This window comes from Quercus lobata, chromosome 5, assembly GCF_001633185.2.
Source record: "Quercus lobata isolate SW786 chromosome 5, ValleyOak3.0 Primary Assembly, whole genome shotgun sequence".
Lineage (NCBI taxonomy): Eukaryota > Viridiplantae > Streptophyta > Magnoliopsida > Fagales > Fagaceae > Quercus > Quercus lobata.
In genome coordinates, this window is record NC_044908.1 from 69,162,650 (window position 1) to 69,286,746 (window position 124,097).

The 124,097-nt window shown below is 34.4% G+C and overlaps 7 protein-coding genes across 7 annotated transcripts; 1 reads left to right on the top strand and 6 right to left on the bottom strand.

The window, feature by feature from the left end:
- The first annotated feature begins 2,638 nt into the window (after nucleotides 1–2,638).
- On the top strand, nucleotides 2,639–3,625 carry LOC115992589 (cytochrome b561 and DOMON domain-containing protein At5g47530-like). Its single transcript, XM_031116816.1, has one exon. It carries the CDS (start codon nucleotides 2,745–2,747, stop codon nucleotides 3,456–3,458), a length of 714 nt encoding a protein of 237 aa, XP_030972676.1. The 5' UTR covers nucleotides 2,639–2,744; the 3' UTR covers nucleotides 3,459–3,625.
- A 1,504-nt stretch (nucleotides 3,626–5,129) lies between these two features.
- Nucleotides 5,130–11,742, bottom strand: LOC115992494 (inositol-phosphate phosphatase). Its single transcript, XM_031116697.1, has 12 exons — nucleotides 11,458–11,742; nucleotides 11,271–11,326; nucleotides 11,132–11,182; nucleotides 10,170–10,250; nucleotides 9,927–10,030; nucleotides 9,754–9,838; nucleotides 9,126–9,180; nucleotides 8,986–9,029; nucleotides 6,160–6,228; nucleotides 5,974–6,074; nucleotides 5,783–5,839; nucleotides 5,130–5,507 (listed from the first exon to the last, which is right to left on the bottom strand). The coding sequence occupies exons 1-12, from the start codon at nucleotides 11,468–11,470 to the stop codon at nucleotides 5,411–5,413; spliced, it is 813 nt and encodes a 270-aa protein (XP_030972557.1). The 5' UTR covers nucleotides 11,471–11,742; the 3' UTR covers nucleotides 5,130–5,410.
- A 16,207-nt stretch (nucleotides 11,743–27,949) lies between these two features.
- Nucleotides 27,950–36,108, bottom strand: LOC115991546 (putative MO25-like protein At5g47540). Its single transcript, XM_031115321.1, has 11 exons — nucleotides 35,720–36,108; nucleotides 34,252–34,413; nucleotides 33,448–33,566; nucleotides 31,564–31,638; nucleotides 31,174–31,267; nucleotides 30,678–30,737; nucleotides 29,461–29,529; nucleotides 29,108–29,206; nucleotides 28,670–28,714; nucleotides 28,443–28,545; nucleotides 27,950–28,357 (listed from the first exon to the last, which is right to left on the bottom strand). The coding sequence occupies exons 1-11, from the start codon at nucleotides 35,840–35,842 to the stop codon at nucleotides 28,281–28,283; spliced, it is 1,026 nt and encodes a 341-aa protein (XP_030971181.1). The 5' UTR covers nucleotides 35,843–36,108; the 3' UTR covers nucleotides 27,950–28,280.
- A 7,832-nt stretch (nucleotides 36,109–43,940) lies between these two features.
- Nucleotides 43,941–45,122, bottom strand: LOC115992674 (polyadenylate-binding protein RBP47C-like). Its single transcript, XM_031116901.1, has 2 exons — nucleotides 44,768–45,122; nucleotides 43,941–44,295 (listed from the first exon to the last, which is right to left on the bottom strand). The coding sequence occupies exons 1-2, from the start codon at nucleotides 44,951–44,953 to the stop codon at nucleotides 44,128–44,130; spliced, it is 354 nt and encodes a 117-aa protein (XP_030972761.1). The 5' UTR covers nucleotides 44,954–45,122; the 3' UTR covers nucleotides 43,941–44,127.
- A 1,624-nt stretch (nucleotides 45,123–46,746) lies between these two features.
- On the bottom strand, nucleotides 46,747–50,419 carry LOC115991021 (cysteine proteinase inhibitor 5-like). Its single transcript, XM_031114777.1, has 2 exons — nucleotides 50,090–50,419; nucleotides 46,747–47,022 (listed from the first exon to the last, which is right to left on the bottom strand). Exons 1-2 carry the CDS (start codon nucleotides 50,417–50,419, stop codon nucleotides 46,747–46,749), a joined length of 606 nt encoding a protein of 201 aa, XP_030970637.1.
- A 13,672-nt stretch (nucleotides 50,420–64,091) lies between these two features.
- Nucleotides 64,092–64,469, bottom strand: LOC115991022 (cysteine proteinase inhibitor 1-like). The gene has a single exon (XM_031114778.1). It carries the CDS (start codon nucleotides 64,467–64,469, stop codon nucleotides 64,092–64,094), a length of 378 nt encoding a protein of 125 aa, XP_030970638.1.
- Nucleotides 64,470–96,379: 31,910 nt separating this feature from the next.
- LOC115989355 (DNA-directed RNA polymerase IV subunit 1-like) lies at nucleotides 96,380–116,052 on the bottom strand. Its single transcript, XM_031113027.1, has 19 exons — nucleotides 115,988–116,052; nucleotides 113,609–113,734; nucleotides 113,109–113,229; nucleotides 112,879–113,003; nucleotides 112,024–112,080; nucleotides 111,692–111,916; nucleotides 111,248–111,397; nucleotides 111,038–111,133; nucleotides 109,006–110,943; nucleotides 107,093–107,262; nucleotides 106,932–106,998; nucleotides 106,734–106,852; nucleotides 103,730–103,875; nucleotides 103,313–103,572; nucleotides 103,013–103,186; nucleotides 102,770–102,907; nucleotides 101,489–101,751; nucleotides 99,084–99,204; nucleotides 96,380–96,962 (listed from the first exon to the last, which is right to left on the bottom strand). Exons 2-19 carry the CDS (start codon nucleotides 113,720–113,722, stop codon nucleotides 96,792–96,794), a joined length of 4,455 nt encoding a protein of 1,484 aa, XP_030968887.1. The 5' UTR covers nucleotides 113,723–113,734; nucleotides 115,988–116,052; the 3' UTR covers nucleotides 96,380–96,791.
- Between the last annotated feature and the right edge of the window lie 8,045 nt (nucleotides 116,053–124,097).

A 124,097-nucleotide genomic window follows, 5' to 3' on the forward strand; every position in this document is an offset into this window, starting at 1 on the left:
TCAAATTATAATAAATACAAATTATTAATCTTTACCCAAAAAATAGAAAAGCCTTTGAGCACGTGCTCAGAGGCTAGTCGATTTTATGATTTTATCATAGTTTGGTGCATCCTCATGTACTTAATTCTACTCTTGAAAGGATGGTTTGTTTCATGGTATGGTTATGTTGTTTGGTGATGGATTATGACTCTTGAGGGAGACACAACTTTTCCTAAGGAAGTGATTCTACGTGATATTAATTATTCATGCTCATCTAAACTAGCTACAGATAAACGTGGGATCATTCGGACTATCTTAATCTTGTTTTGAATTTTAAGTCGATTAAAAAAAGAGTCTTGTTTTGAACAAATTATTTGTATGTGATCACACCCTCAAAAAATTATCTTATGAGACAATCTTAGAAGAGAAAATCTCTATGTGATCACACCTGTACAAAAAATTATTATATGAGACAGTCTCATAAAATCTCTTTCTCACAACATATATATGTCCCACATGCTATGAAAGGGTGGTCTTATAAGATGGTTTTGTGAGATACTCTCTCCTCACCGCTTTCACAACCCTCCTCCAAGACCAACAAACATAACCCATACAAAGAGAATGTGACATGATATTGCCGGCAATATGTACATCGATGAATTACATCTTGAAACACTTTAAAATGGCATCAAAACCTTTTCCAACACTTGATATTTTAATATCAAATCCAACAACATGTCCACACGGATACGATCTTAATAAGTGAAGAATTTTTTTTTTTTTTTGGGTGAAAATAATAAGTGAAGAATTGTGATTAATAAAATATTCCGTATATATAGTTTTAAATTTTAACTGGTTTTAGTTAATAACTATTTTTTCTACAATTTCTTAATTCTTTCTCTACCTTCCCAACGGTAACATCAAAGTTCAGAAGCTTGAAGAAAGAAGAAGCCGTGGTGCGCCAAATGTAATTAAGAATTGAATAAAATTGTTGGATTTGGAACTTTGTGTTTATCATCCTACAAACATTTGAATGGTATTGCCGTAAACGTACAGGCAATGTGAGTAACTATATTTTAAAATTTCTCTACAATTTTGTTTGTGACACTCATTGACTCATTAAGCAACAAAAAACAAACACAATGGGTTCGTCAATTCGGCACATTTCCTTCACTCAAGGCTTTGTATTTGGTGGAGGATATGGATATCCCACCATGTCTCATGAGTATATATACTTATGATTTTCAAACACAGGCCGTTCAAAAAACCGAAAAAAAGAAAGATTCAAGGTTTTTAAGGTCGGACCGAAGTTTAACCGAGGTTGAACTATGATGACGTCAAAATTGATTTAATATTAGTTAAAATACAAATAAATGTATTAAATGTATAAAAATATAGAAATTTACCCTTAAAAAAATATAAAGCAATTAAAACAACTTTCAAAATAATTTTTGTTATTTTTATAAAGTAAGTAGAAAATAATAAATATAAACAAGCTTTAAAAAATTGTGTTTATTAATCTTTCAAATAAAAAGCATTTTAATTTAAAATAAAATCGTTCTTAACATAAATTTACAAATTTCATATTCATGTTTATTGATGTAAAAGCATAATTCTAGAACAAAAATAAATTTAGAAAATACTATTAAGTAAATAGTGATAAAATTAAATGCATAACTATTAACCTTTCAAAATTAAAATAAATATAATATAAATTTCAAGTTTGATGAATGCATTTTTCCCTATTTATTTCAGGACCCATTTTCAATTGCTAAAGAATTGGATTGGGGCACGGGTCACGGATAACTGAGTCAGACTATCTGGTCCAGTTCGATTCGGATTTGATAACCTTGTATATACTTATAACTTATCTTTTTCAAACTAATGCTAGGAACACGATTTGCAAAAGTTATGCTCTTAATATTTTTTTCTCTCTTAATTTTAGCCTGACCCACACGCTTTGCATTAAATTAAAAAGCTAACTCGTGTGGCTTGAGAAAGCAAGCTCATAATTGAGCTTTGACAAAAGTGGGCCGGACCAAACGTGGTGCAACGCACCCAACAAATACATTGACTAATTAAGACCAAGAGTTTATGCAAATAATACCCCCTGAAAGTAATAATAATTGTCCCTTACAACATACTCGGCCAAAGATGCTGTAATTTTGTCGTTGTTGAGTCAATTACACTCCTATATTATAAAGGAGTTTTTGTTTTGGCATTAATCCAATAAAAATCATATCATAATCAAACTTTAACGTACGATGTTTCCTTTGTTGAGCTAGTGTTAAAAAACTCAAACAGAGAGAGAGAGAGAGAGAGATGACAAGCTATAGCGGCTGCACATGACAACAAATTAATGGTGGTGGACTGGGTATATTGTAGAATTGACAAGTTAATCTGGGTTGGTTTTTTTTTACTCATGGAAAGACGAGTTAATCTGTATCTGACCAGCTGAAACAGTTGGGTTGGTTAACACGTATTGAAGGGACTCTCCTGTATTTGTTTCAGCCTTTTATCTCACATAGACATACTCTTCTTAATCATTCTCTTTCAATAAGCTCTTCTCAAACCGATCGAATCTTGGATCGTAAAATTAAAGATTATATATATATATATATATATTTTTTTTTTTTTCATTCTCTTGTTGGCAAAAAGAATATGCTCGACAAAGTAAGATTTGGGTCCAACACTTCCCCTTCTTAATCCTCTAGCTCTTCTTGGTTCTTGGCACCCAAAAAATACATCGCCCATCTTTGTCAAACATGTTGAGGTTTGTGCTAGTTTTCTCTCTTCTTTTCACTCTCTGCCTTTCATCCTCTGCTCAAACATGTTCCAAATTCACATCTTTTTCTAATAACTTAGCCTACAGCTCCTGCAAGGACCTTCCTTATTTGAACTCTTTCATATATTGGAACTACAAATCATCGTCTGGAAGCCTCCAAATCGCCTATAGACACGCCAGGATCACGGCCTCTAATTGGCTTGCATGGGCCATTAACCCCGTTGGTCTACAATCAGCCATGATTGGAGCACAATCACTTGTAGCTTTTCAACTATCTAATGGTTCCATGAGAGTGTACACGTCCCAGATCACCAGCTACACTACCACCATGCCGGAGGACAAGCTAAAATATGATGTCTCGGAATTGAAAGCAACTTATGCAAATGCTGAGATTATAATCTATGCTACTTTGACACTTCCAAGCAATACAACCACTATCAACCAAGTTTGGCAAGATGGTCCGGTTTCAAATGACAATCCAGAAGCACATTCTTTGGCTACTGCTAATACTAATTCCAAGGGTACCCTGGATCTTACTTCGAGTCCGGACCCTTCGAGGCAGCCTGGAACAAATTCTGTAACTCCAAATGTGAGCGCATCAAGAAGTAGTGGAAGGATGCTTACATGGGTGTTATTGAGGTTTTGGCTAACAATGTTGTGTGGTTGGAAGCTTATACATGTTATGTTGTTCTGAAGAGGAGAAAATCAAGAACTGAGAGAGTGCTTCTGGGCTTTAATTGGAGCAAATGGAGATAATAATTTGCCAAATTAAATTTGGTGATAGGTCAACATGTGGTTATTATTTATTGGGTTGTCATTTTTATTCATTTCCTTTCTACTATTTATTATCATAATTGTCAAAACATGAATTGAGTAATGAATCAAAATTTCATTTTGTTCTATCAAGCATCATTATCATATTGCGAGTGGTAAGATACACAAGCAATTTATAGAATATTAGAATTTATAAAAATTTTAAAAAAAATCATATATATGTATATATAATATTTATTATAAACTTGAATTTATTTAATTAATAACTAATTTAATCAACACTTATGTACATACTAAACTCACTATACGTACAAAATAATAAAAATATTAGGCATGAGATAATATATTCATTATATATACACATTTAGTTATGTTCAACTAGGTTTTTTTATTTATTTATTTATTTTTTTTGTAAGTCATTTAGTTATATTAAACTAATAAATAACCAGAAAAATTTATTAGTACAGAGTAGACTGTACAGTCATTTGGTCTTGATTTACTCTCTTATAATAGATATTGACCATCCATAATCTATAAAAACAAAAATAATCCAACATGTAGTTTCTACATTTACAAATACAGTACATAAAATATGGAAAAAGTTTTGTAATTTTTAAATGTTTATATTCAGAAGTTAATAACAGTGAAGTAGAGAAATTTAAAATCTAGACATCTTTATTGGAAATATCAAGAAATACTAATTGAAATACAAACCTCTTGACATTATGGACAAAATTAAAAAATTACCTTTAATCTAAATTGGATGTTAAAGATAACCCACACCTAGGATAAATGGGCCTCATGTGCCATGTTAAAAGGTTAAAAATAAAAAATAAATAAAGCTGTGAATAGCATACCATATCAACCAATATGACTAATATTTATCGTATCAATTACTTTTGTAAATATAAAATTGTTTCGATTTATCCCCCATATTCCAACTATTTCAAAACATAAGTTTATTTTGGACCAATTCAAAAACATCCAAGTTTTTCAAAACTTGCAGATGTCGACAATGTCGCCATCAAAATTTAAATTCTTGTCGTTGGTATTGCACTCTCGACCAAACATATTATTGGCTTTTTCCTTCTTCCACATTGTTCCTCTCACCTAGAAAGAGTCCAATGATAGTTTTGAATGATAGTTTTGAGTTGTGAAAGATAAAAATAGAATAAGCTGTAATACATATGAAAGTGATTATTTTTCACTTTAAAAAGAGAAATACTTATGTGCATAGCAAAGTTACCCCTCACCAACCTCTCCCTTCTAGGTTAGTCCGCTAGGCACTTGCATTTCTTGTTTTATCCTCGTGCTAATTTCTTGCTTTACCAGCCACTTTCTTGGTTTCTCTCCAAATGACTTTTAAGCTTTTTTTTTTTTTTTTTTAAATACAAACTTTCCGCATATATAAATTTCAGTTAGCTTATAGTTGAATAAGAGATTTAGAGATCTATAATTTGAAACTATTTATTTATTAAAAAAAAACATAAAAATAATGCAATTTTTTATTTTTGTATTTAAAAGTTGGCATTTTAGTAATTTACTTTACATAGATTGTATGTATTAAAATTTGTAAAAATTACAACATCGCTCACATGAAAACTAAAATTTGAACTAAACACTGAGTAAAGCAAATTTATATAAGCAACGATGTTTATTTGTCATCTCCTCTGAATCTACAAATAATTTGGCACTGACAAAGGCCACAACACAATTTGTAGTATCCTCGAAATTATAAATACTCTCAGCAAATGGAGCCTGATAAAATAGTAACTAGTAAGACAACTACTAATGCTTTTCAGAACATGGGAATGGACTCAAAATATATTGAATAAAGAGTTGTCTCGATTCATTTATCAAACAGGTGTTTTCTCATTCTGGTTGCTGCAAAGCCTCAACAAATGCATCCTTGAGAAGAGGGTTTGAAGCTGCTACCCGCTGTGCGGTAATGTCAAAATCTTTACCGGATCTGATACATAACAACAACCATCAATGTTGATATATAGGTTTAGTTTTTTGACAATATCTATGGATGTAAAATGTTTTCAAAAGTTAACTAGCAAACATGTATTGGCCTGTCAGTTGTGCGGTATGCAAAACCAACCCATTGCATGTCAAACTCAAGCATCAATTTGTGAAGACAGATCAATAGAGTTTACTATTTAATTGCCGTTTTAAGATGCTTCCTTTCCAGAACCCCTATTTCCTATGTCAAACGAAAAAAAAAAAAAGCATAGTACTTACGGGTCATACACAAGTCCTCCAGCTTCTGTTACAATTACTGCACCACCTGCCACATCCCTAAGTAGATGACCAGACTATGTCAATCACATATCAAACCAACCTCACTGAGAAATAACAATACCATTCCGAGAGGCAGGCTATTTAAATCACAACTCACAACAAGAACATCAGTGAAAACTATGATATCATACCATGGACCCCCAAAGCCAAGCTCATAAAATAGATCAAGCCTTCCACATGCAATTCCACAGAGATTTAATGCACAAGAGCCAGTCATTCGAAGGGATCTCACCTGATCAAAAGAGAAACTAACATTCACAACAGAAACCAATGCATGCTATAAGCTCAATAACTTCTGTGGCTAGTTTATTTTTTACCTTGGCAAGTAAGATATTAATTCTGTTCATATAGGAATCCAATGTTGGCTTATCACGTTTAGTTCCAGCCTGCTCTTTCAGAAGGACAAAATTTGAGAATATATTAAATGTCCTCTTGATTGTCAAGAGTGGGCTATTTACAAAGATATTGCAATGCAGTGAAATTTGAAATACATTCTGAATGCACTCTGTGTGTTTATGAGATGCTTTTCTTGGTAAGAGGTTTCTGAGATGCATGAGGCCGATTTCATCTGTTTACATAAACTAATACAAAGGAAAGAAATTAAGAAGTATGTTTTTACATTCAGGTGCTATTATGCATCAGCATATGCATGCTCACCGGAATTCTTCAAAAATAACTAAACAAATAAAGTATCAAGTTAGGTTGTACCACAAAAGTTCAATCTCCCACATAAGCAGTCCTCAAGTCCAGACCGCTACCTATTACAAACATCATGTATGGGCCCAAATTATGTATTTCAGGTGATACTCCTTGGCACTACATATAATTAAATAGGTATTTTCCTTTTCAGGTTTCCTTGCCTTGTAAATTCTCTTCCATAGCTTGTTCCAAGTGTCCATTTGGGATGGCTTAAATTTATTGGCTTATTTGGCTTGAAAAATAAGTAGACTAAAAGAAGTAGGTTTGATAAATCTATGTATAAGTTGGCTTATTTAATAAGCCAACTTATAAGCATAAGCAAACAGACCCAAGGTAGAACTTTTGCTTAGTCTTTTACATTTCTATCCCATGCCCACCCCCCCCACTTTCTTTTCTTTCTGGTGCCATTCTTTTGGGGGTTGGGGAAAAGGGGGCTTTAGCTTTATTTATGCATTTCAGCTCATACAACTAAAGTTTGATTACCAAATCAAAGTTATTGGCCAAATAAAGAACAGTAGCTTCCATTACTGTCAAAGTTGTACTTGAAATTACCTTTTATAAACCCATCCCCCTGGGCACCAAATTAACAAATACACTTGAGCCATCCTATTCTGAAATAGTCTTCACAAGTAGTAGCTTATATCTATTTTATCATTCCTTTTCTCATTTCTCTTCTTTTTTCAACATTTTATGTTTATAGAGAAAGATTGGGTGGACAAGTAGCAAGATCCAAGTAAGGAACCACGATAAGCCGGTTGGGTCTGCAGATTTTTCCAATTCCCTATCGTTGACAACTAACTCTACACTCACTCACTCTCTCTCCAGATTCCCATCAACCATAGTGAATCACCACCCCCCCCCCCCAACCCCCCACCCCACCCCACAAAAACCTTTCATGCTAGCTTCAGACTCCCCCACTAATCCCTTCTTGATAATCAATGACACTTACAAAATTGACTACTCTCTCTCAGTCTCTCCTCTCATTTTCTTCTCTGTCTTCTCATGATGGGTGGTTTCTCCATTCATTTTGATTGGTGGTTGGGGTGTGGTGAATGTGTGGTTTGCAGGCCACGTAGCTTCTCTTTGTTTGAGTGGTATGGCCAATAATCTGGTGGATGTAGACTCGAACCTAACCACCCCACTTTTGGAGATGACGGAGACTTTACTTAGCGTCTTGACCCACTCATAGTCTGTTAATCTAATCCTAATATCCTGTCTGCCAATCCAAAAAATGGTGGTCAGTTAGAAACCTAAGGGTATCAGTCAAAAGTGTGTTTTGTTGTCACAATCACACCTGATAGGATCAGGTTGGGTGACAGGAGTACCTCAGACCCACTCTGTTCCAAAATGTGAGCTTCCCTATTTAAATGTTTATTTTTAATACTTTGAACACAGGCTTATTGAAAAAACTCAAATAGGTGAGAAAATAATTAGACCAAGTGGAACTTGATCTTGACGTGTTTGTGTGTGTATTTTGCTTGAAGGAAATATTTTCTTTAAGAAAGGACTACTACAGATACACCAGAACAGAAACAGAAACCAACCCAGATCGCTATATATATGAAAAAATCCCATACCTTCTACCAATGACTCCATAAATGTGACTATACAGACAAGTTCTATTATAAACAATATTTTTCTCTTTTTTCAACGTGTCTCACAGCATCTATCAAGATTTCTGCTAAGTTTGCTATGAGATGAAGGGATTTAAACCATAAAATTAAGTTTGCTATGGTTGTAGTTGTACACTGTTTAATTACATTAGTTTAGCCACAGTTGTTGGGTTAATTATGACACTGAGATTTCTGGCAACAGGAGCTTTACAGAAATGATGACATGATGACAGAGATGGTGGCTTCTTTAAAATTTCATTTGAAAGAATTCATGATATAAGGAAATTTACTTTGAATAACATGAATTGTGGTCCAAAAGGTGGCAAGGAAAAGCAAGAACAATAAGATTGTTAGCTCACATCCAGGGAAAAGCAATGACAAAGATGGGAATTAGTACAACTTGATGGATTATTAGGTGGGGACAGCATAGGAGAATATGCAAACAATCAACATAAGAAAGACATGGTTTTAGGTGCAACCTCCAAAAGTCTGAAATACTCGTAACTAAGGTCACAGATAAAGTCACTGTTTGATATAGTTCAACAAGACAATAAAGTTAGTAGAACATACAAATCCAGTTAGAGTAACCACAAATAGAGTTGGACTTGCTCTACAGCCAATTGATTCTTTATCTAATTTTTGCTTGTTTTTATACTATTCCCTATTTACTCAGTCCTAAAAACCCACAATTAACATTCAACATCATAACAACCAGATAAAGATGACGCTGAGACTAAAAGGGATGTCATATTGAATAAATTGTGAATAAAGGTTTCAACTTTCATCAAATAGTTTCCATCAAAGAATTAGTTCTAATATATACCCACATACCTCAGTTGCAAGGAGAGACTTCACCAGCTCAGTTTGAGATGAAACTGCAACATTAAAAAATATAAGCATATAGCTGTTAGAGGTTCAGAAGTTAGTAAAAGAGAAACATGAAACTGAAAGATTAAGATTAGAAAACTCACCTTTTATAGGGTTTCCATTCAAAAAAGCACCTTTTCCACGGATTCCAGTAAAAAGCTACAAAACCGAAAACCGAAATTTACACATAGCTCAGCCAGAAGTACTTATTAAAACATATTTTTAGACTTTCAAATTCAATAATGCATAGGACAGGAGAAATGCATAAGCCCTAGGAGCTGAGTGCTGAAAGAGGCCTGGAAATCTCTTCAGCTAAAACAGAATGATGATCGTATCAAAGAAAAATCAAAACAGCAATCGTATAGAATCTCAGACCTCCAATGGGTGAAATTGATCATATCAGAGTCGTGGGTAACAAGTATGAAGAAAAAAAAAAAACAACTTGAGTGCTTACAAATAGTTATGTTAAGTGCATCCCCATGCATTCATATAACAGTCCGTACAGCATAAAGTAGACAGAAATGCGGTGAATATTGTTCATGTGAGAGAAAGCAGGAATAACAGTCACCACAAGATAACTTAAATACCTAGGCCACTACAAGACTCCATCTATATAATATTTGGAAGATCATGCATATTATCTATATATTTCTGGCTATGTAGACCTCATATAGAATTTTTGTTATGTTTGACCACTTGTGTTAAGCAAACATGAAGCATTAGAATTCTCACCTCATTCATTATTGGATTGTAAACAACACCAACTGTAGGAACCTTTCCAATTGTAAGACCGATTGAAACACATACAAAGGGAAACCTACAAATAAGTACATTGTGAAGAAATGAACTTGACTGAATATATGAACTAGAAAGGATCAACTACAACAGGAGATAATGATATGTACCCATGGACGAAGTTAGTGGTTCCATCAAGAGGATCAACTATCCACGTGGGTTCATCGGTCAATTCCACAACACCAAAAGCAGCAGTAGTTTCTTCACCAATGAACTAAGAACACCAGTTGGAACAAGTTTAGAAATTATTTTTAAAGAAAAGGCCATTTTGAGGAGATAAAAGATTCCATTAGAGCACTAATTTTAACTTTCTTGATGTGTAAAAGGAAACAAAATAAGAAATAAGCATTAACCTTATGCGTGGGATAAAGCTGCTTGAGATGATTAAAAATGAGATCTTCACATGCCTTATCAGTTTCTGTTACCAAATCCACCTGTGTTCCACCACAAGCACTATAAAATTATAATCTGCTACTTCTTTTCCACACTTGACTTCCCAAATCAATTTTGTTTCCTAAAGAATACTGCTCACTCGCAATGCACCATCAGATTGCAAAAGAAAATAGAAGGATAAAATAAACAAACAAATATAGGACTCTCAGATGTTTCACTGTCAACAAGATACAAAAAAAAAACAAAAAAAAAAAAATTCGCTCTTTTCGACAAGTCAAAATACAAAACCCATATTAATTTTAACCCAATATTCTGTTTCTGATCAAAACTTTTCATGTTGAATTGTAGTAAACTCTCACGCATGGTGATAAAAAATTTTCAAATTGTGTGTTTGGGACTAGATTATACGTTAGATTTTGCTTTTAGCTTTTATGTTCAGTTTTTTAAAATTTCATTTTTTCTTACTTTTTCAAAGTGCAAGTATACTTTAACACATTTTCAACAAAAAGTTAAATAAGATGTTTCCATACAGACAAAATTATTTCCCATCACTTTTTAGCTATCAGGTAGAAGAGATAATGCTAACATCACAATGCAGATTGGGTAAGAGCATATCCAATAATGGAACGGGGTACAGTACATATAACCAGGCACCCTCTTTGCCAAATCTAAGAAAATTTAATGTTTTAACACAGAAATTGTCTACACATAATTCTTCACCTTAAGATTATTCACAATTTTCTACCTTCTAATCTCGACAATCCCATCAACATTTGTAATTTAAACAATTCATTGCCATTCTGAATGACATAAATGACCCATAACTTGTAATGATCAGATAAATAAAACCCATAAAAAAATTGAAAAAAGGCATGAGATATGACAAACCCAGTTCAAAAAAATTGAAAATGAAAAATCATACCGTGCCTTTATGCTCCACATGTTTGGTTTCATAGAATCCTTTACGAATTATCTGCAAAATTAAACATTTATGAGTCTGGATAGAACAAATAGTGAGGAAAGTTAATTAAAAAAAAAAAAAGAACTTTGAATTAACAAACCTCGCCAGCTCTCTTCGCTGCATCCACAGCAGAGGCAAGGAAGTCTGACAGCGAATCTAAAATCCAAATAATTTGCAAAAACAAAACAAAATTTGAGAACTTAAACAAGAAAATTGCATATAGAGTTTGGGCAATAAAAGAGATATTAAAAAGTGTAAAAGAGAAAAAGAGAGCGATGGGGTCCTACCATTTTCGGCCATTCTTAAAGGAGACAGAAATTAGTTGAAACTTGAAAAGTAGATGATGATATGAAACGCTGTGCTTTGTCTCTGAGCTTTTCACGTAGTACACTGTCTCAAGTAGTGAGGACTCGAAGTCCCATGTGTATTTATATATATATAGTCATAAAGAGTTCTATATATGTGTTTACACTCGTACGAGTCTCAAGCAATGTTTCGGGTAACTCCCAAGAAGAATCTACAAGAATCTCTCAATATATTCTCTCCTATGGCCTATCATATGAACAGTGGTACTCGTTTGTGCAAGTTAGTATGAAGCACTTGTGATTTATCACATTTACAAATTTAAAGAGTCATGGATTTAAACGGTGACAAATCCCACTATTGCCTGAATGTGGTTCTACATCATGTATGACAAAATTTAAGTAGATCGGGGCATGACAAAGGAGGTCCATGGTGTGATTTGGTGTGATTTTGTGCCATATGATTTTCCCAAAACCCTTATTGCACTGTATTTTAATAGATCAGTTACCATGTGGTGCAGCTTGGTCGGGCTTCATATATACTAAATATATGCAATATATATTAAATACATATTAAATACTATAGTTAATATATTTAATATAGGTTAAACATTTATAAAATCTATATTAAATATAAAATAAAACTTATATATTAATAGGCGGGGTGCGGGGTAGTTTTTTGTGATTTTCTAAAAACCTTAAAATGGTGTGGTGCAGTGCAATTTTAATTTACAATATAATATATACTTAATATAAAATAAGACACTCACACACACATACACACACATATATATATGGTTTTCTTAACATTAAACTGCACCGTACTGCACGGTGTTGTGCATTTTTTTCACCTCCACTTGTTGTGCGGTGTGGTTACTTTATTTTACTGGCAATTTTGGTTGGAATAGGTTCATTCATGCAATTTGAGCGGTTTCTTAAATACCCTTATGCATGACCATATCAAAGACCAAAAAAGAAAAAGAAAAATTAGTGGTCTTTTCATAAATTTAATTAATGAAATATGTTATTGTGTGTGTGTGTGTGTGTGTTGGGGGAGGGGGGGGGGGGGGTGGAATTGCTCCTGAAATGTAGTAGAAAATTACTCCTCATATAAGCCAATGAGAGATGATGTCTCCAAAAAAAAAAGACTTTGATGTTTGTTCTCCTTTTCTTTATTTCACTTACCATTAATTGTTATTATGGGTTAGGTTTAAGTTATATCTGGTGTAACTTTAAGCAATATTACACCACTCAATATTTTTTAATTAGATGCAAATTTTGGCAAATTTACCATTAGATTACATTATTTTTATATATTCTTCATGCTTGCAAAATTTTAAGGTGATAAAAAATTATTAGTCATGTCATCAATCAATTGTTTAAATTCAAATTTTTGTGATTTAAAATAATGCATAAAAGTTAAATTTATAAATCGAATGATAAATAACATCTAATTGACATTATAATTGGCGTGAGTGTTAAGAATATATAGGACATGTAATTCAACGGTGGGATTTTCAAAATATGAATTTTATAACAAATTATTAGATAGTGTAATTTTGCTTAGAGGCACATGATATAATTTGCACCCAACTATATATATATATATATATAAATGAAGTGGCATATTTGTTTCATATCAGCAAGATTTATGAATATGCTTTTTTGCCCAACTGAAAGGTATGTCAGTTGATGGAAAGTGGTTTAAAGCTAGTGGTGGACCTGGTGGTTGCCTTGTGTGGTTCCACCATAAAAGGTAGGAAACATTATTTATCCTTTTTTGAAAATCACCGTAAAAGGTAAACTTATTAGATATGCTCTTATGATCAAATTAATATGTAATTTTTTATTATTATAGAATTTTAACTTATAGCGTCCGTTTCTGTGATTTTTATTCTTTATTATCAAATTAAAATATTAATCAATTTTTGGTGTAGACGGGATTGAACTTTAAATTTCTTACTTATTCAATTATCAGAGACTTTACCAATAAAGTTAACTAAAACCTACAAATCATACATAATTAAATTAAGAGTTTTGTAATTCAACTAATTGACATTTTCTAATATTTTTTTAAAAATATTTAAAATTCAAATCTCCAATCTCCTAATTATTGAATTTAAAAAATTAAAAAAAAAAAAGAAAAAAAAAAACAAAACGTAGTTGGTGATTAATTCACAACCTTGCCCGTTTGGTAGAGAAGTTTGAGTAATGTTGTTTGAGTGTTTTTTATATACATATGGGTAAAAAAGTGTGTTAAAATATATGTGTAAGGTTATTTAAAATGTGAAAATGTGAATTTGAACTTGCATACCAAACATGCCCTAATCACCTTAATAATAAGATACTCTTCTATTGGAACTTGCTATTTTGGTTGCCAGGTATTCTCTTGTATGGCATCCAGTGAATTTGGAATAACGTAGGAAACTTCGGGTTAGGTCAGTTTTATGGAATAAAGAAAAAGAGAACAAAGAGATATATGAACATTACATTTCGAATCAATGATATAAATGATTGCCATTTTGTCATGCATGGAAAAGATATGCATAGAATATGCGAATATGCTGTCTGTTACTCTGTTTACTCGTGACTTGCACTCCCAGTGACTGAGAAATGGAACTTGGAAACCACATGTAATGTCGTACTAAGGCTGCATTCGGCTCTATGTAAATTCATTTTCAAGTGTAAAATAAATTCAGGGGAAAATATTTTACGGAAAAGGAAAACATGTTCTATTATTTGACTGTGTTGTGAAAATTATGCTGGAAAATTATTCTTTGTGTTTGGTCTTACATGTAAAAAACCTATTTTCAAAAAAGGAAAACACAAGTCAGCTCCCAGCCACCACTTGGTCCAGCCACCGCCACCACCAAGGAAAAGCACAACCCACCACCAACCACCCAAAATACAGATCGAGAAGAGGAAAAAACCCGCCCCCATTGCTCCGTTACCACCAAAACACCACCACTCACACCACCACAATGTTAATAACAACAAATCTGAAATCAAAGAAAAAGAATATCAAACACAGAAATATGTGGGGGGTTTGGTTTGAATTAGAGAGAAAAAGTGAGATGAGAAGATGAAGACCACCATGGAGAAGAGAGAGAGGGTGAGACCGATTGAAGAGAGGGATGGTGAGACCGTTCCAGATCGAGCTATGGCGGTGGTGGATCGGGTTCATGCAGAGGTGGAGGAGGTGTTTGACTGGTCGGCGGTGAGGTGGAGTGAGAAGATGAGGGAGAAACTCACCGTGGGTTTGGAGGAAAACGGGGGAGAGGTGCATTGGAGAGCCTGGTGGAGCACGGCCTGTGGTCGGTTGTCAAGATCGGAGCTCAACCTATACTCGTCGGTGCATGGCTGGCGATCGGAGAGGGAGAAGAAGAGTTGAGGAAGTAGAGGGAAGAAAAAAAAAAAAAAAAAGCTTGGCCGACGCGTGATCTCGACAGTGGGGGTGGCATCATCTGGGCTGGCCGGAGCTTGGCTGGGTGGCCACCTGTGCTCTCTCTTCTCTCTTATTGCTCTTTCTCTCTCTCTTTGGGTGTCTCTGGAGTCTGGAAATCATTTGAAGGTAAAACACAAGTGTAAATGATTTTCCGGGTCAAAGGGCTTATTTTACAATCAAAGTTTAAGATTTTCTGGAAAACTTTATTTTACATGTGCACCCAAACATGCTACTAGGTGTAAAATATTTTCCGGAAATCATTTACACCCAAAACAAACACAGCCTAAATTGCAGAGTGGCGGCTCTATGTGCAAGCAGGTAGTCACAGCTACCAGTCCAATATATATATATATATATATATATATATATATATATTAATTATATGTTAAATTAACTTATTGTAACCAGCTTAATAAAAATGTTAAACACCCAACTTGAGAATTATAAAAACTTGGGTTCAACAAAAATAAGAGCAATGCTATTATATTCACTACATTTTCACAATAAGTTGACAACAAATCCAATATGTACTAATTCTAATTTGGAACCAATATTGATATTATTTTTTTACCTACCAATAACAGTTTTTTGCATAAGATTTATCGTAAAAATGTTGTGGACATAACATTACTCCAAAATTAATTATACCCCAAACATAATCCTTAATCTTAAAAAAAAAAAAAAAAAAAAAAAAAAAAAAAACAACAACAACAACCTTAAATAACAACAATCAGAAACAAAACAATACCAAACAACAACAAGTGAACAAATTATTTAACAAAAAACCTATTATAAAACAAAAAGATAAAATTTGTTGCTCGTCTAACCTATTCAATAAAAATAATCTTTAATTTCATTTTTCCTCAAAAAATGGTACAAAGAAAAATATTGTAGTTGCGAATTCTCCTTAATGGTGATGACAATTATACCCTTTTTGGCTTTACAGTTGCAACAATTTTTCTCTCCTTAGCAACTCGGCCCGTAATTATAGCAAATATTTAAGTTATCACTTTATTAAATTTTGTATAGTTTAAATTTCTTAATAACCACCCTAAAAAAAAATTCTAGAGCCACCACTACTCAATTGTCATATGATTGAGATAAATGTGATCAACCAGTTAATGGAGTTACCCTTTAGGTTGTTTTGAAGGTCAAGTAAGGTTTTCTTCCTCTTCATTGGGTTTCAAGTTTCAACTCAATACTTCAAAGATTGAAAGGCTGTTTGTAGTGTTGCTTGATGATGATAGTAGTTGACCCAGTTTGTTTGTTTTTCTATGTTAGAGCCTTTTATCCTCCAACCCAAAAAACAAAAGCTAGTGTTGAGATTTGCCAAGACCACTTTTACCCCCAATGGCAGAACTAGGAATTTTGAGTTGGAGGGCCAAACTATTGTGTCAAGATAAACTCAAATCACAAATAAACACCACCCTAAAAAAATCCACATAATATATGTATGTGTATGAAAATATAAATTTTAATTTTTTTATTCTAAAGTAAGTTATATACATATACACAAAATCATCAACTTTAATATGTATATATACACACCTAGACATAAAATCTTCTTTATAAGAGAAACTTATAATCTTCTTGAACTCTAATAAGTTTACAAGCATTGTATAATTGGGTATACACCATACAAATGTATAGAACCAATATATATATATATATATATATATATATATATAGTATCTTCAATTAAAGTCATGCTTAACTATAATATTTCACGTAATAAACTTCATCAATTATTATTTTTATAGCAAAATTATTCATAATTTCCTTTTTAATATATAAATTGTTTGTGTAGGGATGTTGGGCTCAGGAGTTCATTGTCTGTTTATATGTTGAGCCCGTGGCCCAAGCCAAGGATGAGAGGGTGTCTAAGGAGGATAAATTTTTGTTAGAAGAGACTGTGTTAGTAGATAAAGAAGTTAGTTTTGGTCATAATGGTTTAAGAGGGTGGGCTAAGGATGAATGCATCCTCGGCTAGCCAAAGCCGAGGTCCGAATAGGTGGGTTGCCGTCCAAGGGGATATTCCAGGAAGTTTTGTTGGCACGAATAAACATTGCAAAAACAAAGTACAGAGGGGAGTCCTAAAATATCTAAGGAGAAAGCTGTTGCCACCGCATTAATTGCTCTGCAACTAACTCTCTAACTGCATTAATGTAGAAGTGATACCTGAACAGTAGATACTAGCCTTACAGCTACTACAGAAGACTTATGGAAGGTGCTGATGGGATAGGTATCAACACCAGCCACCTGGCATGCACGTGGAGGACGAAGATGAAAGGAGAAAAGAGTATAAAAGAAAGAGGAGGCAATGGGAGAAGGGGACCAACAAATCTAGTAAGAAACACTGTAGCAACCGAGAACTAAACTTATAATCAAACTTAAGAATAATATATAAAAACGGATATCCTCGGACTTTGCCAAGAACGATTATCTTCATCATAAACCTGTCTATTTTCATTCCCTTGTCATTTGAATCTGCTTTGATGTTGGTCTGATTCTTTAAAGCCCAGTTTTCCAACCCACTCTCTATAAATTCATTATTCTGGGCTTTTTGGGACTAAGTCCATCCACCTCGTTGGGCTAGGAACTCAAATCCGGTCCTTACAATTTGCAAAACTTCACCCATGTTTGACAAATCAAAATCAAAATATCATAATTGAAGTCTCATATGAGCTTTTTTTTCTTCTTAATAAAATCTTGAGAATAGAAAATTTCAACCAAATTGCATATATTATCAATGTTGAATGATTTGAACGCATTAATAGGATTTGAAATTGAGCTAAAAATTAGGGGTTCCACTATCTACTCACAAAACTTACTACCTAATTATTTCATTCTATTGCAATTGTATATAAACTCAAAACTCTCTTTTTTTGGGAAGGATTACTAGATTAGTTTATCAATGCTTTCTTTTGGGAGGGGGGGGGGGGGACTCCTTTTTTTTTCATCTAACCTTTAAATACTTATAAAATATACCTATATTTGTAAAAAAAATAAATAAATAAATTAAATATTTTGGAGGGGCCAAGGCCCCCCCAAGCATTCATGTGCCTCCGCCATTGTCTACCCCTCTAATCATGCATGTGTGGATGGATCGTCAGAAACCTAAAATGGAACCTCATAAGTCATAAGTGATAAACCCTCGAAATGCTTGTGAGAGCAAGGCATTTTGTTGTGCAAACTTTTTTACTCCTTAATTAGTATTTACCAATGTTACAAATATCATAATGACAATGCATTGTCTCTCGCTCGCTCCACCTCGAGGTTCTTAAGAGGGATGGGGCAAAAGACAATGAAAAATTATACGATCTTTATGGTGGACCATGTCGCTTTTGCCTAGTGGTTCACCATTCCATTAAAAGAATGCCACATGTTTTATTTGACTTAGTTAGATCATTAAAAAATACTGAGAGATTGTCTTCCTCCTAAAGTTGTTTAAACAAAAATAAGAGAGCAATTGAAATCTCTTTTCTCTCTTGACATCATCAATTCGGTGACATCATCTTCACCCTTAATTGGAAATGTCACAGTTTTCCTATTTAATTATTTGGCTTTTTCAGCATTTTTCATTTGAAAATTTTTGAATAATTTTTTGGTTTTGATTTCGGGGAGATAAGAAATTCCAAGAATACATAGGATAACCACCATAAAAGTCAAATGAATACATGACAAATTATAATTGGTGGAATATAAAGTAGAACAATTAAAGTGGGATAGAGAATTTTATTCTCAACAAAACACATAAAAAAAGGTAAGTAAAAAAACAAGAACATGCAATCCAATGATAAAACTATGAAAATACTAATCTAATAAGAAGTTTTTTTTTTTTTTTTTTAATGATTTTTGTAAGAAAATTTAAACCTAAACGTCTTTAGTATATATCTAATGTGTCAGTTGAGCTATAAGACTTTTAGCCAAAGAAAGTAATTAAGGAATATTAACAAAGAGTTATACTATATATTTAACTAATTTTGTCCATATTTTGTCTATAGTGTGTATTTTCATGAATGCTTACAAGCAAGTCCAAAAAATATTATTGGGCAAGCCCATAAGTAACATTCACATTGGATAAGTCTTTAAGTGTACTATTATATTGAAATTTGAAAACAGAAGATGCAAGTGAAAAAGGCCGATCTGCCCATCCCACCATCATTAATACAAAGTTCTGTGCTATATGCACCAATTGTTTCACACCTTATCATAAGAATTCACTTTACCAAGACCACACTATAATACAAAAGCAATGGGTATGAAAAATTTCTTTTTTTTTTGGTTAAGAGGTATGAAAAATTTTGATGCATATTTTCGGTGCCTCTAGGAATTTCCTAATAAAAAATAACCCATCCACGTGACCAACATCTGACTTTATTTAAAAAATAAATAAAAACACTAAACTAGGAGACGCAACTCTTTTGAACAACCCCTAGTGGGAAAGCCATTATATTGAATAATAATAATATTTTGCCATTATATTCACCTCCGGTGCACAAACCTTCCATTTTTTTTACGAGCTTTCAAAAGAATTGTGTTAGCCAGCCTTACCCAAATATCATGCCATTGCATTGAACAAAAATATAATTTCAAATATAAAACCTATTTATACCACAACGCCAATATGTAAATCATTTTAGATGTGAAACACCAAAATTTTTTACCATCAATATTTTTAAAATGTGAGGCATGAAATATAAAGTTTTATTTTCTATTAATTAGCAAATACATAACACAACGGGGATATTCACTTAAAAAAAGATAATTTCACATTTAAAAACTCAATTACAAGTACAAAAAGCATGTTGCTCTTAGGAATACATAGTCCATACTACAACCCACCCTCAACATTACCTTCACACACAGCTTTCTCCATATATACTTGTCAAAATCTAACTCTCCAAACAAGGCAGAGACGCTACAAGAAATTTTTTAAGAACTGGTCATCAATGGCAAACAGCTTTTAAACAAATTATATTCATAATGATGGGAGAACAAAGACTTAGATGTTTTATTGGTAGACATTCCAACTGTTGATCTTGGTTTACTCACTTCCTTGTCAACCAACAAAGAAGAGCTGGAGAAACTTCAATCAGCTATAATGCGCCCATTGTTTTTGCAAATAGCAACCACTGTTATCAATTTGAGAAGCAAGCAACAGAGGATGGGGACGAGAAACAGAAGTGAGAAAACATAACCAAAAAAGAATATTGGAAATAATGCGGGTATAGAACTAAATTGCAGGTGAATGGTTTATCAAAGAATCACCTGTCAAGACCTGTGTTAAAATGTATAGTATGCATTACTCACTGAAAAATAAGTGAAGAACTTAAATGGGAAATAGAGCAATAGGAATCTCATTTCAATTGTATTCCAGAAATATAACCCGTCACAAAGCATGACATGTTTCTAGCATGTTCAATTACAAACATGCAAATCCAAATAAACCTTTTCTTTTCGGAACATCAAGAGAAGCAGACCATGCATTTATGAAACTGCTTGTAAACAAGGTTCATTTACATATTATCTTTTTTTTTTTTTTTTTTGAGAAACATTTACATATTATCTAAGCCATCGTGTTAGTCAACCACGGCTAAATGGATACAAAGATCAAAGAAATATGACGATGATGATGATGAAAAATGTTAACCAATGCCTTAGGAACTATTTTTGGAAATATTTTACTTGAAGAATAATTTGGAAATATTTTATTTGAAGAATAATAAAAAAATAAATATTGTTGATAGTTTTTTATATTTTTCATTGAAAGTGATATTAAAACTTTCCAATTATGGTTTATTAATAATTGTCCTAAAAGCATCCGTTAACATGACCATTTTTTCTATTTATTTGTTGTGGGGCCCAATAATTTATGGGTCAGGCCCATTTACCTACGGGGAGCCCGAAAGCCCAAGCCGAGGAGGGTTACGGCCCAAGCCCGGTAATATAAAGCGCAAAATAGCCTTGGGATACAACCGAGGACAGCTCAGTCCTCGGCAGAACCCAAAGTCCCATCAGACAGAGGGACAAAAACGGTATAGGACTAATCTTGAAAGGAAATCCAAAATATCAAGGGAAAGCTGCCCTTACTGCCATTCAATACTCTGCACCTGACAGAGCCGCATTCTTTGGCTTTTACAACCACCCCCAACGACTTTGGGTATAGGCTGATGGGACAAGTATCAGTCCTGGGAAAGTTGACCCTACACGTGGATGAAGGACAATGAACGAAGGCTAGTATAAAAGAAAAAGTAAGTAATCTAGAGGCGGGGGGGGAGGGGGGAAATGGCCAAAAACCAGAGCCTCCCAGCCCACCTCCAGGAACAAGATTCCAGGGGTGAAGAAAACTTAACCATGTATGAACACCACGGAAAACCCGCCGCCTGGTGACCAAGGCCTAGCCTTTCAAACCCACGCTCTACAAATGATATTGTATGGGCCTCTTTACGTACGAGCCCAACACCGATACAGTTCGTCACGAATCGAGTCCTTACAATTGGCACCGTCTGTGGGAAAGGCTTGTGTGTTGGTATAGACGGTAGGTTGAGAGAGTTCCTTTGCCGTTTTTAACAACGGTTATAGAGTTTTAGTGTAAAGCTCCGCTAAGGTCTATGATTCTTGACTAGGGGCTACGTTTATTAGCGTCAATCGCTTAGATAACTCTAGGGGCTTGGCTGAGGAGCTACCTCCCCTAAAGCCAGGGTCCCACGCAAAGAGAAAACTAGGTTTTGGACAGAATCAAGGCATTGCATGGTCCTCGGACTCAAGCCTATGGGGAAACTAACTACTTGGATGAGGAAAACTAGGTTTTGGATAGAACCAAGGCATTGCATGGTCCTCGGACTCAAGCCTATGGGGAAACCAACTACTTAGATAAGAAAAAGATTGAGTTTTGTAAGGTTGGCTACCTAATAACAATTCTACGATATTCAATCCTCGGCTCAAATACTGTAAAAGATCAGTGTCGATAGGAGTGTTAAGAAGATGGTGAAACGCCCCATTATTCAGTAGCCTAGGGGGGCTGTCCATTCTACGGATGATACGTCCTTAGATGGTTACTTCCTACAACGCATCGAGCATTGAGCTGTCATCTCGGCTAGGTTTGCGGTAAGTATCGTTTTTCACATGTCGGCATTGTGATGCCAAGCAACTCTATTAAAGTTATGGTGATATCTGTTTTCTTGGTAACGCATTCTTGCCCTAAGTGTCATTGATTCAAATGCTATATTATTGTGCCGAACAGCACTTGCAAATTCACAATAGTGCCTTTCTTTTTGATAAAGGATTAGGGTCCCAAGTATCATACTCTAAGGTCGGCGATATTGTGCTAGGCCGACTTAGTAAGTTTATCATAATGCCTTTGCTTTTCCTGCCTCATGGGAGTTTCAGCCCTAAATATCATTTGTTTGATTCAGTATTATTAAGCTGGATAATTTTTATAAATACGGAGCCGGATATTATTTAAACTGGATTGTGTGCCTATGTATTGCGTTATCATTTCGGAAATAAAGAAATAGAACATATGAAGTCAAATAATAACTATTCTTATTAATATAAAAATGTATTACAATGTACAAAGAGGGGCTTAAACAAACCTATACAAAAGGTAAACTGTCGAAATAATAATAATAATAAATAAAAAAAAACCTCACAATACAGATAAGTAAACAACCAGCTGTCTTGATTAAATTCGTCTCCGAAGTCCTTCCAAACTTTGCCTCAGTATCGCCCATATTGAGAGAGGGACCCTCTTCAGAAGAAGATGGAGGAGATGAATGAAGAAGATGGAGGACATGAGTAAGGAAGGAGGAGAAGAAGAGAGAAGAGATGAAAGGGAAGAAAGAGAGGCAGAAGGGACACCAGTGAACAAAGAGAGGAAGAAGCAGGGGCACTTAGTCCCTGTCTCATTCTTGGCTCCTAACACACTGGTGCCATGTTAGATATGCTTGTGAGAAGCCGGTTGGTACTGATAATGGGTGTCCTCGGCTCAATCACGCTGAAAGGTTGACGTGACGAGCCTCTGCTTTGGATTTTGGCTGAAAGGAAAGTGAGACAAATCTTGAGTCTCCACCATCCTTGCCCTGACCGAGCCATTTTGAGTTTTATTAGAACGTGGTGCTTTTGGGAGGGATATGGTTCTTTCATTGCTTATTACAATGGTAAACGTATCACAACTTAAGGTATGACCAAAGGGTAGAAGTAAACTCTGCGAGGAGTTTAAGGGTTTCAGATTTTGGGGGATTAAAGGGGTATATGTATGGAAAAAAAATCACTCTCGCCTTTTCTTTTTATATGAGGGGCGAAGCAGGAGTAATTTAATGTGTTCAGATCTCCAAGGAAATCGGCAAACAAAAATGTGCCTGTTTTGCTTCCCCATCTCATCAGTAACTGTTAGATTTGAAAGGTCTCATAAAGGGACGCTATTAAAGACACGCTTTGGACATCCAAACGGTAGGAGCGTGTCGTGAGTAAATTAAGGGGAACACCTTGTAAACCGATATATTTTTTGGGCAAGGGGAAAACCGCCAGAATCAATGAAAGGCCAAATTAAATGAACCATAAAAACGGCTCGGAATTACCAAAACCCACCTTTCCAATTCAAAGGTCGGATAACAGGGTTTTGAGGGGCTATTGTGGGGCCCAATAATTTATGGGTCAGGCCCATTTACCTACGGGGAGCCCGAAAGCCCAAGCCGAGGAGGGTTACGGCCCAAGCCCGGTAATATAAAGCGCAAAATAGCCTTGGGATACAACCGAGGACAGCTCAGTCCTCGGCAGAACCCAAAGTCCCATTAGACAGAGGGACAAAAACGGTATAGGACTAATCTTGAAAGGAAATCCAAAATATCAAGGGAAGGCTGCTCTTACTGCCATTCAATACTCTGCACCTGACCCGCATTCTTTGGCTTTTACAACCACCCCCAACGACTTTGGGTATAAGCTGATGGGACAAGTATCAGTCCTGGGAAAGTTGACCCTACACGTGGACGAAGGACAGTGAACGAAGGCTAGTATAAAAGGAAAAGTAAGTAATCTAGAGGCGGGGGGGGGGGGGGAAATGGCCAAAAACCAGAGGGTTACGGCCCAAGCCCGGTAATATAAAGCGCAAAATAGCCTTGGGATACAACCGAGGACAGCTCAGTCCTCGGCAGAATCCAAAGTCCCATCAGACAGAGGGACAAAAACGGTATAGGACTAATCTTGAAAGGAAATCCAAAATATCAAGGGAAAGCTGCCCTTACTGCCATTCAATACTCTGCACCTGACAGAGCCGCATTCTTTGGCTTTTACAACCACCCCCAACGACTTTGGGTATAAGCCGATGGGACAAGTATCAGTCCTGGGAAAGTTGACCCTACACGTGGACGAAAGACAGTGAACGAAGGCTAGTATAAAAGGAAAAGTAAGTAATCTAGAGGCGGGGGGGGGGGGGAATGGCCAAAAACCAGAGCCTCCCAGCCCACCTCTAGGAACAAGATTCCAGGGGTGAAGAAAACTTAACCATGTATGAACATCACAGAAAACCAGCCGCCTGGTGACCAAGGCCTAACCTTTCAAACCCACGCTCTACAAATGATATTGTATGGGCCTCTTTACGTACGAGCCCAATACCGATACGGTTTGTCACGAATCGAGTCCTTACATTTGTTTTTTTGGATTAATGTTATAATATTACAAAGTGAGATAGATATAGTGTCCTAAATTTCAGATTGAATTGAGAAGATAAAGGAAAAAAGCTAAAATTTAGGAATAGTAAATTATTCATTTTAAGCAGTTTGTGTTTATTAATTTAAAATTATTTAGATAAAAGACAGGGGTATTTTAGAGAGTTTAAGAATTTGTGTGAGAATATTTTAGTACGTAAAATGTTAAAACTCAAACTAATAATCCTATTATTAATAGTATAGATAAAGTGATAATTCCAAATTTAATTCAATCTCCAAAATCTTTAAAAATTTTAGAACTAATTTATCTAATAAGTAATAAGTTCATGTTTAAGAATAAGCCGTGCAGGAGGAGAAATTATAAGGTTCTCCTAGTAGATAAGTGATGTGGTCTACCATTCCACTAAAAAACTCTTACCTATTTAAAATTGCTGAGTTAGAAAAATTTTTAAAACATAAACTAATTATTGACTCAGCAATTTTAAATAAATGAGAGTCTTTTAGTAGAATGGTAGACAAGTGACGTGGTTCTCTAGAGGACTGTATAATTTTTTTTTTTTTGGTTAAAGAGGACTGTATAATTTCTTGTGTAGTGGAATGGTCAAACTTCAACATAACTAATAATTAAGATTTTATGCTTAAAAAAAAAAAAAAAAAAAAAAAAAAAAAAAAAAAAAACGTTTTTTATGCATACCCAAGAAGCCGTAAGTATAAGAACTAAGTGTCTAACTTCAACGTGCATTAATTGTCTAACTAACAATTAAGGTTTTATAACTTTATGCTTAAAAAAAAAAAAAAAAAAAACGTTTTTATGTATACCCAAGAAGCCGTACGTATCATGAAAATAAAGTGTCTAACTTTGACGTGAATTAATTGTATAACCAACGGTTATAAAAATAAATAAATAAATAAATAGAAATTGTATAACTAACAATATCAATTAAGAAAAAATTAATAACATTTAAAAAAAAAATTAATAACAGACTCTCAAAAAAAAAAAAAATTAATAACAAATTAACAACAAGTAATCTTTTTTGTGTTTATCCCTTTTTTTTTTTTTTTTAGAATGAGTTTATCCCTAAAATTGATAAAGCAATAGAAGAATAGTTGATAAATGATAATTATAAGAGCAAGTATAAAGTGAATAATGTTGTGTTCCAAACCAATTTACGTGCGGCCGTTGCTTTCATTTCATTTATATAGACTTCCGTAGAATTTCCTATAAAAATTTAAAAAAAAAAAAGAAAAAAAAGAAAAAAAAAAGCTTACTGAGAATTTGAATGAAAAAAAAAAAAAAATCAGTTTTATCTTGTCTAACGTCTAATTGTCTTTCTCTTTCAAAATCCAGTTGATAAACAATTGAAAGTCTTTTTTTCCCATCGAAACTCTCTCTCCTTATCCCTATATATATATATAAAGTACAACTCTACCTTTATTTGATATTTCTGGTGATAAGGTACGTGCCACAATGCAGGGTTTAGAAGAGATATAAAGACTCAGTTTAGAAGATATGAAAAGACTTGATGAGCAGCTTGAGAGGGAGTTTCATCGTATGGAAAGAAAGATACATGAATTGGAAAACAAGTTACGGTTGGTAGAGAAACATAATATATTCCAATTTGATTGGGAGCGAGAGAGGTGGATGAGGATGAGAGCGAGGCTTCCATCTGAAAGAAGATGTGGGATTAAAATAAGCCCTAACCTGGATTAATGTGAACTGATCTGAATTTGATTGGGATGTGAAAGAAAGCTGCAACAAGTAATTAAGAAATTAAAATCTTTACCTGACCAAGCCCTTCGGACTATGTGAGTTTGCCTTTTCCTTAGCAACAGAGCTTTGTAGGTGAGGAATTAATTGTGAGAAAGGGATTAATGTAATTGATAGGGGTTATTGGTGATGCGGTGTGTGTAGAAGACGCGTTTATGATGGGTCAGTTAGGATTAATGGCGTTGGGTCGGTGAGGGGTGAGGTGGAATGGCGCTGGGTGAGGGGAGTTATGGAGGTGGGTGAGAGTTCCGGGTTGCTCACTGTTATGTGATCTTTGTAATAGGTAAAGAGGATTCGGGGCGTAAAGAGAGGAGACAAACATTCAAAAAAGCTGACTAAGTGAGCCCCATAAGAGTGTTCAATTTTATTACCGAAATGCCATTGGAAACTACTATTTGTTGTTTAAAATCAGCTCCGAGGTGATTTCAAAAAACGCTGTTCAAACATGGGTTTTGGAACAATAATTTTCAAACAACCCTAAACAGAAAACGGTGACCAAACACGTTTTTTTAAATTTTGGACACTAGTGTTCAGTGTTTAAACACTGAGCACTATGTTTTGAAAAGGGTGACCAAACGGCCCCAATGTATTCTTTATTTTTAGCATTTTTTTTTCTAAAATATAATTCAATTATTTAATTTAATTAGTTTATTTCCGTTTTATTGGCAATGGCAGAGAGAATTGGAAGAATTTCATAATAGGATCCTTAACCTCTAAAAGGACATTGATGCCGGATGTGCAATTGAGTTGGAGATGGTGAGCATTCATGCCAGACATGCAATTGAGTATGAGTTCTACTCGTACTCCAGAGCTGAACTGAAATGTCTATTATTTTATTATAAATTAATAATAATAGTGGACAAGTTAGTTCCTAAAAAAAAAAAAAAAAAAAAAAAAAAAGGCTATCTAGCCAATTCGTTTCATTTGACAAAGAGATAAAAAGTAATAGATACGATTAGTATCCAAGTCTACTGATTCTCAAAAGAAAAAAAAAAAAGAAGGAAATTCAGATCTACCAGGACCACTTCTACTCTTAATCATGTACAGCGTGGATCAACACACTACTCTAAAGCATTAAGCTTAGATTTTTTTTTTTTTTTTTTTAATAATTTTAAATATCCATAACTTTTTGCAGATCTATTAACTTTGATGTTGCAGATTGGTGCATAATGAAAGTGGTGTCAATCAATGATCTCTTATTCATTCACAATTTGCCAACGTAGCAAACTGCGAAGCTGAGTTGTGAAAAGAGACTGAAAAATTGTCCCCAACATAGCTCCGTTCCAAAAGCATCATAACCACTGATATGCAACCCGAACATAACGATTGCACATGCAAATGTGTGTGCCTCCGCTTCGATGATTACAAGACTGGACAGGAAACAAGTTGAATCCAATTTTGGCATATACCTGCCTCCATTAGGGAGCATAAATCGGTTCTAGTTACATAATTCACCCTCTCACATAATGAGTCTTGCACATATCCTTGTGTGAGGAGGCGGCAGCATAATAAATTGGGTGTGCAATAATTTCACCTACAAAACCTTGGCAGTTCCAACAACTTGTGCAGAGCAACAATTGTTTTCTGAGGCCAATATACAGAAAAAAGGTGTCTGTATAATTAAACAAGATGAATTCAAATACCCTTGCATGAACCCTATATATTGGTTAAACCATGCAAACATCCTCAGCTAAGTTCTGCAGTAAAGCAATTTCATCAATTTATTTATGTACTTCATAGAAAAAGTATATTTAAATTACAAAACAGAATCTTTAGAAACTAATGGATATGCAATCAAACACTAGAAAATAAAGCCTTGGAAGATATTAATAACTTGTCATGCTGAGGGCTATGAGACTATAAAATTCATAATTGAATTGATTTAAAAAACCCCAGCAACTTCACATACAACAAAGCTCACTCATGGTCATGAGCGGTCCCTAGGTTCCAGGGCAGCAATTTCTCTCACGACTTGAGCCTTGTCAGCCTCAAACTGTTGATCATCTGCAATAGCAAACTATTATGGTAAACATGGTGCCAACTAACAATCCAACTTTCAAATTATCGTTGATAATAAAATGACTTTTACCCTTATCAGTTTTGAAATCAGCAAATAGCCTTAGAAGCTTGCTTCTATTAGCAACAAGTATGCTGATGATGTCGGGAGGTTTATTTTGATTAGCAGCAAATAGCTGTAGCAATGCAAAGATGTGAACATAAATTTTTTTTGATAGTGTAAAGATGTGAACATAAATAACAGAAGGAACACTTAAAAGATCATTAGTTTAAAATGCAGCCTAATCCAATATATATTACCTTAAACACATGAAATGCTTCTATCTGGATGGTCTTGCTTGACTCCTGCAAACGAGGAAATCCACAATTTTACAATGTAAGTTTTGGTTAAACAAAGATTAGATATTCGAACTTCTATTTTGGGTGATAAATTAGAATAAGATGAATATTCTAACTTTTAATCTCAGTGGTTTGAAACTTGACACTACGTTAGAAGTGGAGATGGTACATCTAGGTCAGATGTCTGGGGAGAGTGAAAATGTTGGCATATTGGCAAGAGCCATAAAAGATGAAAACATTATCATCTCAACAAGAGGCCCATCATATATTTAGAGGGCCATTGTCATTTACTAACATAAAGACAAAAAAAGAATACGAAATGAATCATAAACTGCCGTAAAATAATTGTGATTTTAAAGAAAATATGGTTTTACTAAGCAATCAGATAGATTATCATACTCTAAGAAGATTCATAAGAATCCTCAAGTTGTCCCTTGAGCTAACATATCGAGTCATTATGACCGAATTCGAACGATCTAGTAGCATATCTCCCAACAGCTGTAACAAATAAAAAGGCCTTATTAGCATATTATATAATGTCAGAATTACTAGCAACAATTCCACAAAGACCAATGAGAAAAGAAAAATTCTCTGGAACGCTACAAACGGAAAAAAGGAAAGAAAATCTTTAAAAGGATTATATTTTCAACGAGGAGAGAACATTCCTAGCTCTGAAATCTATTTTTTTTCTTCATTTGATGCATATATTTTCCTTTTAAATAGTTGGGTCAAATGTCAAGTAGTGATCATACCTTGACAGCTTGTCGCCTGGTGATGTAATTAGAAGATTCTAGGAGCTTTGAGTTGTACTCTGCAAAAAACTGGAAAAAAAAAAGGGAGATATATCAAGTTGTGATCAATCAAAAACCCTAGGTCCCTGGCCTGGAGGGTAACAAACTTAGCTCCCATTAGACTACTTGGTTGAACGATTAAATTCACTCTTTCCCAATAACTTAGGCATCTAGAATAAGTCATCATTTATTAAGTATCAAAGGAGGTGATTCTGAGTTCAAATCCTATCTCTACTTAATACCCATTTAAAGTTAAAATTCCACATGCGGGACTTCATTAAAGAAGAGTCTAGGCCCAAACATGACAGAAGCGTTAGAATATTGATTAAATGATAATACAAACCCATTTCTATCAACTTAGGCTTTTGGGGTCAGTAGTAAATTATCGACGCCTCATTGGTAGGAGTTTCCAAACTTGGCACTTAACATAAGCAACAAAAATAGCATGAAGTTTGGAAACAAAAAGTTGACATGCAAATAATGAGTTTTTATGATAGCCATACCCAAATGCTAAAGCCCTTTGAAAGAGGATTTTATCGAAGATGAGATCTTACAAAAATGAAATTGTGGTGTGATGGCAAGTGCCTTCCACCAAAAGCTATAGGTCGGGGTTCAAGTCCAAGAATTAGCCTCTCCAATAAATTGGGGGTGAGGTTGTCTACCATGAATTCTCCCAAACCTCGCAGAAGTGGGAGTTTTGTACACAAGGTACAACCTTTTATAAGATCTTACGAGACAAATGAGCAACAAAATAAGAGCCAAAAGTAAATAACCAAGTGGATGAACTAAGTTGTAGGTCTTATTGTTATTTTTTTCACCTCCAAGATATGATTTGTTTTTAATAAATCAATAATTGGGATTGGAGGGATTTAAACCTTTGATGTCCCTGTTAAAAAAACACCAAAAGGTGCTAGTTGAGCTACAAGGCTCTTGGCATGATATACCATGTATTTTAAGAGCGACAAATGAAGGCAACAATAAGTTATAATATCACAGAATCATTGCCTGAATGGTATTACAGAAGTTCTAACCTATTACAGAATCATTGCCTTAATGGATTTTTTCAGTTGATCATGCATCATATAGCTTCTTCTCATGTTAGTGTGTGCATTAGTAAAAACATGCAACCAAAGGAAAAAATGTTTACCCAGTTAGTTACCCAAAAAAAAAATGTTTACCCAATCATAATTCTTAGAAAGAAACTCAGCAACAGTTGATTTATGCCTAGTCAAGAGCTCCTGCAACAAAATGTTACAATAGCGTCAGAATGAACCCTTAGTGCAATAGTGAAAGAACTATGATACCAAATAGGAAATTAGATCAAGCATTAAATATGTTCAACATTAATAGAAGTAGTGAAAAAGAACATGTCAATTATGGAAGTAACAAGAAATATGAATTCAGACAGAGTAGAATAGCATATAAGAGAACATGCGTTTGACCTTGACTAGTTTGTTGAGGTTACATAGCCAACCCCAAAATTTTGGGACTAAGGCTTAATTGTTATTGTTGTTTTCAATATGTTCAAAACTTTGTCCAAATGGAGTGCAGCAAGTGGAAGTCTAGTTAAAGAAAGGGCTAAAATATCATGCAGTCCTAACTTCAGAAATTGGATCATAGTGATTAAGGCACAAAATTTATGATTCATGACTAGCTCTGTCAGTTGAACTTAACCTTAAAAGTTGTAGCAGCATCTGCAGCAATGTCGAAATGTGGGAGTTGTATATAATCAAAAAACTTCTTCATGTGCTGAGATTCCAAAACATATCTACAATTAAATCGGAAAAATCCAATAAGTTATAGAGTTTATTATAGACAAACACCATAAAAATTAGGCTCAAAATAATTTGAAATTTGCCCAAAATTGCAACATAATATATAGATCTAATTTTGTTAAATCGCATATTGAATGATAGCATGATATCCACACCAATTTGGTAGACATGCCTAAGAACTTTATCCAAGAAGGATATCTACAGAACAAAACTTGTAAAAACTTAATTGCTCAAGAATTTAGTGATGTAATGGCTTAGAAAGGCAATCAGCCAATTTCTTTTTACTCACCTTGCAACAGTTTGGTGACGTATGCACTCCCTCAACATTGCACTATAGTGTAAAGCCATGTCTGTATTTTCATAACTATAGGAAACAACATTCTACCATTAGAACATGAAAATTTATATGGGAAAATAAGAAAACAGCAGTTTGAAAACCCTAAACAGTCTAAACAACAGATTCTAGCAACCCAAAGTGAATATATTTTTCTTTTCTTCTTTTTTTCCGCTAAATATTCAAAATGATTATCTAATAAGCCCAAAGCCTTAACAAAAAATTTCTCACTTTCATGCCCTGTTTCCAGGGAACTCCCTTTCCCCCAACCCTCCACAAGGAAAGTAAAGAAGGAAGGTATAACAATAGTGTAAATAGCAGATAATTAAAGAGTAATTAATAAGCCCAAAGCCTTAACAAAATTTTTCTCACTTTCATTCTCTATTTCCAGGGAACTCCCTTTCCCCCAACCCTCCACAAGGAAAGTAAAGAAGGAAATAAAAGGATGAACCATCTCACTGCATGTTTAGAGTATCTAGTCTAGACCAACTGCTTAATGCTTAGAGCATTAGTTTTTTTTTTTTTGATAAGTAACGAAAATTTTATTAAAAATCTAAAAACAGCCAACCCGAGTACATTGGGAATGTACTATGGGGGCATAAATCAAAAACCAAGATTACAACGATCAAGTAAAACAGGAAGGGAAGAATAAGAAAAATGACAAAAGACCACACTCCAATCAAGGAAAGTGTGTAGAAAAAAAGACTTAATCTCTAACATAGAGCGTTCACATCCCTCAAAGCTTCTGGCATTCCTTTCGCGCCAAATACACCATAACAAGCAATCAGGCACAATTCTCCACAACTCTATATTTCTATGTCGTCCAAACTAACCCTACCAAGATTCAAACAACCCAATAACCTTCTAAGGCATAACCCAATGAATTCCAAACAAACAAAACACCAACGACCACAACTCACAAGCAATGGGGCAATGAAGCATTAGTATCAGTTTACCTAAAATTTTCCCCCTATTTTAGGATAAGAATCTACTTTTCCTATTTTAGCTAATCACTTTTCCTTTTCACCCACATCAAATTCCCTATTTTAAACCCTATTTTGTTTAAATATTACTTCTTCATTCAGTTTTTATTATTTCTCTCACCCTAAAATAGGGCACAGGCAGGGAGGCTAATGAGGATTGTTTTTTGGATGATTTTTGGTTTTGCTTACCTCTATTGACCCCTTACCCTAAAATAGGGAAGTTGCTACCAATGCTCTTATAAACCCAAAGGTCCCAAACCACTTCAAACTTCAGTTTATTTGTTTATTTTTTTCCGTCCATAACCAAAGTGAACCAAATCCTTGGTTTGCCAAAAATAGAAACTTGCAAATTAACTTGGTGGATGAAAATGATATAATTAGTTTTGACCAAGGAGTACCCCAGAGCAATGATGTGACTATCCAGTTTAAGAAAAAAGCTAATATGGGTCAAATGAGAGAGAGAGAGAGTTCTAAAACTCTAAACAGCAGACCCCTAAAGAACAGATTATAACAAATCAAAATGATTGTCCAACAAAATACGTATGAAAAGATGTTATTATGAATGCTAAAAGCATCCAACAACAGTGTAAATGGCTGACAATTAAAGAGATCAATAAATTGATAAGCACAAAGCCTTGACACAAATTTTCTAAATTTTTAATCTCTATTTCCAGGGAACTCCCACCTTCCCACTCCCATAATATAAAATTAAGGAAAGAAAGGGCTGAAAACCTCTCACTGCATGTTTGATTATCGGTGTGAGCTCTAGCAATTAATCACCCATATTTTAACCCATAAGAACGCTTGGCAAACGGTAACCCTACCATCTACACAGACTCTTCCGATAGTGGCTTACCCGGCTATCAAAATATCCATTAGGTCTAAGTTTGCTTCCAAGTAATCAGATGCAATTAATCTTGAATTAACTTGCTGCCTTTGCAAATTTGCAACAACTTGGGTGGCGTCTTTTCGAGCCTGCAAAAGATTATTGTTGTCAAAATTTATGCCAAGCTATGATATGTAGACAAAAACATGGTGTCAGGTGGTAGTTTTTGGTCCGCTGTTGGATGCTCCGCTTTATTTTCCTGTTAATGCCATACCAATAACTTAAAAAAATTTCTCAATATTGTAAGTGGATCAGTACAGAACTTCCAAAAATCTAGACAAGAGGAAGCCTATATCATATGTGTGTCTGTGTGAATTCATAATATCAAACATATACATTTCGCTTTGTTTATTCAAGCAAGTAGAAGATGTGTTTAGAAAAAATCATGAAAATAACAACTATGTATAAATTTCTCAAATACATGTGTAAAATATATTCATCATTCTAAACATTTTTAAGGTAGAGGTAGACGTATTCTTTCATAGGTGTCCAAATGAGTTTTGATAGAGGTGGAGATGCAGATCATGTGCTCCAAAGTCAAACTGATCAATTACTTAAAGTAGGCGCATGCTATAAATCATAGGTAATAAGAGAACAGTTGTAATAGAATATTCGCCTTAACTCAATACATTCAAAGGTTCATTTCTAAAATCCATACAGTTCAATGTTGGAAATTCAAGGCAAGTATACAAACTGGTAATCAAGTGCTCAAACAGGAGCCCATTAAACAGAATTAAAACTCACAAACTAATCCTAAAAAGGCAGCATGCTTACCTCCAAGGTCAGTTTCGGTAGACATAAAATCAGAAGCCGCAGTGTGTCCTCTCTGAAAAACTCTTGAGTCAATTGTGCACAAGCTTCTGAGACTGGCTCGGACTCGCTATTTCCATAAAGAATTGATTTGATCTCCCTGATATTTTTACATAACTCTGACATCTGATGAGAAATGCAATGTTGAAAAGCAAAGTAAATTATAAACACTAGCCAAAACAGAGTGCATTTTTTTTTTTTTTTTGATAAGTAAGAAAGATGTATATTAAAAAAACTACCTCATGTGAAAAAAACATAAGGCATAACAAAGAGGACAAGATTGATTATCAAACTCTTGTTAAGTAAACAGAGTGCATTAAATAGGACAAGATTCCAAAACTCTTGTTATCATATGTATTTATCTTCAAGCACATTGATCGCCATACTAACATTAATATAATTTAAGGTCTAGCACGCATCAATCCCTATTTTGATTATCAAACTTAATTTAAATGATGGTTTATGAAAAGTTTTCTTATATACTACATCTACAAACCATGCATTAATGCGTCCATAATCACCAATATGAATCAATTGAAACCATGGCTGACATATACAACATTTAAGCTTAGATTCAAACAAGAATCTAAAAAAAAAAAAAGCTTAGATTCAAACAATAATGAGAAATTCGAATTCATGTTAATTTGAATTTCTCATTAGAGATTCATTTCCATGATTTTTGCAAAAAAATTAAACACCAAAAAAAAAAAAAAAAACCAAATCATCTAATGCATCAATATGTATTAATAATGTCAATAATATCTCAAAAAGGCTTTCGATTCTTTTAGTAAGCTAAAATTCTCTCAGTTTCACAAGTGTAGAATGAAATTCCGCTCATCAGCTACAATCAGAAGCCCAATCACTGAGCCAGATTTTCACTATTTAGCTTAATTTCAGCAAAAGAAATCAATTGAAACCATGGGTAACATATACAACATTTAAGCTTAGATTCAAACAAGAATCTAAAAAAAAAAAAAACTTAGATTCAAACAATAATGAGAAATTCGAATTCATGTTAATTTGAATTTCTCATTAGAGATTCATTTCCATGATTTTTGCAAAAAAATTAAAACACAAAAAAAAAAAAAAAAATTACCAAATCATCTGATGCATCAATATGTATTAATAATATCTCAGAAAGACTTTCGATTCTTTTAGTAAGCTAAAATTCGCTCAATTTCACAAGCGTGGAATGAAATTCCGCTCATCAGCTACAATCAGAAGCCCAATCACTGAGCCAGATTTTCACTATTTAGCTTAATTTCAGCAAAAGAAATCACATAGCAACAAAAATTGAACAAAGATTTTCAATTTCCATTTCTACAATTCTCTCGGCCGCATAAAGTAGAGAGCTGGTCGAAACAAAAAATGAAAAAAGAGAACATACTCGGATCCGAGTTAGGGAAAAAAAACAAGGTAAAGACGGGTTAACCTTCTCTTCGCGCTTGCTTTCGCGAAGATCAGAGGAGGCGCGGTTGGTGTAGAGGAGGAGATCGCGAGTTTGGCGAACGATTTCGGGCGGAGTTCGAGGCTTGGACTTGAAGAGGCCTTTCATCTTCTTGTTGGAGAGCTCCGACGGAGCCACCGACTTATTCTTCAGGAGCTGCGGCGTCTGCAGCGTTGTTTGAGAGACTGAGAGCGCCTTAGCCACCCTCCGTGCACTCACCGGATTTGACACGCAATTTCCTATCGTGTCTCACTCTTTCACTCACTCTCTTCTTTTTTATTTCTGTTTTTTATTTTAGGGTTTACTTTAAGACTTGTCCTTTCTATCTACTTGTCTCTCTCTCTTTGGCGTCAAAGACGAAGATGATCACAGAGAGATAATACATTATTGACAAAAAAAAAAAAAAATTGATTATCTGTTGCGTTTTACTAAATACTGTCTCGGATGGGGGGAAGTTGGGAGGACTTCGTGAGATCCAACGGTTGTCAGCTTTGGGCTTTGGCTCTTTACACTAACGGAAGGTCGTTGTTCTGTTTCTTACTTGGACTCACTTGAATATTTTATTTTGAGTAATCCTAAAGTGGTAAATTACTTGAGAAATGAAATCTTCACAATATTTTCACAACAAATTTTAAGTGATAGGTTGTTATTAATTGTTATTATTGGGGCAAAAAAGTAATTTTAGGTTATGTTTGTCATGGCTTAAAAAGCCAACTTATTTTACTATTTAGTTTATTTTTGCTATTATTCATGGGTCCTACTACACTTTGGGTATTATTCATGGGTCCCACTGTACTATTTCAATTAACTTTTATTTTTATCTATAATACTTTCTGGAAAAAATTTTCAGTTTCAGATAAATAAGCTGTTCCCAAACGGAAACTAAGTGTTAGGTTCAAATTTGAATTAATAACAACTGATCACCTATAATTTGTTATCGACGTAGCACCTCTCAAATTAATTTATAACCTTTTTACAAATTATTGATGTGAAATTTTTTTTTATTAGTTCTAAGTTCTACCTGGGACTCATTGTTAACATCACATTTTTACTTACCAATAATTGTTTAAAAAATGCTAAAGTCACATTAATAGTTTATAAAAATATTGTAAAATAATTTGTGTTTATAGTATTATTCTTTTATTTTATTTTTTTTTCATAAAAAAGATACTATTAGAGCATTTGGATAACATTTTTGTAGAAGAATAAAAAATGAAAAAAAAAAATTTCTTTGAGAGGATGTAGATTTTGGATTTTTTTTTTAATATTTTAAATCATTTTTCTTCATTTATTCAAGTGAAATCTAAAAAAATTGTCTATCATAATTAGTATTATACTTCTGTGATGCACGACTTAATTAAAAAATATATGCAAATAAATTTAAACTATATTAATAACTTTTGAATTGCTTGAAATGTCAATAAAGTTTTATTTAGAGTAAAATAATGATTTTAATAAGTCACTTGTCACAAGTATGGTGTGTAGTGTGTAAATTTTTATTATATATTAAAAATAAATATTATAATATGTGATCAAAATAATTAGAATAAATATACATATAAAATATTATCTTAAATTATTTGAGACTTTTCATAGTAGATTTTTTTTTTCTTTTAACCTAATAGAATTTAGTTGATGTAGGATTTTAAATTTCTTGAAACTTTGATAAGAGTTTTGTGTAAAGTTACATAAAGAAGTGTAAGGGCTGCAAAAAGAAAGGCCAAAACCCACTAAGAATAGTGGTGTCTTGTCCAAATCTTGCCCCAAACAATAAATTTTTAAGAGAGTGGGTTTTAAACTCAAGTGCGGTATAAATATTAGTCCAAGTCTAAGACTATTGAATCCAGAATAACAGATAAACGAATGCATGACAATAGTTGAGGATAATACCCTTCTCGGGCGAGTCCCAGGGTAAATCTTTTATTAATAACTCAAGCTCAAGTTCCCTTACAAGGTTCCCCTTAGTTCTTTCCCTAGTTTTCTCTTTCTTGGAAAATATCCATCCCCTTTTTCTAGGAGGTTCCCTTTCTTTTATAATTCCTTCCCTGGCATCTCAGTCCTCCACTTGTACGTTTCAGGTGATCCTTCAGGATACTTGTCCCATTAGGACCCTTCTGGAGGTAGTAGAGATAGTTGCTAGTTGTGATGTTGCTGTTCAGGAGTTATTTCCTTATTAATGCGGCTGGTTAGGTTGGTGCAGAGTATTGAATGTGGAGGTGGGAGGTATCTTCTTCAGAAAACTTCCTCCCACCATCCTTGTAGGTCTCATCCTCTCTTGTTGATGTCCTTTCCCTTATCCTTGGGCTTCAATAAGGTGTCAGTCATCCCTTTGCTCTCTTGCTCTCCTTAGGTGGGTGGAGTCCCTTTTGCCTATTTTTCTTTATTTAGATTGAATGCCTTCACCCTCGGATTAGGCTCCTCAGTCCTCGGCTCCCTCATAAGAAGATAGTCACTTGATTCAATAATAACTTGTAGAATCCAACTTTGATTATATAATATGGGGTAAATTCTAGTTAACTATCTTGAGGTTTGGACTAATGTCAAACATACAATTGAAAAATAACCAAATTGGTCCTTAAACACAAATAGCGTGTAATGCCATTTGCGCACTCTACCTAAAACAAATTGATAATGTAGTTTTTCATTTCCAAGACTACAACTTTACATCATTTCTTGCTTTTCCCAATGCCAATAAGTGCTCTGTAAACCAAAAGAAATGTTAACCCAATTTGAGTATGAGCAAAGAGGTGCAACATTCACTCATAAAATATTTTCGAATTCAATAAAGAGAAAGAGGGCTTCTGTGAAAGTTTTGAAGGAGAGGAACAAATTAGTTTTTTTTTTTTTTAGTTACAAATTAGTTCTTGATATTACAATATAGCTAAAATTTATAGTGACTGAAGCAGTATTAATTACTTGAAAAGAGCTGATTTAGTTTTTGTTGGTAACTCTAATTTGTTCTAGTTTCTAATGGTTGACCAAATATTGGCTGCTTTAGAGCACTGACCAAATATGCTTTCTTATGAGAGGTAATACAACTCTCTTCACAGAAAGTGGGCAGTTATGTGATAGAAAATTGTTTTAGGCAGAAGGCAAAATTTATATTGTAGACTTTAGGGTTGTAAATAAGCCAAGCTTTATCGAGTAGTGTGTGTTTGAGCTTGGCTCGTCAATAAAAATCAAATGTTCAAGCTTGGCTTGAACTTGAGACAAGCCTAAAAACAATGTTTGAACTTGAGCACGTGAGAGTGCCAAAAAGCTTGAGCTCTGCTTGGCTTGGCTTGATTAATTAGTCAAACCAAACTCGAGCTTAATAGCAAGCTCAAACTCGAGCTCAAGTCAAGCTTTTTAGCTTGAGATCCAAAAAAATTGCATCATCAAATGCTTATATCACCAAAAATCAAGTAAACAAATATATATATAATATACTCATTTTATCATGCTTCTAACACTCGTGATTAGAAATTGTTTAAATTATAACTTTACATAATTAAATCCATCCATCATCATTCATTGTCTATAGCTTGAGTACTTGTTCAAAATACAATTTTTATATCCGCATTTGTCATTCATGCAACTATAATCTTCATAAATCTAAATAAATTAACATTCCAAAACATATATGAATAAACAAGCTATAAATTAATATTTCAAAGCATATGTGTAATGTCATAATAATGAGATTATTTAGTAAACATATATCAAGCTATAAACAAGCCTAAGCTCGACATGTTTTATATCGAACCTTATTGTTCATGAGCTTGGTCATGAACAATTTTTTTTGCTTGAACTCGGCTTGTTTATCAAACAAGTCTAAAACTAAGGCTTAAGCTTGAATTATTTGTAAACAAACGAACATGAACGAGCTTTTTATTGAGCTAAGCTTGAGTTGTTCATGAACGGCTTGATTTGTTTACAGCCCTAATTGTAGTTTCTTTTGGCCAATTTAGAGCACTTATTGGCATTGGAAAAAACAAATACTGTAAAGATGCAGTCTTGGAAATGAAAAACTAAGTATAAATTTATTTTAGGTAGAGGGCACAAATAGCATTACATGCCCTTTATGTTTAAGGGCCAATTTAGTTAATTTTTTAGTTATCTTGGATGTGTTTGGCATTAGCCCAAACTTCAAGGAAGTTGACTAGAATTTAATCTATAATATATATATATATATATTTTTGTCTAAATACTAGATTTGATCATTATTGTAATTATTAAGGGACATTTAATACAACTGTCTTAATATATAGACTTATCTATTCTAACATTTAAGGAAAATAATATGACAAGATTCTAATGGAAGATTTAAATATAAAATAAAATTTAAAATCAATTGAAAAGAATATGTTATTAATAATTAAGTGTAAATTACAAACAATAAAGCTAGAGACACAATAATAGTTCACAATAATTTCACAAAATTCTTAAAATAGCCTACCACCTCACACATGGATCTATCACAATGTAAAATTAAAAAAAAAAAAAAAAAAACTTGAAAATGTCATGAAATTATTGTGAACTTTTGTTATATCTCTAACATTACTCAATTACAAACTCTCAAAAACTTTTGTGACAAAATTGTAAGAGATCAAACAAAACTCAAACCTCTTCAATTTATATAGAATTATAGATTATAGATGATATGATATATGTTTCATAATTTTTTTTTTTGGTAATTTTATTTGAGCATTTGGATTTATAAATATTATTACCAAAAAAAAAAAAAAACGATTTTTTATCAATTATCATATAATGATCATTTCTTTCTTCTTCTCTTTTTTTGCTGAATTAATGATAATTTCTTTTTGAAACCATAATGCTACCCTTTTTTATATGTATGTCATGCCACTTTTATTTATTTATTTATTTATTTATTATTATTTTTTTTACAGAAGGGATCAAGTCGATCCAATCAAATGATATGAGTCTGCATAGTTTTGTTACTATTGGAATCAGCTTCATGTAATATAATCTCTCAAAAAAAGAAAAAAGCTTCATATAAATGATTATTGGTCTGTTTTGCCCAGTAGCTAGGCTGTATTTTAAAACTTTTGATGATTAAGCAGGCACTGAGATAAAAAGCTAAATTCTATATAATAATCCTATCAAAAAAAAAAAAAAATTCTATATAATAATAAAAATAAAATAAAATAAAAACACGATAAGTACAAGCTTTTGTTTTTTTTAATGAATAAGTACAAGCTTTAGACCTGCTTCGTGGTGGCCTAACTAAAAGTTGAGGTCCCTGCGTCTTTTATACATTTTAAAGCATAACGCTTGATCTATCTTGATAATAAATAATAATTTTTTTTTTGAAACTTGATAATAAATAATAATAATTTTGCTTGTTCTGACGTATGTGATCAATTATTCCCTTGTAAATGATTTTATGATGATACTTCTATGACTTTTTGGGCATATTTTTCAATGATCTAATTTTAACCATTATTAAGAATATGATCATAAAGTTTGAAATAGATGGTTGGTGACGTTCAAAATTAAGAAAACACTAATTAATATCTTATTTTAGGGATTCTATCAAGATTTGTCTTACACAACAATTTCTTATTTTAGAGATACCAAATATTTGAATCTATAGTTGTCTGTTTTATAATGATTGATTCTAATCATCAAGTTAAGACTTAAGACGTTAATTAATTTTTGGTATAGGTTTGTATTTAGCCATATCATTTTTTTTAGAGAGAGTTTCAATTTATGAGCATTAATTAATTTTTTTGATATAAGTTGTATTCTAAGTCATATCTTTTTCTTGAGAGATGATTTTAATTTATGGTATTTTCTCTTGATTATTGCTCTTAGGCACTTGATACCTCCCGATGTACAAAATGCTTGAGGGTCTAAGAGGGAAAGAGTTTGAGGCTTTGAGCAGCAGAATTAGCAGTTAAACTAATTACAACAAGCAACTATATTTTTTGAACACCAAGAATATCTGATATTTAAAATTGTGCATCCTTATTTTTTCCGGCTAAGTTGAGGAGATTGAGTATTGACCCATAGTCCATAGATAGTCCAAAATGGGAGAAGGTATTTGATATCAAATGATACCATGTCAGCGGTATCAAAATCCAATAAGTATGAGACATGTCAGCAAAAAATAACTAATCTACTAACAATTGAAAGATATGTATTAGTGGGTAATTATTTTTGCACATATATCTCTCATTTATTAGATTTTGATACATATAGCGTTATATCATTTGATACAAAATACTTTTTCATAAAATATACGCCCTTAGTCCTATCATCCTACAGGATTGTGCAATTTTTCTTCCATGTATAAAAAAAAAAAAAAATCAACCTTCTACTTTTGATCGGTAAAACACAACAAAAACAACTACAACAAAAATTAAAAGAGAGGCTTGATCAGTGATTTGGTTTTAAATTCTAATTAAGATTTCCATCACAGAACAGATGCCCCTTCTGTTCTGTGGATAAAAAAAATAGAAACACACTTTATAAATTGGAAGAACTAATGGCAGTGAACCTGGTTGAGTACCTTCTTCTGAAATTAAGAAGTTCAAGAACTCTGATTCAATCTTTGAAACAGCTAAAATGTCACCCATTACTGCTCAGCCTTAAGAACCTTGTATAATAAACAGGAGTTCTGAGGTTCTATCTACTGATCATATTTACCATTCACAGAACTTGTACAAAGATGACAAGACTAACCATATCTTAACCATCTTAGAAACTCATAAATTCAGAAATCGATCAATTGGATACAATAAAATAAAATTTAAGTTTACAACTAGCAGCATCATATACAACTTATATTAAGAGCAGCAATTTTTTTTTTTTTTTTGGATAAGCAGCAGCAAATGATTTGAAGTCACCAGATTTGTGCAATCGTTTTCATGAAATTGCTTAAGAACCAGAACTTTTGACCAAAACTGACTTCTTTGGCTGGTAGATTATCTTATCAAACATATTTATGAGCTTCTCATTGCCATTCCATCTCGTCCTATATATTAGCTTCTGAAACTACAGTCGAACTCTTTCGCTTGTCATTTTCCTTGTTTGTTGAAGAAAATACCAACTCGGATAGAGGATCCTTCTCTACCTGTTTACAATATGTGATGAGATGGTAAGTGTCTACAACTCTCTATTGACCCATTCTATAAGCCCGGCTTATTGCTTGCCTCTCTAAAGTGTTGGCTGAAAAAACAAAAAAAGACGCTATTCAGACTTTTTAATTAGTATCATTCAAGATTATCCTTTTTTTTTTTTTTTGGATAAAAAAATAAGGGTAGAAGGGGGTGACTAACGTAACTTTTCTAATTGAGCGTGACTATAGTAGCACCCTACCCGCTTCTGGGCAAGACTTCATAGTCTTGGTTTGTGAGAAACTTACTTATTATTGTTTGAACCGTTTGGATTAAAGATGGAATATAAGAAACACCAATGCATAGCTATTTGTTGAGACTCGAACCCAAGTCCTGAGACCCGTTATTCAAGATTATCATTACCATATTAGGAAGCACTTGAATATATTTGGTCACATTACATTTCCCCTATTTCCTTAGTATAGGCACATGCCAATGACCCCAATTCCCTCTTAAGCCTTAATAGGCTTAAGGGTGAGTTTGGTTCAGCTTTTTGAAAAAGTGTATAATGAAAAAGTGGAGTTTTGTAAAAGTGCATAATGAAAAAGTGGAGTTTCAAAAAGCTGAGTGTTTGGTAAAATCTGTTAAAAAGTGCATAATGAAAAAACTGAGTGTTTGGTAAAAACTGTTAAAAGTAGCTTTTTGAGGGGTAAATGACCAAAAAGGACAATGTATATATAAGGGAATTTATTTCAAACTTTTTTTTTTTTCTTTTCTGGATGTGAGTTTATTTCATACTTATTAAATCATCTATTTCATATACTTACTAAACAATAATAATAATAATATTAATTAAATCTAAATAATTTCCATCAACATGAAGCACAAAATAAAAATGTAAAAAGATGATAAAATATACACCAACAATCTAAGTTTAAATTGTACTACATAAAAATGTAAAAACATATAAAATACATTTCAATAATCTAAGTTTAAATTGTACAACACAAAAATGTAAAAAAGATGATAAAATACATACCAATAACCCAAGTTTAAATTGTACTATAGGATATTATATATATTAAAAAAAAAAAAGACAACTACTAATTATTATCCCCCCAAATGGAATTTCAGTCCAGTGATTTGTAAATAAATCATTAGTCAAATCCCTACAAAATTAGTTCAGTCTGTCAAAATTCAGTTCCACTCCACATTTGGAGGGATTTTCTTAAGAATTCTACAGAACCACTCAACTTATAGAGAAATGAAGAAATTTCGCCCAGTTAAGCGTGATATTGTCTAATTTCTAGAACTACTCGTGCAGTTCCTTCAGCTCACTTGTTGTTGGTTTCCATAAATGGGGTAAGCTCCATATGCAGCAAATGGTGTAGCATACATGCTTGGGTCATGAGGTGGTGGCAAAGCATATCCATAACCATCATAAAGCTGCCCTCCATAGTATGCCCCACTCCATTGGTTGCCATAATCTGCTCTAAACTGCCAAACCCCAAAAAGAACCAATTAAGAAAAACAAGCTCACAACAAATCATAATTTATAGGCAGATAAAATTAAAAAGATCAATTGTTCTAGCAGGTCATTGGAGATAAGTTTTAAAGCTGCTGTAAGCATTTCCAGTTCTGAATTGGAATCTATGGATCCACCATTAAAGATTATCATTATATACTTCCTGAGAAAGCAGGTAGCAATGGATGTGTTCAGAATTTAAATGAACAATCATTCATGCAAAACTGATCAATGACCCTTCCAAGTTTCCAACAGCTAGGGATGACTTCAAACAGCTCTGTCAAAGCTAAGTGCATAGTGAAATCTGAATTGTCCATTAGATCCTCGAAAAAGCTCTTTTCCAAACCCAAAAGTAGATGCAGTGAAAATGGAGTGATGGTGTCATTTTTTTTTTCCTTTGGGGGGAAAGGGAGAGGGAGTGGGGGGTGAGATTCTGCCGAGTACCTGTTTATTTGCTGGATTGCGACCCCAAGAAAGACGCACAGTTTGTTTGCCAATTACTGTGCCATTCAATTTCTGTAATGCCTCCTCTGCATTATTTCTGTAAAGAGAGATTAAGAGGATCATGGAGTAAAAGGCAAGCCATAATTTTAATGAAACATGTTTTTTCTCTATTAGTAAGTCACACATGCAAGAGGGTTTTGAATCCACAATCACACCATGTACTTCTGAGGGAGAAGGTGCCAATTGATAAAAAGTTCACCGGCATAATTGTAATGTACCAACACTTTTCTTTCTTTTTGTTTGGATACGTGCCAAAACTTGACATAGTTATGGTAAAAAAACTCAAAACATCCACTTTGATCAGTAAAACTCAGAAATGCAGATAGTTACAGTTGGTCCATGGGACAATCATCACATTAGGTTTTGGGCTTAATCAATTCTAAATACCAAGACCTAGACAAGATTCATCTGTTTCAATCAATTTTATATATCCATCTGTTTCAATTAGCGGAATAAAACTGTGAATGCAAAGAAAGAGTTATCAAAGATACAAGATAAACTAAAAGTTGTGTAAGCAAAAATAGGCAAAAGCAGAAATACAGAAGACGATGTCCATTTTTGTAGTTTGATGGCTTGTCCACATGTTCCATAAGACAAGGTAATTGTTCAATTCTAGGAAGACAATGTCGCCATCATTTAGGTGGAAATCTAGAAAAGACAAGTCTATAAAGGTCTCTCTTTCATTATCCTAACAAGCCTAGAATGTTCTGAAAACCATGTCCATAACCATAAAGTAAACGTTGTGTTTCATGCACCATGTACCTGTATTGTAGTATGCAAGCCTAACAGACATACCTGTATTGTAGTATGCAAGCCTAACAGACATACACTGAAGATTGAAGATGGTACTTATTAAGCTCATTAGTGTATAACAAGATGTCAAATTACACATGCTAGAAGCTAGCTAAGATTAATCTCGACTATTTCAGATTAACAAACTATACTCATTAAACACTTCATTATATATTAAAATAGCACACTTGGTAAAAAAAAAAATTCAGATCAGTGTTAAACACTTCATTATATATTTTTACTAACTAAACACTTCATTATATATTCCAATCAGCAAAAACAAATAACAAAACAAGTAAAGGAACAATACCCATTCATAGCAAGATCCGAAATTTTTTTTCCCACACTCAGTAAAAAAAAAAATTTCAGATCAGTGTTGGTACATGGTTTTTGGTAGCAGATCAGTGTTTTTGGTAACTGAGAAATCAAAACCCACACACCAAAAGTGAGAAATCAACCAAAGAACAGAGAAATCAAACCCAGATCCATGAGAAATCAACCAAAGAACAGAGAAATCAAACCCAGATCCATGAGAAATCAACCAAAGAACAGAGAAATCAAAACCAAAACAACCCAAATCAGACCCATGAGAATCAACCCAGGTTCGGTCCAAATCAAAACAACCCATACCCATGAGAAATCAACCCAAAGAACACACAGAAAAATCATTACCCATAAAAAAAACCACAATCCAAAACTACAAAAAGACTTACGAAGAGGAAGAACCAGAAAGAAAGAAAGAAAGAAAGAAAAAGAAGAGGAAGATGAAGCGGAAGAAGAAGAGGAAGACAAAGAAAAAAGACAGAGAGTAGAGAGACTTACGGAGAGGGCAGAGCACGCCGAGAGAAGAGATGGAGGCGTCAAATGCGAAGGGAGAGCAGAGATGAGAGATGAGGGACGTGAGAGAAATAGCTGGGTATTTCGGTCTTTTTGGTTATTGCAACAGTAATATTGTAAACGCGCATAGCACGTTTTGATTTATGGACCCCTGAGGGTCCATAAATCTTCCGCGTTTTGCCCTCAGTAAATTATAAAAGTTCAAAACGCAATTTTTATAAAACAGCTGCGTTTTGAGCTTACCAAATGCGCAAGTTGGTGTGGCTTTTTTGAAAACGCCCTTTTTGGGCTCAAAAAGTGGAACCAAACGGGCTCTTAAGTGAGAAAAGTTTCCTGAAATCCAACCAAAGCTTCTCCCACACAACAGCTTCATAGTTCTTGGAGATGGCCCTGCTGTCAGTCGCCACAACCTGGCGCTCACACTGGACTACCCTCTCAAACTTCAAGTCAGCAAGGGCCACCTTCTTGTGCTCAGCCACCCCAAATTTCCAATCTCCTTCACATTCGGAGCATTGATGCCCTCTACTGGATGCCACCCGCGGCTTTCGCCTGTAATACTGATTTATCTATTTAAAAGAACAAACCAATGGAAAAAGTTCTTAAACAATTTAGAACCATGTCCCCATACATTTTGGTTATCAATAGTTACTTACACTCCATTAAGCAAAGCTGAACACATGCGAAAGTTTTAGGATTAATAGGTTGAAGATGATAAAGTAACAAGGAAAAAAAAATGGTAATACAGAGTCAATTTTATAGATAAATATTTTTTTCCTAATTTTATAGATAAATTATTTTTTTCTTTTATTTATTTTAACAAAAAAGATTTATTGAATTTTCTCACCCTAAATTCTTGGATCATTTATAATGTTTACTGATTTCCTTTTGCTGTGTTTGGATCAGAGGATTGAAATTTAAGGTATTTGAAAAACAATTATATACTAATGTAAACTGCTTAATATAAATTCAACAACACATGATTATTTGAATTATATGGATAGAGGATGTTTTTTGGATAGAGGATTCTCCTCCCCCTGTTTTGGAAGCTTTGTCTTTTGATTTTGCTCATATTCATTAATGAAATTTTGATTTCCTTTTCAAAAAAAAAGAAAAAAAAAAAGAATTATATGGAGATTTTTCTCAAACAAAAACACTTACGATAGGATGGATTTAAAATAAAATTTTGCAGGTAGTTATTTCAAATCCAAATATTAATAAAACTTAAATCCCTCCATAAATTTCATTAATTGCAAAAAAAATTGATATTTCATATTTTATTGAAGTCATTTAAACAATTCCCTCAAAAAAAAAAAAGTAATTTAAACAAATATTTGAAATCCAAATTCTTCTAGTTAAGAACCTCCATACAAACAGACCATAATATGATTTTAATAGTTATTTCACATTCAACAATTTTCACCTTTTTTTTAATACAAAAATTAGAAACTTACAATTCTTGATTCTATTCTATAATTCAATCCACAAAGCCTTGCCATTGATTCTATGCAAAATCCCATGTTGATAAAAGCATCAAGCGCACACTTAAGTGCTAAAAGCCTCTTAAAACCTAAGTGCAAAGATCCTATGCGAGCCTGATTGAACTAAATAATACCTAATAGAAAGATTTATAACATATAATAAAAAAAAGAAAGAGATAAACTTCAATAATAATAATAATAGATTTTACCTGTCAAATTAAATGGATAGTGCAATTGCACAAAGTTTGTAAAAAAAAAAACTTTGCATAAGTTATTTCAATTTTTTAGAATTTTACCATGCTTTGTGCTTTTTCAAAGTACCAGAAATATGTGCTTGAAGCATACTTCATTAAATGAGTTGTTTAGACCTTGGGGCTTTAGGTGTGCTTTTAACAATACTGGTAGGATCTTGATTTTAACCATGATACAAACAGTAGTGTTAATTTACCATATTAATATGTCATTATATCCTTTTTATTGGTAAATTACACAAGACTATGAGTTTTGAACCTATACCTCATCTCCCTCCCTTTCTTATAGAAGGAGAAATTGCCACAATCTGTTGTTATATTTTTATCTAATGATGATTTACAAGAAAAAAGTAATTGGATTGAACAGGCTAATAGTCGTAATTTCAACAAAGCATTACATAAACAAGCAAAAAGACAACTAAAATTCTAATGATGAGTTGATCTATCAAAAGAACTAAAATTCTTTTTCCTTTTTAGTAGAGTGAGAGCTTTAAATATCAACAAAGCGTTACATAAACAAGCAACAAGACAACTACAACAAACCAAAACACCTAACCTAAATGCAGAACACACACTCTCCCCTACTAACTAAAAACAGCATATCAGAGATACAACCAAAAGCAAAAAAATGCAAAAAACAGACACAAACTACAAATTCATCAACAGAATAGAAAACAATATGAAACAAACACCAAACACATCACCCTAACACATCAAACACAGAACTAGGAATCTTCCACAAACAACGAAGGTATCTGTTCACATGGAATTCTTGATTCCTTTCAGCCAAAACACTGCATCAAATGTTACAAACAACAGCCCTAACCAGATCAAATTTAGACTAAACAAATCAAATTCAGATCTGATTTTACCATTATAATCATGGACATTTAATACCCTGTTTGATATGAAATGCCCAATATCTGCTTCCCCACCCCCCCCCCCCCCCTTTTTTCATGGGTTAGTGCTCTGTTTCAAAATTTTGACATATTGCATTATCAATTCCATTAGGAATAGTTAAAACTTAAAACTCCATACTTAAGTAGTATTCATGAATCTAATTTAATTTCTTCATCCAATATTTTGATTTATCTGGTTATGGGTGGTTGTGTTTTATATCATATCAACTACTTGTCCTTAATAATTTGACTTGTTATCACTTTCATTTGGATGTGACTTCTTTCCCCAGTAGAATGATTTTGTCAATGTCTTTTGGGTGTTCTATTGTTTATTTTGTTTGTTTAATTTTTTTGTGATGATTGACGGCTTGATTATAAATACTAATTTGTATGTATTTAACATTGTCGTATGAATCTGATTTACTGATTTACATCCCATTGTTGAAGCTATCAATTAGAATTGATTTCGTGCAATGAACTGTTATTGATGATATAATCATATAACATAAAATTTCTTATGAAAAAACAGCATAATAATGGATGAAATCTCTTAATAGATAGGCTGATTGATACCTTACCACTTTTCTATAATTCTATTAGACATCTACCATCAGACCAAAAATTCAATTAAATATCAATTTTTCCATGAAGCCTCAAATTTTATTCGATTTAAAATTCATGTCTTTTTTCATCTTTTCTCATCATTTCCCAAGCAAATGTAAGAATTTAATCCTCCACACAAACACACTGACAAATATATATATATATATATATATATAACACAAATATTTTTTGTTTGTTGAGAAATGAAATTAGCAAACAAATATGAAAAGGTAGGAAATTAAAACTTATAAAGATACCTCCGGCTTTATTAAATTTATTCTCTAAACCAACCGAAGAAATTTGTTACATCAATTCACTTACATTACAAAAAAAAACCACTTAAGAATAGTTTTAAGCCTTAACCGGAGTAAACGAGGTAAGGTTCCTAAAATGTTCCCAAACCTTTTCCCACACAACAGCTTGGTAGTTTTTGGCTAGGGCCCCGTTCTTAGTGGCCAAGATAAGGCGGTAATTAGTTCCGGCCACCACCTGGGTCTCGCCCTTCTCGACGCTCACGAATTTCAACTGAGACTTAGACTCCTTGTTGTACTCCTCCACCGCGTACTCTCCGATCTCCTTCACGTGCGGCTCTGTTATGTTCTTTATCGGCTGCCACCCACCCACAAGAACACCACCACCACCGCGTTTGCCTCCCAGGGCTGTCGATGCGTAAATTGGAAGGATCGTAAGTGTAAGAAGAAAGTAAAAGCAGTGCTTCTTTTGTGGCTCCATTGTAAAGTTACAGATAGTTAAAAACTTATTACCAGAGGAAATGGGAGAGAATGGCTTGATTGGTTGGTAATTTGGTATTTATAATTATAGGGGACAGCGGCTACTCGTGACTTTTGTCATGATTCATAAGTCATGATGAGGAGATAAAATTGTCCTTGTACCCGACATCGACATGGCACATGCGTTACGTGAAAAAAGAGTGGAGACTTTTTTTTTGGCCGACAAGAAATTTTTCAATTAGTTGAATTAATTGGAACTAACTAGTGTTGGGGGTCCTGGTCTTAGTGACTATACAATTGGCCACTCATAATTTAAAATTAATTTAAAATAAAAAAAAAAGGACAAAATTTGATTACAAACTTATAGCTACAACTTGCACTCAAAATATTAATATAATTACATATTTTCAAAATCTAATGATTAGATTGCGTGTTCTTTATATTCTTAACAAACATGTAACGTGCCGATAAAGAGAAGGAAGCGACAAAATCAAGCACAATCATAGGAGTGATCTTTATTGGATTGCCAAAGACAAAAAAGGCTTTGCTAATTGGTATGGCCTAAGAGTCACTCACAAGCACATTTTGATTGGGAAATGGTAGCGACTTTTGATTAATTACTTATCCTAAATTGATTTCATTGTAGGTTCTAGTTAGCTCAACTGAATAAGAGATTTAAGATTCAATCCTTGCTTACACTAAAAACCGGTTGGTGTCTTGGTTGATAATAAAGAGCTATCATTAGAAGCAGACACCATATGTTGAAAAAAAAAATTGACTTCATTCATGCGTGAGTTAAACTTTTATGCAGTTATATATATATATATATATAGTTAAATCATCATAATTTAATGTAGAGAAATGTTTTGCTATATACTAATAAGCAACAATTATTGCATAATGAGTTATGTGGCAGCGAAAAGAAAAAAGCATGTGTCTAAGGGTTCAGTAGACCCTTGTGCACATGTTTCTTTCTTTTGTTTGGTTGGGAGATAGAAAAGCAGGAGGATAAAACCTCATTTTTCCCTCAACGTTAGACAAAAATAAGAGGGGATAATAATTTTCTGTCAAGCACTCTTTTCCCCTCACATTTTCTCCCCAAGACTCGGGAGTAAGGGCTTAGTATTGATAAGAGTTTGGGCCTAATGGCAGCTCCACGTTGAAGGCAGGATGGTCACAAGACCACCCTAACCTAGAAAATAAATAAAAAAATAAAAATTATATATAAAGTTTAAAAAATTTATGATTTGTCCACCCTTAAAAAAATGGTGACCACCCTAAATTTTTTTAGGCCCAATATTAAAAATAATATGAACCAAACTAACTATTACCAAAATGTAGGGACCACAATGGTATTTTGGCCTTTTTTTTTTCTTAGCCTGTGAGAAAACCAATCGGCTTTAGATTTGACTTCTCACACACAATCTCCTGGTTCTAACAAGAGAGAATGATGAAGCCAAGGAGATTATAGAGGTGGTTTGGGTGGAACTATAGCAGTAGGTTGTGCTGGCGGTGGATTTGATGGGGAAGATAGTTTTTTCCTTTTTAATTTTAATTTTTTTTTTTTACAAAGTCATGTTAACAAATACCTTTAGAATAATTGATAATAAACAATTTTAGGAAAGTTTTAATATTACTTTTTATGGAAAATATAAAAAGCCTTAAAGAAATTAATTGTTTTTTTCTTTTCACATAAAAAGTTTCTAAAAATATATATATATATATATATATATATATCATTTTTTTTATAGTAAAAGTATATCCTAAACCAATGCCTTTAAAGCATTTGCTAATATTTTCATATATTTTTTTGTAATATGTGTTATTTGGGAATGAGTATGTTGAACTACTGTTATTATTCAAATGGCTATTTGTTCCAAACTTAAGAGAATTGGATCTGTCGAAGCAGTCGTTACAATGACAATCTCTTTGAAAAAGAAAAAGAAAAGAAAAAGAATAATTTGTGTAGCCTACAGACAGACCAATCTTCTAATGAAAAAAGTGGGATTAATGGAGAAGATCGATCATTCCTGGCTTCCACTATGATTTCCAGCTCCTCTGTCCTTCTAAAGCCATATTTTATCTTTTGATATTGTGTGAGAGAAGTCTAAGAGATCTACAATTAATGGGTTTTCTGGTAGGTAGAAGGCAAAAAAAGAAAAAGAAAAAAGGAGAATGGTGTTTTATCACGGTTTGTTCAGCTATTTAAATAGACAAATGACAGAAAATTAAGAGGAAAACTAAAGGAACAATTCCTAATTTTAAGACTACCTTATTGCCATGGTATCATGATGTAATTGTGGACCATAAGTGCTTGAAATTCAAACATGCCCTCCATTAAAAAAAAAAAAAAATCAAAATTCAAAAAAGGCAAGAGTAGATTACTCCAGGTCCAAAACTTTTCAAAATTAACCAATTTAATCCCTAAAGCCAACATAGTCCCTAAAATAGTTGAAAAAAAAAACTAACTAACCTAACAGTATTTAGGGACTAATTTGGTTTAAGAGACCAAATTGGTCAGTTTTGAAAAGTTTTGAACCTAGTTGGCATTAGCCTAAACCTCAAGATATGTTAGTGGAATTTACACTTAACTTTAATTTAAAAAAATTAATGCTAATTGGACATCTATTTTTAATCAAAAAAAGATTGGTAGATAGTTGGGAAGGTTAATGTGAAATTCAAACCATAGACATAAGATACAAGAAAGGATGCCACTACCATTGGATTATCACTTAAACCCCCAACATTTGTATTTTCTCTATGATATACTTGCATATTTTATTCTCATTTTATGAAAAAGCTTTTATTTTTAAGAAACTTTTAACCCCATGATTATTTTTTCTTTTGTTTAATATACATTTACCATTTCAGTCAAAAAAAAAAAAAAAAAAAAAAACCCCATGATTATTGGAATTTACAATAAATTATAATTACCGCTTATGGTTTGACCCATTACAATTTAGTTTACAAATTTTCAATTGTTACATTTGACCTTTTAATCTTTGGAATAAAATAAAATCATTAGGATTCTATCCAAAATAACGTTTAGGATTCATTTTTGTGCAAACCTTAGAGGCTTAGAGGTGAAAAAGTAGGGAATTGAAAAGTTCATGAAACTAAGCTGTGACAAGAGAAAATAACTTATACACTAAATGCTAAATCTATTAATTTGGATGAAACCCTAACCATTTTATTTTATTAAAAAGGAGCCAAAACTCAAATGTAGCAATTAATTGAAAGTTGTAGATTAAATCATGATCCAACCAAACAACATCAGGAAAATTATATGTTTTCATCAAATTCAAAGTAGAAAAAACTTGGTTCTAATTTTTATTTATTTATAAAGTCTAATTTTTTTTAATAACTAGAATTCCAGTATCTCTAGACATCTCCTTGTGTAGGTGTATTTGATCCAAAGCTAAACTTGATAAAGCTGTACAGTAATTTTTATACTGACAAACAGGGAAAAATGGATCCTGATAATAAATATATATAAGCTGCAATGATTAGTAACAGATCTTGTAGTTGGTGTTGAAGCTAAGAAGAGCATAGCTTGAGTATTGTTGTTATCCTTGGCAGTGGTGTTAAGGCTTAGAAGTGATTGCTTGAGTGTTGTCATTGACATTGTTATCATTGGGTATCTTGTGTACGCATGACATTGACTGAATGGAGCTTATAGTTATGCAAAAGATTTCATGAATTTACAATAAATGGAAGCCATATTCTTATATAATTTTGGAATTTTTTTGTGAGTAACACAACAATATATGTGAGCTACAATCAAACAAAACTACAAAGATTACGTCCTTTTGTAGTTGCACTCTAATTATATAATGTATTATAAACCCCGTTTAAAACATTAATCTTACTATTTTTGTGTGTGTTTTAATAAGTATTACTGTTTACTAAAAAAAAAAAAATAGGAATGTTTATCCCACATTAGTTGTGTATGTTCAGTGTTCGCTGTTTAAAACCCCAGTTTACAACTACAAAGGTTAGACCCTTTTGTAGTTGTACTCTGATTATATAATGTATTATAAACCCGGTTTAAAATATTAATAATATTATTTTCGTGTGGGTTCTAATAAGTATTACTATTTACTCAAAAAAAAGTTACCATTTCCTAATATATACTAAACTTTGTTTGAAAGAAGTTTTTATGGCACCATTAAATTTGTCCATAGGGAGAAATTTGTACTTAGTGCAATGTATCCAATAAATTCACCTAACATAATGCATTAGAGTTTTAAAATCAAGTAGATTGTGCACCTTTATAATCTGTTTCAAATTCTTGTTACAATTTACCAATCCTCTTATTAAAACTTGTAAATCTTTATTCAAACTCTGTTGAATATCCAGATTGCAAGAATAATATCTTGAATGTTATGGATATACAATGTGAAAGAACTCTATCAGAAACATATGTAGCTACCCCTCCCATTTAGTCTATTCTTATCAAATTCTCTTGTGGCCTCTAAAATTTATATATATGTAACAACACAATGAGTAACAATTACCAATTTTGGTTTTAATGGAATTAGGGAAAAAATCTCTATCATATCTTATAACTACAATCATGTATTTTATGTCCATCCAATTTCATTATTGATGCATTTTGCTAGATATGTTTATGTTACATTGAATCTTCATAATACCATTTCGATTGAGGCATATGGGTATTGCTTAAAAAAAAAAAAAAAATCACAACCACGAAGTATCATTATCATCATTAGTTTTATTCTATCTTCTTCTTCTTTTTTAAACTCAAAATAACATTTCTATTGAACAATCAAAGATATGTTATCCAACAACTGGAAATTTAGGGTGATCTTTAGTTTTTAACTTATGTTGATTTTTATTTTTGTTTTGTTTATATTTATGTGTATTGTGCTATATGTTCCTTTAGTGGCAGTTTTAGAGTTTTTAGTGGCAATTTTGATGCGCCGCAATAGACTGTATTTTTTGTAGTTTATGCTCCCTAAAAAGCACTTATTAGTGATATATATCATTAAAAAAACATACCTAACCATAAGAGAAAATTCTCATCTTAACAAAAAATATTTTTCTAGTTGACTAGACGTGTGTAAGTAGAAGAAAAGTGTTCAATTTAATTCCTAGAATGGTAAAGAAAAAATATAAAAATGCAAGGGTTGGTGTTTATGAAAGGGTGGCCATCTATGCAGATGCATCAGTCTCGTTAATATCAAAGAAGCCGCAAAAGGTGAGCAAACATATGCAAAGGTGTTTCACCATTTCCTTAAAAATCATTATGTTCTCCAATAGCCATCAAATTCAAAAATTTCTCTTAGACATCAATGCTTTGAAACCTCTTATTTATTTATTATTTAATTCTACTTGTTTCTTATTTCTCAAATACAAATGCAACCAAAATTGATATCAACCGCTCCATTCAATTTGTCATTGCCAAGCACATTGGTTAGGTTTGCCATTTCAATCCCAAATTATTTAAGCCGATAATGCATGATGAAAGAATAATTAATTATCCATTTTCTGATGCACTCCTGCCAACCTATAATTATTTGTAAAAAAAATATAAATAATGAAGGCTTAAGGTTAAGGGTATTGCGTGAAAACCAAAATCACAATCAAGAAGTATCATCATCGTGATTACCATCATTATTTGTATTAATATTTATGTTCATGTTTATTGCTATTTTATTTATGTTTATGTGTATTGTTATTAATAATAATTAGTTGCTAACATGCGCAATGTGCACAAAAGTTTGTATATATATATATATATAACAAATCAAATCCTTGTCGTACCAAAATTAAAACCAAAAATACAATCTTTCTCAAGAATGCAAAAAGTAAGTTAGGGAAAATATGTATTTCTTTATAACAATTATTTATAACATTTTGTGCATCATTAAAAGGTATGTTAGAAATTGGAAATTATTCTTTTAGTTTTTACTAACTTTCTCAAACCCTTTTGTTATTCTTTCTACAATTCAAGACACCTTTAATGTATCTAAAATATATATATATATATATATATATATATATAAACTCAACAAAAACAACGGCTTAAAACCAAAGTGGAAAAAGATTTACTTCAACACCTCTTATGTGACATTAAGACCAAAGATGGAATAAGAGATGAGAAGAAAGAACTGGAGGGAAATACTTTAATATATTTCAAGATCCTTCTTATTTTTCTCACTAAGAATATATCACTATAAACAACAGATAAAACAAAATTAGAAAATAAAATTTATGTTGCATGCAAAACTTGCAAGAATGCATAATTAGATTCAAAATTTTTAATAAGACTTTGAACCATGCAAGATGGCTAATACCAAGCAGAAGTGTTGGTAATAGCCTTATACATGATAATTGTCACTTTTTTCCCTTTAAGTAAAAATAAAAACAAAAGATCTACAGTACAAGTAGAAAGGGAAAAAAAAAGGTAGAGGAAAATTTTTGAAAAACAAATTTGCATAAATGCTGTATTTCTACATCAAAGATTATGCGAGATTTGTGAATAACATTTTATAGAAATTATTTTCATTGATTTCATTGTTTAGTAATAAAAATATAAATCAAAGTAGATGAATATATAAAGACAAAGTTTTTAATTTTTTTTTTATTCTTCATTGGTTTCAGTGTGTAGTTAATTATAAACATTTAGATTAAAGTACATATATATGTAAAGGAAAAGTTATATGTATAGTTAAAATCGTACCCAAGATGAATGGGTAAATTCAATCTATTCATATTTTTAATATATAAATAATAAATGAGAGAAAAAAATGATGATGTAACAGACGAGGTGCCACAATTAGAGCATCACAATATTGAATACTACGCTTCCGTTTTTATATAGTATAAAAATATAGATTTTGGGGTAGTGCATTTGAGTGTCTTGGTTCTATAGATCATGACTTACCTTGGGATGACCATGCAAATATCTTCAAAGGATTAAATGTTGGTGCAAACACAATAATAATGGAACCAACACAAAAAGAAGTTGAATAATATTTTTGAATATTACTAATTTAAAGATAAGAAATACACAACACTTTTTGAACTGAGGTGCGGTACTCGATCTCTTTAAGAAGATTCAAGCCCTTGGTTGGCTAAACTTTGTAACTGGTGCAGACCTTCTCTAACTTGTTTCCCCTAGAATACAATAGTCCATCAAATGTCGTTTGACTAGAACAGCCTTTGCACAAAGTGTTCAAACCCAAAACTCCACCAGAAAGATCACCTTTCTTTACAAAGAACCTCTCTGTTTTTTTAGTGTATTAGAATGCTTGCAATTGCTGGATTTTTTGGTGTCTTAATGTTGTTATATTGCAGTTACTTGGATTAGGTTTGAATGAGTATATTTATAGGCTCAATGGGCCTCACGAAATTATTACCAAAATTAATATGATTAATTAGGTCCATAAATCTGATGTAGTGAGTATTACATGATTAATTGCTAGACATAAATTTGATGGGCTGGAGTTACACAATAAATGGATTGTAAGGTTGAATTTAATCAACCATCTTGTTGGCTTTATTCCGTGCCAATTTGCTTGTAATTCAGCACTTAGAAACCTTGTATTTAGGTGGGAATCATGTAAGGGTAGTGTGTGAGAGAGTGTGAAAAAATGCTCAAGACTGTGCACTAAAGCAGGGATTTGCAATAGGATCTCTCGGGTGGCTCGCAAATGGCAAGCCACCAGAGGATGTACATGAGTGAAGCATGTAGAGAAGCTGAATCGTCATGCCAGCTATAGCACTATAAGACAAAAAGTCCAGACTGGCCATTCAGTTAACTCGCGGCTTGGACTTGCGACTCAGTCAAGTCGCGAGGCCAAGTCGTCAGTCCACTCTATTTTGAAAAACTGACTCTTCGCATTTCAGAGAGAATTTTAAGAGAGAAACCCTAGAGAAAAACAAGATTGACTCATCCATGATCTTTACATAGTGACTCTTCAAATTCCTCAACTCTTACCCTCTCCATTGTTACATCCTTGAGAGGTTCATTAGCCAAATCCTTTTCTCACCATACCCATATTTGTGTGAAGGCTTTTTGGTGCTTGGGAAGTAGTTAGGAAGGGACCAATTGATATTGGTTGATGCTATGGGCTATAGCGGAATCCGGTAAGTTAGAGAAGACAAAGGTTTGGCGTAACCTCATTGGAGTAGGAGCTTGGAGGGCTTAGGTACACTGAGTAAATTAGGCTTGGAGAGTCTTCTGCTGTTCATGTATCCCAATTTGATTCTCTAGTGGATTATTTATCGCTTGGAGGACGGCGGAGAGGTTTTACGCCGAGGACTTCGGTTTCCTCTTCGATAACACATTGCTGTGTTGTCCTTGTGTTTGCATCTCTCTTCCCTTAATCTTTGCTATTTAATTTTTGCTGTGGATGTGATTTTATTTGGTTTAGATTATGTTATCAATTCTGTGTTTAGCTTATGTTCATTTTTCGCACGTACATTGTTTGTTGATAAGCTTGAATTGATAATTTGTAATTTGGGGGTCTAAACGTTCAAGGGTGTTTTACACACATTTTGAACATTCAGATGAGATAAGGGGTTTCTAAAGGAATAAATAAGTCCAACAAATGATCTATTAAGTGGGTGAATGATTTTTCATTTTCCATATTAAAAAGGTCATTTACTTACCAATGAATATGAAAAATATTCTTAATGTATCTAGTTCAATATTTGCTTAATACATATCAGCCCATTAATCACTACAATTAAAAAGAATAAAATAGTCTTTCTCCTTTTTAATGTGGAATTACACGTTTTCACTAACTCCTTATCTTCCATATTAACTCCCACATCTTTATATTTCTATTGTCATATAAATCCATTTTAATTAATTAATATTAAAATGCTCCAACATTAATCTAGTAGTTTTTAAGGTTCATGAGATGCAGAATTCGAAATCTCTAACTAGTTCTTTAGGATAACCCCTAATACAATTTCTCCCAATAGTAATACACTAAAAAAAAAAGGTTCAAACTGTTTTAAGGGGTTAGGGAGACCTTACCCAGAAATAAATAAATAATAAATGACTTTCGCTTGACTATAATAAATGATAGAGCCCCTTAGAGCACTAGCATTAGAAGGGGGGGGGGGGGTTTAAAAACCCCCCAGTTGCTATTTTAGCCACCAAACACATAAAAACATGCTCCAACCCGTTATGAGAATGGAAAAGATCTTAACATCCCTGAATAGTGAGGTTGTGTATATACAACCTCACTATTCATCAGTTGTAAAAAAGTATAATATATTTTTTTCTAACTAAAAGCTCAAATAGTGTAAAACACTATAGCTTGTTTAGAACCCTAATTTTAAAAACACGGCTTAATTGCTTTTACTCTAACTTATCTAAGTACGGAACAAGAGTAAATGATACGTAATAATCGAAACAACTCTCTAAGTCATAACCACAAGCAAACAACAATAAATATAAAGTTTTAAAGAGTAAGGGAAGAGAGATGCAAACATAAGATAACACCGAGATATGTTATCGAAGAGTAAACCGAAGTACTCAGCAAAAAACCTCTCCATGGCCCTATAGACACAACGGGAAGTCACCATTAGTTTTTGCAATGACCTAGGAATCATATATATAGCGTCCTTTCGAGAAAGGAACTTTTTTATCTTACTACCTGAGATATGGGTTCGAAATTTAGGTACGGTTTTGACAAGGTGTTAGGCACCCAAAACCACCCAGCCCTAAGGTTGACTTCCTCTCATTGTGTTTTATGTCTTAATCCTATTAAAGACATATTCAATATTGTATTTATACTCATACACACACTAGCATACAACATGGCATCAATCATCCTAAAAATATGATCATTCATCTATCATGGCATAGCACAACCCAAGCCTAACATACATCTATCATGGCATCTTATCATATCATATCTAAGGCAGAAGCATGTAAACATTTAATCAAGGCAAGAACCTAAGCATAAGTAAACATATGATTGCATCTATAGATTAAGAAAAACTCATCCAAACAAATATGTTCATCTATATTATTAAACATACATCGTGCGTGTTCATGTGAATGCATGACTTATCTCATTGCATTTCAGCACCAATGGTATTAATGCATGAACATGTGAATATGTGTTCATGGCATCAAAACAAAGAAACAAAAGACAAACCTTAATTTAAACATATGAAAGACAAACAAACAACAAACATATAGCAGAGACTTATATCTATAAAAAATAATAAAAAAAGGAATCAAGATAGAGGTATAACATGCGAAAAAGCAACAAAAAAAAGAAAAGAAAAAAAAAAAGCAAAGTCTAAAATAGGGTTTCTGGGCAACGGTATGCATGTGCATGCAAAGGCTTGCGTGCACAGGCCAGTTACATGCGTGCACATACTTTGACCTGTGCGCACATGTAGGATGGATTTGTGTGCAGGCTTGCTTAATAACCTTAGCCCTGTGCAGCAAGCATAAAAATAGAGAAATACTTAAAACAATAAATCTAACATTCCTAACATGCTTGGAAATACAAAGGCTTCCAAAAACTAAGCTATACAAACATTTAAAACATATAGAAACAAGAAAAGAAACAAGATTAACAACAAAATTAAATAAAAAGAGAGAGAAAAAAAATTTAGAACTCAATACCTCAAAACAAAAGCTCTTCAAGCTTGATTTTTGACCGTTCTCCTTAGTCAAATCTATTCACAATCAATAAAAAAGTAATTTGTAATCTTAAACTTAAAGATCAAGGCCAAAAAGACCTTAGTCAAAAGAAAATTGACTAAATGATGTTTTGTGAAAAACTCCCTCTTTGATTCACTATTTCTAGTGAATCTTAATTCATTCTAAACCTTAGTCTTTAATGCAAAAAACTTGCCCTTTATAGTTTCTAGAACCCTACATGTGCACTTAGGCTCGGGCTTGCATGCATATGCATCATGGCTCTGCATGCAGGATGATTCCTGCACGCACAAGCCAAGGGCTTAATTGGCCTTACTTTCCTAAAAATAGATTTATTTACTCATTAAAAGTTATATTTTTCATTTTAACATTTCTCAAGTCAATTTAACATCTAATTTGGCCCTAAACCAACCTTGGGTCATGAAACATGGTGCACCGAGCATTCCTTGTTTTCTGAACAAGATTTAAGGTTAGGATTGAGAAGTTGTACAACATGTCTTTGAATAGTACATGGAGATTTCAATTCATGGGCAACATTTTTTGAGCAGTAGTACAATAATGTCTTTGACTAGTGCATTGTGTTTTGGACTTTTAGTTAATGTCCAACATTTTAAGTAAATTATTTATTTATTTATTTTGCTTCTCTTCTTTCATGGTTGAATGGAAATTATGGGAAAGGAAGGAAAAAGAAAGAGGAAAATATATGGGTGTTGGGGACGTTTTTGCAAGAAGGGTTGAAAATGCGAAAACGACCCAAATCTCCCCTTGGGTTCTTTAAAAGCGTTTATTGATAGAGAATCAAGCCCAAAATTCACAATGTATAGAAAACAAAGGCTAATGGTGCCTTGACAAGAGAGAATCAAAATGCTAATAATGAAAGTGCAGAAAAAGTATAAAAACATAACAAGTCTGAAACTTCGATTCACAGTCACACAGAAGAGGAAATTGAGGGAGGTTGTGAGGAAGTGAAGGAAGATTCCCCTGTACCCATATTTCCACCCCTAAGGTTCAGAATTGTGAAAATGTTTCTTGGCTTCGTGGGTTTTTTCTCTCAAGTTTCAGCTCTATGGGGAAAACGTGGTTCAACAGGTTTGAAACTTCGACCCACAGTCACCTATAAAAGGAAATTAAGGGAGGTAGTGAGGAAGAGAGGAAAGGTTCCCCTGTACCTATATTTCCACCACCAAGCTCTGGAATTATGAGATTGTTGACTGGATGAATGGAGTTTTGCTCTAAAGTTTCAAGTTTGTGGGTAAAACGTGGCTGCCTCTCTTTTTGAGCTGAAGAGAGAGTTTTATATAGAGTTTGGGGTGTTGCTAATGACTGGTTTTTGAGTAGTGAAAGAGGCTTTTGTCCCCCATGATACTAATTTGGTGTTTTGGCTTAGGTTGCTTTTGTTTAGGGAAGAGTTTGGTATGCTTTTGGCATGATTTTGGAAATAAAGTGGGTTTGCTCTTAATTGGTTGCCTTTGGTCAGAAATTTCAGACCATTGGGAGGCTCACCTAAGTGAGGGCTAGCAAATGGAGTTAGCCAATGGGAGCCAACTATGTTTAAAGGAAAAAAAAGGGTTCAGGCAGAAACTTTGGGCCATAGTCACACAGTGCATAAAAGCTGTTTTGGGTGGAAATTTTGGATACAAGATCTCCTCCATGAGCTTAAGGTACTACCAGTGTTCCTTGCCCACTTGGTAGCACACATGGGCTAGGCTAATGTAAAAGGTCCGAAAGGAACTGACCCGTACCCTCCAAACCACACTTCCTCAATTTCCCCATAAGTTGCATGGGCTTGGGCCATGCTTAAAAGAATAAAATATAATATAATACATGAATTGAGCTCACAAGAAAGTCGGGCTTGTTTGAATCGGGCTTGTATGAAATGTGTTGCGAAAATGAGTATCAACAATGAGAAAAGAAAGAAAATATGTGTTTGGATGTGAAGGAGAAGAGAAGGGAAAGTGAAAAATGTATTTTACACTTTTATCTTCTTAAATTATAAAATAATAGGGTTATAAAAGTAATTTTACAAAAAAAACTTTTAAAGGGTATTAAAGTAATTTTATAATTGAAAAAATGGACTCAAAAAATCCTTTTACATTCCTCTCCTTTCGTTCCTCATTTTCATTTTAACCAAACAAAAGAAATCTCTTCCTTCAATGCAACATCAAACATAATGTTAATATAAAACTCCATACTTTTTTCACTAACAGGTCGTTAAAACTCCATACCTGAGTAGTATTCATGAATCTAATTTAATTTCTTCATCCAATATTTTGATTTATCTGGTTATGGGTGGTTGTGTTTTATATCATATCAACTACTTGTCCTCAATAATTTTACTTGTTACCTCTCATTCAGATGTGACTTCTTTTGCCATTGGAATGATTTTGTCAATTTCTTTTGGGTGTACTATTGTTTATTTTGTTTGTAACTTTTCGTTTGATTGTTGGCTTTATTATAAATACTAGTTTGTATGTATTTATCATTGTTGTCTGAATCTGATTTATTGATTTACATTCCATTGTTGAAGCTTTCAATTAGAATTGATTGTGTGCAATGAACTGCTACTTGATGATAACATAAAATTTCTTATGAAAAAACATCATGATGATGGATGAAATCTCTTAATAGATAGGCTTATTGATACCTTACCAATCAAATATCAATTTTTCCATGAAGCCTCAAATTTTATTCGAACTAATTAAATTCATGTCTTTTTTCATCTTTTCTCATCCCCTAGTAAATGAAGAATTTAATCCTCCACACAAACACACAGGCACACACAAATATATTTCTCAAAATATATATATATATATATATTAATTAGAAAAACACACATAAAATAGTTTATAATAAAACAAAAACAAAAATGAAATAAGCAAACAAATATGTAAAGGAAGGAAATGACAACTTATAAAGATACCTCCGGGTTTCATAAATTTATTCTCTAAATCCAACCGAAGAAGTTTGGTACATCAACTCACTTACGTTACAAATTAAACTCCTTAAGAATAATTTAAGCCTTAAGCCGAGTAAACGAGGTAAGGTTCCTAAAATGTTCCCAAACCTTTTCCCACACAACAGCTTGGTAGTTTTTGGCTAGGGCACCATCCTTAGTGGCCAACATAAGGCGGTAATTAGTTCCGGCCATCACCTGAGTCTCGCCCTTCACAACGCTCACGAATTTCAACTGAGACTTAGACTCCTTGTTGTACTCCTCCACCGCATACTGTCCGATCTCCTTCACGTGCGGCTCTGTTATGTTCTTTATCGGCTGCCACCCACCTGCAAGAACACCACCACCACGTTTGCCTCCCAGGGCTGTCGATGCGTAAATTGGAAGGATCGTAAGTGTAAGAAGAAAGTAAAAGCAGTGCTTCTTTTGGGGCTCCATTGTAAGTTACAGATAGTTAAAAACTTAAATCAGAGGAAGTTGGAGAGAATGGTTTGATTGGTGGTTGGTAATTTGGTATTTATAGGGGATAACGGCTACTTGTGACTTGTCATGATGAGGAGATAAAATTGTCCTTGTAACCGACATGGCACATGCGATTACGTGGGGAAAGGTTGGAGGCTTTTTTTTTTTTCTTTCGCCACAAGAAATTTTTCTATTAGTTGAACTAATTGAAACTGACTAGTGTTGGGGGTTCTGGTCTTAGTGGCTATACAATTGATCACTCATAATTTAAAATAAAAAAGAAAAAAAGAAAAAATTTGATTACAAACTTGGTTGTAGCGTAGCTACAAGTTACACTCAAAATATTAACATGATTACATATTTTTAAAATCTAATGATTAGATTGTGTATTCTTTATATTCTTAACAAACATGTCAAATCTCATCTTCAATTAGATGTTATTTTACTCTTTGATCCATAAATTTATTTTTGTAATAATTTTAGATTACAAAAACTTGATGATGTTGCACGAAATCAATAGATTGAATGTTTCGGGCTTCAATGAAACAATGATTCGCTTGGAAGACCTGAAAGGAAGAACATGATCAAAAGGCGACCGGGGTGGACCAGTCAAGTACCCTCTGATGACTAAGTTAGTTTTTCTTTGAAAAATAGAGTTCCAACTTTAGAGGAGTAAATGTCAGAAAAAGAACTTACCTTGATTCGATGTAGGCGAGCCCTTATATAGAGAGCCTTGGAATGGTTATTTGCTTAGTAACTTCCCCAAAATTTGTGGGAATTAGTAAGTTCGGGCATAACCTCCACAATGGTTATTGGAAGTTATAACTTCCAATCTTATCCGTTACAACTGTTGCTAGAAGTTAAGCATTTGTGAGGAAGTTATGGCGATAAATAAGGGTTTTGTTCTCATTTCAAAGTTCCAGGTGGTCTAAATCTTCAATACTAGTGAATAAATCTATTATTGAGAATTTCCCAAGTGGCATGAGATCATCCAGGCGTTTTCCCTATGGACGATCTTTTCGCCCATAGACGACCTCTTTAAATATCTGGCCCTTGGCTCCTGGACAACCCCTATGGACACGCTAGAGATGTAATTATTTTGCTATCCCATCAGTTGTCCCCTTGTCCAAGGGTCGTCCAAAGTGCTGTTGAAATTTAATGCGTGCCTTTATGTTTTTTTTTTATTAAACTTCAATTGTTTTAAATTGTGCCACGTGTCGCGATCTCGTTGGTTGACCCGCTACATTGATTCCATTTTTCAAAGAAACTGCCACGTGTCACTTCTTGGATGGTTCACGTCACTTCGCTGACCCTATCTCTGGGCCTTATAAATAGGTACATATTCTCTCTAACCCTTCACCTTTCTCATAATTTCTCTTCTGCCATCTCGTCCAAGAGCCTCATCTAGCTCCTCCTAGTTTTTTCAAGTATTTCTTCTTCACCCTTAGGCTTTCGTCTTAATCTTTCATCCAATTAGTTATGTCTTTGTCTAGCAGTAGCCTAGAGAGAGCGATAGACGAGTACCAGAATGTCTCTTCTGGTAGTGGAGGTAGTTATGAGAGTGGGGAGGGTAGCACAAGCAGTAGTGGTAGATCCTCAGACAAGCATTATTTGTTTGGGGTTCTTGGTATTCCTTTGGAGGAATTCCAGGAAATGCAACGTAGGATGGCCTCTGGAGCAAGGACTAGCTCGTCTAGAGAGTCACCTAGCCCTTCTCAAGACGAGGAGGAGGAAGAGGAGAACGTGATTTATAGTTGTGCTTCTGAAGTAGCGTCCACTTTAGACGCCCTTAAGTTAAAAACCCTTGTAGATAGATACCAGATCCCTAGGGAGTTTAAACCTCGTCTACCCAAGGAAGGAGAATGGTGTTGTTCTCCTTTAGTATATACTTCTTATCTTTAGCTTGCCTTAGGTTTCTCCTAAATTCTTTTTGTAGAGGTCTTCTCCATAGGTTGGGTATTGGACCTAACCAGCTTAACCCCAATGGTTGGAGGACAATAGTTGCCATGCAAGTGCTATGGCGTGAGGCGTTGGAAGGAGACTGTCCTATCACAGTGGATGAGTTCCTCTACTATTATAAGCCCTTAGAGATTAAAAAAAAAAAAAAAAAGTTTGCTGGTTTTTACTAGTTCTAATCTAGGGGCTCTCACTTTAGTTTAATAAAGGGTCGTAGCTCGTTTGACAAGCTCTGGAAAACTGAATTTTTTATTATTTCTAGAAATTGGGCTAGGGACCCAGTTGATGTGAGTAATGCCCCTTTCCCTCCTTTTACCAGCCCTCTAGGTCGCCTTCGTCTTGAGGGTATGTCTTATTTCCATTTCATTTCATCCTTTTTTTTTTTTTTTTTTTTTTTTTTTTTTTTTTTCGTCTAACCTCTTTTCTTTACTGATGCAGCTGTTGCTCGTCCATGTTTAGACAAGTTTTACTTGGATCGCATTGACCAAGTTCGTGCCTTCCCTGGGAGATCCTTCCACAGTCTAGTGACTTTAATTCGTCTAGCTACTTGGGGACTTGGCCCAGTACCTACTGCTGAAAACCTTGGTCACGAAGAAACTACTCGTCAAAGTAAATATCATCTATTCTTCTCTTTCTTACTTTTCCTTTTTTTTTTTTTTAACCTTGTTTTCCTTGTCGCAGGATTGGCTACCACGAAAGAGAATAGGGAAAAGACTATCACAAGTGGTGATGAAGACACTACCATACCCTCAGTCGTCCAGAATCCTACCGTCCAAACAGGGAAGAGAATGTCCAAGTCAATATCTAGCTCAGTGAACCTTGATGACCTTCCAAGTCGTCAAGGTCCTAAGAAACAAAAATCTAGCAAGACTTCTCTTCCTAAGGTTCCAAAATTTACTTCGACGGTAGATTTGGATGACCCTGTGGTTAATGTGGTGCCCGTCCAAATAGCCCCTCTCGTCCAGACTGATCCTCCTCCCCCTCCAACCAAAACTCCTCGCAAGCCTCATCCTTCAGAGCCGTCTGCATGTCCTCCCAACCTAGTGCTGGATGAGAGTTATGCATGGAGGACGTTCAAGGGAATAATCACTGACAATGAAGTAAATTCATGTTATAATATGCCAGTGAAAGACTTTGAATGTTCTGCCATCCATGACCTTTTTAAGGTATACAAATTTCATCTTTGTTTTATTTTCTTCAAGTTCTAGATAAAATTTCTAACTTTCCTTCATCCATTCATAGGCTATGTCAAAGTTCTACACAACATCCTGCTAGGCCAAGGAGCTTTGTGAGGAAGCCAAGACGGCTAAGGAGAAGGCCCAAGAGCTAAACAATGAAGTTCTTTTGAAAAAGGGGGAGGTGATTAGATTGATTGAAGATCTCAATCTTTTGTAAGGAATAGAGACGAAGCTGAAAAACAAGGTTGAGGAACTTAAAGCAGATGCTACTGAGAAAGAAACACATATTGCACATGTGGAGGGAAAAGTCTCAGAGTTCACCTCGTCCTTGGAGAAGGCCCGTGAAGAAGCCGTTGCATCTTTTAAGAAGTCTGAAGAGTACAAGAATCGTCTAGACAGTCATTATGCAGTTGGCTATGAGGACTTCCATGCTGACGCCAAGGAGGCTTTCCCTGATCTGGACTTTGATTTCTTCAAGATCCTCTCACCATAGAGAGTTCCTTGCTTCCGATGAGTTCTGAGGATGTCAATGTGGTGGATGATGTCAATAATGAAGTAACCCAGGACGATTCTAAGTCTGGGGGCAATGCCCCTAGTGGTTTATCCAAATGAATTTATCTTTTTCCTTGGAAAATTTATTATTTTATCTTGTTGGAAATGCCTATTGTTTTGGGCTTTGCTTTTTTCATTTTGAATTTATCCAAGTACAATTCTCTCGTCCAAGTTTTTGGACAAGCTTTATATACAATCACTTTTATTGGCTTTACAAACTTTAAGGGTTTTTGGACAGTGGTTGTCTACCCTTCTTTGAATTTTATGAATGAATGAATGTTTTTCATTTTCATCTTTCATTGTGTTTGAACATGTTATAGGCTTTATGAAGGAATTTTATTTATATTGTCCATGCTATTTCTGTGGTTGTGTGGTTCGTCCACTTATGAAGACATTTTACCTCGTCTTAAGTATATGGACGAATTTTTACTAACATCGTCCAAAATAAAATAAAATAAAACCTTCATGTTTAGCCTCTGCCATTTATAAGTACAGCTTGTCCATGAATGACATTTCTTTTTGCCAACTTTATTCGTTCATATGTTTGACAGCCAACATTATTCCTTATTTAAGCTTAGGACGATCATTTGTTCGTCCTTAGCAAAAGATGTTCCCAGCAAGTGCTCGTCCGTGAACCAGATTGTTTGGCTAGTTAGAATGGGCTTGAGATATTTTTGCATGCACATTTTTCCTCGCCCATTGGTTAGATGAATATACCTTGGGTTGTACCTTGTCTTGTACTTAGATAGATATACCTTAGTGATGGTTTTTAGACCCCTTAAAACAATTGATTTAACCTAGGTAATTAGCCAAAAATATACCTTAGTGACCTTTTTAAGGTAGTCCAATTTAACAAATCTAGGTTATCACAATAACAAAGATCATATCATGCAAAGCAGCGGAAAGATAAATAACACAAGATATGATCACCTAGGAAACCAAACCGGTAAAAATCTGGGGAGGATTTGACCTAGCTATCCTCAAGGTAAACTTGAATCCACTATCTTGAAAGAATCGAAATTCATACAATAAGACTTACAAGCCCCCACGGTCGACTTCTTATTGCTACCAACCAGTAGAACTTACTGACATGACCACATGCAAGCTTCGAATCCACAGACTCCTTCTTTCTTGGATTCACCATCAGATATAAGCACACCCGCTTGTATTTTCTTTAAGCTTCAGTGGCAACAACCAAGTTGATCATCAAGGTGTAGATAAATCTTCTCCTTGAAAACCCTAAGTTTGTGTAAAGGAAAGCTCCTCTAGATCTCACAAGAGATTTACACAAACCGCAATATAAGCAACACTAAAACATGGCTAAGGTTTGCCTTTTATACTTAGGACAAATTAGAAAACCCTAAAACGTTTTAAAACAACTAGGGCTGACTTAGAAAATCTGCAAAAAAAACATTCTGCTCGAGCTTCAATTGATCAAGCCTAAGCTTCGATCAATCGAGCCAGGCCGAAATGCATAAAACTTTTATGCATTAGCTCGATTCCAACTTTACATAAATGCACAACTTTGAGCAAGACTAAAACACTTCTAAACACATTGTTTTGATCATGGTTTGCCAACAATACATATTAGAGTTCTAAATACATAAATATCTAAGTCTTTAGAACCTAATAAACTCCCCCTTTGGCAATTCGTGACAAAACACAACTAGAAGCTCAAAGTTTACAAAATAAAAGCCCTTTACACAAATAATGCTCATAAAATAAATTCAATTCTAACTACTATCCATCAGTTGCAAGTGTAGATAGCAACTCAATTGAATCAACATGTATATTTCCTGAAACACTAAACAAAATGCATAACCGCATGTATGGAAAAAATACAAGTAAACAAATTAAATTCTTGATTTCAAACAACACACAATAAAGACATATATCAATGAATAACTCATAAATATAAATCAATAAAAGTTTGAAACAAGAAACATATAAGGAACAAAAAAAAAACAACACTCCCCCTAACATGAATATCCCATCAAAAGCATGGCAAGAGCTAAAAAGGTAAAATACAATGTGAAGCACCTAGATACAATCTAAACTCCACAAGCTCCAACCAAAGAAATACTCTCCCCTTGAAAACAACAACTCTACAAATACTCCCCTTTTTTGTGACGGAATGCCAAAAGGCAAACAAACTCCATCATCAAAAGGGAGGTGGTCTAAACTGTGCCAAACTCCGCACGCAAGGCACGGATCTCGTCAAGCACGTCCACCAAAATCTATCCATGAGCTGCCTGAATGGTCAAGACATGATCCAACATACGTCGAATGTCTGAATCATCCGAAGTAGTTAGTGGAGGAACATCAGTACCAACAACAGTAGCACCAGATGTCTCAGCATCATCAACACCTGTAGAAGAGGGAGGAGGGGGAACAACACTAGATGACGCACCCCTAGGACGCAAAGGAACATCTCGCATGTGAGCAGCCCTCTGTCTAAGAAAGGTGGCACCTATGGGAGCAACGACATGAACAGGCTCACTAGACGGGAAACCATCTAGACCTAAAAAGAGCAAAATCCTATGAATGAAAATAGGATGAATAAGCGCATGCTCTACGGTAGAACTCCTATGAATCTCGTTCAAAGAACGAAGAAACGGATGAGGGAAACTGATCGACGCACCAGAAACAAAAACATACAAAAACACACATCGCTCTAGAGGGCAGGTGTGGAAATGAGAAATAGGCCACAATGAATGACACGCTATCCTAAAGAAAAGATAGGCAGTCTCGGTAAGCTCAGCAGACGTGATCCGAGGATCAGAACCCCACTGGATAGATGACCTAGTGATGTATGACATGACAACATCTAAGGAGGGCGACTCATCATAGGGATAATCAGGCTCCCGAACAACCGGAACCCCAAGAGCCTCAGCCACTACCCGAGGGGTAATGGTGAACTCAACACCTCGTATCCAACTCCTAACAAGGGTGTTGGAATCATAGACATGGCAAGAGAAGTTCGAGAAGAACTCTCTAATTAGGGTGGTTGGGGGTGGATGATCTATCTCTAAGAGAGGCAACCAACCTCTAGACTCAAAGTTAGCCCTAATGGTCGGATCAATCTCATCTAAAACCACAACACGCTCAGCCCAAATCTTACGCTTACTGTTCAAAGTCTCAAATGCCTCTCTGCTCTTATCATTCCTAAACACCTCACTCCTAGAGGGAAACTCAGAGGAAGTGGAAGGGGTCCTATGGGCTCTAGTTTTCCTAGGCATGGTGCTAGGATAAGGACCAAAACACAAAGCAAAGGAACAAAAAAAAAAAAAAAAACCAAGGGTAGACTGCAAGTTAGCACATAAAAAATATAGAACAAAATCTATATGATGTATGAATAATTTAAATGGCATGATGCATGTCCTAATGCAGTGCAATTAAGTCCAAATAAGTTCAAATTCATAAAATTGGCTTGAACATAGAGGTATTAACACAAAAACCCAAAATTTGGAAAACCACTTGATCAATTTGAAAGATATTGACTAATTGATCATCTTACAAGATAGATTTCAGAAAATAATGACCAATTACATCAATTGAACAAGCCAATTTCATCAATTTAACCCAATTTGAACAAAATCCCCAATTCAGATCAATTACAAACCCTAGAATTTTCAATTTTTCACAAATCCCCAAATTGATCAAATTAACCAACATATATCATGAATATAACAATATAGAAGCAAAACCTAATGATCAATTTCAGAAAAAGAGGATTGATTCAACAAAAATCCCAAAAATGAATAGTTTCGAAAATTCCCTTAAAATGCATGAGTTTATGCATGAAAACAAGAAAATAAATGCGAAGGGAAGGGTATAAGAGTCTTACCGGCCTTGGGAGACAAAAACCTTGCAAAAATTTTGGAGGAAAACGACAAAAAATCCTTAGTGGAGCCTAGCCAAGTCGGAGAGAGAGAGGAAAGATTGAAAAGTTTGAAAAAGTAAGTTTGAAACAGTCCAATCTGACTTTTTAAGAAAACATGATTCAAGAGTTTCAATCGATCAAAAAACATCCTTGATCGATCGAAACAGACAAAGACTTTAACAAAACAAATTTAAAAAAGTTCGATCGATCGAAAATCAGTTTCGATCGATCGAAACAGTCAGAGGCTCTCTCAAACATATTTAAACAATTTCGATTGATCGAAAAATAGAATGGATTGATTGAAATGGACAGAGGCTCACTAAATTTGAGGAAAAACACAGTGTTTTGAAAAAAATTCAGAATCAACTCAAAGCATTGAAATTTAAGAACAAAATGCATGAGTATGTGATGATGCGATTTTCAAAAACAAAAAACAAGAATTTTAAGCCCAAATTTCCCAAAAATAAAATTTCTTGTATTCTCCATAAATTTTCAAGCAACAAATTAATTTTGCACAAAATTCAAAGTATTTGCAAAACTTGGTTGGTCGGACCATAAACACACACAATAACATGTACAAAGTTTAGCAAAGAGTAACTTGTATAGTGTGTGCAACTAGCAAAAGCTTGAGATACATGTGAGGTGATATGTGAATGACAATCAATCACAAAGTCTACAAAATTCATCACAAAGAATTTAAAAGAGACTATCACCTAAAGAGTTACATCATATAACTCCCACATCTCCTAGATTATAAGCTTGCAATCATGTAAGTTTCTTGAATTTATGCCTCATAATATACACACCAATTTTAAGTCATGTGATTTTGGCATCAAGCCTAATAGTACACACCAATTTTAAGTATTAAGCAATTTAAACCGAGGCTTCACCTTATGTTCTTTTCGTGCATGTGCTACACTTTCTCGAGCACAAAATCTTATGATATGTACTAAGGTGTTCAGGATTGGCTAGTGAACAGTGGTGAGATGGTTATTTATGTCTTTTTCTAAAAGTTCAAGTTCGACAGTCAAAAACATGTGACTTCAAGATTATGACAGAGTAATCAAAAACCATAAACATCTTTTCCACACAACATGCACTCAAAGCTTCAACTAGTAAAGTGCAATAAGTAAGCTCATCAAAACTAAACAAGGTACAAACGACATGTTATGTGAAAATAAATTGACCAACCTTGTTCTTCAAAAACTAAGAAGAATGGTACAAAACACAATTTGCTTCCTTTTTCTTCCCTTTTTATTTTATTTTAATTTTATTTTATTATTTTATTTTTCTATTTTTAAAAAACACCTAGAATGAAATGCATGAATGTTATGCAATGCATGAATGTTATGCAATGCAAATCCTAGAAAACAAAAAACAAAACCAAAGAACAAATGTCACAAAGGGTAGAGCAATGAAGCACAAGGACCATGAAGGCCAAGACAAATCAAGGACACAGAATCACACCAATTACTTGACGAAGAGTCTCAAACTTACTTCTATCAAGAGGTTTGGTGAAAATGTCGGCATTCTGACGTTCAGTAAGAATATACTCAAGACACACAATCTTTCTTTCAACAAGATCCCTAATGAAATGATACCTAATCTCTATGTGCTTAGTCTTAGAATGTTGAACAGGGTTCTTAGATATGTCAATAGCACTAGAGTTATCACAGTAAAGAACCATGGTATCTTGGGATATCCCATAATCAGTTAAAACCTTTTTCATCCAAAGAAGTCGTGGGCAACAACTTCCAGCAGCAATATATTCTGCCTCGGCAGTAGACAAGGACACAGAATTTTGCTTTTTACTCATCCAAGCAACGAGATTAGCTCCAACATAAAAACACCCACCAGTGGTGCTTTTTCTATCATCAGCATTACCAGCCCAATCAAAATCAGAGAAACCAGCAAAAGACATATTAGACTCTTTACTATAAAATAATCCATAATCACAAGTTCCAGCAACATATTTAATTATTCTTTTGACAACATTTAAGTGTGAAACTTTAGGATTAGATTGAAATCTAGAACAAACACCAACACTAAATGCAATATCAGGCCAACTAGCAGTCAAATATAAAAGACATCCAATCATACTTCTGTATAATGTAACGTCAACAGACTCACCTGACGGATCATTTGTTAATTTTGCATTGGTGGCCATTGGTGTTCTGGCATGTGCAGCATTGTCCAGTCCAAATCTCTTCACTAGATTCTTTGCATATTTTGCTTGGTTGATGTAGATCCCCGAGTTCGTTTACTTCACCTGTAATCCCAAGAAATAAGTTAGTTCACCAACCATACTCATTTCAAACATTGCCTTCATTTCATCTACAAAAGAATGAGCAAGACAGTCATTAGTAGCACCAAAAACAATATCATCAACATAAATTTGAGCTACAACAAAACTGTTCTTATCCTTTCTTATGAAGAGAGTAGTGTTCGTAGATCCCCTTTTGAAACCATGCTCAGTGAGATATGCAGTCAGTCTATCATACCAAGCCCATGGAGTTTGTTTCAACCCATTTAGTGCTCTCTTCAATTTATACACATCATCCGGTCTGTGAAGATCAACAAAGCCTTTTGGTTGTTCAACATATATTTCTTATTGCAGCAATCCATTCAAGAAAGCACTTTTGACATCCATTTGATATAGCTTGAAGTTCAGATGACTAGCTATAGCCAACAGTATCCTAATGGATGCCAATCTTGCTACCGGTGCAAAGGTCTCATCAAAATCAATCCCTTCCACTTGTGTGTAGCCTTGAGCAACAAGTCTTGATTTATTTCTGATAACAGTGTCATGTTCATCTGACTTGTTCTTAAAGATCCATTTAGTTCCAATTACATTTACACCTTTTGGTCTAGGAACTAATTCCCACACATCATTCAAAACAAATTGATGAAGTTCTTCATGCATAGAGTTTACCCAATCAGCATCTTGAAGTGCCTCATCTACCTTTTTCAGTTAAAATTGGGACAGATAGCATGAGTGTGTAATTACACTTAAGGCTTTTGACCTTAATCTCATATTATCATTCAAACTTTCCAATATATTTGAGGAGGGATGATTAAGCCTTACTCTAGAGGAAGGACCTTTAACTAGAGATGTGGATGTACCTTTCTGTTCTGATGAAGGACTAAACTCATGTTGAGCCTGTTGAGTCACATGAACCGGAGTGGATGGTTCAGGACTTGATGGCACAGAAATTGTATCATTCAACACCATTAGCTCCTCATTACTATTTTTCCCAACATAATCAATAGGAAGTGAGTCATTTACCTCCATAGGCTTATCTTAAACCGAAGTAGTACTTTCCGAATGTGCTTCTGGACATACTTCATCATTGATCACAACATTAGATGATTCCATGACAGTTTTGGTTCTTAGATTATACACTTTATATGCTCTACTAGTAGAGGAGTACCCTAGAAAATATCCCTTGTCACTCTTTGCATCAGATTTCTCTAGGTTCTCTCTATCACATAGAATGTAACAATCACTACCAAATATTCTGAAATATTTAACGACTGGCTTCTTTCCTCTCTAGAGTTCATAAAGAGTCTTCTTGGAATCAGGTTTGAAATACACCCGGTTGAGTGTATGACAAGTAGTGTTAACTGCTTCTCCCCAGAAAGATTTTGGCAATTTTTTATTGTGTAGCATGACATGTGCCATCTCCTGAACAATCCTATTTTTCCGTTCAACTATTCCATTTTGTTGTGGTGTCTTGGGTGAAGAGAACTCTTGATGTGTGCCTCGTTCATTGCAAAAAGTAGCCAGCTTGGTATTCTCAAATTCTCTTCCATGGTCACTTCTGATTCTGGCTATCATAGTATCTTTTTCAACCTGCAATTTCTTACACAGATGTATCATCTTCTCAAGAGCCTCAGCTTTATCTTTTAAAAGCACAACCCAAGTATATCTAGTAAAGTCATCCACAACCACTAGCTATCCTCAAGGTAAAAACCTGGGGAGGATTTAACCTAGTTATCCTCAAGGTAAACTTGAATCCACTTTCTTGAAAGAATCGAAGTTTATACAATAAGACTTACAAGCCCCCACGCTCGACTTCTTATTGCTACCAACTAGTAGAACTTACTGACACGACCACATGCAAGCTCCGAATCCACGGACTCCTTTCTTGGATTCACCACCAGATATAAGCACACCCGCTTGTGTTTTCTTTAAATTTCAATGGCAGCAACCGAGTTGATTATTAAGGTGTAGATAAATCTTCTTCTTGAAAACCCTAACTTTGTGTAAAGGAAAGATTCTCTAGATCTCACAAGAGATTTACACAAACCGCAATATAAGCATCACTAAAACATGGCTAGGGTTTGCCTTTTATACTTAGGACAAATTAAAAAACCCTAAAACATTTTAAAACAACTAGGGCTGAGTTGGAAAATCTGCAGAAAAAAACATTCTGCCCAAGTTTCGATCGATCGAGTCAGGCCGAAATGCATAAAACTTTTCTGCATTAGCTCGATTCCAACTTTACATAAATGCACAACTTTGAGCAAGACTAAAACACTTCTAAACACATTGTTTTGATCATGGTTTGCCAACAATACATATTAGAGTTCTAAATACATAAATACCTAAGTCTTTAGAACCTAACACTTAGGTTTATTTTTCCTCGCTTTATCCTTATTTCAAGGAAAGCTTATAGACGATGTATCCCTGCGTCCAGGGATTTTATTCGTCTTTAGCTCTTTGCCTTTTGGTGGATTATTTTGAATGAAATCATAAAAAATGAAGGATTCCCACATCATCTTATGTATTTGAAAACACATCATCATATATACTGGAAAATCCAAACTGTACGTAATCATTCATCCATAGGCATGGCACATGCTTAAAAGCTAGTGCCTTTGGGAATTAAAAATATTTATACAACACAACTTCGTCCATAGATAGCACAAAAGTTAAAAACTAGTGTACTTTTTAGGGGATTAAGACAACTAGAACATAGTAATAGTAATAAACATAAACAAACACGAGAAAACAACACATTACTTCAACCGTCCATAGCGTTTGTCCGCGGCCATGTTCATCCATGGTCACCTTTTATTGATAGTATCTCCTTAGATGCTCAGCATTCCAAGGGTGTTCTAGCCCCCGTCTATCCAGGGCTTCCAAGTAGTAGGATCCTTGTCTCTTGCAGTTGATAACCCTATAAGATCCTTCACAATTTGGCCCTATCTTCCCATGGGTCGGGTTTCTGGTTGCCAAGGAAACCCTTTTTAGGACTAGATCCCCAACATTGAAGCGCTTGGGTTTTACCATAGCATCACACTGTATTGCCATAAGATTTTTGTACCTTGCTGTTCTCTACTCCACGTCCATCCTCATCTCATCTATAAGATCGAGGTTAAGACGAAACTGTTTTTTGTTTTCTTCATCTTGATACTTCGTCACCCTGTGGCTAGCCATGTGCACTTCTGCAGGTATGACTACTTCACTCCCATAGACTAGTTTAAAAGGAGTTTCCCCTGTGAGGGTCCTCACCGTTGTTCTGTAAGCCCACAAAACACCCAGTAACTCATCTGGCTATACTCCCTTTGCCTCTTCAAGTCGAGTCTTGATGATTTTCAACAAGGATCAGTTTGGTACCTCTGCCTGTCTATTGGCCTGTGGGTGGGAGGGTGAGGAATAATGATTCCTAATTCCAAGTTGCTCATAAAAGTTCCTGAAAGGTGTGTTGTTAATTGTCGTTCATTTTCAGACACTAGTACCCTAGGTACCCCAAACTTGCATATAATGCTTTTCCAGATGAAGTTTTTGATGTTCTGTTGTGTAATTTTTGTCAAGGGTTCAGCTTCAACCCACTTAATGAAATAATCTATTCACACTACTAAAAACTTCATTTGTCTAGTTTCAGTTGGAAAGGGGCCTAAAATATCCAATCCCCACTGTGCAAAAGGCCATGGGGCCATCACTAGGGTAAGGTACTCTGATGGCTGTCTAGGGATGTTACTGAATCATTGACATTGATCGCAGACCTTAACATATGCCTTAGCATCAGTTTGGATAGTTGGCTAGTAGTATCCTACACGGACAACCTTGTGGACGAGTAATCTGACTCTTGAGTGGTTACCACATGCTCCTTCATGAACTTCCCTCAATACATAATTTGCCTCATCTAGAGCTAAACATCTTAGGTAAGGTTGAGAAAAACCTCTTTTGTACAACACCTCGTCCATAAGGATGTACCTAGCTGACCTGACCTTGAGCTTTCTGGTATTGTCTTTCCCCTCTAGAAGTCTTCCGTCCTTCAGGTATGAAACTATCGAGCTCATCCAATTTTCTTCACCTTCCAACTGTAGTTTCTTAGGAAGATCTATGCTTGGCATATATTGAATTTCATCAAACTCATTCATTGCTTCATTCGCTGAGGCTTCCTTTACCAAAGTATTTGCTTCCATGTTCTCTTCCCTTGGGATTTGAATGAAATTAGCTTCTTTAAACTTCTTCATAAGGCGTAAGACTTTATTTAGGTATTTCCTCATTCATTCTTCCTTGGTTTCATATGTTCCATTTACTTGGCCTATGACCAACTGAGAGTCTCCCAGGACAAGTATTGACTCTGCCTCCACAGACTTAGCTAACTCCAGCCCTTTAAAAAGGGTTTCATACTCAACTTCATTGTTAGTTGTTTGATATTGTAAACGAACCTTGTGCTTCAATTTATTTCCTTCTAGGGATTATAAAACAACCCCTATTCCTCCTACATGTTGTGTAGACGATCCATCAATATAGATGACCCATTTTTTACTGTCTTCCATCTCGTCTAAGTCATTATAACTTGGAGTGAATTCCGCAATGAAATCCGTTAGAGATTGAACCTTTATTGCATTTCTTGGTTGGTACCTGATGTCAAACTCCCTGAGCTTGACAGCCCATTGGATCAGTCGTCCTGCGGCTTCCAACTTGTTCATTGCCTTCTTGAGTGGATGATCTGTCATGACATTGATGACATGGGCTTGGAAGTAATGCCTCAACTTCTTGGAAGCTGTTACTAGTGCAAAAGCCAACTATTCTATCAGCGAATATTGCCCTTCCACTCCTTTGAGTGCTCGACTTATATAATACACAGGCTTCTACACCTTCCCTTCTTCCCTGATCAATGCTGAACTTATGGCATGTAGGGATACCGCCAAGTACAAATACAATTCTTCTCCTAGCATAGATGGACTTAGTAATGGAGCTGTGGTAAGATAGTCTTTAAGATCCTGGAAGGCCTTTTGACACCCGTTTGTCCATTCGAATGCCTTTTTGAGAACTTTGAAGAAAGGCAAACACTTATTTGTGGCTTTTGAAACAAACCTGTTTAGAGCGGTAACTCGGTCAGTGAGGGATTGGACTTCCTTGATATTCTTTGGTGGTTCCGTGTTTAATATGGCTTGGATCTTATTTGGATTCACTTCAATTCCCTTTTGTGAAACCATGAATCCTAGAAACTTTCCTGATGATACTCTGAATGCACATTTACTTGGATTCATCTTCATTTTGTATCATCTAAGTGTCTCAAAGGTCTTTTGGAGGTCGTCCAGATGTCTTTCTTCGTCCAAGCTCTTTACAAGCATGTCATCCACATACACCTCCATATTCCGTCCTATCTATGGACGGAACATGTGATTAACCAACCTTTGGTAAGTTGCCCCCGCATTCTTCAGACCAAAGGGTATCACCTTATAACAAAATAAACCTTGACTAGTAATGAAAGACGTCTTTTCTTGGTTTACCTCGTCCATCTTTATCTGATTATATCCTGAGAAAATGTCCATGAAGCTTTGCAATTGATGACCGGCTGTGGAATCCACCAATTGATCAATGTGTGGCAAAGGATAACTATCCTTAGGGCAAGGTTTGTTCAAGTCAGTGAAATCCATGCACATCCTCCACTTGCCATTTGCCTTCTTGACCATCACCACATTGGCTAACCAATCTGGGTAATAGACTTCTCGAATAAATTGCGTTGTGGTTAACTTCTGGGACCTCTTCCTTGATAGCGTTGTCTCGTTCAGGAGTAAACACTTTTTTTTTTTTCTGACAAACAAGCTTGGAAGAAGGGTATACATTCAATCAATGAGTAATTACACTTGGGTCAATTCTTGGCATGTCTTCATGACTCCATGCAAAAACATCGATACACTTCCTAAAAAATTGGACGAGGTCTTGCTTTGTCTTCTCCTTCATACCTGTTCCAATTATGGTAAATTTTTTAGGATCATCTTCTTGAAAAAGAACATCTTCCAGTACCTCAGTGGGTTCTGTAACAACCATTCTCTCTTCAATACTCATTGTTTGCACGTGCTCATCCATAGCCAACATGGCTAAATAACATTCTCTAACCGCCAACTGATCTCCTTACACTTGTCCTATTCCGTACTCCGTAGGGAATTTGATTGATTGATGGTAGGTAGATGTCACTGCCTTCCAACTGTTTAAGGTTGGCCTTCCAATGATAGCATTGTATGAGGATGAACAATCCACCACAAGGAAATTCACTTCCTTGGTTATCTGTTGTGGGTATGATCCCACCACCACAAGCAATGTAATGATGCCTACAGGCTGCACTTTCATTCCCTCAAATCCTATCAATGGTGAACATACTGGACGAAGTTGATCTTATCCAAGCCTCATTTGCTGGAAGGCGGGGTAATACAATATATCTACTGAATTTCCATTATCCACCAACACTCTTCTAGTCGTATAATCTGCGATGAGTAAGGTAATGACAATTGCATCATCATGTGGGTGATGGATTCTTTCAGCTTCCTCATCTGTGAATGAAATGGTTGGCTCGTCTGTCTCCCTTGTCCTTGGTGACTGCCTAGAGAGTTGGACGTTTTGCACCACTTTGAGATATGTCTTCTTTGACTTGGAAGACTGCCCTGTTGAAGTCCCTTCTATGATAACCTTTATTTCTTCAAATGGGGGCTGTGATGATTCTTCCATCTTTCCCTTCAACTTCTCATCTTTATGATCCATTCCTACGAAATGCCTTAACTTTCCTTGTCTAATAAGATTCTCTATCTACTGCTTTAAGTCATAACACTCGTCCATGTCATGCCCATGATCTCTATGGAAGCAACAATATTTATTCTTATTGCGCTTATTGGGGTCCCCCTTCTTCTTTTCCGGCCACTTCAAGGAAGGGCCATCTTTGATTTGCATAAGTACCTGATCAAGTGGAGCATTTAAGGGCGTGTAGTTCTGACTTCTTCCTAAGAACGAGCTTGTCTTCCTATTATCTCGATCCTTCCTCTCTCCTGTCCGAGCCTTCTTTGGACGAGGACCTTGTTCAGGATGACGAAGGGGGGGTCTGATTCCATATGCTCTACTTTCTTCCTCTTCTTGGCTATGATTGCATCTTCTATATTCATGAAATTCAGGGCTGAATGGACGAGTTCAGCCATGGTTTGGGGCTCCTGCTCGTAGAGCTTATGGATGAACAAATCTGAATTGACTCCATTATGAAAGGCAGCCAATAATAGCTTGTCATCCATTTTCGACTATTGTGAGGGCTTCTCTATTGAAGCGAGTAATAAAGGATTGCAAGCTTTCATTTTCCCCTTGCTCTATGGTTAACAGGCTGGACGAGGAGCGCTTGTGTCTCTGTCCCCCAATGAAATTGTTGACAAATAGCTTATTCAATTCTTTGAAAGAACCCATTGTGTTGGGAGGTATTTTGCTGAACCACACTCGTGCTGGTCCTTTAAGGGTTGTAGGGAAGACCCTACACATGATTTCATTTGGAACCCCCTGAAGATGCATTGTAGTCTTGAAAGTTGCAATATGATCACATGGGTCACACGTTCCATCATACGAGTCCAAGGAAGACATCTTTAACTTCGAAGGCAAGGGGTGACCATTGATAGAAGCCGTGAAAGGGGAGTCTATTCAGTGAACTAAATCCTTTACGGGATTCGCCTTTCTCATGTTTTCCCTCATCTCATGCATAACCTTCCTCATCTAGTCCATCTATTTCTCCAAGTGTGGCACCCTCTGTGAAGCGTTACCTCTTGATTGGTTCTCAGGCTCAGCATTCTCTCCTTTGTCTTCTTGACTTTGGGTTTGCTCTTTTGCATGTCTTTCATGGTGTTGCCTTCTTAGACCAATCTCCCTAGTTAACCCCTGATTCTGATGGGTTAACTCCGCCATGACGGTTGCCATGGATTATATGTGTTGGATGGAAGGTGGTTGTTGCGTGAAAGGTGTTGACTGGTGATCACGGTTGGGATTACTGGAAGCATCCCTACTCTTTTGGCCTGGGCTTGTGGCCTTTGATCTTGTCCGAACCATATGGTCTTTTGTCTAAGAAAGATGAATTTGCCAAACACAAATATCTTCTTCCCACAAACGATGCCAACTGATGCTGCACAGAATTAGTAGACTAAATGTTTCGAGCTTCAATGAAACAATGATTTGCTTGGAAGACCTGAAAGGAAGAACACGATCAAAAGGCAACTGGGGTGGACTGGCCAAGTACCCCCCAATGACTAAGTTAGTTTTTCTCTGAAAAATAGAGTTCCAACTTTAGAGGAGTAAATGTCAGAAAAAGAACTTACCTTGATTCGATGTAGGCGAACCCTTATATAGAAAGCCTTGGAACGGTTATTTGCTTAGTAACTTCCCTAAAATTTGTGGGAATTAGTAAGTTCGGGCATAACCTCCACAACGGCTATTGGAAGTTATAACTTCCAATCTTATCCGTTACAACTCTTGCTGGAAGTTAAGCATTTGTGAGGAAGTTATGGCGATAAATAAGGGTTTTGTTCTCATTTCAAAGTTCCAGGTGGTTTGAATCTTCAACACATGTGAATAAATCTATTATTGAGAATTTCCCAAATTTCATGAGATCGTCTAGGCATTTTCCCTATGGACGATCTTCTCGCCCATAGACAACCTCTTTAAATATCTAGCCCTTGGCTCCTGGACGACCCCTATGGATGCACCAGAGATGTAACTATTTTGCTATCCCATCAGTTGAAATTTAAACATTTAATTAGTAACATAGTTATTGATCTTTGATATTCAATAAAATTTTCAATCATGATTAATATAAGAAGAAAATGTTATCTAAGGTCAGATTTATCAAAATTTATATCTAATAAAAAAAATATTAAGTGAAGTTGTAACTGAATATTTTCCTAAAAAATAAAAAAAAGAGTTTGAAATGTAACATGTAGATAAAGAGGAGGAAGAGACAAAATCAAGCACAATCATAGGAGTGATCTTTATTGGATTGCCAAAGACAAAAAAAGCTGTGCTAATCGGTATGGCCTAAGAGTCACTCATAAGCACATTTTGACTGGGAAATGGTAGCGACTTTTGATTAATTACTTATCCTAAATTGACTTCATTTTAGGTTCTAGTTAGTTCAACTGAATAAGAGATTTGGGGTTCAATTCCTATTTACACCAAAAACTGATTAGTGTCTCAGTCTGATGATAAAGAATTATCATCAAGAGCAGACGCCATAGGTTGAGACTCTCTTAAAAAAAAAAATTACTTCATTCATGCGTGAGTTGAACTTTTATGCAATTATATATATATATATATATATATATATATATATATATAGTTAAATCATCATAATTTAATGTAGAGAAATGTTTTGCTACATACTAATATGCAGCAATTGTTACATAATGAGTTATGTGGCAGCGAAAAGAAAAGAAAAAACCCTTGTGCAAATGTTGCTTTCTTTTGTTTGGTTGGGAGATAGAAAAGTAGGAGGATAAAACCTCCTTTTTCCCTCAACATTAAACATAAATAAGAAGGGATAAGTAATTTTCCGTCAAACACTCTCTTCCCCTCACATTTTCTCCCCAAGACTCAGGAGTAAGGGCTTAGTATTGATAAGAGTTTGGGCCCAATGGCGGCTCCACGTTGAAGGTAGGATGGTCACAAGACCACCTTAACCTATAAAATAAAAAAATAAAAATTATATATAAAGTTTAAAAAATTTATGATTTGTCCACCCTTAAAAAAATGGTGACCACCCTAAATTTTTTAGGCCCAATATCCTTATGGAATTTAAACTCTACTATATAATGCTTGAAATATTCTTATATAAGGTGTGTAAGCTTTAAGTGTGCTAGTAGTGCACACGTTTGCCAGATATACATTTTTCGTTAGTGAGTTAACGGTATGGACCAAATTTGGTTGTAAGTTAAAAATAATATGAACCAAACTAATTGTTACCAAAATGTAGGGACCAAAATGATATTTTGGCATTTTTTTTTAGCCTGTGAGAAAACCAATTGGCTTTAGATTTGACTTCTCGCACACAATCTCCTGGTTCTAACAAGAGAGAATGATGAAGCCAAGGAGATTATAGAGGTGGTTGAGTTTGCAGCACGGAGGATTGGGATTGGGTTTGGGTGGAACTATAGCAGTAGGTTGTGCTAGCGGTGGATTTGATGGGGAAGATAGTTTATTTTATTTTATTTTTTATTTTTTTTTCACAAATTCATGTTAACAAATACCTTTAGGGTAATTGATAATAAACAATTTTAAGAAAATTTTAATATTACTTTTTTTGGAAAATATAAAAAGCTGTAAAAAAATTATTTGTTTTTGCTTTTCACATAAAAAGTTTCTAAAAATATATATTTCATTTTTTTACAGAAAAAAATATATCCTAAACCAATGCCTTTAAAGCATTCACTAATATTTTAATATATTTTTTTGTAATTTGTGTTATTTGGGAATGAATATGATGAACTACTGTTATTATTCAAATCGCTATTTGTTCCAAACGTAAGAGAATTGGATCTGTCGAAGCAGTTGTTACAATGACAATCTCTTTAAAAAAGAAAAAGAAAAAGAAAAAGAAAAAGAAAAAGAATAATTTGTGTAGCATACGGACAGACCAATCTTCTAATGAAAAAAATGGGATTAATGGAGATGATCGATCATTCCTGGCTTCCACTATGATTTCCAGCTCCTCTGTCCTTCTAAAGCCATATTTTATCTTCTGATATTGTGTGAGAGAAGTTTAAGAGATCTACAATTGATGGGTTTTCTAGTAGGCAGAAGGCGAAAAAAGAAAAAGAAAAATGGAGAATGGTGTTTTATCACGGTTTGTTTAGTTATTTAATTAGACAAAAGACAGAAAATTAAGAGGAAAACCAAAGGAACAGTTCCTAAGTTTAAGACTACCTTACTGCTATGGTATCATGATGTAATTGTGGACCATAAGTGCTTGAAATTCAAACACGCCCTCCATAAAAAAAAAATTCAAAATTCAAAAAAGGCAAGAGTAGATTACTCCATGTTTAAAACTTTTCAAAATTAACCAATTTGATCCCTAAGCTAACATAGTCCCTAAAATAGTTGAAAAAAATAATTAACTGACCTAACAGTATTTAGGGACTAATTTGGCTTTAGAGACCAAATTAGTCAGTTTTGAAAAGCCTTGAACTTGGTTGGCATTAGTCCAAACCCCAGGGTATGTTAGTGGAATTTACTCTTAACTTTAATTAAAAAAAATTAATGCTAATTGGACCTTTATTTTTAATTAAAAAAAAAAGAATGGTAGATAGTTGGGAAGGTTAATGTGAGATTCAAACCATATACATAAGATACAAGAATGGAAGAATGGATGCCACTACCATTGGACTATCACTTAAACCCCAACATTTGTATTTTCTCTATGATATACTGGCATATTTTATTCTCATTTTATGAAAAAGCTTTTATTTTTATGAAACTTTTTATCCCATGATTATTGGAATTTACAGTAAATTATAATTACCCCTTATGGTTTGACCCATTACAATTTAGTTTACAAATTTTCAATTGTTACATTTGACCTTTTAATCTTTGGACTAAAATAAAATCATTAGGATTCTATCCAAAATAACGTTTAGGATTCATTTTTTTTGCAAACCTTAGAGGCTTAGAGGTGAAAAATTAGGGAATTGAAAAGTTCATGAAATTAAGCTGTGACAAGAGAAAATAAATTTTCCACTAAATACTAAATCTATTAATTTGGATGAAACCTAACCATTTTATTTTATTAAAAAGGTGCCAAAACTCAAATGTAGCAATTAATTGAAATTTTTAGATTAAATCATGATCCAACCAAACAACCTAAGGCAAATTATATGATTTCATCAAATTTAAATATTTACACTTTGGTGTGGTTTGGATTGCACGTCTGCGTCTGGCGTTTGGTGTTTTGCTTCTCTTTTTCTTTTTTTTTTCTTTTTTTTTTTCAAGCCGCTTATGTTGACTTTCAGAGACAAAATTTACTGTTCATGAACAGTGCATGCACTGTTCACGCACTGTGCATGCACTGTTCAAGTATTTAAAAATATTAAAAATGGTCCCACGGTACTATTCACACATTTAAAAATTATTTTGCTACAGTGTTTTCAGTTTTCAGTTTCAGCAAAAATAAGTTCAATCCAAACAGACCCTTTATCTTCAGGGAACTCATACTTTTATTTATTTGTTTTTTTTTGGGGGGGGGGGTGTCCGGGGGAGGGGTTTAAAGTAGAAAAAACTTGGTTCTAATTTTTATTTATTTATGAAAGGCTAAATTTTTTTAATAACTAGAATTCCAGTATCTCTAAACATCTCGTTATGTAGGTGTATTTGATCCAAAGCCAAACTTTATAAAACTATACAATAATTTTTATACTGATAAACAGGGCAAAATGGATCCTGATAATAAATATATAAGTTGCAATAATGAGTAACAGACCTTGTAGTTTCAATCTATGGTGTGTCTTTATGTTAGAACCCTGTTCCCTCTCCCCTATGTGTGTTTGTGTGTGTTTGTTTCTCAAAAAAAAAAAAAAAAAAAAAGGAAAAGAAAAGAAAAAGACCTTGTAGTTGGTGTTGAAGCTAAGAATAGCATAGCTTGAGTATTTGTTGTTATCCTTGGCAGTGGTGTTAAGGCTTAGAAGTGATAGCTTAAGTGTTGTCATTGACATTGTTATCATTGTTATCATTTTGTATCTTGTGTACGCATGGCATTGACTGAATGGAGCTTATAGTTATGCAAAAGTGTTAGGGGCATATTTGATGTAATTGGCTAATCCTTTGACAAAATACACTTTACTTGTAATTGGGTAGATCTAGGATGAGTTTAGTACTTCAAGAAACAAGTGTTCAAGTTTAGTATTGAAGCCATGCAAATCTGATCAAGAAAAAAGTGAAGGAAGTGTTGTTCATTAAAGTTCGACAGCAGTCTCGACAGAAAGACTTCTATCGAGATTTAATGTTGAAGCTCAATAGAAGCTGTATCTGTCTAGAATTATGAAATCATGTTTTCTAGATCTGATTACACGCATATCCTTGAGTATTTGTGTAGGGTTTCTTTTCTCACAACCCTAGACATATATAAGGATTATTTTAAGAGCCGTCACAAGGTAATGCAAGGTGTTGCAAAAGAATAATCCATACATGTTGTGATTGGAGACAAAAATTGCTCTAGTTCATCATATTCTATATAGAAGCTACTGCGTCTGTACGCCAAGGGTTTTTTGACCAAGGAGCTTCCTGATCTTCACTGTTGATGAACTGAAAAACTTTGCAGCCAACAATCTTCCTCAAGTTGGTGTGTTAGTCACGTATTGGGATTCATGCATCATTAGTTAGTTATGTATTGGGATTCATGCATTGAACGAAGAGATTGCCGCTACAATACAAATCCAATTGGGTATTGGGGTAAAGGTTCAACTGTAGGTTGGTATTGGGTACTGGGATTCCTTTTACTTGTAACCGCTTGTGATTGATAATAGTGGATTCTTAGGAGTGGTGACCTTAAATTCACTCGATGGGGTTTTGCCACGGTGGTTTTCCCCATTTGTAAACAAATCACCTGTATCAAACTTATTTTCCACTGCATTTAGTTATTTAGTGATTTGTTTGTGCTACTACGCTAGTGCATGTTAAATTGACTTAATTAATTAACTTGGATAATTAATTGATTAATTTACCAAAGGGGTCAATACATTTTTGGCCTATAAAAAAGATTCCATGAATTTACAATAAATGAAGGAAGCCATATTCTTATATAATTTTGGAATTTTTTTTGAGTAACACAACAATATATGTGAGCTACAATCAAACAAATTTATCATTTCCTAATATACATTAAACTCTGCTTGAAAGAAGTTTTTCTTGCACTATAAATTTGTCCATAGAGAGAAGTTTGTACTTAGTGCAATGTATCCAACAAATTCACCTAGCTAATGCATTAGAGTTTTAAAATCAAGTAGATTGTGCACATTTATAATCCGTTTCAAATTCTTGTTACAATTTACCAATCCTCTTATTAAAACTTGTAAATCTTTGTTCAAACTCTGTTGAATTTCCAGATTGCAAGCATAAAACCTTGAATGTTATGGATATACAATGTGAAAGAACTCTATCTGAAACATATGTCTCTACCCCTCCCATTTAGTCTATTCTTATCAAATTCTCTTGTGGCCTCTAATATATATATATACATGTAACAACACAATGACTAACAATTACCAATTTCGGTTTTAATGGAATTAGGAAAAAATCTCTAACATATCTTATAATTACAATCATGTATTTTATGTCCATACAATTTTATTATTGATGCATTTCACTAGATATCTTTATGTCACATTGAACCTTTATAATACCTGTAAGGACGCGATTCGTGGCGGACCGTAACAGTGTCGGGTTTGCACGTAAAAAGACCCCTAACAATATCATTTGTAGAGCGTGGGTTTGGAAGGCTAGGCCCTGGTTGACAGGCGGTGGGTTTTTCGCGGTGTTCGGACAAGTTTAAGTTTTCCTTCGCCCCTGGAGTCTTTCTCCTGGAGGTGGGCTGGGAGGCTTTGGTTTTTGGGCACTTTTCCCAACCCCCTCTTAAGTTACTTGTTTTTTCTTTTTATATTCGCCTGCGTTCATTGTCCTTCGTCCACGTATAGGGTCAACCTTTCCAAGATTGATACTTGTCCCATCAGCCCATATTCAAAGTCGTTGGGGGTGGTTGTAAAAGCCAAAGAATGCGGCTCTGTCAGGTTCAGAGCATTGAATGGCAGTAAGGGCAGCTTTCCCTGGATATTTTAGATCTTTCTTCCTAGTTTCAGTCCTATACCGTTTTTACCCTTCTTTCAGGGGGGACTTTGGGTCTGCCGAGGACTGAGCTGTCCTCGGCAGTATCCATAGGCTATTTCGTCGAGCTTGGGCCGTAGCCCTCCTCGGCTTGGGCCTTCGGATTCTCCCCGGGTAGATGGGCCTGGCCCATAAATCATTTGGGCCCCACAATACCATTTCGATGGATGCATATGGGTATTGCTTAAAAAAAACACAATCACAATTACGAAGTATCATTATCATCATTTCTTTTCTTTTCTTTTCTTTTTTTAACTCAAGATAAAATTTCCATTCAACAATCAAAGATATATCAGCCAACAATTGGAAGTTTAGGGTGATCTTTAGTTTTTAACTCATGTTGATTTTAATTTTAATTTTGTTTATGTTTATGTGTATTGTGCTATATGTGCCTTTAGTGGTTTTAGAGTTTTTAGCGGCAGTTTTGATGTGTCAATAGACTGTGTTTTTTTTTTTTTGTAGTTTATGCCCCCTAAAAAGCACTCATTAGTGATATATATCATTGAAAAAATTAACATACCTAACCATAAGAGAAAATTCTCATCTTAACAAAAAATATTTTTCCAATTGACTAGACGTGTGTAATTAAGTTGAAGAAAAGTGTTCAATTTAATTCCTAGAATGGTAAAGAAAAAATTTAAAAATGCAAGGGTTGGTGTTTATGAGGGGGCGGTCATCTATGGAGATGCATTGACCTCGTTAATATCAAAGAAACCGCAAAAGGTGAGTAGTAGGGGTGTCCAGCCAGATCCGGTACCCGACCCACCCGCCCAACCCGGCCGATCCGGACCGAGAACCGGCCGACCCGACGCCGGTGACGGTCGGCGGCGGATCCCCGATCCCAAAATCCGAGTCCCGCGGGTCGGTTGACGGGTTAAAGCATGGAAAATCGATTTCAACCGACCCGACCGGAAAACACACCGGAAAAGCTTTCTCCGTCGATTGAAGTAGTTCGCCGGTACGATTTTGTTCGATCTGTCGAGATCCGGCGAGATCTCGTCGAGATCTGGCCTGATCTCTTCGAGGTCTCGCCGGATCTCTTTGAGATCGGGCCTGATCTCGTTGAGATCTCGTCGGATCTCTTCGAGATCGGCCTAAGCTCGTTGAGATCAGCCAAGCTTTCATCGAAATCCGGTCAGATCCAACAAAAATAAGCAAATTTTGGCAAAAATCCGGCGCGATTCTCACAATCCGAGCCCGACCGGAAACCGACTGGAAAACTTCGACGTCCGACCAACCGAACCGTTGCCGTCGGCGGGTCGGCGGCGGGTCCATATTTAAGAGACCCGAAGTGATCGGGTCGGTTCCGGGTTGGGAACAAACCCGACCCGGACCGACCCGTGGACAGCCCTAGTGAGTAGACATATGCAAAGGTGTTTCACCATTTCCTATTCATTTTGATAATTATTGCTTCGATTTTATCATTAAAAATTACAACAATAAATTTAACATGGTTGTAATGGCGACCTCCGTGATCTGTATGGGATCTGCAAGGGTGTTTAATATTTTGTTTGTGTAATAAAAAAACTTTTATAGCTTCCATTGTAGGGGTAAGTCTTAACATGGCCATTTGCCATTGAGGTTAACTTTTCCATGATATTAAAAGATATTTTATTGATAAAAGTTCTTTTTTTATTCACCATTATAAAAATTGAGATTGCAATATTTGCTTTTATCTTTTTGAAATTCAAATAATTTCCGCTATTTACAAAAGAGAGTCCTTAAAAATCATTATGTTCTCTTATAGCCAAAAAAAAAAAAAAATTGTCTCTGACATCAATGCTTTGAAATCTCATTTTATTTTATTTTATTTTACATGGTTTCTTATTTCTCAAATACAAATGCAACCAAAATTGATTTCAAATTGCCCTTTCAATTTGTCACTGCCAAGTACAGTGGTTAGATTTGCCATTTCAATCCCAAATTATTAAAGCCGATAATGCATGACGAAAGAATAATTAATTATCCATATTTTGATGCGCTCTTGCCAACCTATAATTATCGGTAAAAAAAAAATTTAAATAATGAAGGCTTAAAGTTAAGGGTATTGCTTGAAAACTAAAATCACAATCAAGAAGTATCACCATCATGATTACCATCATTATTAGTTTTAATATTTATGTTCATGTTTATTGCTATTTTATTTATGATTATATGTATTGTTATTAATAATAATTAGTTGCTAACATGCACAAAGTGCACAAAAGTTATATATATATATAACAAATCAAATCCTTGTCATAACAAAATTAAAAACAAAAATACAATCTTTCTTAAGAATGCAAAAAGTAAGTTAGGGAAAATATGTATTTTTTAATAACAATTATTTATAACATTTTGTGCATCATTAAAAAGTATGTTAGAAATTGGAAATTATTCTTTTAGTTTTTACTAACTTTCTCAAACCCTTTTTGTTATTCTTTCTACAATTCAAAACACCGTCAACATATTTAAAAAAATTAATAAAACTCATCAAAACAATGGTTTAAAACAAAGTGCAAAAAGATTTACTTCAACACCTCTTATGTGACATTAAGACCAAAGATGGAATAAGAGATGAGAAGAAAAAACTGGGGGGAAATACTTTTATATTTTTCAAGATCCTTCTTATTTTTCTCATTGAGAATATATCACCATTAACAACAAATAAAACAAAATTAGAAAATAAAATTTATGTTGCGTGCAAAAATTGCAAGAATGCATAATTACATTCAAAAATTTTAATAAGACTTTGAGCCATGCAAGATGGCTAATCCCAAGCAGAAGTGTTGGTAATAGCCTTATACATGATAATTGTCACTTTTTTTCCGTTAAGTAAAAATAAAAACAAAAGACCTAGAGTACAAGTAGAAAGGGAAAATAAAGGTCGAGGAAAATTTTTTAAAATTTTTTTTGGCATAAATATTGTATTTCTACATCAAAGATTACTCAAGATTTGTGAATACCATTTTATAGATATTATTTTCATTGATTCTATTGTTTAGTAATAAAAATATAAATCAAAGTAGATGAATATATAAAGAAAAAGTTTTTTTTTTTTTTTTTTTAATTCTTCATTGATTTCAATGTGTAGTTAATTATAAACATTTAAATTAAAGTATATATATGTATGTATGTAAAGGAAAAGTTATATGTATAGTTAAAATCGCACCTGAAATAAATGGGTAAAGTCACTCTATTCATATTTTTAATATGTAAATAATAAATGAGAGAAAAAAAAATGATGATGTCACGGATGAGGTGCCTTAATTAGAGCATCACAATATTAAATACTATACTTCCATTTTTATATAGTATAAAAATATAGATTTTGAGGTAGCGCATTTGAGTGTCTTGGTTCTAGATCATGACTTACTTTGGGATGAACATGCAAATATATTCAAAGGATTAATTGTTGGTGCAAACACAATAATAATGGAAATAATACAAAGAAAAATCGAATAATAATTCTGAATATTATTAATTTGAAGATAAGAAATACACAATACTATTTAGACTGAGGCGCGACATTTGCTCTCTTCAAAGAGATTCAAGCCCTTGGTTGGCTAAACTTTGTAACCGGTGCAGACTTTCTTTGATTTGTCTCTCCTAGAATACAACAATCCAACAAATGTCGTATGGGTAGAACAACCTCTGCACAAAGTGTTCAATCCCAAAGCCTTCAAGCCCAAAACTCTACCAAAAAGAACACCCTTCTTTGCTACGAATCTCTCTATTTTTTTAGTTTATAAGAATGCTTGCAATTGTTGGATTTTTTGGTGTCTTAACGTTGTTACGTTGTATATTGCAGTTACTTGGATTAGGTCTGAATGAGTCTATTTATAGACTCAATGGGCCTCACGAAATTATTACTCCAATTAATCTAATTAATTATGTCCATAAATCTGATGTAGTGGGTATTACAAGATTGATTGTTAGACATAAATTTGATGGGCTGGAGTTACACAATTAATGGACAAGATAAAGAGTTTCTGAAGAAATAAATAGGCTCAATAACTAATCCATTAAGTGGATGAATGACTTTTTATTTTCCATATTAAAAAGGTCATTTACTCACCAATGGATATGGAAAATATTCTGAATGTATCTAGCTCAATAGTTGCTCAATACACATCAGCACATTAATCACCACAATTGAAAAGAATAAAATAGTATTTCTTATTTTTAACGTAAGATTACACATTTTCACTAACTCCTTATTTTTCATATTAACTCTCACATCTTTACATTTATATTATCATATAAATCCATTTTTAACTAATCTATATATAAAATAATAGGTGAAGCAGAGAGAGTGTGAAATTGAATTCCAAATTAGAACTCTAATTTTATGCCATGTGTCTAGAATCTGAAATTGAAATTGAATTTTGCATCATATGGCTAAATGTATGTGAGCTCATTCTCATTAAAACCACTTCTATGTATCGGGTCAAGTGAGTTACTGTGCTAATTAAGTTTTTTCTTGATTTTGTAGTCAAACGTGAAAACCAAAGAGATTAATATCGGTGATAAGAACTTGGTTTGGGTATATTGCATAATTTCCAAAAAGATAGCAAAGCTAGAGTTTGCATCTTTGTTATAAATTGCTTACAAAGTTTGCATCTTTACATTTGCATTGAGTTTCGGATTACAGTGCTTTCTTCTTGGTTCTGACACTGAGTTTTGTTTACTATTCACTTACAAAGTTTGCATCTTTACATTTGTTATAAATTTCTAATATGTGATTAGATGCACATTATGCCTAAAATTCACTATCCTTATATTTGGCTTTTTGTTCAGGTTTGGCACCTATAACATTGAAAAAAGCACTGTTGTGGACCAATGGATGATACGTTTTGCAGGCTGCAAAGGAACTTAGTGATTAATGGAATCTCATGCGAATTGGAGAGGACCCGGCTGTAGATGTTTGGATGGCAGATGTAAGTTACTATGTTTTTAAAATGTTTAGTGAAGGTAAAGGTTATGAACAATGTAAACTTTCCGGAGAGAGATTTATTATTCTATATTTACGCAAGTTTGGTCGCCTTCTTGGAGTGGATCACTCCACCTTGTTTTTCTACTAGAATTTTTTATTTAGATTGTTACAATTTAATTTGAAATTTTATTTGAATTTTCCTATTGTTGTTACTATCATATATTATCATTCCAATTGTTTAATTAGAATCTGAAATTGAAGTCCAATTTTACTATTCACGTGTACAATCTAATTATTTTTAATTTTGCTGTCATGTGCAGAAGCCAATGAGATGGAATTAATAACACATTAAACACTCATGCTTTGGGAATCGGCAGTACCAATCTAAATCCATTGGACCTGCTTCGTGATAATACAATTATAAAGGATGTATAAAAACACGCACAAACCCCTCTCTCTATAAAAAGAGATTGGAGAGAATTTCTTTTATCAGCCATGAAACTTCAGAAGTTTTTTCTTCACACAAATGCCCATCATGTTATAAAATGACCCATCGTAAAACTACAAAATGAGTACAATTCTGAGAGTTTTTTTTTTTTTTTAATTTTAAATTTTTTAAGCTGCGAAAATTTCAATCACCAATAGAAATTGAAGATTCAAAAGCGTGAATGGATCTTTTGGATAAACATTGTCACCAAGGTTCATCTTTCTGTGTAAAATATATATACTGCTAAGTTTTGTTAATGAAATTTTCTGGTTAATAATATGAATTTAGATTTAACTGAGCCTTTTAAACATGAATAAACTCATGATTAATAATATATCCATTCCCGTGCGGTAGCACGGGCCTACATACTAGTTAATATTAAAATGCTCCAACATTAATCTAGTAATTTCCAAGGTTCCTGAGATTCATGAGATGCAGAATTCGAAATCTCTAACCAGTTCTTTAGGATCACCCCAATACACTTTCTCCCAATAGTTATACACTCAAAAAAAGTTTAAACTGTTTTAAGGGGTTAGGGAGACCTTACCCAAAAATAAATAAATACTAAATGACTTTCACTTGACAATAATAGAGCCCCTTAGACTTAGAGTAGTATTTTGGCACTTGGCAATACGTGCACACTCACTCTTTGATCAAATCAGATGGGTCCACTCCCTATTTTGGTACTTAGCAATACGTGCACACTCACTCCTTGATCAAATCAGATGGGTCCACTCCCTATTTTGATACTTAGCAATACGTGCACATGTTAGTGTGTGACCTTACCCACCGTTTTAGCATTAAAAAACAAAAGCAAAAATAATAATAATTAAGGAGTAACATGACTAACACTAACCTTAGCATGTGACCTTATCCCCCGTTTTAGTATTAAAAAACAAAAGCAAAAATAATAATAATTAAGGAGTAATATGACTAACCAGATAAGACCCTAAAGAGAAATAAAGAGACATGAAAATGTTGTGGATCGTTAAATGAAAGACCTGAAATTGACAAAGCATTTGTAAGAGAAAGAAATAGAGGAATCTAAGAGGCCGCCAACATCATCATGCCAGCCTCTCACCACCATCAAGTCGCAGAAATCGCTACAGGTATTTTATTATTATTTTTTTGTTGCTCTTTACGAAGAACTCATTACTAACAAAGCTCTATAACAATTATGTTAATATATACACAACATTCTCTAAAAATACAATATTATCCGTGCATTGCACGGACAACTTACTAGTTTTTTCTAATAACAAGATTAATCTACATTTTGATTTTGAATACCTAAAAAAGTGTGTGCGTTACCAATATATGCAACATGAATAAAAATTGAGAAAGTCACACAACTATGAGCTAAGAAGCGAGTGTGTAAGTTGTGACTGCAATCTGGATTGTGTGCGATTCATAAAATGACCCTTTGTTTTAATCTGTTATATCGTTTAAGCAAATCCAAACTCCAAACCTATTTCTAGCATTTTAAATCAAACAATTAATGATCCCATCGGTTCTGTTGCCACTAACAAACAACACCTGAGAGATTAAAATAATAAAACTGATAATAATTATAGAAAAAAAAAAATCAAAAGACATTATGACTAACAAATAAACAAAATTCAAAGTGTCACATTGACAATTTTTGAGTACTCATTCCACAATATTTGTGTTCGTTTATATGAATTCCCCAATGTCTGAGATAAATCTAAAGCCATAACTTCCAATACATCATTTGCATCGAAAATGCTACGTAGCAAACAAACCAGATCAACAAATTGGCTGAAATGCCAAGACAATTTTATTAGAAAAGCTGTTAAAATGAATGTTTCAACTGTACACATAATCATAGACACATCATGAAATTTGTAATTGACATTTACAAGATTCTGGTTGCTGGTTCCACTAGAGCCTTTTTGCTTGATGTCATGCAAGGCAGAGAAGTTATAGTAAAGGTAGTACCTAAAAAGAAAAAGATATACTGTTGACTACAAGAAGAAAATCTCTTACATCTCTACTAGCCCTCTACTTGTGCACAAGATACTGCTTTAATGGAGATGTACATATCTGAAAAGGTATGAAAGGTCTAAACAATCATTGCGATGATCCACCACCATTGTCATAGATTTATAAGACTACTTAATAGCTCAGCCTCGGATAAATAGTGGGAATGATCACATTTAATTTTCTGATGTGAAAAACTTAGGAATTGCAGTTTTGCAACCATTTTGATTTATAGGCTTCTGCCCTTTTAGGATCAATGATCTCTAAAGCAGCAATGACACACTTGTGGTACGAGAAATCTTCAGTTGTCCCGTCATTTCGTTCCACTTCAAAGCAGCGTGTATTCTGATACTTAGGGTGACAAACAACCTGTAAAAGATGGAGGGGAAAGAACCATTATGAAGCTGTCCAAGGAAAAAATCCCATATAATCAAATCATATATTATGGATATTAGTAGTGACCCTTTGATTAGCAAGTTGTTTAGGCACAAATAAACCATATTTTCAATCTTAAATGATATGCAACTGAGCTGTATTCATTTCTATACAAAATTACAGTTTGGCAGGAAATTAAAGGTTTTTTTTTTTTTCACATACAATTCAAATGGTTCAGGCTTTCTATTTATCCTTTTTTAACTAATAAATTGTAGAAAACACTACTTTGGGTTCTATAATTCTGTTCAAACATATGAAAGAAGCATTGTCATTATGATAGCAATGAACTTTGCTAACATGGAAAAATTGGAATTTCTTGGGTTTTCCCTTTTTTTTTTTTTTGGGTGGGGAGTGCTGGTGGATATGAAAGAGATCTTACTAACAAGCCACTGCAATGTATAATAATGAAAAAAAAAAAAAAAACTTTCCGAGTATTATTTTCCATGAAAATGGGCCCCTTTACAATTGATCAAACTACAAATAATTGTATATGTAAACTAAGGCAAGTCATTATTGAAATTATTTATGGAATATGAATAATAAAATATACGTAGGCATATATATATATATATATATATGTGTGTGTGTGTGTGTGTGTGTGTGTGTTTAGAAAATTTTGACCAGCAAGAAACCCTTATAAAAAAAAAAACTTTGTAACTCATAATTCTTAGATCATGTCAATTACAAGTACTGATTCCATACTTTTATATCTATGCACAATGAAAATAAGTTGAAAAGCAAAATAAGTGTACTCTTCATATAGCTAAGCACAAGTTCCTAGCAGAGTATTGCCTTTAATTTTTTTACACAACACAATCAATTATCATGCAATAATGTTTATTGTATAACTTTTTTTTTTTATTATTTTTTTTTTTAACAAGATAGAAAATTTCTATTCTAGCCTAATTTAAGTGTATATGTGTGTGAAACTCCCTTCTGGAGACTTGAACCCCAATCCTTGCCCCCCATACCCCACAAGCATCTATACTTGTGGAGTGACCACCGCACTAAGGGTGTGCGGTGGGTTTATTGTATAACTTGAACACCCAACACTATTGAACAATATTTAATATTTACCTGTATTAATTTTTCTTACTGACATATAAAAAACATATATTTTTTTTTCTTATTCTTCTTATAGATAAATACAATTAACAGTGGTGTTTACTAAACCGCAAAAACTACACCAAAATTACCTGCAAAATGGCTTAACCGCACCGCAAGTAATAGTGCATCATATCGTACCGCATGATGCAGTGCAGTTTGCAGTTTTATAATAAGAAAACCACTCAAAGTGCACCGCACCCTCACTATATATTAAATATATATATATATATATATATATATATATATTTTTAATATTAAATATATTGTTAATAGTTTAATAACCCTATTTTAAAAAAAAAATTAATAACCCTAGCAAGTATTGATTAGGAAAGCCAGCTCAAAATAAAGAAAAAATAGCTCTATAGTTTAAAACTTAGCCCAAAAAAAATGGAAAAATTAGTTTTGGGCTGGGCAGGAAAAGCCCGAAATTTGAAAAATATACCAATTTCAAACCGTATCTTATACGCCGCATTACATATGTGATCGCAAAAATGAGGTGCGGTGCAGTTATAGTTTTGGCTAAACTCTAAACCACACCGCAAATATGACCACAAAAATGAGGTGTAGTACAATTATGATTTTGATTAAACCGCACCACAAAGCGCGATGTTAAAAATGACCCAAAACCGCACCACACTGCAAACACCCTTAGTTAACACACTACCATGCCCAATTCTCCGCCCCTTATCTATAGGAGGAGAAGATGCCTTTTATCCAAGGACCACAAAACACACCACAAAACGCGATGTTAAAAATGACCCAAAACCGTACTGCACCGCAAACACCCTTAGTTAACACACTACCATGCCCAATTCTCCACCCCTTATCTATTGGAGGAGGAGATGCCTTTTATCCAAGGACCAACTTTCAAAAGAAGCAATTAATAATCCAAACATAAGGTTTAAAACCAACTTATTTCCTTTTTCTTCCTCATAAAATTTTATATACCTTTATGGCATGTACGTCTTTAGCTCGAATTCCAAACTTTTCTTCTCTTCGAGGATGAAAATATAAGGCCGTCATCAAAATTGACTTGTCTTGGTCATTTACCATTTGATTAATTGGATACCTACAACCAAAAAAGTAAAATTATTTAAGGAACTCCCACCCATTTTAATGAAAAAAAAAATTTATATAAACACACAGAACTTAAGCTATGAAGACAAGGAGCACTACAAAAATGAGAGTAAGCATGTCAATCATTCAAAGAAGTAATCATATTAATGATGAAAAGCAAAGCACTAAAAATCATACAATTTATAATTAAAATCAGGTGTGACCCTTACACATGCAAGACAGTAGACGGTAGACCTATACGTGCGCATATTAACATTCAAATAGAAAACTCGCTACTACAATATCTTCTAATGCCACCAATATCTAAGATAATCAGTCAAATTTCAAATAGAGAACTTCTTGGGGGTGGTGCAGCACTTTTTTTTGGAGGGTAAGCTATGTACCTAGTGAGCCTCCACCTTCTATATCCAAGGTGAGAGGTGCTATTTTGAGGTAAGCTCATTGGAGTTTAGCATATTCTTAGTCACCCAAATAATTTTTTTTTTTTTTTTTTTTAATTTTCTATAGGAAAAGGCGGTAATCATAAACAAGTTAATTGTGCTACAGAAGAATGTTTGTTCAACTTGCATGTTGGCAAGGAAAGTTTGATCTTTATATTTGAGATTATTGAATGATTCAATTACTTCCTTAGGCAGTGTCCATTCCTAGTCCTTTTCTTGAAAATTTAGTTCTAAATTTCAGAATCCAATGCTTTATGAATAGTTTTAATAAACTCCCTGCATATATTTGAACATTCTCTTGTTTCCAATAAATTTATTCTTACTTAAAATATGTGTGTATATATATATATATATATATATATATATATATTTATGGGTAATTAAAAAAACACTATTGAACTATTTTCCAACAACACAAAAGAGGGAACATTTGAAAGAAACCCGTGACACTATTACTCGACTTATTAATCATATATTATTTTCATTATTTCATATATTATTTTAGTAGACTCACGTAATGCATGAGAATATATAATTAGTTTGTAATGTGGTATAATAAAGAAGTTGTTCTTTGAAATTTGTTAAAGATAGTTTATTCTCTTTAAAACTTTTTGAATAAAAGTAATTTCCATTTCTTTGTTTCTGTAAATATATCATTTTATTATTTTGAGCCCATAACTAAAAAAGGAAACCTAAAAAAAAATAGAATCAATTTAAGGCTCAATTAGTCCGAAATGGACTGAATACATCAAAGTGGATTGAAATAGATCAAATTGAACCAAATGGGACTGAAATGGACTGAATGAACCAAAGTGAAAGGAATGGACCTTAATTGACTAAATTGGACTGAAGTGAACTAAATGGACAAGAGATGATAGAAATGGACTAATGTGGACCAAAATTGACCAAAATGTTGATGTGATTCAAAATGAGTGTAACAACAATAAATGTTACATTTTCGCTTTTAGATATTATATAGATTTGTAAGCCTTACATGTACTATGTAGAAAGTTTGTACTAACTACAATATCACTAAAAGTAAGTAGGAATTTGTTTATAATGTTACTGATGTGATATTAATCAATCATGTTACTTTATAAATTTTTTAGTTAGTAAACAATATTCCGCTTTTAGATATTATATAGATTTGTAAGACTTACATGTACTATGTAGAAAGTTTGTACTAACTACAATATCACTAAAAGTAAGTAGGAATTTGTTTATAATGTTGCTGATGTGATATTAATCAATCATGTTACTTTATAAATTTTTTAGTTAGTAAACAATATCATTTAAATGTTCTTTTTACTATTAAAAATTAATGAAAACATTCAAAGATGCATAATTTAAAAGATCTTATTGTTTGATTAATATTGATTTGGAAAAAAAAAAAAAAAAGCTTAAATGACTTCACGTACTAACAGATTTGGAACAAATAAATAAATTAACTCATTTAATGATTTATTAAATAGATATTGATTGATATTGATTATATAGATAGATATAGATGTAGATTATTTGCTAATGCTTTTTGCTGAGGGTAAGAACTAAGAACTAGTCCCAAAGAATGTCAGGTACGTGAATCATTATATAAAAATCACTAATGTCATATAAATATGATTTTTTCTACATGGTTATGCTATAAGTTGAAAAGAAAGAAACAATATTCTTGTTTAGAGTCCCATAGAGCAAGGAAAGAATGAATAATGATGAGTGAGAAATTAGTAAAAAAAGATGACTAAAATATTTATAAGAAACCAATTAGAGTAACATGACAGAAAACAATGCAATGGACATAATTAAAAGAGAGGAGAATCATTGGAGGTATTGACTTACTTGTGCAATATCTGCTTCAACGCATGGGACAGATTCAGAATATCATTTGGTGTCCAAACCCTTTTTAATACAGAATTATTTTTGCTTTCTAACTTTTTAAGGCCTTCCATTGCAAGATCGCCATACTTGTAGACAGGCTGAGCACCAGAATTATCAGACATACTGTTGCATTCAAGTGTTTCAGCCTTTACATTCTGCTTATCAGAAATAGTTTGCCTGCCCATCAGGCTATTAAAATCTACAGGGTTCTCAAGCTCAGGCATCTGAGGAACAATAGTTGGGATTGAAATAAATTAGATCATTGAAAGAAAAAAGAAAAATCTTGCTATGAAAAAAATATTTTTTTAAAGGAAATACATAGTGAAAATGTAAATTTTCATAGAGCTTGCTCATGAGTAAATAAATTTAAAAAAAAAAAAAAAAAAAAAAAAACTCCTAACAAACTACATTCCATAGAGTTAGTTGAGTATCACTCTGTATATTTGCATATTAAACAAGACTTTGACCAATTTAAGGACAAGGATAAGACAGAAAAATGAAAACTGACAGACATGGATGCTTAGTGAAGTATGTTCTCTCTAGGGACTACTACTCACATCTCAAAGAACCTTAAAGACAATAATTCAGTTTCATTTTAACACAAGTGTTAATAAAATAAATATTCAACAACTTTTCAAATTTCAAGTTCAGTAAATCTCAACAAAACTTATTAATGCACCAGTCAGAGCTTCGTTAAACATCCTTTAGAAAGAATTTAATAGGGTCGATGACTCCTATGGAAATCTTTTATCATCCTAAAAAGAAAAGATGCACAAAAGAAAAGGGAAGGGAAAAAAGGAAGACAAACCTATTATCATCACAATGGGGTCTTTACACATTCATATGTTAAGCATATAGTCTTAGGCTGCATTTGGATGGATTTGGATGGATCTTTGAAATTTCAAGACTTTTGCATTATATGGAGACAATTTACAATTTACCAAAAGCCTTGTAGCTCCCTGCCCCACTTGTTCTAAAAATTATCAAAAGCATTACAGGGAGACAACATCCACAACTAGAATCCTAATAGCATAATTTATGCCTTAAAATTTTTCTGTTCCTAAACTTAGATGAAGGATTATAAAGGAGGGATCCAAATAAACATTTCTTAACTAAACTTTAGCCAAATCCCCTGCATAAATCCCTTCTTGTGCTCACTCAGAATTGAGCTGTTTTATTAAAACCCCTGAATTGGTGAAGTTACTGAAGACATTTTATCTGCAAGAACAATATAATATCTACCTTCCCAGAATATAGAATGTCAAAGTGGCCACCAGTCCCTGTAGAAGGCACATTTCCCCATGCCAATGCATCAAGATTTCCTTTAAGATTATCCACAACTCCAGCCTTAGCAGCATTAAGAAAGCAAGCACCAGGGTTCTGCACAAAAAACGGAAGACAGTCAGGATTACATGCCTACAAATAATTTTCATTAAAAGAATCACGGCAATACCAAAATAAAGAAAAACACATGTGAGAACTAACAGAAAAGCACGCTTGCATGAAGGGTGATGAGACAGATGCATGTTCTCTTTGTCGAGCAATGCCTCTTGCATTCAAGCCAACAAACTCTCCTGTAGCGGATAGACTATCAGCAACAAGAACCAAATGTTGAGGATGTATGGACTTTCCAACATCAGATATTGCAACTTCTAAACTCTGCACATGAAAAGACATAGTAGTAGTTAAGAGTAAGTATCAGTTACCTTGAAATTTGAAATGCAAATCCACTCCCCTCCCCCTAGAAACCAAAGAAAAAAACAAATCTTAGGCAACAGAATACACCTCAAGAAAATATTTCCATCCAGCTTCTATTCCAAAGGCCAAAACAATATCATGAACATTATCTGCATGACTGCGCGACCAGTCGATCATATCCGTCATTTGGACACAATCATTCGAAATTAAACTCTCAAGATCTGTTGTATCACAGCCTGCTGACATAGCAACTCTCAAGTAGAGTTCACTAAACGAACCATGATGACGTCTTGATACTTTAGGTTGATCATTCCATAAAATGTCCACTTTCTTTATCTCAGGGAATCCTAAAGAAAATTCAAGAAACGTGAAAATGAGTATAAATAAATACAAAACAAGCATGAATGACATATTCAGCAAACAATAAATAGAATATGCACAAGTCTATATCTTGAAATGGAATGGCTTAGTAAATATATAGAGGTGCTTTAGTGCGCTACCAACCTTTAACAACTGTTTGAAGAATGAAAGGTATGAAGGAGTCTCTAACTGAATCCAATGCTAAAGGAGTCTTGTAAATTTCAGGTATTGCGACAGTGATGCAAAATGCATCATTGTCTTCCTTCTGTGTCTCAACTACAGAACAATCGCTGCCATTTAATCAACCAAGTCAAAAGGGAATATTATAATATTAAACCAAGGTACTTTTGTAAGATCATGGTCATACTTTCATTTTGGTATTAAAGCATGAGTAACATATCAAAAGTTAAAAAAAATAGTCTTTTCCAAAAGCGGCCAAAAAATAAAATCATTACATGCATAGAGAGAGAGAGCGAGGCAGAGAGATAAAAGGAACATGAACTTTTGGGATAAAACACTATGAATGGAGAGATTATTTATTTCATTTTTTACCTTATTCATAAGATACACTCACCCAATGGCTTGTAAACCCACAATCTTACCCTCCATCCGCACTTGTGAGAGAGGGAAGTACCATTTGAGTTAGCAATTACGGACTATTTTTTATCTATGCTAATATTTAATGGGCTTTTCCTATTTGGACTGGACATTTTTTTGGTTCCAAAATACCCCTACAGCCTAGGTTTAAGTAGGGGCAAAACTTGAGAATAATACTGCAAAAATATATCTCTAACTCTCTCCTAAAACGTTTCCTACAAAATAGGATCACTCTCCCACTAACCCATTTCTTCAAAGCAACTATACATTTACTTTTCTTTTTTTCTTTTTTTTTTTAAAGAAAAACAAGTTAAACAAAAAATAAAAAATCATCCTCACATTTATCTTCCTATCCAATTATTAACCTTTACCAAAAAAAAATATAAGAGTTTTTGAGAACGAGCGTGAGTGCGTGCTTAGAGGCTAGTTTACAATAAACTTTGTTTGAATTTGAAACAAATTATTAGATTAATTGATGAGAAAACTAATTGAATCATGGAATTAAAAGAAAGGGGGGGGGGGGGGGGGGCATGTGGCACAACAGATGCAACTACAATTTTGAGACCTGACTTTATGTTTATCTAGATTTCCAAACCTTAACAAATCATAATATGCTGAAAAACAGAATGGACTGTACTAAGTGTGTATTACAAATAAACTTTGGAGTACCAGTCAAAATGGATATTGTAAGAGCATAGGATCAAAATTTTCAATTTCAAACATATAAATTGATCTAACAAAGAGAATTATTCAATGAGACTGCTACAGCTTCATTCCATGACTGATTACTACATTTGGGATGCATGAGTCACATCAATTTAATATGACTATCCTCTAAGCATGTTGTTTAAAGATGCTTTCTGCTAGCATCTATAGTTGGCACATTAATATTATATTCAGCCTAATTATTACCATATGCTTTACATGTAAAAATGTCGACTATGCAGCATTAGTTTTTTTTAAAAAAAAAAAAAAAAACTGACTTTACACTGTTCAAATTGATAATATAATTTTTTGTAAGTATATGTATAGACAATAAACATAGGATCGTTTATATGCAATTTCAGGTTATTTTCGTTTAATTGAATAGTTGCATGAGTAATCACCAATCAACACAAATAAATAGTGTAGAGTTAGAATAAAATTTTTACGTAATTTCCTGTAAATTTATATCATTTACTTTTTCTAAAACAGTATAAGGGAAAAGTACACAAAAACCCCATGTGGTTTCTCATTAAAACATGGAACCCCCTAAAGTTTTGAATATAACACTTACCCTTTGTTATATCATTTTATGTATAAAACATTAAACATATGTACAAATAAACGGTGAGTTGCTCATGTGACAATACTACATGTGGGCTTTGTGTTACACTCCAAAACCCTAGGGAGTTACATACTTAAGGTTTACACATAAAACAATACTCTAAGGGGGTTAAGTGTTACCTTCGAAAGTTTAGGGGGTTTTCGTATTTTACCAATACACCATAAGAAAGGGGGGGGGGGGGTTGTTCCTGAATTATTCCAGTGCCAAAATGCAAAAATCACCAAGAGGGTTTGGGTCAATTGCAAACTGACCCCTTAGGATTTCAATATTTCCATCTAACTCTCTAAGGTTTTAATATATGTGAAATTGATCCCTAATCTATGTTAAAATTCCCTCAGTTTAAGTGATGATTACAGGTGACCAGGTTTATTACATAATTTTCATTTGATATAAAATTTACTAAAACTAATATGAAATTTAATAATTTTTTTTTAAAACAATAAAATCATTTTGAAAAATTAAATTTAGCAAAAAATATATATAATTTTTTTTTTCAAAAAAGAAAAACGAATTAATGTTGCATTAAGATTAATTAATTTGTGCCTTTAGGTCTGAATTTATCATTTTAAGGGAATTATTATTTTTTTATATCTTTTGTATTTTTTTTCAAAAATTTAATTTATTAAATTTTAACTTTTTTTTTTAATTGCAGGTAACCACTTTCCATCACTAAAATTGACGAAATTTTAGCATAGGGGTTAATTTCACAAATATGAAAACCTCAAGGATTTACAATGAAGAATTGAAACCCCAAGGAATGTTTTTGAATTTTGACATTTTTCCAAATTATAAATATTGAATACACTTGATATATAATAGGTGAAATTTAACTACAACAATTTAATGGGCTAGATGCTCAGTTTTGGTTTTGCTTTTCTTCTTTAGGTAAAATGTAGACTCATTTTCATATTATTTTCAACAGCTCAAAAAATTTAGGCAGTAGTAGAATGATAACTAGTAGCATCCAAGCTTTTCATTTTATTTAGACATTAATTGTTTTGCTGTAACATGTGACAATACTCCTAAATGTAGCCATATTAATTTCTACCAGTTATTACAAATATATGATGTTTTCTAATTTGTAAAAAGAAGTCCACTTCATACTAAAAAATCAGTGAAAACAACAGAAACATAGGAAGAATCTACCAAAAAAATGAACATGAAAAAAAATCCCCAATGGTAAGTTTAACTAAATCTTTTAATCAAACAGAAGGAGAAGCTTACTCGCTCAATATTTGCAAGTTGGGAAGATTTGATTCTGATTCTGTTTCCGAAGAATTACACCTCTTGTGAAGGGAACTCATGATTGAATGTACTGTTAATCCCCTTCTCTTCACAATTTCCTGAAAGTACATATATTTATACCTGATATCTGGGACTCGCATAAATGTAGAAAAGATATGGATAGCAAGATTGTAATACCTTGCATAAATGAAAATGACAGACCCAAGGACTGAAATGTGTCTTGCTACAAGTCTGTGGAGAAAAGCTAATACACACAGAATCACATTAATTAATATCAGATGAAACTATGTAGTCATTGTTAATATTAAACATGAAACAGGAGAGAAAAAGAAGCTAACGTTATCATGACAGTAGACACAATGTCTGAAAATATTAGTCTCTCCAAATGATTCTTAACCTCCAAGGCTCCATACTCAAAACCATGCGTCCGTCTTCCAAGTTTCTTAGAAAAAAATATTGACCAAGTTGTGTCGGAATTATGTTTTCTTGAACCACATTCCAGTATATTCTGCATAATTAACCCAGATCACAAAAGTTCTGTCAAGAATTATCGTGACATAATTATAAATACATTTAATCAACTAGAACATCACCCAATGATAAGTCCAAAAATGCAAAACTACATAAAAATCTAAAAATGCATGCAGATTAGCGAGGAACCAATGTAATGAATGTCAATGGACAGGTCATGCCCTACTTCAACACAAAAGAAAGAAACAACAATCTACTGGACCACTAGCTACATAGACCACTAACAAAGTCATGTAAAATTTGGATAACTACCATACGTGAAACATCAAAAGGAACAGTATTTTTTAGGTGATTAGACTACCTGCTCAAATGAGATAAGCAGATTTGAATTTCTTAATTAGTTGTAATACATTATTTAAAATTCTTAATTACATTAAGAAACTCGAGGAGTGAACCTTGTAAGGGTATAAGTTCATGTGGTTCCATTTTATTTAAATTAATCTCTTGATATTAATGGCCTCCTGCATTTAGGCATGTGTTTTCTAGCAGGAAAAAAATCCTTGTGTTTTCTATTCACTTTGGAAAACTGAATTATAATAGGCTTCACTTCAGCAAATTTGGTGTTTTATTTTACAAAGAATAAGATACTCTTAAGCCTTAGAACATGACATTCAACAATGGATACAGTCACTTGACCATCTACCCTTACAGGTACCAGTATGTTCATTGAAACAAACATACGCAACTGCAAATCTGACTATGCAACCAAGTTCATATACTCAAGTCTTTCAGGTTAGACTGAATTTGGCACCCTAGCTACTACATGTCAAATTAAAATTTTTTTAAAGCTATACGATCAACAAATGATCTCCTACATGATTAAGATGACAGTAAAAGTTGATACAATATGAGCTCCATTCCCCTTTTGCCACACATTTATAGGCAGATTTATATAACAGGAGAGCTCAAATCTAAATGAATATGTAAGACACATACATGGAAACTAAATAAAGGCACACTGAACAAAAAATAAGTATTATAATGTTAGTTTAAATAAGCATTAAAATATCCAAATCCTCATATACTAGGCAACAAAAACTAATCAGATAATTTTCAAGATGTAACTTTTGTATAATATCTTACCCTTAAAAAAAAAGCACAATCTCTCTCTCTCTCTCTCTCTCCACATGAAGCTCCGGTTTAATTTTCTTATTACATATATCATATATAAGTTCTCAGATACATTGCTCTCCCTTTCCAAGTCTAACTTCTGAAATCCAATAAATATTAATTCTGGGTATTCCGTTCCAATTTAACTAAGAATTTTTTCCTAGAAATTAAATTGTCTAGATCTTAATTACACGACTAAGAAGTACAATCCATTGCCATCAATGTCTTAGTCAAGAGAATAATCCTTGTCTTCAGTCTAACATTGGCCATAGATTCAAACGACAACTCCAAATTCAACCTTTGGAGAATGGAGAATACTTATGAAAAAAAATTGTCAAATAAGAACGTTGGAGCATCATAAGACATTAAAGATGGTTGGAACACATGTTCAGGTGAACTGCTTCTCGGAGGGGAGGGGATTCTTATTTATTAAAAGTAGATTCAGTCAATTGCATGTTGATTGGTGTGTAATTTTTTAGAATTCATTTAACATGACTCTGCAAATATTCAACATCAGCAATTGACTGAGCCAAATACCCTCAGATATTCCCCCCAAAAAAGAAGAATAAAAAACCATATGTTAACCCTGGCACAAGAGCAGGAAGAGTACCTTTAGATTCAGCAATGGAGAAGTTTGAAGTAGACTAATTGGTTGATCCAAAGCACTATATGCCACTTCTGAAATGGCAGAAGCAGACCATGAACCCACAGGCTGGCCACCAATGGCATCATCATCATCAACACTCTCACTAAATAAGTCATGGGTGCTGCTATTTGGAGTTGATTTGTCCTTATTAATATTATAAGAGAACTGAATAAGCTGATTCCCATATGCATTTCTAACTGTTCCATCATATGCGGTATACAAATCGCGCATTAAGAACATAAGCCTTCGGTTCAAAGTCCCAGGGAGATCTGCATTGGCACTGAAAGAACTATCTCGACTTGCTACTGAATGAACAAAACATTCGAAAGGATTCAAGCCCGCCAGAAAGGAATTTTCAACCACAGCATATGGGATGTAAGATCCAGCATGTTCAGGAGAATTTTCAACCTTCTGGACTGAATCATGTGCCTTTCGATTATTCCAGGAAGCACATGAAAGTTGGCGGGGGATTCTAAATGATAGCGGAACCATTGAATGTTGCAAGCCAAGACACATGCTATGCTGAACCAATTTCAGCAAATTACCCTTGCTTCCAGCCTTAAACATAACCAGAAATGAGTTATCCTTACTAGCATATTTGTAGACTAAAGTTTGAATATCCTGAAACACTTGCTTGAAAGCATCAGCAGAGACTTGACATAGTGCTGCAGATTTTTGCTTCTCATAATAGAAATGCTCCACATCAAGAACCACAGAATTCTCCTCATCACCTTTGGCAAGAAAATCCTGAAAAGAATCTATCATCAACAGTTTGAAATTAGAGGTCTGCTCTTCTTCTTTTAAACCAAAATTTATTTCATCCATCATGTTTTTCCGGGAGCGTAAGTTAGAGCAGAGGTACAAGTCTGAAAGTGAAACACTCAAGCCCTGCATAGACAACCACTCACAAAGAACTTCCTGAGCAGCATACAAGAAGTCAACTACTTTACCCCGACAATGTTTGACAAGACTATGAAAAAGGTTGCCATCATTGTCACATAGCCAAAACGATCCCTCAGAAGATAAAAGCTCTCCATTACTAACATGAACACCATTTGAAGGAAAAACATAATCAAACCCTGGGGGCAGAAGCATGCTGAATATTTGCTTGCCAGTCCAAACAGAACCATTAAGTGAGGGAGCTTTGACGATTGCAGGCAACGGAAATTGATATGGGGAAAACATTTGTAGCTGCTGCAGTTGAAAAAGGTTCAAGGAAACCCCATCCTCCATGATCAAATGAGCAGCAGTTAAACTATCCTGACTTAGTGAAAGCAGGTTCCTACCATTTTGCCCATCTATTACTTGCCTATCTAAAGCAACAAGCTCACTAAGTTCAACTCTAGCATCAATTGATTGAGAAACATAGCCATGAAGACAGTCACCATCAAAATCCCCGCGAAGAGGAGAACAGCAAAGTGGGTTTATGGAAACAACTGAAGTTATTGGCAGGACCTTGACAGATAAAGCTATAAGGGAGTGTTGATGTATGGATGGAGGCCTATTTATCAACACGATATCTCCATTATTCAGGGGCCTATACATTGTGTCCCCAATATGAAATTCATTAATATGATGGACACAAACCAATTCACCTTTTCTGCGAACATAAACCTTTCCCTTCTCAATAAAAGATAGTGTACAGTCAACAATGAACTTATCAAAGTTCCATCTATTCAAACTCTCAGAAATTTGCAATTGCTCTGCAATATGACATGGTATACCAATTTCACTGAGCTTGATATATGGATCGCCAACAACAACCATGCGAAAACAATGATCACTTCGCTTCCCAAGAACAACATCTTTGATCCATCTCAACCCAGAAGAGCTGGAAGGATCTGTACCGTTTTTTTGTTGGGCAGAAGCCAAAACATTATTAGATGACTTGCCTGAGCTTAACTGCATGTTAGGAATATAAAAATAAGCAAGATGCATAATGATACACAAAAAATCTGACTCAAAAACTAGAAGAAATCAAGGCTGTGCAGCTTGCCTTTGAAAATTTCAGGCAGTCCAGAACACGAGAACCCAACTCATTAGCTGTCCCGGTAAAACCAACCAATTTCTTGTAGGCCCTGGTCCGTTCATCCTACAACAATTAATCAGAATCAATGCAAGAGAGCATTAACCAGAAATCTTGCAAGATGATGTGATTTGAAATCTGTTTCAAAACAATGAGAAGAGTGAATGAGAGAATTCTTACAAAGAATAATTGCTGTGGAATTGTATGTGTAATTTCACACACACGATGATAATTTGGTGTCACAGGAAAACAGTTTAGGAAAAGTGAATCTGTCCTCGAAACAAACTTTTTGATGAACTTAAGATCTACAGATTTCAACAAATAATGAACCTGAAAAACAAAAATAAGGAATCATAATAAAGGGTGCATCATAGACCTTTCGGGTTGGCATAGGAACAGTATGCCTAATTGTGACAGCAATTAGAACAAAACCAAATCAAACAATTCAGTATATTGTCAGTGAACAGCACAGAGAATGGTTTGTAAAGGCAACACCAATTTGAAAAGATAGTAAAGGTGTTGTGTCAAGGATGGTGTGATATTTATTGGTGTCATATTATGCCTACTCTTCCTAAAATTAAAGAATACAGCAGATTTAAAATCTATTGAGGAAGGCTATGCTACCTGGGCATGTGATAGAACCCTTCTATTTGGTTTCAAATTACTTTCTTCTTGATTATCATCTTTTGGAATAAAATCCCAAAAATCAGCTGGTAGACTCCTTAAACTTTCTGTCTGAGACTTCTTTGGCAACCTTTCATTTACCTCTACCATAATTGCACTTTTTTTAAAGAGTTCATTAGTGGAAACTTTGAATTTTACTGTTGGATACCACTCTGTTGAATTTCCCTGTTTATTACAAAAGTGACAAACAACAACAAAGGTTTAGTCCCAAAATATTAAAATCACGCAAGCAAAAAAGGCAAAGAAGATTAATAAGAGTATAGAAAACTTACCACACAATATTTGCAACCCTTAGGTTGATTATGATCAAATGCTGAATCCCCATCCAGCTACATGCATGATTAGCCAAGCATAAGACACCATCAACTACAAGCAGATGACTAGGAAATATCCATTCAACTTAAAATTAAACTAGTCTACATTAAAATCTTCAAAATGGGGTGAATGTTAATTGATAGCATGTATACAAGAAATTTTTCTCCACAATGGTCTGCATAAAATACAAGAATTTTAGATAGTGCAGTTCATGTATGTTTTTAGGATCTTTAATGAGCTTACTATCAATAAGCTAAAGTATTTTCCTGAGTCACTTTTGAGTGGATGAAAGTGATGGGTCTGAATCTTTTCCTCCCTGTTAGATTGTCCTAACCTTTTGAATTTTAGATCGTAAATTATTAGTGGCTTTTGAATATTATTGCTGTACTTGAGTCATATCCTTCTGCTTTTCTTTCACAATAAAACATATTACTCCGGAAAAAAAGGGGTTCCATATCATACAAATGATACAAATTTATCAGGAAAGTAAAAAAGGGAGATGCAGTTTGCAAAAAAAAATTCAAAACTAGGTTTAACCCAAGACTTTTGGAAAAGATTCTTTCATATTTATATCAGGGCTGATACAGCTACTTTTATCCCAACTAACATTAAGAAACTAACAATGTTTGAGAAATGCATTCAGGATAAATAAGATATAAATAGAAAAAACTGCATCTCCCTTTAATAACGCATTCAATGCTGTATCATATAATAAATCTAGCAGTGAGCTGGAATACAAAGCATAAAAAAATTTATTTGAAAAAAAAAAAAAAAAAAACCTACTGTTCAGCTCAAGGAGTGAGGTACCGTACCTTGACCTGAAGTTCTTGCTTGATAGATTTACATCCTGGGCAAATTTTGTTCAAAATCTTTGCAGCTTCGGATAGAAAAAAAGGGTGGACTATGGTGAATGGGAAATCGATAAACCCAAAATGACCTTAAAAACACAATAACTGCATTACTTTAGAACAATTTCCAGTAGAAGTACAAAGAAAAGAAACTCATCACACAACATTATTTTGATAATAAATGCACGTCAAACCTTCACAGTTTTTAGTATCTTTAGCACCACATGTCAAGCATTCATTAGACAGATTTGGGACTCCCAACTTAGGATCAGAGAGGTCACTAACTGCATCAACTGCTAGAACAGATATCTTCTCCTGTTACAATATCACAAAAAGATTCAACGAACAAGTAGCAAACACAATACCAGGAATATATATATATATATATATATATATATATTCTAAGACTGATTATCAAAAAATATATATTCTAAGACTGAACCTGACTTCCGTTTGATTCCTCAAAGTCCAACCTCACCCCCCAATTATCTTAAAACTGGGCTGGTTGATTACTTAACCCAACCCACTGCCATCCCAAATTGGAGATAAGTTACCGTTTTTAATTTATTTAGTATTAAAAGCTACTAATTTTCTGGGCATCAATTCATGTGAATGAGTGATGATTCAATCTGCAGACTAGAAGAATGAACAAGAATATTTCTTTAAAAAAAAATAAGTTCATTAAAATACTTACTGTATCCTTTTTAGATGCAATATTAAAACATATGCCAGTGAGGAGACCAGATGGGAATTGCTGCTCTTCATACAAATCATTTTCCATGGGAGACTTGCTCTTCATACAAGTCATTGTTCATACATCCTATATAGCAAACCAAAATCATTAAAAGAAAGAAGACTGGACACCCTTAAAAAATTCATCAAGTACAGAAATTAATTTTGTAGCAAAGCAATCTGAATAAAAATTGATCTGTATGAAAAGCCTGCTGATTGTAAAATCCAGAAGGCATAACAAGAAACATGCAAAATGCCCCTCTCACTCCTTAACCAACAAAGTTTATGTGCATGGCATGCCCAAGTACTCATGCCCATCAATTAATCTTGGATGCCTCAAGAAAATGCTAAGAAGTAAATCGTAAAATTAATAGGAGACTTAAAATAACTTTGGAGATATTTGTATAAATATTTAAAAGCCAACTTCAATCAAAGCCTGCCAGATTTAGCTGGTAAAGTCTCTTGTGAGTAGAACTACAGGCCTGATTTAAAAGCATTTCAAAAAGGTTGTACAGCTACTACTTCACTGAATTGACTAGAAAAGAGATTTAGGGTGGAGGAAGAAAACATGCTTGTAAGTAAACATATTGAAAACTTTTTAAGAAAATCTAAAAAAATCAATGAGACTAATGGTGCATGAAGTAGAGCCCATTTCAAAAAATGTCGAAGTTTACCAATTTTGGTCATAAGAAACTTGGATGTTTTCTAATTAACGTCCCATTATCCATTTATAGGAACCACACTGCTTAGGTGTCTTATTCCTCAGCAAGAAAATGTTCAACCATATCATCCTCTATTAACATGAGCTTGATTTATATAGAAACTGAATGCAGAAGCTAAAGATAGCTACCAAAAAACTATTTTAAATATGACAAATGAATTACAGAAGATTCAAATTTCTAAGAGGAATGGAAATAAATTAAATGTCTAACTTTCAATTCTTTTAGATATCCAAAGAAAAAACTTGATTTTAAATTGTTAAATTATGTTGATAAGAGAATCACCATTCTTAAATGTCTAACTTTCAATTCATTCAATGAACTATATGATTCACTGTTTAAGTGTATTCAACTATATGATGTTAGTTATGGCACCAACTACCAAGGACTTAAAAACTTCAATTACTCCAAAATAAAGACAAAATTAAAAAGAACTTTTTTTTTCCTTTCCAAGTGTAAATATGTTGTGAACCACATCAACTAATAAGCAACAGTTCTGGAATCACATATACAACAACTAAAGTGGATAAAAAGAAATATAGATCAAACATGAAAAGTCTCTACTAAAGCTTAAAAATAACAGGAAATAGACAAGTCACTGAAAAACTCATTTCATGCATGTCACATGGCCACTTTGCAATGAATGCGGCACCAATGCCATGATCAAATAGGGTATAATGCTCCATCAACAACAGACTTAAATTACATGTCATTTACTAATTTTGTCATTATCCCCTATATAATCTTACAAAAATGTAAAAATAATAACAAAAACAGCATACAAGTACTGCCATAAAAATTAATAAGAGAACAACATACAAGTACTACCATGATATGGACAATCTGACGCGTTCAATTGAACTCATACATTCGAATTTGCACACAGAAATCAGAGTAACTAATGAAACTCACAATATCAATAAGACAAAAAAGAACTACCATTACCCAGCACCAACAAACAAATTCCCTCCTAAATTGATCAAAACAGTAAAAGACACATCATAAATAGGACTCACTGATTGATATAATGAAAAATACATTAACCCTTACTTCTCAAATTATTAAAATATACCTGAAATTATCACTATAACTGCAATCAACAACAAGCAACAAAAAACGTCCTCGCTGTTAATCACTCAAATTTAAACATAAACCACAATCTTCACCCATTGATCACTTGGCTAGCAAACGCATAATTTCATAAAAACAAGTAGTAAACAGAGCACCGATTAGCTTATAAGTTAACATATCAAACAAAAACATTGATCATAGCATGACTTACAAGACAAATTTACTGATATCATTAATCAAACTGATCAGTAAAACACAAAATTTTTATGCAAATTGTCCAAAGCTCAGTTCTTAAAAGTTCAAACCCTGATCAACATTACATGCAACAAACAGAACACAGAAGCCCCCCATGCACAGTTGCACACTGCCCAAAAACAAAAGAAAAACATACGACCCCTAACAAAACCCAGAAACCATTATCGTAAAAAAGATATCCCATGATCACAAAAATGAAAAGAACCAACCTCATAACTTCTTATCAAGCAGAACATAACAAACATGAAACATTAGTCATAGAAAAACTAAAACAAACATGAAAAAGAGTATCTTACGGGTGGTGGGGTCAGGGGTGTCGTTGGAAGAAACTTGCTTCACTTATTATTATTATTATTATTATTATTATTATTTTTGCTAGGAGAACTAGTGAGCGTTACCTCTACTCCCAAACCACTTTGAGAAATTGAGAGTAATTTTTTTATTTTTTTTCCTGAGAAATCGAGCGAGTCCAATAACTGCTAAACCACCGAAGGCGGTAGAAACCTACTCTATCTAAACTATGTTTTTTGAACTCTTATAAATGGAATAGGACTCTTCTTAAGTATCATTTTATACTACAGAACTATTTAAGTAGCTTCTTTTTAGGGGTTACCCATAGAAAAAAAATAGGAGAGCACGAAGAAAAAATAGGTTCTCAGCCTTGGCAGTTAGTTTCCCCTAACTCCCTATGCTGTAGCAGTCCGTTTCCTTCCAAACTTTGTGAAGATGTCTGTCTTTCTTAATAGTTCTTAGTCCGTTTCCTTCCTAACATTGTGAAGATGACTGGTTTTCTCAATAGTTCTTAGTCTGTTCTTTACATTTGGGCTATCAAATAAAATAAAATAAAATAAAAAAGCTTCTTTTTAGAATTGAGATTTCGTTGATTCAAAAATACTTATAAACTCTAATTTAAATAAAGACAAAGCCAACTTGGTAAAAAAACCTCTTAAACTTCCTCATACACCTACAAAATAGGATAACTTTTCTGGTGGTTTTCAAATTCAATTTGAATTACAAATTTATTTTGTCAATAAATTATTATTATTATTATTATTATTTTAACAAATTGTTTAGTAGACCCACTAAACTAACTCCTGAATTGAGAAACCAAAAAGGGTGGCTCATGATATATACATCGCCTGTGAGTACCACCAGCACATAATGGTGCCCGCGACTTGGACTCCACCCATGCACTTTGTTTTTTTTTAGAAACCAAAGTCCAAACCCCACACCCTCGAACCCGTGCCTGGCACAGCCATCAAGAAGGGGGCAACCACTAAGCCACACTAGCTCCTGAACTCAAGTTGTCATTGGCCGGTGGTTTTTTTTTTTTTTTTTTAATCCCACATTTTAGGGTAATGTATATAAATTAATTAATTAATTAAAACAAATACTACCCTTATTTTCTTATCTTTATCACCATCAAAAAGTTTAAATAACTGTCATTTTTTTTTCAGTTTTCAAAATAAAAAGTTTGAATAATTGTCATTTGTTTTTTCAGTTGCTATAAATACAAACAATTTTACAAAATTTTTTTATAAAATTTTGATGTGGCGTTGCCCACATTAGTTTTAAAAACAATTATTTTTACTAGTCTCTAAGCACGTGCGTGAAGAGACTCTTCTATTTTTTGGATAAAATTTAATAATTTACATCAATTATAATTTGGGATTACTACATTTTTCAATCACAAAAATACATAGGGGTGTGATAAAAAATTATTTCACCTGCAAACGCATAATACTCATCAAACTCCTAGGTATTTTGTAATTGAAAAATATAGTAATCCCAAATTATAATTGATGCAAATTATTAAATTTTACCCAAAAAATAGAAGAGCCTTTGAGCACGTGCGTAAGTGCATGCTTAGAGGCTAGTAATTTCTTAATAGGATTTATATATGAAGTTATTTATAATCTTAAAATATAGTCACTTAGTATAAAAATCCATAAAAAAATTTATAAAAAAAATTATTTGATTTAATTTGTATAGCTATTTATTTAATTGTTAGGTTGGATTAAAATTGATTGGTAGCTGATTTTGAGTGTAATATATAATTTTCAATGTCTTTCACACCCTCAAATTTAATTTTCACAAAGCTGGAAATAGGATTAAGGCTGAATTGAAGTAAAAGAAAATTTAAATAATATTAATTTCTTAAAACACCAAGAATACCATTTGAGAAGTCCACCTATTCTCTAAGTTTAATATCAAGCGATGTAATTTTTTTTGGTGCATCTATTATTTTTTTGAACCCAAGCCCAAAGTTTAATGAATGAAAATTATTCCTTTTGGATTGTGAACTAAATTTGTAATAACATAAAAAGATATATTGGTCATAAAGTGTCATAATTATCAATTTAAAAAAAAAAAAAAAAAAAAAAAAAAAAAAAAAAAAAACTAAAAGGCAGCTACTTAGTCCAAAAAGGTAGCTAGTTATTGCACATTCATAACAAAATTTTCAAATACTAAAGACTCAGTATTTTTTTTTTATTCAATTTTCTAAAATGGTAATTATTTATTCCTAAAAGATAGGCACTTAGTACACATCTATAACTAAAGTACATGTTTAAGAGACATGGCATTGTTAGCTAAAATTCAGTTTCAGTTTGCAAGTTCTTTAACCACTAAAGGATATTTGTATTTTTATTTATCAAAATGATATTTGTTTTTTTTTTAGTAGGTATGATACTAGCTTACCTACATCACTAACAATATCATGCAATTTTTAAATTTGTAAGCACATATAGTATGATCAAGTTATTACAGCCCTTTTTATTGTTTTTCTTATTTGTTTATAAAATAGAATACTAAATATTGGTACGATTTTTAGTACAATTTTTTAGAAGTAAAATTATTGAAATATTGGAAGAAACTAACAAAGTGTTGTGGTAACTTGAATAGTTTATACTAGGCTTACCCGGTGTGGAATGAGCATTTTAATAATTCCGAAATATCAGCTGTGGGGCCCAATAATTTAAGGGCCAAGCCCAGTTGCTCCTGGAAGATCCGAAGGCCCAATCCGAGGAGAGCTGTGGCCCAAGCTCTACAATACAGAGCCCAAAACAGTTTTTGGGAGGCAGCCGAGGACAGTTTAGTCCTCGGCAGATCCAGAATCCCATCGAAATACAGGGGCAAAACTGGTATAGGGACGAATTTGTAAGGAGATCCAAAATATCTTGGGGAAGTTATCCTTACTACCCTTCCAGATAAGACCCAGCACCTGACGGAGCCGTACCCTGCAGCTTTATCAAACCATCCCCAACAATTCTGGGATTGGACTGATGGGACAAATGTCAGTTTTTGTAAAGATTGACCCTACACGTGGACGAAGGACAACGAATGCAAGCTAGTATAAAATAAGAAAGTAAGTAAATCTGAGGGGAGCCCATCCCACCTAAAAGAGAGAGAGACTACATGGGGAAGAACCTCTCAACGACTCCGGACTTCACTGAAGAAAGTCCGTCGTGGGGTAACCGGGATAAGGCCTCAATAGTCCTCGGATCAACTCCGAGGAGGCCCATGCCATAGGGCGCGACACCTTAGGGCTTAAATGTTCAAACCCAACTCCTTTCTTTTTTACATGAACTCCTCTAAAGCCATGACCGGGCATCGCCCCTTGACCAGCGGCTAGCTTTTCAAGCCCACTCTCTATAAATCATATTGTGAGGGACCTCTATTGTGTGAGCCCAAAAATGTTAGTGGGCCGCAAAGGAATCGTGTCCTTACAATTGGCGCTGTCTGTGGGAAAGCTTACGCGCTAGTGCAGGTGGCGGTGGAATCAACTCACGCGCCAAGCAGAAATTTCTGGGATCTCCTCCGTCTCCAGCGACATATAGTTGTTGCTCCGACGTAAGCTTCTGCTAGGGGCTACGCCTCGCAGTGCTAAGGGCGCGGGCGTCTCTAGGGGCTTCCAGCCTCAGGCCAACTTTCCCCGCCCTGGTGTAGGGGCTTGTGGTCGAAAAACAAAACAAGTACATAAAAAGATCACAAGTTTTGGACAGAACCAAGGCCTTGCATGGTCCACGGACTCAAGCCTATGGGGAAACCAAGTACATAAAAAGATCGTAAGTTTTGGACAGAACCAAGGCCTTGCATGGTCCTCGGACTCAAGCCTATGGGGAAACCAAGTACATAAAAAGATCGTAAAGTTTTGGACAGAACCAAGGCCTTGCATGGTCCACGGACTCAAGCCTATGGGGAAACCAAGTACATAAAAAGATCGTAAGTTTTGGACAGAACCAAGGCCTTGCATGGTCCTCGGACTCAAGCCTATGGGGAAACCTAAGCCTTGCATGGGGAAACCAAGTACATAAAAGATCGTAAGTTTTGGACAGAACCAAGGCCTTGCATGGGGACTCCTATCCCTCAATGCCAAGGAAACCAAGCCTAAGTCATCGTAAGTTTTGGACAGAACCAAGGCCTTGCATGGTCCTCGGACTCAAGCCTATGGGGAAACCAAGTACATAAAAAATCGTAAGTTTTGGACAGAACCAAGGCCTTGCATGGTCCTCGGACTCAAGCCTATGGGGAAACCAAGTACATAAAAAGATCGTAAGTTTTGGACAGAACCAAGACCTTGCATGGTCCTCGGACTCAAGCCTATGGGGAAACCAAGTACATAAAAAGATCATGAACCTCAAGATCCATCCAAAGAGAACTTCTCGTTAACAGTTGGGTCAATCCCTTAATTGCACGGGTTCCCCGGTCTACCCTTGGATTCCCCGTGCCAAAGGGAATGATGCGATACGGTACAGCATATTACCCAAAAGCACAAAGTCCTTCGCTACTCAACTACCGTCTCGGACGAATTGTTTAGAGTTTATCGTTCTCGAGAATTGGTCTAGCGTGCATCGCGTAGCACTCAACAGCTATCTCGGTTAGTTCCATGAATTTAATCTATTGAGGATTACCATTGTTATACTTGATAATATTTGCGAGTTTAAACTAAAGGATTTGTGTTAAAGTATTCTTCTGCCCAGAATATTGTTAAAGGCAGGCTTAGATTTAATATTCAGGCCCAAAGTGGTTGTTGCAAAAAAGTATGTATAAAGAAATAAACACATTTTTTATTGAGACAAAAGAACAGTACAGTGTACAACAAAAGCTGAAACAAGTTTACATTAGAGTTAACTGCGTAAGCAAAAGAAAAGCACAAAAGAGTAAAGATGATGCCGAGGAGATATCTCAGAGGAGAGGTTGGCTACTGTTCCAAGATGTCGTCTGAGGAAACTATTCCTCGACGCTTCTACATGCCCATAACTCAGGCAGCCAAAGAACCTGACCTCAGGCTAACACCATCTACAGAAAAGATGCAGGGAGCCGGAAGTTGGGAAGCCCCCGCAGAAATTTGCCTGCTACAAGGCAGACGGCGCTGATGGCGGAAATTCCTTCTTCGGACATACCAAAAATCTGGCATGACCAGAACCTGCTTCGGATTTTGACTAAAAGAGGGAGAAACATCCTTTCCCCTCTCTCGAACTGAAATATTCTCTTGAGTCTATGCCTCCTTGGCCCGTACCTCACTATCTGGAGTCTCAGGAAGACACGGCGCTTTTGTGGCGGAGAGAGCTCCTTTGCCCCAATCCTCGCCTCAAACATGATGTATTAGGAGAGGAGACTGAAGAATTTGTGCGAAGGCAAAGCAACTCTCTCTCCTATTTATTTAAAAGATGAGGTAATGGCATTTAATTCACGCAGCGTCCCAAGGAACGCTACAGACAAAATGTCTCCGGCTCAATTTCCAATGCCGTCTGCAACCCTGAGATTAAAGGAGCCTCGTGAAGGCGCACCTCGAACACTGGGACGCCAAAAAGTACCGCGTGACCAAAGACTACGGAAATGCCTCTAAATCTGTGGGCTTAATAAATTCGCGGCCCAGGCCCGTTCTGCATGGAAGCCCACGGACTATGGCCCACACCAAGGAACAACCTTTGCCGAGGATAACTTCCTGCTCGGCAGCTTATGAGACACCTGAGAAAAGAGCATAAAGTTTTGGACAGAACCAAGGTCTTGTATGGTCCTCGGACTCAAGCCTATGGGGAAACCAAATACAAGAATTATTATTATTACAATTTTTGGACAGAACCAAGGTTTTGTATGGTCCTCGGACTCAAGCCTATGGGGAAACCAAGTACAAGAATTATTATTATTACAAGTTTTGGACAGAACCAAGGCCTTGTATGGTCCTCGGACTCAAGCCTATGGGGAAACCAAGTACAAGAATTATTATTATTACGAGTTCTGGACAGAATCAAGGCCTTGCATGGTCCTCGGACCCAAGCCAAGGGGGAAATCAACTGCTTGGATATGAAAAGGTTTGGATTTCATAAGGTGGGCTACTTGATAAAAATGTCAGATCACTTGACCCACGGCTTAAACACCATAAAAGGTTAAGGATAACAAATTGTAAGGAAGGTGGTGGAACGCCCCAGTATTCAATGGCCTAAGAGGGCTGTTCATTTAATGGGTGGTATGTTTTCAAATGGTTATTCCTCACACGGCATCAAGCCTTCGTTTCTCTTCTCGGCTAGCAGGGGTAAGTATTACTTTTTACTGGTCTGCCCTATTATGCCGAGCACTTCTATTAAAATTATGGCAACATCTTTTTATTATTAAGTATTTTGGTCTTAGCCGTCATTGATTTAGATGCGATATTATTGAGCCGAGCAGCACTTGCAAATTTATGAAAACAAAGAGACAGAACATGCAAAGTGAAATAGAAACAACTTTTATTAATATGAAAAATTATTACAATATACAAAGAGGGGCTTCAACAAGCCTATACAAAAGAGGGGCTGCCTAAGCAGCACTAACATCCACAGTACAGATAAGCAAACGGTCAAGCGCCTTTTAAACTTGTCTTCAAAGTCTCTCCAATCTCTGCCTCATTGTTGCTCATACTAAGAGAAGAACTCACTTCAAAAAAAAAAGAGAATGAAGAAGAAGGAAATAGTAAGGAAGAAATCAATGATAAAGATGGAGGAGATGAATGAAGAAGATGGAGGACATGAGTAAAAAAAGGAGGAGAAGAAGAGGGGGAGAGATGAAAAGACAAAGAGAGGAGCAAAAGAGGGAGAAGGACAGCACCAGGGCGGAACTGGTGCTGGGAAGACTATAAGAGGAAGACGGAGGAGGGCACCAGTGAGCAAAGAGAGGGAGAGGCAGAAGCACTTCGCCCCTGCCTCAGCCCTGACTCCTAACACACTGGTGCCATGTTAGGTACGCTCGTGAGGAGCCGAGTGGTGCTGATATTGGGTGTTCTCGACTCAGTCACGCCGAGAATTCGACGTGACGAGCCCCTGCTTCGGATTGTGGCTGAAAGAGAGGCGGGACAGATCTTAAGTCTGCGCCACCCTTGCCCTGATCGAGTCATTTCAAGCTTTATCAGAACATGGTGTTTTGAGGAGGGGCATGGTTCCTTCATCGTTCGTTATGGTAGGCGTATACTGATATGGTGTATAACAAACGGGCTAAGCAGACGCTAAAGGAGGCTACAGGTTTCAGATCTCAGAAGGAAGGAGAGGAGTTTGCACGAAAGTGATGGCCTCATGCTTGCCTTCTTATAGGAAGGGCAAAACAGAAGGTATTAAATGCATTCAAGTTTCCCAAAATAATCTGAAGAAAAAAGAGGCGTCCGTTCCATTTCCCCACCTTATCAGATGAGCCGCCGGACATAAATGAGTCTCGAAAAGGGGATTCATTAAGGGTACGTTTGGGACAGCCAAGCGGCAGGAGTAGATCACGAGCAGATTAAACGGAATCCCTTGAAAACCGGCTAACTTCTTGGACAGGTGGAAAACCGCTCACATAAATGCGGGGCTGAACTAAACAAGCCATATTAAGGGCCCGAGTTTGCCAAAACCCTCATTTCCAACCCGGAAGTCGGATAGAAGGGTTTTGAGGGGCTATTGTGGGGCCCAATAATTTAAGGGCCAAGCCCAGTTGCTCCTGGAAGATCCAAAGGCCCAATCCGAGGAGAGCTGTGGCCCAAGCTCTACAATACAGAGCCCAAAACAGTTTTTGGGAGGCAGCCGAGGACAGTTTAGTCCTCGGCAGATCCAGAATCCCATCGGAATACAGGGGCAAAACTGGTATAGGGACGAATTTGTAAGGAGATCCAAAATATCTTGGGGAAGTTATCCTTACTACCCTTCCAGATAAGACCCAGCGCCTGACGGAGCCGTACCCTGCAGCTTTATCAAACCATCCCCAACAATTCTGGGATTGGACTGATGGGACAAATGTCAGTTTTTGTAAAGATTAACCCTACACGTGGACGAAGGACAACGAATGCAAGCTAGTATAAAATAAGAAAGTAAGTAAATCTGAGGGAAGCCCATCCCACCTAAAAGAGAGAGAGACTACATGGGGAAGAACCTCTCAACGACTCCGGACTTCACTGAA

Coding starts and splice junctions, on each gene's coding strand:
- LOC115992674 (XM_031116901.1), bottom strand. CDS start 44,953: ATGTGTGACTTACTAATAGAGAAAAAACATGTTTCATTAAAATTATGG. Junction 44,296..44,767: donor GCAATCCAGCAAATAAACAG/GTACTCGGCAGA, acceptor GGGGTTTGGCAG/TTTAGAGCAGATTATGGCAA.
- LOC115991021 (XM_031114777.1), bottom strand. CDS start 50,419: ATGGAGCCACAAAAGAAGCACTGCTTTTACTTTCTTCTTACACTTACG. Junction 47,023..50,089: donor AAGCTGTTGTGTGGGAAAAG/GTTTGGGAACAT, acceptor TCTTTTAAATAG/ATAAATCAGTATTACAGGCG.
- LOC115991022 (XM_031114778.1), bottom strand. CDS start 64,469: ATGGAGCCCCAAAAGAAGCACTGCTTTTACTTTCTTCTTACACTTACG.
- LOC115989355 (XM_031113027.1), bottom strand. CDS start 113,722: ATGACTTGTATGAAGAGCAAGTCTCCCATGGAAAATGATTTGTATGAA. Junction 113,004..113,108: donor AGATACTAAAAACTGTGAAG/GTTTGACGTGCA, acceptor TGTGTTTTTAAG/GTCATTTTGGGTTTATCGAT. Junction 99,205..101,488: donor TTGAAGCAGATATTGCACAA/GTAAGTCAATAC, acceptor TTTTGGTTGTAG/GTATCCAATTAATCAAATGG.
- LOC115991546 (XM_031115321.1), bottom strand. CDS start 35,842: ATGAAAGGCCTCTTCAAGTCCAAGCCTCGAACTCCGCCCGAAATCGTT. Junction 34,414..35,719: donor AAAGCAAGCGCGAAGAGAAG/GTTAACCCGTCT, acceptor ATTTCTCATCAG/ATGTCAGAGTTATGTAAAAA. Junction 31,268..31,563: donor CGTCACCAAACTGTTGCAAG/GTGAGTAAAAAG, acceptor ATTTAATTGTAG/ATATGTTTTGGAATCTCAGC.
- LOC115992589 (XM_031116816.1), top strand. CDS start 2,745: ATGTTGAGGTTTGTGCTAGTTTTCTCTCTTCTTTTCACTCTCTGCCTT.
- LOC115992494 (XM_031116697.1), bottom strand. Junction 10,031..10,169: donor AGCTTTATCCCACGCATAAG/GTTAATGCTTAT, acceptor TGGTGTTCTTAG/TTCATTGGTGAAGAAACTAC. Junction 6,229..8,985: donor AGTCTCTCCTTGCAACTGAG/GTATGTGGGTAT, acceptor CTGAAAGAGCAG/GCTGGAACTAAACGTGATAA.